Source organism: Mytilus galloprovincialis, chromosome 5 (assembly GCF_965363235.1).
Source record: "Mytilus galloprovincialis chromosome 5, xbMytGall1.hap1.1, whole genome shotgun sequence".
Lineage (NCBI taxonomy): Eukaryota > Metazoa > Mollusca > Bivalvia > Mytilida > Mytilidae > Mytilus > Mytilus galloprovincialis.
In genome coordinates this window covers 79,522,744-79,666,922 of record NC_134842.1, presented here as the reverse complement: position 1 = coordinate 79,666,922, position 144,179 = coordinate 79,522,744, and the positions used below count along the sequence as shown (strand labels likewise).

The following is a 144,179-nucleotide window of genomic DNA, read 5'->3' as shown; positions in this document are numbered from 1 at the left end:
TCGATATTTCAAAAGTACTCATTTTTCCGAATCTAATGATATATAATATAGCCATATAAATTTTAAACAATTATACAAATACGTATTTGTAAAATAAAACAATCAGTGCTAAAAAGATAGAGAAAGAGCCTTTATAATAGTCTGTAAACAGACACATACAGATATTGGACAAAAAGTGAGTTCAATCTAAAAGAAATCATTTCAACTAAAATCGTTATAAAAAGAAATATAGCTAAATTATTATATGACCTTTTTTTTTTTAAAATAAATACAATAAGTTGTTTTGTTCAATTTGTGCAAAAAATGTTCAGGCTAAATTCATCTTCTCATGTGTATCTCCGGGAGCAAGATTTTTTTAAAGGTTGCTATGTATTCTATCCAAAATAAAATTGGAAAAATTTGCATTTGTTTTCATTTCGTCACAGATCAGAAAATAAGAATGATCCTTACGAAATTATTTGCCTTATAAATGATAAATTTTGAAACATTTCTTCAGCTTATGGTATTTATTTGATAAAAATCGTTCGAGTAGGTACTCCGCTCTTGATAAAACATGTCTAAGTTAGTGTATGGGGTCAAATTTGTCAATTTTATATGTTATGTCGTGCGACGCAATACCGTGCGTAACGTCCCATACGCATGATAGGAACAATGTATTGTGTTATCAACATATGTGACTAAAACATAATCATCAAAATTTCTATCTTCATCTCTATTGGCACTGTTTTCTCTCTATTGGCATATCTTTATTATATATTCAGCATAGCAATTACTTTTGTTCTCTATCTGTATTTTGACTGTCTAACGCAGATGGTGAAATATCTCCGAACAAATGATACTTTTTAAGCCTAGATTAGGGTAAATATATATTTATCATTAATATTTTTGATAGATAAGTGTACAGTTAAATTGGCGCAATTGAGTTCCAAATATTGGCGCAATTGAGTTCCAAATATTGGCGCAATTGATACATTTGGGAAACAAAATTTGGCGCAAATTATACCCCTAAAAACGGTAATTGGCGCAAAAGAACTGATGCCATAGTATGTTAGTCGATTAAATCTATAAGATATTGTGTCCGTACTATAACCTCGAGGAGGCTCGCGGGTAAAAGATTTTCAGAAAAAAATGAAACATTTACTTTTCATTACAAATTTTATTTATTACCTTAAGTAGTTGTTACTTTATCATATGGTACAAAAATCATTCCAAAAATTCAATTCTTGTTGGCTCCAGGTGACCTTTAAAATGTAGATATCATGGAAAAAGCTAAAAATTATCTCTCTTTGATGCAAAAATGTCATTTTTTGGCTCAAAATTGAAGTATCTTTTTTTACTCATCCGTGACCTATATTTTTTTATTGTTGTTTTCGAATGAGCTGTACATAAACTAAATAATTGTAAAATTTAAGCGATTTCTGTGATTTAGTTCTTTTTTTATTTCGATATTACCGCTATTTCTCCTATTAGTTCAACAGAAAAAAGGACATTAACAAAAATGTATGCCTCTTTCGAAGGCAGATTGTGAGCGTAAATGAACGGTGACCCCATTTTTTTATTTCATTTTTCTATTCAGGATAAGATAAAGTTAATTTATAGAAAAATATAGCGAAATCCTATATTAAATAAAAAATTTGATTTAGTCCCGCGAGCAACAAACTTGATTATCCGAACTTATATGCTATTCTAAAAATTGTTTGCACAATGAGTGTAACAAGTTAAGTTATGAATGTGAGCGTTCGAATAGGGAGTTAGGGTTACTATTTTTTTTAAATCTTTTTACGTGCAATAATGGGCCAGGATCGACTAAATGGACTAGCACTGATGCACGTGCATTACAGTTTAGATTTAGAACTTGATGTGATCGTTGACATGTTTGCACGCAGGCATCCAGAAAAAAAGAAGTTAGAATCAATTTTATAAATCATATGTAACTTGTGTATTCTATAGTTGTAACTATTTTCATGATATCAATAATATGATTTAACCATATTTCTATGACCTAGTCACCCTTGAGGGATATTTTCAATGATATCATCTCCTCATTTTTTATTTGTTTATTAGATTACATTTGATAAATACTCATACACAGACATATTTAAATTTTATTCTTCTTAAGTCAGAATACAAATTAATGAACTCTCTACAACACTTTTTCTCACAACAATACTTAGTTATCAAGAATTGTGACTTGAACAAATCACTGCATGTACTCTATCTTTTTTTCACAGATCATTGCATACGCCCGAAAACTTTTATTATTGCCAGCTTACCCCATGTATGTGCCTGGTTTCTGACATGAATTGTATAGAACCTATTTCAAACTAATCTGATAATAAATTGAATGCATTTCAGAATACTATAAATGTAATTTTCAGCAGGAAATCATTCCAATATTTAAGATTATATAAATGATCCACTCCTGACTGTCTCCACCCAATTTCTTACTGTATGCTAATTTACCAATGAACATTTAAAATTTGTGTCTCAGATGGCACAACAGTATTATCTCCAATCACATATCTAATATAATTTAGCTAGTTTATGAACTAGAAGTGTTTTTAACAAAGCCATATTTGCAGATGTTGTATGTATGAAGAAACCAGTCTGATGTATGAATTATCTAAATGTTTTATGGAAATGACTGCTTACAGCTGAGGTTTATATGACTTCCACGGGAAGTCATTGTTTTCTATACAAAAGACCTTTGTATTAATATAATCATAGCATTTACAGGTTGAACTATCTTTTTTTCAGACCTTTTAATTTCTAAAACACGCTGAATTCAATAGATAAACATACAAAAAGACAACACTGTTGGCAAAACAATAAGACAAAATAGTACAAAAAATGTTTAGAAAATATAAAATTTGAGCAAAAACTTTTTCCAGCTGTCAGAACATATGTAGCAAATGTATGCTTCCATTCTCAATTTTATTGGCATTCTTGCACATTTGTACATTAAAGTACATTACGGGTGCGTTTGGAATCGTCGCTTGTCTTTTCTCCTTCGTCTGGCGTTCTTTGAAAGTCGTTTATTTGCGTTTAGTTTTTTCACAGTTGTTCCATTAACTTCTTGCAGTTCTACATTAGGCGTTTCTTCTTTCGGAACAGGTTTATACCTTTTCTTCTGCATTGAGCGTCTTCCTGATTGATAAAAGCCAAAATACAGGTAGATATTATATTAAATTCACATAAAGAGCCACATTATACAATCATGTTATGAAAAAAGTTATGATAATAATTTTTTTTCTTGGTATCAAATAAAATGAAATGAAAGTATATTTTTGCCCGAGCGATAGTGATTAGGACAGTTAAGGTAATTTTTATGTCCGATGTGTATAAGTGTAAAGTGATTCTGTAGGCTCTTTAATACACATCCTTTTTTGTTTGTAAAGAAGCCAACAGGTGGCACTGATTTTTCAGAGGGAGGAGTTTTGAACAGCCATTATGAACGGTTGTCGTTTCTAGGTCAAATATGTCACTTTCGGAATGCACAACACTACAGTCATAGTGAATGAATTTGTAACACCATGTGCATCATTTAAGAGTTTGGAAGTGTTTTAAGTTAACATGGTTAATGAAATATATACAATGCATGCCATTTTGAAAAAAAATCATTATTCTGTAGTAGTCAATATACGCATGTTGAAAAAAAATGGATTTAGAGCTTGGATTTATTCGAAGTAAGGCGTCAAAGAAAAAAAATATAATAGCCTTTCAAGACGTCATAATTATTTGGACTAGGGTTTATTCATAAAGCGAAAGAAGCACGTCATATAAGAATTGTTTTAAAGGGGAAACTCTTTTAGTAATAACATTATACTGGACTAATAGGGACCTTTTTTATTTTTTTACTTGTAGCAAGAAAACAACTTCGAAATTCTGTGAAACCATTTTTTCTTTTTCTTTTCTTTTCTTAAAAATATAATAAAACCTATCTTTTCACAATTTATTTCAAAATTGTATCTCTTCGAATCCATTTTCTTTTATGCACCCAATGTTTTTTTTTCATTTTCTGTCTCAAAAAGTCCATACTTATGATCTAATTTAAAATAAATGTCTAAAAACTCATTTAAAAATTTTGGTTTACTGAGGAAAAAAACCCAGATACAATGTTTTCAGTTCGGTGGAACAAACATTATTAAAACTGGTTGATCTTATTACCTAATAAATCTAAAATTAACAAAAGGGTTATTAATAGAAAACCAAAGCATGTTTGTAAAATATGTAAACAAATATTACATTAACTATAGCACGTAAATTCACGGTTTCATTTACAATTACGAATTATTGATTAAAAAAAAAAACTGAAGTTAAAACTTTCAAATGTCTAAAAACAGCAACAATAATCATTTAATCTTTTTACAAAAATGTTTTAGGCGTGGATCAGTTTGTGGAAATAATTTGATACAGTTGAGTACTGAATTAAATTATATAAATGTCGGAGAATATAACTTAAACACGCTTATTAAAACATTAAAAAGTTCAATAAGATGTTAAAAAGATATGCTCAATATTTCGCTAAGAGAAAGTAGCTTCATCAGGCGTTTGCATGTATCAAGGTGAAATCGGATGCAGGAAAAAAAAGATTTGCAGCTTAAACTACACAAAGTTGGAGTAAAAGTTTAACACATTTATTAATGTTCTATATAAAAGAAAAAAACCATCTATATTTTTGTAGCTTAAACTTTGCTGAATTTGACCTAAAGTTTAACATTTTAATTTATTAATGTTCTATAAATTGTATGCATTCAAATAAATTGAATAAACAAGATTAGTAAATTGATTTGTTTTGAAATCTTTTTCTCGTCTCTCTGGTTGAGTCCCTAAGGTTCAAGAGTTCGTAACTGATGCATCCAAAATCTATATCTCTCTCTCTCCTTTGGTTTCCTTGTGTGTCCCGATTTTTTTCTTCAATGATTTGAAATCTGAATTCATGCCCTCCTCTTAATAAATGTCTTGATGTTGGTCAATTTCTATCTTTTGTATATAAATGACCGATGGTTATTGAGTCGGATGTTATTGGCGACTTTGCAGTACGTACAATTGCCTCTTCCACATGATTAATAACCTCTTTTATCGATGTCGCTTGAAAAGATACCTTAGATATTCCAGAATATCTTTGAGCTTTTTAGGTCTGCGGTAAGCCAGAACGGGAAGTGATGGGAAATTCTCTTTTAAAGAAGGATCATTTTCATAAAGACGCCAATGTTTGTGGACAACAGACGGAGGAATTGTCAGATCAGGATGAAAGCTGACAACAAACGGAAATTTTATTTGTCTTCTTTTTGTTATTCAAGTAGGTTTGTTCGGACTTTTTCTTTTGCTTTACCGAAAGCTTTCGAAACAATTTTGTTCTTATAACCTTGCTACCTGTAGTCGTTAGCAATGCAAGGCTATCATTCGGTAGCACTTATCTATTTTCACACATTTAAACAGACATTGACTATACCAGATTAAACTCAAACCGTTGAAATTAATGTTTGTAATCTTGATATTTGTTGGTAATTAAAAAAAGGCAATACAAAATCACATAACATCCTCAGAAATTAGGTAATGGTATTCGGATTTTGTCTAATGCTTCGTTCTGTGTGTGTTACATTTTAATGTTGTGTTTCTGTTGTGTCGTTGGTCTCCTCTTATATTTGATGCGTTTCCCTCAGATTTAGTTTGTAACCCGGATTTGTTGTTTTTTTTGGTATCGATTTATGAGTTTCGAACAGCGGTACACTACTGTTTCCTTTCTTTATACAACAGCTGAATAACAGATCGATGAAGTTCACAATAACTAAACACAATATTTACCTTTCTGTATGACATATTTTGTCAACTCTAATGTTATTTCAATTTTTCAATTTAAATGCTGTAATATTACCACCGATGTCACAGATAATGAGCTTCAGATGTGTGTGTGTGTGTTGTTTTTTGTTTTGTTTTATATATATTTATTATATCGATCATTTAAACACTGTAATATTCAAAGATTATCCACGGTCGAAGTATTTTTTGTTATATACAATTTAAAATTTGATTTTAAATCAGATCAAATCAATTAATAGATATAGGAAGATGTGATGTGGATTGAGTGCCAATGAGACAACTCTCCATCCAATTTTTTTTTTTATAAAAGTAGGTCAATGTACGGCCTTCAACATGGAGCCTTGGCTCACACAGAACAACAAACTATAAAGGGCCCATAAATTACTAGTGTAAAACCATTCAAACGGGAAAACCAAAGGTTTAATCTATGTAAAAAAAAAACGAGAAACGAGAAACACGTATAAATTACATAATCAAAAGACAACTACTGAACATCAGATTCCTGATATGGCTATATACTCACTACAATTGATAAATAAAACTAGTACCATCAAAACAGATAAAACTAGAAATCCCGCCAAAAATGGTACAATCATATCATTTGCTTCTGCGGATTCTAAAAATAAAAAAGTTAAATCAATACATGTTTCAATTGATATGAAAAACATCGCTCTTGCAAAACTGTTCAATTGACAAAAAAAAAAAAACTAATAAATTTCGTGTGAATCTAATATAAAACATTATGTCAAACAGAACAAAATGGTAAATTCTACGAATATATTATTTTCTTAAGTGCTTTGCAATTACGCGCTTAGTGTGCGCTAACATGTATACTATAACTTTGATAAAAGAAATGTCATCGTCTACAGCTTTAAAATGTTTAATGGACTTCATTTTGACAAAAGATTGAAAAGTTACCAAACACAGCAATCAGTACCATCACTTTTAAGCATTTAACACCGTGTCCCCCACCCCTCAGACCTCATAAAATACAGCGGATACTAGTAACCGCTTTGGTATCTTCATCCTCTTTATCTAATGCTAGAAAAAGGTCTAAATGTAATGCAAGTGGGTTAGAACAATTAACGCCAAAGAGGAAAGAAAGATACCAGATGGACATTAAAACTTCGAAAATAAACTGACAACGCCATAGCTAAAAAAGAAAAAAAGACACCCAGACATGTAATAGTACACACGACACAACATCGAAATTCAAAACTTAGCAACACAAACCCCACCAAAAAATGAGGTGCTCCGGAAGGATTCACAGATCCAACTCCTCATGTGGCACTCGTCGTGTTAAAAAATGTTTGCCTTTACCTCTTTTATCAAGCTTTAATTAAATATTCCATGCACATTATGACAGGCTGACATGAGAAATAAAACGATTTTTATAATTTAATCAATTGTAAATTCTTCAGCAAAACGTACTGCGAGAACTTTTAATTATCAATATTTGTTTCATTACAACAAAAGTATATGTTGTAGACATTTTTTTTTAGTGAAACGTTGATCCAAATACGGCTGCAATAACTCATTATCTATGAAAACAAATAACATAGTGTACAGAAATTGTGTCTTTATTAAATAAACAAAAATCAATAAGTATTTGGCAATAGAATGGCTTACCTTGAGGTCGACATTGTGTATTATTCATGGCAAATATAGATATTAGCTTAGAACTAAAACTACAGGTTAATTTGAGGACACGAAAACACTCGGTTATGACTTGTGGTAATTCCAAAGTTCCATAAATTTCAGCTCGATATAAACCACTGGGAAGTTTTGAAGATTGAGTATTCAAGCTTTTGTCCAAAGTAATTGTAAACTTATCATACTGAAATGTAACAAACAATTATACAAGTTTGTAATTTATAGTTCAATTTGATAAAAAAAAAATTAAGAGATTAACAAAATACGAACAATAAGAGAAAACCCAATAAAACTACTTTTAGAAAAATGGTCGTACTGTAAAAGTAGTGCATTGTATAAACAATTAAAAGTTACGAAATATTCCTAAAAGTTGTGCCATATACAGCTAAGATTAACATACATTTTTTTTTATTTCTGTTATTGTTTCTTTTTGCGTGGTTTGTGCTAACTTTGTGTGTAGTTGTAAAGAAACCCCGACAATACACACACATTTATCTTATAATTGTCTAAAAAATATTTTTAGATTCATATTTTATTTTATTTTAAACAAAATGCATTAAAAGATGCTGCCCTATTAAACAAAAAAATAATATGTATTTCTTTTTTAACGACCACGATACCTATTAGTCGTTTTAAAACCGAATATATTCAGACATTCTTTTGATCCTAATGTGTGACACATGACACATTAACAAGAAGAGAACAGGAAACGAGATCTTAGAAGTACAACCATTACATTTCATAAGTGTTACTACTTGCCTCCACTATACCAGAACAGTTTTGTACTATTGGGTAAACCTTATCCAAAGTCAGATTTACATCGAGGAGGTTTCCATTAATGATATGATCCGATGCTTGCTTATTTATCATTGCCCGGTCTGAAAAATTATTATAATAAAGAAACTTCGTTTTATGCGTGTTGTCTTTTAAATGTCACATTTTGCAGTAATGTAATCTGCACAAATTTTTTAGATTTAATTGCTATTTTCATACACTCGTCTGTATTGTTCGTTCTGTATAAGACATCTTCACATACTTTTTTTCATGTAGGGTAGTGTGAATGAGTTATTTGTACAAAGGACTTTTTTTACGGACGCTATCACGAGTTGGTTCACCGTTATGGAATGTCTGTTATATGGATGATATCGGATATGTTCCTTATGTCGTAACTACAATCCCGTTCCCTTTTCAAGAATGTGACCTACCAAATTAGACTTCTTATCTTTATTTGTGACATTGTTACAGATTGTGTCTGTTTGTTTTGTTCACGCATCATTATCAATATTATTAAAGGAGTAAGTTCAGGAAGACCCCTTTTTTGGCCCCAAAATATAGCAGTTTTAAAAAATTGTTAAAATGTAAATTTAGTTATTTATTGGACAGTAGATGCTTCTGCTACATAAATATGGCATGTTTTTTGACAATACAATGCCCATATATCGGGTACTAGAACCATTAAGTCATGCTAAATTACTGAAATTTTAACTATTCTAGCATTTTAGTTACATTTTAGACGGTTTTCGTGTAAAACAAAAGTGGTCGCAGTCGTGTTCATTGAGGAAAAAAAAAAACACCTAAAAAGTAAATTTGTTCGGCATATTTTTCATATTTGAGCTTGAATAGGATCGTTTTTAATGACTAAATCAGTTAAAATCTTTCACATAAACCAATTGATTCAAATGAAAAAGACACTTAAGTGTTTAAAAAGTGGTCAATATCTTTCGTCAGATGAACCTGAAATATGAGGCCAAAATCGGCCCTTACCGGACCTACTCTTTTGACGCGACTGTCATATAAGTGAGAGGTTAAGCGCTGTAAAACCCGGTTCAATCCACCATTTTCTAAATCCATCACCGAACTCATTTTTCATATTTTAAATCTAACTTTTTAGTTTGCCTGGCCCAAAAGAATAAAATGAGCCATCTCATCACTTGGCGTCAGTCGTCTGTTTCGACCGTTAACCTTTAAAAAAAATCTTCTCTGAAACTACAGGGCCTAATGAAACCAAACTTGGCTTAAATAGTGCTTATGGTATATAGTTTTAAAACATATGACACCACCCATCGACCAAGATGGCCCCCATAGCTTAAAGTCATATGAAACTAGTGACCGTAAAAAAAGAATGTTATTCCAAATCTTGAACCCATGCATACAAACATCATAAACTAGTCTTCTGTGCACAATTTTATCATTTTTTTCCCGCATACATTTTGTATAATCGTCAATTTTTTTTGTTCTCAATCGGTCAGTGTTGTTGTGAAAACATGGCAGGTAATTAAAGTTCGTGTTTTGATGCCTAGGTTTAACGATTGTCACCTGTTTGTCAACAATCAACAAAAAGCATGGATATTGAGCACGTGTTTAACATGTACAATCAGATAATAGTTTATTTTAAGGACTTAATTGTATCGCGTATTGCGATCACTGGATTTTCACGAGATGGGTCACACTGAGGTCCCTTTGCCTACGGAAAATATGTCGGGGAATTGCTTCGAGGAAGCAATCAAAAAAGTAAACTTCATCTAAATATAAACAAAATAAAGAATTTTCTTAAAAAAAGAGTATATGGAGATAAGTTTTATAATGAAAACTATCCATTGAGTTATAAAAAAAACATATGCATTTTTTTTTTATTTGAGGTTTCTTATGACTTTGGCTTATTGCTCTATAACTAAAGCATTTAGAGGAAATTTGACGATGCATACATGTTTATAGTAGAACATAGGGTTTAAATACAAGTTTTGTCTATTGTTATTGAACAGTAATAGATAGAGAAAATCTGAAAGGAAAAATATGTTTAGAGTAATGAGATGTACTAATTATCCATATATAGGTCAAAACTGTTGGACAAATTCTTATAGGAGCTGTTGCCCTTTAATGAAAAATTTTACGATACTTTTTTTCATTTTTGCTGTTTATCATGAAACTATGAAATTAAGAGAGAAACAATTTTTTCTGTTATTCCTCATCATGATAGATAAAAAAAACCTATCTAAAACCTTAAAAATGATCATCAAGGAAAGATCTATTAAAGAGTCAAAAACACTAAACAGACTAAAAGATCAGTAATACAAGATCAACAAAACAGAGATTTTTGTCATGGTCTATTCTCGTCTACAATGTTGAAAAGTTTTTTTCATATTCTTATAGACCAAGGTGAGCAACACAGGCTCTTTAGAGCTTCTAGTTTTGTTAAACCGTAATATCAATTTTTTTCTCATTACTTAACCGTCAGTTTTGCACTTTACTTACCGAAAATTATTATATCTTTTTTAGAGATGATATTTCCTGATGACGACTCAAAATTATACCAGCACGTGAAACTTTCCTTCATATCTATTTCATCAACATGTTTAATAGTAAGGTTAAAGGAAGGTGTCGATTCGTCGTTTTGCATTTCATATTTGTCTTCCTTTATGCACTTGTTGTCGGTACAAATGTCATGATCGTCAGAACCTCCAGTCCACCGCTTTAGAGCCGAACTTTTATGTCTATCATATCCTGTTACACGACACACAAGTTGTAAATCACTCCCTAGTACAATACTGTTCGTAGCAATGATCCAGTTCACTATAATAGAACACAATTTTATAAAAATTGAATATTTTTTATAGAATGATAACAAAAAAGGAAGTTTTCGAAAATGATTCAATGTTTTCAGGGAATACTCAAATTACGTTCAGGAAAAAAAGAAAAAGGACATGACTATAAACATATTAATCTAGACTTTCCTTGAATTCAATCAAATTTAATTTAAATACAAGGAAAAAGTTTCATAATCAAAGTATACAAGGCATGTAAAAAGTAAAATCACAAAAATACTGAACTTAGAGGAAAATCAATTCGGCAATTCCATAATCACATGGCAAAATCAAATAACAAAACACCTCAAAAACGAATGGACAAGAACTGTCATGTTTCTGACCTGGTACAGGCATTTTCAAATGTAGAAAATGGTGGATTAAACCAGGTTTTATAGCGCTAACCTTCTCACTTTGATGTAACTCTGTAATTTTGACCTATAGGAAGTGATTTATAGCTTTATACATGTACTGTAAAAAAAGGGCGAATTGGTGTGATTACCCATGTGACAGCTCTCCACAATAGACGAAACTGATACAGAAAAGTCAATGCATCTTTATTGCTAGTTGATAATTCAATTATAGACGAGCAATCAACAAGATACATACCACTGTATTCTAACTTTGAACGCAATAAATTTGATTTGTAATGCTTTTTAGAATAGAAATTTTATTGTATACGGACATACAAAATCATTGGGCACGTATGTTCATTTGGCGTTACTTGAAAATTTATTATTATTGAAAGTTTCTTTGCTTCCTTTAACTGAATTATTAGAAATATTATCAAAATGAAAATTGTCATGATAAACAAAGTTATCGGGAATTTAAACATTTTTCCTTTGGTGTGATTTTATTGCTTAATATTTGAAAGATCATAGACAAGACTTGATACTCGAAAATATCAGGCAATAAGGTCATGTTTCAGAGCAGCAATGCCATGTGGTCAAGTCCGTCAGCGTCAATAAATCAATGAAATGTACGCCACCTCATTCATACTACCTAACAACTATCCAAATAATTTGTACCTGTAAAAGAAGTGTTACTTACTATTTAATTTTACTTCATACTCTCACCAAAAATAAAATGGAAGAAAATTACCGATACAAAGAATTATGTCATTTTATTTGTTTGATACTGATTTCTTCAGCTCGTTCTCACGGTTTAACTTGATTTTCTTGGTCATAAATTCATTATCAAAACCGAAAATGCTATTATTATGTATGCAATATAAAACACCTAAATACAGATACAAAGATAACGTTAACAGTATTTGACAAAACCTTTCAGAATAGCTGGTCCTGAATGATCTTCTACTACGTACTATATTTTGTCGTATGATCCTAGCGTTACTTATGAGTCGTTTGTAGACGACACGGGCGTTAGGCGTACAAAACTATCAGCCTGTTATAGTTGACCTGTCAATTATCTATACTATTAAACGAGAAGACCTCATTTTGTGTGTCGCTTTTCTTCCTTCCACGAAAAAATAATCATCGTGCCTCTGTGTTCTAAAGGTAACATGCATAGTCGCATTGGTCATCCGTTCTTATGATTGTTCAGAATGAGTTATTTTGGGAGAAAAACGACAAAAAAAGGAGTCCGGATGAAACATGCACAAGTACAACCAATCGTATGATAGATAACAGAAATGAAAAATAAATAATCCAAGCAGAGCGTTCTCCATATCATGGTGTTTAGATCGCAAGAACCTCAACTATTATACCTCCTTAGAGAGGACAATTATTTTTCGCGTTTATCTACATGTGAACTACGATTATACTACTTCTCTGTATTCTGTGTACTGTTTTCTTTGAAATGTTAACTATTTAAGGGGTCATACATTGTACCAGTTGAATATATATTAAAATAAATAAAACATGTGGAAACAAGAATGTGTCCATAGTACATGGATGCCACATCGGCACTATATTTACTAAGTTTCAAGTTGATTAGACTTGAACTTCATCAAAAACTACCTCGACCAAAAACTTTCACATGAAGCGGGACAGACGGACGGACGAACGAACGAACACACGGATGCACAGACTAGAAAACATAATGCCCATAAATGGGGCATAACAAATTATCTTTGAAAGTGAAAGTAGTGATTTTGCAAAAATGAAAGTAGGGTAGAGATTAGAGGGAGGAATGACCTTTTTCGGGTCGTCGGGATCTTGTGTTTATAAGCTCGGAATTTGGGGATTTATACTTACGGGATCCGGGAATATATTTTTCGATTTCGGGATTGCGGGATATGAATTTCTTTAAATTCTGCATCTCGGGATTTTATGTTTAAAAGCCCGGGATCTCGGGATCAGGACCCCTCCGACCACCCCACAAATTAGCCTTAGTTAGTCTTAGTCATTTATACAAGATTCATATCGTACCATTGGCATGTTAATAAGGCTTTCAAAAGAAAAGGCACTGACGGATTGTCCTAGAAGCATATTTTATTAGACTAATAATGGTCTATATATAAGCAGTTACATTTATTTCATGCTTGATTTAATTTGACTTTAACCAAAAGATACATTGTAGCAAAGGAGAAGAATAATTGTTGTCTGAGGCCAGAAACATGAAAATAATTGAAATTAACAGAAAGGAATCAAATATCGGGCTTTTGATACCTTTTATGAAATTCTCCATACATAATTATATCTTTTACAAAAGATCATCCTACAACAGTTCACAAGCTTTATACGCCCGCGATTTCGCGGGTGTGTTCTAGTATAATTTAAACTAACCTGTCACCTTTGTAATGCATCCCGAAAATATCGATACCAAAATAAATACTAAATATTTATTTATAATTATCCCTCTACTCATTTTACAGCAGTTCAAATTACCTATAAGAAAGAAAACAAATAATGATTAATACCGTCAGGGATGAGGTAATTGAAAATGTAATGGTAATTAAGTGTAATGGATTACAATTTTCCATGCATTTGAATGTAATGTGTAATTGAACATTTTTTTTAATTACATGTAATGGTAATTTGATTGATTACAATGAGAAAAACATGTGATACTAAATTTCTTTTGAATTACATGTACTTTTATGGTGCTAATCATGTTAATGATAACAAATTAAGTAAAACCCTGTAATAACTATCAAAAAAGTTTTTAACATCATTAATTTCATAAAATTATGTTTACTCCTACTAATCAAACAGCAAATCATAACAACTCATACAGTTGCCCAAAATACCGCCATCTGCGAAAATGACCAAAAAAACCCACTCAGTTTGACATTGATTTCAGTTCATAATATTTAGTTATGCACAAAAATAACATTCATTTCCGTTTTCTGTTCTGGTAATAGAAGATACAATTTGGTTGAAATGCACTAGAAATTAACGAATAGGGGGAGATAACTCTGCAATTTGCTATCATTCTTACCAATTTTCTAACCAAGTTATTTGATATTACCAGACACACACAAACGAAAGACTAACTTTTTTAATTCAGGATGATGGTTAATATTAAATAGCATGATAAGCTCGGTGGGTTTTTTCATGTTTTGATTTTTACCTAAATTGTCTGATTCTTACACAGACTGGCACTAAAACATTGTATGTGGTCAATATAAGATTTGATAAACAAATTCTTAAGAATCTGAAAAATTTAAAGTAAAAAAATATGTGCGCGAATCATACTATTGCTTGACATAAAGGGGGCGAAACAAAGAAACTGCAATGTGTATTGTAGCTTCCAGACTGAACTAAACATCTTTCGACTTTTCTAATTGTTTGATTTGTAGCTTCATTATAAATATTGATGTAGTAAAAAGACCTTGTATTTATTAAATGTAAACCATAAAAAAAAAAAAAAATTAAAAATTTAGACAAAAATAAATATAAAATGAAATTATGAAAATTGAAATTTCAAAGAATTAAAAACCAGTAAACACATTATAAAACTTTACTTCTTGATAGCTTAAAATTGCGTTGTTCATTGTTTAAATGCATTAATTCATCAAATAAGAATAATTTTCAACAAAAATCCATTAATACGCAACGACTCTAGTTACAACTAGACTGCCCGAATAGCTTGAATGACTAGTTCATTTTTCATACTAGGATGACTTAATGCAAGAGCTTCTGATGACGACTGAAAAGAAGCTACCATTATATTGAAACTTTTCTTTCCACTATATAGATGATGTCATTTCACTGAATAGATCAAAATTTGTGAAAAAAGCCTCAACAGATATTGTTTACTCTATCACGTATCTTGAAATCGACGATGAGGGTTGGTTGAGAACAAGTTGTACGACAAAGAGATGAGCATAAATCAACCCATAAAAACACTCCTTGCAAAGTTTCGTTTTTTGCCCGGCTTTGTCAGATGATTTTGATGTCCCTTTGATATATTTCGTTACTCTTCAAGCAGTAAAAGTTTTAATCATTGTAGATGATTGTCAGTAGTTAAATGTATCACAATAAAGGTTCTATATATATATATATCACTGTGAGCAAATTAAGTTATTTTCCCGGATATTTGTCTTATTGCATTAATCTACTCCTTTTAATGTCTTTAAAGTAAAATAATACCAAAGGGACAATCAACATCTCAAACCATGAATCAAATAAACATAATTAAAACCATGAACTAAATAAAATCCAAGAGACGAACAAAGGTCCACAAAACACAGCACGGCATGAACACGATCACTGTCTAAAACGGCGAATGATCTTATGAGGTCAGGAACGTATTCAACTTTTCCATATTTTTATTTCACAACTGACTAACATCTAGAAATTGACAATGAGAGTCGGTTGAAAACAAAACTTTACGACAAAAGAGATGATTTCAGCTTTCCAATTGTGAACTTTCCATTTCTAAGTTGCAACATTCCAGCAGCACCTGCATACGATGTTCCGGTGCATGTATATCCTATCATGATTTTCTTGATAGAGGGTTGCTGCTTACAATAAAGCTATTACACCAAGAGTTCCTAATGGTGAAGTTGAAATCATCCCTTCTTAAATTTTACGGACGCCATCACGAGTTGGTTGACCGTTATGGAATAACCGTTTCACAGATGATATCGGATATGTTCCTTGCGTCGTAACTACATCCCCTTCCCTTTCATGAATGTGACCTACCGAATTAGACTATTTACCTGATTTGTTATAACATAAGCAAAACGACGGGTGCCACATGTGAAGCATGATCTGCTTACCCTTTCGGTGCACCTGAAATCACCCCCAGTTTTTGGTTGGATTCATGTTGCTATTTCTATAGTTTTCTATTTTGTGCCATGTGTCATATTGTTTTTCTGTTTGTCTCTTTCATTTTTAGCCATGGCGTTGTCAGTTTGTTTTCTATTTAGGAGTTTGATTGTCCCTCTAATATATGTCGCCCCTCTTTTATATTGTTTTACCTACACAATGACCTGCATTTGTATTTTAAAAGCTTATGTTGAAAATACTCCAAGCATCTTTTATTCAAATAATTAAAGAGGTTATAATTCTACACACATTTATATATGTCAAACACGATTTTAAACTAAATAAGAAGCAGCAGCATCATATTTAGTTCGTTTACATCCCGCTTTAGACAACCAACTGTTTCTAAACAATGTTACTTTTTTTCAATGTTGCCTACGATTTAGTCGAAAAGTCATGTTTGCATTTAAACATGATTACAAAAAGTAAATAAGTTTAAATGCTTAAAAAACACATTTTTACCTCAATTAGCTCGTTTACATTGTTTTCGAACTTTAAATACCCCTTCTGTTATTATGGAAAATCATTCTCCACCCTGATATTGACAATTAGCGATGTGCTATCTTACCATAGAATAACAAAATGATCGCTATTTGCAGATGACAGATTTTATGGCATCTTAAAATTACAAAACAAATATTCCTTGATCAAAAACGTATACATTTATCTATTTTTTTTAGCATACAAATATCAATCCCCCAAGATATATTTTACTTTGGAACAATTTTTTTAAGGATTTGTGATGAATTTCAATTTTCGGGAAATATTGCGCATGTAACCTCTTATTTTTTGTTTGATGTTGAAATAATGTATCATGTTATATAATATATGATATGATCTTTTGGAACATTTTATGGTACAAGAATTAGAAAATAACTTTTTGTTTAGTAATCGCAAAAATTGGAATGTTTTTTCATAACCTTTGACTTTGATTTAACAGAAACTGCAGCGTATGATTTTTTTACAACCGGGCAAAACAGAAAGTACAGATTATTAGCTTTCGAATGATATATAATACAGCTCTGTGTTAGGTGGGTGCATTAAAGTCGTTAACTAAGCGTCTTTTTGAAATAAGTCACTCACCTATTCTGAGTTGTCAAAATACCCCTTAATGTATTGGCAAGTTAATAGGAACACATTTCCTCTCCTATCAACACATCTTAGTATCTAGCAATAGCTGCGCATCAGCTCATGCCGAAACAAAGTGTGCAGACCAGAGAGTTGCAGACTAAATGACTAAACCTTCAAAATACTAATGATGATCAAATGCAATGCTAAATCTATTGTAAGTTTAAACAATGTTACATGAATATTTTACACATGTTATATATTCATGATATATACTGTTATGATGAAATGATATTTTTTTTATCATGAAATTTAATAAGTAATTTAATCAATTACTTTAGTAAAGTAATTGCAATTTGATTAATTACATTGAAAAAATGTGAAATCAGTGTAATTGATCATTTTTGAAATGTAATGTGTAGTTTAAATAATTACATTTCAATGTAATTGACCCCAAGTCAGATAGACGATTCACATTTGGCATCTGTCGTCATCTGTGAAACAGATACTCATTAAAGGTCAACCAACTCGTGATTGCGTCCAAAACTAACTCTATAAAACACGAAGAAGAGCCATACTAAAAATTCACTGACCGCATGAAGTGATAAACTGAAACACTCCACAAGTGACAATCGTCATGTTGCTCTTTTAAGTATAACTCCGATAACAAGTCGATTTTGCATTTGGTGATGTCAAAATCAGTGAAGTGATTTTGTGTGTAGAAATTAAAACATATTCATTGTTATATTTGACACCGATTTTTCAAAATGGCAAGTCTAGTTATGATGGTTCCCGTGAAACTTTAAAAGATGTAACGTCAACGAAACCAAAATGACAAGACAAATAGGTTCAATATTTTCATACTTATCAGCAAACCCCTTTAAGAAAATCATAACACGAAAAGCATTCTATAGAATATAGTATCAATTGAGTTATGTATAAATCACACACACACATGCAATGCTAGGATTTGCTTTATAGAAGAAAACTCATAACAATAGTTGAGATCATCCTTTGTCGTAAATTTAATTCTTAACAAAGCATTTTTGTCAGGTTCTAGGTGTTTATCAAGATATGAAGAATAATTTTATTAGCCTGAGATATCTTATATTTGAATTGAATGAGATATATGGCTTTCTCTAATTCTAACCATATACCTGACCTGTTAATTATCTCTGTTTAATTAACGTGTGGTTCATTTAATTTTCGTTCGTTATTGGTCAAAATTCGAATATGACGTCTTATGTTCTTGCTTTCTTTTGGATTTCCTAATATGACGTTATGAAAAAAGTCGGCTATGTCTGGTGACGTCACATAGAAAGAACACATCTTTGTGCAGATTAGTCAGAAATAAAGATTTGATTGTCTGCATGCGTCTTAAAATCATTAAAGAAACAGATTCCACGACCAAATCTCGTGCAATACGATATTTATCTACTCTCGGCAGTTAAATTTGTAATATATAAAAAGCTCGGCGACTATTGCATTTTAAATATTTAAAACTCAACTGTCGGGAGTGGAAAAATATCGTGTTCCATTTAATGCAGTGGTAGAATTTTTATTTATCAAATTCACATAATTGTTAACCACTTCTTATCATTTATATAGTGGAAGGTGCAGGAAAAAAATCAGCTAACTTTTTAAATTCCGCCTGAGACACTTCTGTATGAAGTCAACCCTCGACAAATGTAATAAAAATTCGACACAAAAAATAGCATATATGCTTGATATGGAATGACCGCAATTCGTCAAAAATATGCCATCTGAACGTAACAAACGTGTTGCAAGAAGAAGAAATTCAAGTGCTTTAATCAGAATAAATTGATAAAATAATCCCTAGGATTTGGTCTATTATGAATAAATAATAAATTATGCTGGTCAGAGTAATTTAACAGGTGATAGCCGGTTCAAATGGACACTCATTATAATAATAAAAAAAAAAAATCCAAGACAAATTCATTAAAGGCGAGTTCATTAAACTGACAAAACTCTGTAGACATACAACACACCCATACAACACACAAACTAGATACAAGCAACAGTGGTATACCGGTGTTGAAAAATCGTTAATCGATTGAGAGAATATACTAGTAATAAAGAAAAGAACAAAAAGGTGTACCAGATAGTACATTTTAAATTATACAATAACATCAATTGTCAGCTAATAATGTTGAACCGTTTGTTGTTGAAAAATCTCTCTGGATATTTTTGCCACAAAATTAAAATTTGTTGAAGAACAAGAAAATTGACAGAGAATTATCATTTTTGATGAATTTATGGCACAAAGTGATAAATTTTTACAACGGTAAAGATTGTTGAAATCCTGATTCTTCATGAGTATCACACAAATGTCATGACTATGTTCGTACGTATAATTGTAATTAATGTATTATACTACAATTTCAAAGAAGCTCCTTATTTACAAGTCAAACTATACCTGATGAGTCCGTCTACTTTATTTATAAATAAGATCAAGGTAAGAAAGATAAGTACTAATTTAACCACACTATTCTAAATCAATTATTCTGAGTCAGCACATTAATGACATTTATAAGATTTTCTAATAACGTTACATATCATTTTATCTGTTCATTTAAAAAATACAATTTCGAACTATTGAAATTTATTGTATACTTTTAAATGAGTGGTAGGACGCTTGGGTGCGTCACAAAAACTTAAATTTTAGTACTTGTAGCTTATCGATATAACAAAAAGGTGATTACAACAAGATGTAACCGATGTACCGACTTTTAAGTAGACATTGGTTATTGATTTTACCCACAGTAGTTTAAATTTATTATATCAAACATAAAAATAACCATTGCTATATAATGATAGTTTTAAAGAGAATCATGACACACCAATTGTTTTCTTGATCTTTAAATATAATCTAAATTTTATCATTGTTTCAGTTAACTGATATTACAGATGTAAACTCTTTTTGTTTTCATTTAAGTTAGCCTACTATTTTTGCCCTTTTACTTTAACATATTCCTTAGTACAAACGTCTCCATCAGGAATTGATATGTAATGTTAGGTTGGGGTTTAATATGGGTTTATTTTCACACGTAAAAATTAATCCTGATCAAAGATTATTGTATTGAAATGTTAAAAACCGTGCCGACAAGAAAATACTTAAAGTTGTCATGAATTATACATGAGGGATGAAATGCAAATATTTGAAGACATCAACATTTGTTTTTTTTTTTTATTTTAAAAGTAGTCGCACAATTTTACTGAACAGTCGAATATACGATATTTTTTAACATTATTCAAGGAGTATAATGGAAAGCTTGAATAAAAAAAAAAACGTCACTCATTGTTATAATTGACAATGGTTGTATTACTTAATTGATTTTATCTTACCAAATGTGTTCTACCAATGACAATTCGATATCGTAATAAGTTATACAGATAAAATTGTAATGTCTTATTTTCTGTCCGTCTTGGGCTCCCTGAATCTTGCCCTTGTGTGTGTAAGAAATATGGTACTTGAATAGAATCCTTATTCAATACAGCTTATAAAAAACAATGTTTATTGTGGCGGATATTTTATTTTTTCAAATTTACATACTATCCGAATTTTTAAAACGGTAAAATATCTGTTTGCAAGGTTTGTTGTCTTTATCACAACACTAATGTTTCATTCTATTGATATCCTCTTTCCTCATTACGGTTTATCTGTAGCCAGTTTTAGTTCATTTAAATGTTTTGGAGTTGAGTAAGTCGTCCATTATCACTGAACTAGTGCATAATTTTGTTAAGGTGGTATGGGTGTCTTCCTCCATCTTGGATTGTAAAATACAGAGAACCAAAGGTCCAGATTTTTTATCAAGTTAGCAAAATTTGATGCAGGAATGCAGATATTTAATGTGAATTTTTATTTAAAAGAACTAATTCATAAGAATATAACTTATAAATATTGATATTTTTGCAAATGATGATTATTTTTGGTTGTTTTCAAAAATAAATTAAATTGGCATTTTAAGGGAACGTAACTCTAAAACTGTGCATTTTCTGAAGGATTCTACATAGAATTTTTCTATTTTGTATTTAAGCCGGAAAAAACGTACGGTGACCTATCTTTTCTTTTGATATTCTCAAAGCATTGTCTGAAAGCTATCTTTTCCTTAAGTATTTAACAATTCTATCATTTTGTTTAGTTTCTAATCACAAACTTGTGTTTTTTCCTGTATAATCCATACAAAATTTGTCATTTTGTCACGCCCTGTAGCTTGAGAAAATGCGCGGTGACCTATCATTTTTATAACATTTTTCAACATATATCAATAGATACTACATTTTGGCAAAGTATGAACTAATTCTATCATTTTTATTTTAGACTCCCATACCACCTTAAGGGGCCAGTTGAATCATGTCTTTGGGTGTGGGACTTTCTTGCTGTGTTGACGACATTGAATTCCTTCAGTTGTGATTATGCGCTTTGGTCGGGTTGTTGTCTCTTTGATACATTCATCATTTTATTATCAATTATATTTGCTATTCCTTTTATCTATATCTAATTCATGTTGAATTTCTTTCTAACTTATGAACATTATGTGCCATTTGTTATGTTTTGTTGAACATTCCGAATGAAGAACCAAATGCATCGTTTAATCTATATTTTCTGGCCCTGTTTGAACTGTTAAGATGCATGCACATGTTGTTTGTAATTAAACGAAAATAGGTTCTGTAGAAATGTTTTAGACACACAGGACAGCGTTTATTTGTTTATATATGATGTCAGTTTATTGTTTTCTCAGATGAATGTATGAATAGTCATGATAATACCACGCTAATGAAAATAGAAGCAATGAAAGAAAAGTGGCCAATTCCAAAATTTTGGTAATTTGTGACATTGTTTTGAGTTATAACAATCAGGATTATACCTCTTTTCTTTCGTCAGAAACACTTTTTTTCAGGTAGAAATATATGTGCAGATAATTGATTCAATGTGAAAAGTAGAAAAAACCAAGCGTATGTACTTACAACTGACTAAAGACAATATATAGACTCATTTTCAGCAAGTGTATAGTTTGTTAAAATTTATGACAACTTAGCAAACGTATGTAAGAATCAAATGATCTCAACGTATGCTCACTGAACCGTTTGTATCGTTTGTGGTAGAAAGGAATGCACTCTCAGCTATCATTGTATATTGTAAGTGATTTGTTGTAAATCAACAATGCATTAACGACTGTTATATATTACTTTTATTGATCAACTGATTCATATCTAACCCATATTCCACTAAATAGTAAATGTGTTCATCCAACTTTGAAAACGTGACAGTATATTACTTTCATGTCCTTTAACCTTGTGATAAGAGGTATCAACGTATTGTAAAACATTTATTGGATGACTGATAATATAGAGTATATAACAAGTACGAATATGGTTTAACAAATAGCGTTTAGCCCCCTCTAGTTTTACATGTAAAAGGATAAAGTTTTTCTAACTAAATTTCAGTAGAGAATAAATTAAGGCATGAAAACCAAGGGAAATATAAACGATAAGAGGAAAACAAAATGAATCAGCAAAAATACTGGACTGCAACAAAAACAAATGCCAACATACATTAAAAATAGGACAATTTCATAACTTCTGTATTCATGAAAAGGTGCATGATATTTCTAGACAAAATGGTGGGTTGACCATGGTGCAACGGCTAGCTAGACATCCGTTTATATGGCAGTTTTATGTTGAGAATACTGCTAAAACGATAACACTACGTAAAAGGAAAACAGTAAAACTGTCTATATAACAAATTGAATCAAATAATGAGAACGTTTAAAATAAATAAATTTACCTTCCTGTAGCAATAAGTCCTAATATCAAGAAAATCATGCAACCCTCACGTTGATAAAGAAGTAAAATGCGTATACACAATGTGTGATTAAATGTCTTTCTTATTTTCTTACTTCCGTGTAAAAATTATGCAATATCATACATACATGTTTGTAGTTTGTGAGATAGGTTTGTATATAACATTATTGATTTTAGTCTTTTGATAACTTACCTTTAAAAGTTCAAACAAATACAAATTTGTAATTAATACACGATCTACGTCGGAAAGGAGTCCAACGCATGCAAATACCCGTTAACATGTATATTCATAGGTGAAAGATTTTGAGTGTCGAAAGATACAAAAAGGTACATTCAAGGTCATTAGTCGAAATGAACTTACAAAGTCATTGCTAAAACGATTAAGACAAACACATATAATAGTTCACTAAACAAAGATAGGAAACTTAGCATCACTAACCCCATGTAAACTGGGATTGTTCTTACGTGCTCCGAAAGGGTAAGTAGGTCCTGCTCTACCTTTGGCACTAATAGTGTTGCTCTTGTAATCACAAAATAAAGTTAACTGAAGTATACCGCTGTTCGAAGTCCATCAATCGATTGAAAGAGAAAACAAATCCGGGTAACAAACTAAAACTGAGAGAATCACATTAAATATTAGAGAAAAACAACGAAACGACAGAAATATTAAAGTACAACAAAAAATAAAACGACAATGCAACACAAACAGAAACTAACTAACCCATAACAATTGACGTTTTCCCGACTTGGTACAGGACATTTGAAGAAACAAATGGTGGGATGAATCTGGTTTTGTGGCTAGCACAAACTCACGCTTTTATAAGTCTTTATAAGTTATTCTTCATTACAATGTTATTTGATTATGGACTTTCCGAATTGATTTTCCTCTAAGTTCAGTATTTTGTGATTTTACTTTCTGATTATTTAATCAATCTGATAGATAGTGGTTAAGATCTACATTGCACTGATACCAAAATCATTTACAAAATCACGCGGAATTTAATCATCTACTGGCATGTGGTTAAAAAGTACTACACTGTCTAATGAGTAAAATTATGTGTTTACGAGTCTGAACTAAAAAAAAACATTATATTAAAAATATATTAAGTAAACAACATTTTACTTTTAACATTGTACACGGCTACCAATCCAACTTAGTCATACACAAATAATATGAAAACAAGTGTGATAATCCGACTTACGAGTATGCAGTAGAAGTAATAAACAATCAAGAATTGCTATACATTTACAAGGTAAGTCAACTATTTATATCATAAGCTTTACATTTAAAAAAAACCCCAGAATTTCATTCGACCCTTTAGTTTGTTTTCCTTCATGTGTTGTCACAACTTTGTTGTACATTGAGTTGTATTTCTACTACAGCTTTTCTCCCGGTGACTAACAATACAATATTGTGTTATTTATTAATAAGACACGTTATGCATGGGTACTGGTACATTTATTGATCGGTGTGAAATATAGATTAATTCTAGAAAACAAAATACCTTATATTAGTACTATTTATCAAATTATCGCAACAAAATTAAGAATGTATGGTTAAGAAGGACCATGTATGACTTAAAAGTAATTGAATTAGTTAGATTGATGGCCCTGATGTAAAACCAAGATGGGCCAAGTAATCTGCCGCCACAAAGAGGAATATTAATGTTGCATATAAACCCCTATCTGTTCAACAAAATTTTGTAATTGTCTTAGCTTTCTTAATATTTCACCTTAAGTTGCAAGTAGAGCTTCCCCCGTCCCCCCATCCCGGTCAAAGCACTTCTGTATTGACATGATTTATCATTGATATGGTCATCATTAGAATTTTTGAAATACGAAGGCTTTTCTACCTCAAAAAAAGGGAAAATATTAACTTAAATGAATTTGGCAAAACTTTCAGGACTTATTTTTTATCTTTATTTTCATTCAAGCGTCACTGATAAGTCTTTTGTAGACAAAAAGCGCGTCTGATTTCTTGAAATGCTTAACAAGGATACTATATTATTGATCCTTAATTCTCAATGACTCCAAGACAAACATAGTTCAAAGTTGTCTGAATATATAAATATATATATATATATCTTTCAGCAAAAGTTTCATGTCTGCAAACTTTTTTGTTAGTTAAAACACTAATGACAACAAAAGCACTATTTTGTTTCAGAGAAGTGTCCAGTGCTTTTCCATACGTTTTGATTCGAGGGAGTAAGTGGTGGTCTGACACGTTATAGCTAACAACTACAGTCCTTTTATAATCCATACGGTGTTAGTATGTATAAAGTCTGCATTGAGTACTTCTATTGTAATTATCCGCAATGGTATGGATTAATTACGATTACACATTTTATAGCAAAGGATTTCATTCTATTCAAATCAGATGTCACTTCCACCGTCTGAAACTTTTTTAAGCACAGTGTTGCAGTTCAAAGGTTTATCAGTATTTTTAACTTAAAATTTGTAATGTAGATCAGTTTTATTAGAAAAATCTAATGTCAGAAAGTAAGGAATAGTTAGAACGATAATGTCAAAACATTTCCAGCTGGGTTTTAATCTCTGGTAGAAATTCGTGTGAACGAAGACCACCGTACAAACTTCAACAATAAGAATTCAGCCATGGTTCAATTTCCAATGACCGTAGTACGTTGAATTACATTCCTTGCCATGTTTATTGATGTATATTAGATTTTTACATTGCAATACTTTCCACATTTGATGTTGAAACGTTTTCTTTTTATTTGAAAATTAATATTTAAAAAGAGCCATTACCTAAAGCAATTGAACTAAAAGTAAATAAAGGATGATTTGGGAATATAAATATGGTTACTACATTCTTCTTCCAACATGCCATGAAACCCCATGCTTAAGTTGGGCGTCTATTTAGCTGTGTGTGATTTATTAGTATGCAGCGATGTCTGGTTAAATGATGATGGAATTCGGAACGTTCAATTCCGATGCCTCGTGAAGTAAGAGTTCCATATAACATCTCTTACAAGGATCTGCAGATGGCCTGTTACGAGGGGCAATTTCTGCCCCTATCCAACTCATCAACATTTTCTAGTGGCAGTCCTTATTTTCCGACCTTCATCCCAGACGACCCTTATTGCAGGACCTTCGTTTTAAATTTGCTTTCTGCATGAAAATGTAAAAAAACCCACTTGTCAGAGAAAACAACAGAACCAACCGAAAATTCTGAAGTAGAACAAAAATCCAAATGACAATGAAACACAAACAGACACGAACTATAAGATTACAACTGTCATTTTCCTGACTTGGTACAGGACATTGTAAAAAAAATTGTGGGTTTATTGTTTGCAATATACTTATATAGGAGTATATTGTAGACAGCAATGTACAATTTCCAATCAGGCTATCCTTGCTTCTCTACGCAGAAAGAAAATTCAAAACGAAAATCTCTTATCAAATGGCAAAATAAAAAGCTCAAACACATCAAATGAATGGATAACAACTGTCGTATTTCGGACTTGGCACAGGCATTTTCCAATATAGAAAGCGGCGGGCATATGTTTTTTTTAGGTTTTGGTTTCTAAGAGTCATATAATATTATGTTTGTTCATTGTGTTGCCTTAAGTATATATATCCTCTTAGTTAAGACAATTTAAGTCGTCAGCAATTATTTCAATGAAACAGATTAACGTTTTTCCTTTACAACAACAATAAATCCCAACAAAATAATATCACAACTGCTAAGAGCACAGGTCGACTTTGTAATATGAATGACTATCATCAGTTGTAACGCATTGTAGTTGTTCGTAGATAATGATATTCTCGTAATTTGGCATGGATCTGCATGAATTGTTTTCAGTAGTATTAGAATACTGCAACTCTTGATCATTTTCTAACGTATAATTTCTCCATGCCACTGAGTTGTACGATACACTATCAATTTCATCATATTCAGAATCTAAGCTCACTCGATCGGAGTCTTCTATTACTTCTATTACTTCTTGAGTGGAAATCTGTTGGCTATAACAATTGTATGACAGTTTTAAAAATGCAAAATATTTTTATTCACGGAAGTTATTAAAGAATTAAGGCAAAGTTGGAATAGTAAAGTACAGAACAAATGTTTGATTTTTTGACGAATAAATGTATAGGTATCATAGATGGATAGACACTGGTCAAATCAACATTCACATACATGTAAACCTACCAAATTACAGCAACAAAATTATTATCCTAAAACACAGTAGACCGTTACTAAAACAACTTACTGTGGTAATATTCGACTTAGATAAATACTTTTAAAGTGTGGCCAAAGACAATTCTCGCCGATTACACGGGCAAAAATCTTTTCATAATTAAAAAACAATATTTATAAAGAAGCCGAAAAGCTGACAGAAATTAACCAATCAACAAGACATTTAAACCAAACGAGACACGAAACAAAACTCTGGGGCATTTCAACAAAAAATGTTTACATATAATAGTATATACCCATTTAAAATATATTTACAAAACATATTCAGTGGAATACATATACGTTAAATATAATGATGACGATTTTCTGAAAATACATGTAGATTTAATATAAGTTTATATTATTCTCTTCCGTCCTTGTGAATGTAGCTCTATTTTAAATCTATTTGAGGTTTATCAAGTGCAACAAATAGTTTGAAAAATTAACAAAACCTTCAAAAATTTTCAAACGTAGAAACAAACACATGGCTGGAAATAAATATACTTTTATTAGTTCATAAAAGTATTTAGTAACTATATTGTTCATTATTGTGTGCATCTGCAGTTGTTTCATCATCTTTTATCGACACGTAACTGTTTATTTAAATTATTAGTTATTCAACGTCTTTAGAACATTTATCAATCATTTAAAATGCGATAAACGAGTTGGCTCTCAGAACGACCTTTTTAATTTGAAAAATTTATTTATTATTTGTTTTTGGTATCTAGAAACGTTTTTCTTTTTCAGTCTAAGTCAATTACTGCTTTTTCAACCAGCCAAATTAAACCATCATAGTCCTCATACACAAATATAACTACCACAGTATAACCTTTTTTTATAATAAATTATATGGGAAGATGATATGCATGTTTTTTTTTTCTCTTTATGTCATTTTCTAAACTTTAGTTAGCATCAGTAGCTTTAAGTGTATTTGTAAATATTAGTTAATGTGCATACCTACCTTTTTGCATTGACGATTTTCTCCTGGTTAGATCCTACAAGAAAATTGATACATGATATAACAAAGCTGTGAAAAGTGATAAAAGCAGTATCATATAATCAACTTTATTTGACATGCCATTAAGCTTAATAAAATGTAATGTTATTGATTGTTTAAGTATAAGGTTATGTTAAGACGCGTATTTTTAACCTTGTAAGGTTATATTTGTCCTCGTTCATTGAACACTATAGTCACTCCTACTCCTAGTTACATTTTGTTGTGTTTAATTTATAGGTGTTCTTTTTAACTGATTTTTTATTCATTGTATACTAATGTTGCTGTGTTCTTGGCATATTCTCAATGTTTCTTTTAGTTCATATTTAATCCATAGAGGGAGTCTGGTAATAGTGTTTTGAATATTGTTTAACATTTATACAAAAAAACTAGAACACACCCGCAGTATCGCGGGTCCGTGAATGAATTAAAATATCAAATCATGTTTTAACCGTATTTTAGCCTGGATTTTTAGTATTAGTATATTGTCATTTGATAAAGTAATGCTGTTTATAAGACGCATGTTTTTTCTGCTTTCAAAATCTTTCTGTTTGTACCCGTCGAGCTGGCACTTATTAATCATTGGTTATAAGTAATTATTTGTAAAACAAAAGGGCCTGGAATAGAGCATTTTTTTTATCATTAGCATTGTCCCATATTAGTTATTTATAAAGTTGAATTCTTTGATTCGCCGCTTTAACGTCATGTCGGCTAACAAATTGGTAACTGTACCTGTAATTTAAATCTAGATTTTTAGTTTTCATATTGTCATGCTGATTAATATACTTCAATAGAAAACAATGTGAAAATGATGAATTTAGTAGTGTAATGGTATTTATCAACCCTGTGATTATGACCCGTGTATATGGCAAATCACAACCACATCGTTTGGTAGTGCGCCTGACAAATGCAGAACGTACAGATAAGTTAATAGGCAACATGTGTCATATAATGCCATGAATAAAAGGAAATCGCATCGGATGGTTCCGGAACTTATTAATTTGTCCAATTGCTTATTGTTTGAAACAGCAAAACAATATTGAACGGTAACATTTTCAGTATACCCTATCAAGTATATATACCCTTAAAAAAGTTTGGCTTGTAGCTTTCTTCAGTGCTCCGTTTTTTAGGTGAACAAAAAACGGTCTTTAGATTTAGTAGTATAGATATATGTATGAATTTTTAAGTTTAAAAATTAAATGATAGATGAATAAAACCAAAGTTTATAATATTGTTTATCTTAGAACATATCCATTTGATATTAAATCCACACTGCATCCTGGTAGTATGTTTTATTCTAATTTATAATAGAGAAATGAGGCCAATGATTTTATCAATTTATAACGCAAGGAAGTCGAATGTTAGGTCATGTGAATGCATTCAAGGTTTTAGGCAGACAGGTTTACCCAAGAACAATTATAATACGTAAATTCAAATGGATATGCATCCTCCCTCGTCTTTGAAAACAATATCCGGCTGTTCAGACTCGATTGCCACTGACATGCCGTCGCAGTGATACTCGTTCAAAGTGAGTCTAAACAGACGGCTTGTTTTTCAACCAATAATTAGGCCAAATATTCATCCAGTTAATTTTCAATTTACAATTTTGTAATAATTCCTTATATATATGCCTATTTTAAGTAGGTGCTTGTTCAGAGATATTATGTACATATAAGTACATAAAATAATGTAAGTATCTCGAAATTGCCAAGGTTTATGATATCTGTTAAAGTGTATTTTGTTTTCAAACGTAATTTAAAAAAAAGTCAAATAAAGGACAAAGTTGAAGAGCATTGCGGACCAAATAAATAAAAGCTTAAAGGTTTGCAAAATACAGCTCAGTTAATTTATTCCTGAGGTAGAAAAGCCTTAGTATTAAAATTCCCCAATAGGTTTAAACTCTTAAACAACTAGTCCTAAAACATAAATCCTAATTCAACAACTCTCAAACGACTACAATAAAATGTTCAGATTTGTTGGTTGTCAATAAGTATTCGTTCAGTGCACATGTTACATACAGAGTATATATCTCCCAATTGTTACGATATTCCCGGGCTTGAATTTCCTATCATGATTTTTTGATAGAGGGTTGCTGCTCACAAGGAAGCTATTAAACCAAGAGTTCCAAATGTTGAAGTTTGAATCCTCCGTTATGGAATAACCGTTTTGTGTTGTTGTTGTACCCCTATTTGTGACAGCTTGTTCATGCATTATTGTCAATATAATGAAAATTGATGCGACTGTTGTACAAGGGAAAGGTTTCGCGCTCTGAAAGCAGGTTCAATTCCATTTTTTACATTTGCAAATGTCTGTACCAAGTCAGAAATATGACGGTTGTTGTACATGCATTTGATTTTGCCATTTGATTAGAGGCTTTTGAATTTTACTCGGGGTTCAGTATTTTTGTGATTTTACTTTTTTCATAGATGGTATCGGATATGTTCCTTATGTCGTAACTACAATACCCTTCCCTTTTCACGAATGTGACTAACCGAATTATACTATTAAACGGATTTGTAATAAAATAAGTAACACGATGGGTGCCACATATGGAGCAGGATCTGCTTACCATTCCGGAGCACTTGCTAGATATACATAGTATAGAAAAACACTTAGTAAATATATATTCGTAGGCATTTTCCCCCTTTTTTTAACATTCTTGTTCTATTATTAAGTAACAAAGAGCGAAAATACACTTTGTTTTGTTGCAATTAAATTAAATTAGCTTTTTGTGTATTGATTACACCAATATATACTACTTCAAGTATAGATGCGTTCCCGTATACGGATTTATCTCATTAAGCAGGAACGTAACAAGTATTTCAAAACCATGATCAAAAGATTACACATGGGAATGGGATTGTTCATAAAGCATATGTACCTGTTTTTAGTCCATGTCGGGTTCGCAAAACAACAATCATGACAACGACAATACCGATGACTAAAACAGCACCTGCTACTACTATAAACATATATCCAGGTATATGATAAATTTCTGAAAGAGTAAAGACAATCAATAATTGTCAAACTTATTTTTTTTTTTATCAAAATAGTCACCTAATTCTTAATCTGACGTTAATGGATCTTCACTGTTGTGAGCATTTTTCAATTTAACCTGTACTTCCTTCGTATTTTTTGAAATAAATGTGTGACAGCTAGTATTCATACTTATGTGATCACAAATATCATTTTTCATTTTATGAAATGTTTCGTATATTTGGCTTTGGGCGTACTAGATGATCATACAGGCGTTCGTTTGCTTTGTTGCACTTCAGAGTTTCTGTTGTTCTGTTGTTTTCTTCTTATAGTCGATGTGTTTCCTTTCGATTAAGTCTGTTACCCGATTTACTTTCAAAATCTATGTATGACTATTGAACCACGGTATCCTACTGTCGCCTTTATAAAATGGAACGCTAAAAGATGTAAGACAATGGTACTTTAACGTGCAAATAGCGAAGCATTTCCTGATATATGCCCTTTAATATTTCCGTCCTTGACTATATGGAATGCGTATCTAAACATCTTCTGTGATTTATCATAGGTTTGTACGATATATAAATGAATATATGATTAACATTTACCCGATACATTCAACAAAACATTAAAATAACTTGCCTGACTGTCCAACATCACTTTCTTGCACGACTATTAGATTTTCACTCAAATTTCTCAATTGAGATGTTGAGGCCGTCAGGTAGGTTGTTGAAATAGACGCAGTTGTTTTTGATAACTCTGATGTAACGTTCCATGTGTCACTGCTTGTTGATTTCATTTGTTTAGAATCAAAATCACGTATCAATGAATTAATCCATTCAAAATTAAAGGAATACACTCGACTCCCAAAAAGACTCCTAAGCTCACAGTACATCGTGTCAATATCTGATATGTATTTTTTGTTTATCTGAATTTTTGATATACAACCAGAATTCTGAGAAAGTTGTCCACAATCAGGAGAGGAAAATACCGACTTGTTCACTTCTGTTGTGAAAGAAATATTGGAAATATGTATACTTTTATCGTTGACATACCATTCAACCGCCACATCGTCTAAGTTTGTTACAAAATAAACCAACATCCATACCTCCATGTCGTTAACCAATACATCTTTTTTCTTTACAATGGGAGCGCCTATTATTGAAAACATGTCATTCTTTATGCAAAAGCAAGTCTTCAAGGAATGTACATATAAATTTAAGTAGGTATGATTTGGAATGCGACAAATATCTACAAGAAGTAAAATGACGTATGATTTTATTTTCTTTGGTTTCGACTATTTCATGATTTTCATTGAGATAAGCCTTAAATAAATGCATACTTCGTTGAACACATGGTTCTCCCAAACTCACAAAATTCACGAACAGTGGTACCTCAAGAAGTAAAAATGCAACAACAAAAAAAAAACCAGCAGCAAACAATAACGTATGTCATAACATAAATACGACAAAGATAACCTGCATAACAAAGAAGCAACGTTTAAACAAATCTAACGTTTTCAACTGATGCTCAATACGTTAAATTTATAAGGCAAAATATGTTGTTTTCAGAAGTCATCTCTAACATGTTTCTTAACGTAATGAATGCATTTGCCAATTTTTGTTTTTTCATCATAAAGATTATTTTATCAACAACAAGAATATATAATATTTCGACTATAATTTATTTGATGTATATCGAAATGTTTTTTCTTGATCTGATTTATGTAAAAAAAAGCAAGGAACTCATTTAATGCAATTCGGCTCTATTGAATGACATCAGAATTATTTATGTATATGTTTGTTTTATAGGGATTAAGATCATATCAAAATATTGACGGTTGTATCTCATTGTTTGACCTTTTTTACCTATGTCTGTGTGTTTTGTTCTCAAATCTTTGTCAATCAAACTGAATTTTAGTCATACAAGCATGACAAGTCAGAGGTTAAGCTAGCTATAAAACCAGGTTTAATCCATCATTTTCTACATAGGAAAGTCTGTACCAAGTCAGAAATATGGCAGCTGTTGTCCATTCATTTTGCCATTTAATTAAAGATTTTCCTTTCAGAATTTTCCGCAGAGTTCAGTGTTTTTGTGATCTTAATTTTAAGTGACTTAATAATATCAGAACCAAACAGAATGCAAAACATATCCCCCCCCCCAAAAAAAAAAAAACATGATGCAAAATGATGACAGGCACATCCCAATTACATGTTTGTTGAGGTAACTTTACGTCTTATCGTTCATCAATTTGTTTCTTCCTAGAAATACATGCAATCATCATCAAGTGTTTAAGATAATTCTCACTCTCTCCGGCTTTACTTTTTTGTAACATCTTAAGACCAAACATTATATCTTAACATGCTCAAACACATATTATGTCATATCTTTTTGCTTTACGCACGACACGTTTTCTTAAAGTATGTGAAATATATTATTTAAATTCGAATCTTACTTTTAACAGTAAATCTGATATTCAAATGTACGCTTCCTTCCGAGTTACGAACACTTGCCACGTATTTTCCAAGTTGAGCGATATCCGCAACATATACAGAAGATGTGATAGTATGGTTGTATGGCTCATCAAGATCAGAAGTTACATTCCATTCTCTAAGGATTCCACCACAGTCATAAGTTGTCCATAATACATTCGGGATTGGATACGCAAATACTTGAAACGATATATCAACTTTCTCTCCTATATCGCAATATATCAGGTAATGGGCATTTTGTTTGGCAAATACTGGCCTCCCTATATGTATATATCATAACATAATAAATAACAAATTGAATATACATGAAAATATGCTCTGAAAATAACCTATATCAACATATAATTACGAATCATTTGTTGAAGATAATTTCTAATTGTTTTGTGTGTGTCTGTGTGTGTTAGTTGTTTGATTGTTCTTTTACTAACATACAGTAACCATATCATTATTATTAGTATTAAAATTACAAATTTTATATCAAATATATATTCAGTTAACTGAGTAAAAGTCGTGAAAAAGAGTAATTTAAACGATGAAATTACGACTAGATATTATGCCTTTCATATGACAATCTTATTCTTAATGAAATAAAAACCAAGATAGCACTGTTACCAATAATTCTAATCTGAATTAACAGAACTGTATGCGTGTTAACAATAAATATCTTAAACTGTACTTACATTTCCGTCTGAGTGTTATGTCATACCAAATTGGAGAAGTTTCATTTGTGGCGGAACATCGGTACTTTCCAACATCAACATTTTGAAAGTCGTTGATAATCAAGTCTCCATCATTATTCGTAGCAAGTCGACTTGAAACGCTGAGTCCAGGGTTGATTTTCCCGTTTATTATATAGGCAACTGTTCTATTGATTTCATATCGAGACCAAACATTTACTGATTTCATTGGACATGCAACCACTACTGTCGTGTTTTCACTGACATACTTGTACATGGCAAATGTACATGAAACTGAAATAAAAAAAGGTCTGTGGAATAATAAATGGATTGTATCTTTTTTAAATTTTCACTGTAACAAGATATAAGACAAGTGCGTTTAATTACAAAAACATTGGTTAGTCATTCTATTATTATTATTATTATTATTATTCTGAAATCAAACTAAATGACTATCGTTTGGTTTTTTTGAGGCATACTTACGTGAATCGTTTTCATTCAATTTTTAGCTGCATGTCATGACCTATCATGGTGAAGTTTTCAAAGATTTGGTAATTTGTAAACCTTACTTTGAAACAAAACATGTGAAGCAGGGACTAAAATTAACACTATTTAACACTCTTTCGTAACAGCGGTGTTAAAAAGAACTGTGTAACGACTTGCAATGAATCAACAATCTACAAAATACCAAAACGCAAAGGGCAATGATGTGATTAAGTACAAGTCACACTACGGCATACATAGTGAACCAAAACAATCACTTTAAAGTTGCTTTACAATTTATGTTGTAGTATTTAATGTGTTAGAGCTTATGTTTGTCCAATACCCAATTAAATAAAAATGTATGTATCCCTAAACATTCATATTGATCGGGTCAATAGTTTGTAATTTAGATAAATAATTTACTATTTACTTCTTACAATAGCATAAAGAACATTTTGTAAATACAAAAGTAGCATCCACAAAAATCAAATTATTAAAAAAGTTCTTACTTTTGATCTTGAATAACCGTTAATACTTACCTGTTGCAAAGAATTCTGCCAGATAAATCATATCCATGTTCAATCTACAAACATATTGATAAGTAACTTTTATCTGCAAATAAATTCCAATTAATGACTAAACAAAGTTGTTGAAAAATAAATGTGCTTCAAATGTGTGCCCAAATATAGTATTTCCTACATACACATGGTATATTATTATGCATATATATGTCATTTCTATCCATCTATATAACAGGCTTTTTCCGGAATTAGTCATTTGACATTAGATTCTATGTTACATAGTGTAACATTGATTTCCTGCAGTAAATTTTTTAATCGAATGTAAATGTTAGAGCTTACAAACCTTATACCATTATCATTATTCCGAAACGATTACGCTTGGTGTGTGAACACGTTTTGGTCTTAAGTACCTTGTACCGTTTTAAAGTGCACTAAGGGAAACAACACTCTTTTAATTCTGTGCGTTCTTGATATTATTTTGAAACGCGCCAAAAAATGGCATGTTAACAATCTATAGACAAAAACAAATTTGCAAACATATAAAACACACAGAAAGACACAACACAGACGTGATAAGAACGATAACACTTGTTATCTTAATATCAATAATATCATATATGAATTATCCTTGGGTTGACTTCTATCCGAAATAAACCATAATTTATAAAATACGACTACGAATAATTAGCATCTGTAACAAAGTCTACATTTTATAACCGATATCAGTAAAAAGTAAAATCACAATGATACTGAACTACGAGTAAAATTCAAAAAGGAAAATCTCTACGCAAATGTCAGAATTAAAAACTCAAACAAATCAAACGAATGGATAGCATCTGTCATACTCCTGATTTGGCGCAGGCATTTTCTTGTGTCGACTTATGTTAATAATCAGTTTTTAGAGTAAAAAATTCCAATACACAGTTCTATTTGGAAATAATCATAAACTAAGCAATAACACATTCCAAACACAGACATGACACAAATGAAAAAAAAACCCTAAATAAGTACAAATAGACATCACGTATATAAATAAACTTAATACACCACACAGCTTACCATGCATGTAATACAGAGACTGCACAGTGACCCTCTATAAGATCACTGTACATTATATACTTCACATACTGGAATACGAATATAAATGAAATATGTCTTCATGTGAAAAATTGAATATAGTCTACTTTAAATTAATGCAAGGCAATATTTTCTGCTGGAATATGAAATATGAAAAAAATAATATAATAACTGTAATATTTTCGTGTGTTGCAAAGATATAAATCAAAGTGGACGTTGGTCCCTGTATAGCTTGCTGTTCGGTGTGAGCCAACGCTCTACGTTGAAGACCGTACTTTGACCTATAATGTTTCTTCTTTTACAAATTGTGCCTTGGATGAAGAGTTGTCTCATTGGCACTCATACCACGTATTCCTAACACTTTCTTATACGCTGTACAAGATAAAAATATCGATATGTTATACATGCATCAAAGTAAAGAGTATAAGACCCGAATATAAATAATGGTTTCAAGAATAAGAAAAATTAGTATATGAATATCACAAAACTACGAAAGCCGGTTAGTGTCAGGGTTGAGTTTTATACTTAAGTCGTTATAACGAATTAGCTAAGTTGTTTAAACAAGTTAAGTAAGTCGTTTTAATGAGTTAGCTAAGTTGTTTAAACGAGTAAGTAAAGTGGTTAAAACAAGTTATCTAAGTTGTTATAACGAGATAGATTCTCCAAGTTGTTATAACAAGTTAGCTAAGTTGTTATAACGAGTTAAATTAGCTAAGTCGTTATAACAAGTTAGCTAAGTTGTTTAAACGAGATAGCTAAGTTGTTAAAACGACTTAGATAAGTCGTTATAACGAGTAAGCTAAGTTGTTATAACGAGTTAAATTAGCTAAGTCGTTATAACAAGTCAGCTAAGTTGTTTAAACAAGTTAGATAAGTCGTTTTAACGAGTTAGCTAAGTTGTTTAAGCGAGTTAGCTAAGTTGTTTAAACAAGTTAGCTAAGTTGTTTAAACAAGTAAGCGAAGTCGTTAAAAAAAGTTAGCTAAGTTGTTGTAACAAGACAAATATGCTAAGTCGTTATAACAAGTTAGCTAAGTCGTTGTAACGACTTAAAAATGAAACTCTACCCTGACACTAACCGGCTTCCGTACAAAACAGTGTCAGTGTTCTATATCTCTGTGAAATATTTGAAAAGAGTGCCGCAATATCAAAGAAGATAACAGAGTAACCAATCAAAATAAAAAATAGGAAACCCAGGATGTTAATACCTACGTAAATAGAAAATCAAAGAGTCATACTGTATACTATGTCGGGTAATAAGTCAGTCATATTACCTATGTTTACCATGTTTATCAAATTAAAATTAAAACTGACATACACCTTCAGAATTTGATAAATATTATCAGATTACCACAACTCACAATCATACAATATGTGCAAGTACCCGTCCACGTCCACTTATATTTTTATCCATCTGATGAGTTTTTCAACTGATTTTTCAGTTCGTTCTTATGTTGTACTGTTATACCACTGTCACAGGTAAGGGGAGGGTTGGAATCCCGCTAACATGTTGGGATCCCACTAAGATGTTTAACCCCGCAACATTCTGTATGTATGTGCCTGTCCTAATTCAGGAGCCTGCAATTCAGTGGTTGTCGTTTGTTTATGTTTTGCATATTTGTTTTTCAGTAACTTTTTTAACATAAATTTGGCCGTTAGTTTTCTCGTTTGAATATTTTTACATTGTCATTTCGGGTCCTTTTAAAGCTGACAATGCGGGTTGACGGCCGTACGGTGACCTATAGTTGTTAAAGTCTGTGTCATTTTGGTCTCTTATTGAGAGTTGTCTCATTGGCAATCATAAATACATTCATACTCACAAATCAAAAACAAATTTCACACAACCTCATGACCAAACAAACACCCTCAAAATAAACAATTGTATACGAAGCACAACATAAAGTCTGAGCACCTGAAATCCAACCAAAAACCTGTTCCACATATTGCAACCGATGTGTTGCTTGTGTAATTACAAACCCGGTGAAAAGTCATATCAATGAAAATAAAGAATTGGATTGGTCTAACAACGATTGAAACGTGGCGGGTAACCAATGGTCATGGCGTCCATAAAATTTTTGAATGGATGAATTCATCTGAATGGAATATTATATTGCGAAATAAAACTTTTGATAAATATACTAAAAGTTGGCTTTCACCGTACAAAATAAAATATTTGAGAAAAAATGTATGTTTTGAACATTAAAAATGTAACAATAGAATATCTGATACCAATGAAAAATTTGTAAACAATTTCAAAATGAGGAATCGAACTAAATGCATGTACCAAGTCCGGAATGTCAGTAGTATGGAACGCCACAGCTGTCTTATGTGGAACTCTCACATTACTATATGTTGTTTTATTATTACTTAATGATATTTTGTCTTTACTTAATATGGTTTTGACATTACGTAATGATGTTTTTATTTAACTCAATATGGAATAGTCATTACTTAATGATATTTCGATATTACACGATATGGTTTCGTATTGACCTGATATAGTTTTGCCATTACTCAATATGGTTTTGACATTACTCTATATGGTTTCACCATAATTTGATATGGTTGTGTCATTAGTCAATGTGGTTTTAACATTACTTGATTTGTATGTGTCTTAACGTAATGTAGTTGTATCATTACATGATGTGGTTTTGTTATTTCACAGTGATGATTTGTCTATTCTTTATTCTTTATATGGTTTTAATATTACGTAATGATGTTTCAAAATTTGACGATTTTACACTACACCATGTGTTTGTTTCGTTATTTGATGTGGTCTTGTCATTTTTTGATGTGGTCCTGTCATTCTTTGATATGGTTATCCCATTACTTGATGAGGTAAACCCACGTGACAAATTCGGAAAAACCTGTTATATTTTTATAACTTTGAGTTAGTTTTCGAAGTCATGCTTATAATTAAATTTTAGTTAGCATTGAGTTTCGAGTTGGACTTCGAGTGGGAGTTACATTTAAAGGCAGAGTTCTAGTTACAACTTTGAATTTGAGTCACTTCTTGAGGTAGAGTTTGAGTAAGATTCGAATTTAAGTCTCATTTAGATTATTAAGATTTCGAGTTGAAATTTGAGCTATTTTATATGTCTTTTTGAGTTCGTAATTAAATTTTCTAGCGCGGAACAAGGGCTTTTGCTGGGGCTTCCGAAAATAGGGGTCCGGGATATGCGTACTAAATAAACAATGTTGCAGTATACAAAACGCAACATAGGAGTTGAAATAAAGTTAGATGTGGTGTGATTGCCAATGAGCTAGGTTGGTCCCCTCCGTAAAACATTCAGTATGCCTTCGGAATATACAAATATTATCAAGAATTTCAATAACGGCCGGGAAACAGACTACCAATGAGCTAACTTTCCACCAGAGTTTAAATGCAGTGGATGTAAGAAATCATATATTAGCAACCGTACAGCCTTCAACACTCCGTATAGTCAGCTACAAAAGGCCACCGTGCACTATGTGAAAAAAATCAACCGAACAAACTAACAGTCTATTTTACAAAAAAACAAATATGACACATATGTATACCACGACAACGCTCCTAACTTGGGGCAGGTACATAAAGAAAGTGCACGTGGCGGAGTTTAACATGTATATGAGCGAACATCTGACTGAAACAGTAGTGTAACAGCACAACACGAGAAATAAAATGTAAACTAGACAAAGTGATGCCCCCGCACTCCACTTATTTAACCGCTTATACCCCCAAAAAGGACAAAGTTTAATTTTTCTCCCAAAAGAGGGAAAATAATAAAAAGAAAAAACATATTAATAAAAATTAAACCCTGACCACATGCAGCACACCTTCAATAAATGTACAAAATAAAGGCAACGGTAGTATACCGCTGTTCAAAACTCATAAATCCATGGACAAAAACAAAATCGGGGTAACAAACTAAAACCGAGGGAAACGCATTAAATATAAGAGGAGAACAACGACACAACACTAAAATGTAACACACACAGAAACGGACCAAGCATCAGACAAAATCCCACGAGAATAACAAACAGACAGTAAAGAGAAAAACTTCCTAGGATTCAAACTGTTGGAGGAGTTATGCGGTATAACTATATACCCATAAAGGCCATTGTGGGACAGAAAGACGGACGGACGGACAGAGGTTAATCACTATGACCCCAACTTTCAGTTGCGTTGACTTAAAAAAAAGTTTCAATTGGCTGACTCAATAGATCGGTATAACTGGGTAATTTAAATCCATCGGGGTGATCTCGGGTTCCCCAGAAAGGTAAGTAGATTCTGCTCAACTTGTGACACCCGTCGTGTTATTCGCGAAATTACAAACCGAGTGATTCGGTTTTATTTGGAAGTTCACATTCAATTAAAAGATGAAGGTATTAAGCTAAAAACAACTGAAACAGCTATTCCAAAACGTATATTGTTCAATTAGTGTGAGGTAGATCAGAGAATTCAATTAGAGAGATCATTCACGCTAAAAACAAAGTCGGAGGATTTTTATTTTATAGTATTGATGCTTTGTCGTTTAGTCCGAGCCATTCCCCATACCCTGTCCCGATTTTCCTGTGACTTTATAAGTGTCAGTTAATTTGAAGTGTCTCATTTGTTAACAAAAAAGTATTACTCTTTTGATTTGTGTCAAGCCTGCGACATCAATGTAGCGGCAGTGAGACACAACAACGTCGTCGAAAGCTTTTATAGCTTACTATGAGGTATGGGTTTTGATCATTGTTAAAAACCATAAAGTTTTGTTTTAGTTAAATAAAACCGAATTAAACTGTTTTGACATTATAAACCATGATCCATGAAGTGTTTTAAAACTTGTATAGTTTTCCCTCAATATCAGAAAAACACTTTTTTTTTGACCGATGTGTGTTCAGCCGACCAACATTACGCTTTTACACTGAAGGCAGCAATATCAGGCGAGACACAGCGTTCCGTAAAATATTTTACAAATTTATTATAATACTGCTTCTATTTGAGAACTTCGGATAAAATAACAGGACCAAGTGGTTTGGGGGATATCCTAATAATGTCCGAAATACTGTAAAATGTTTAGGATTTTATATTTTTATTATTGTCTGCCGTTCCCCTTTTTCATACCAAATAACTCTGAACAACCACTTGAACTTTAATTTGAACTTTAACTTTGAAGATACCCATCCAAAGCACATTAAACAATCGACATATTGAAATCTGTTAAAAATTTGATTTTTTTCACATTATATAGTGCATGGTGGCCTTTTGTAGCTGACTATACTGAGTGTTGAAGGCTGTACGGTTGCCTATATATGATTCATATGATATATTCACTGCGTTTAAACTCTGGTGGATAGTTGTCTCATTGGCAATCACACCCCATCTAACTTTATTTTAACTCCTAAGTTGCGTTTTGTATACTGCCACATTGTTTATTTAGTACGCATATCCCGGAACCCTCTTTTTGGAAGCCCGAGCAAAAACCCTTGTTACGCGATAGAATACTTTATTACGAACCCAAAAAGACATATAAAATAGCTCAAATTTCGACTCGAAATCATAATTGATCTAAATGAGAATTAAATTCGAATCTTACTCAAACTCTACCACAAGAAGTGACTCAAATTCAAAGTTGTTACTAGAACTTTGCCTTTAAATGAGACTCAAACTCGAAGTCCAACTCGAAACTCAATGCTAACTAGAACTTTAATTTTAAGCATGACTTGAATTCGAAAACTTAAAGTTTAACTCAACCAGTAACCCGAACTTCTATTTGAACACTAATTAGATGGATGGCCAGACACATTCAAGGCACATACAAAATGGAAATCTATCTAAAAATATAACAGGTTTTTCCGAATTGGTCACGTGGTTTTACCTCGTCAAGTAATGGGATAACCACATCAAAGAATGACAGGACCACATCAAAGAATGACTAGACCACATCAAATAATGAAATAAACACATCAAGTAGTGTAAAATCGTAAAATTTTGACCGTTATGGAATAACCGTTTCACAAATGATATCGGATATGTTCCTTACGTCGTAACTACAATCCCCTTCCCTTTCATGAATGTGACCTACCAAATTAGACTATTTACCGGATTTGTAATCACATAAGCAACACGACGGGTGCCACATGTGGAGCAGGATCTGCTTACCCTTCCGGAGCACCTTAGATCTCCCCTAGTTTTTGGTGGGGTTCGTGTTGTTTATTCTTTAGTTTTCTATGTTGTGTCATGTGTACTATTGTTTTTCTGTTTGTCTTTTCATTTTTAGCCATGGCGTTGTTAGTTTGTTTTAGATTTATGAGTTTGACTGTCCCTTTGGTATCTTTCGTCCCTCTTTTGAAACATCATTACGTAATGTTAAAACCATATAAAGAATAGACAAAATTAATCACCATTACGAAATAACAAAACAACATCATGTAATGAAACAACTACATTACGTTACATACACATCAAGTAATGATAAAACCACATTGACTAATGACACAATCATATCAAATTATGGTGAAACCACATAGAGTAATGACAAAACCATATTAAGTAATTCAAAAATGTATCAAGTCAATACGAAACTATATCGTGTAATATCAAGATGACTATTCCATATTGAGTTATATAAAAACATCATTACGTAATGTCAAAACCATATTCAGTAAAGACACAATATCATTAAATAATAATAAAACAACATAAAGTAATATCAGAGTTCCATATAAGACAGCTGTGGCGTTCCATACAGTTGTTATGAGCTTTTGGTTTGGCACTTTGATTACGGACTTTCCGTATTGAATTATCCTCGGTATTTTTGTTATATCTGTTTTGGTGATATTAAAATAACTTAAGACAATCAAAGGAATAAACTGAATGTTAAGCTCTTAGCCTTGAACAAATATATATAGATGTGACAAGGCGAAACATGTTTGTTATATCATCCACATAACTAACACTAATTTGTAACAGTATAATGCATACCAAACTGTCACAAGAGGCTTGTTTCGGTAACACCACGTTGTGTTGCATCGAATGTTTACAATGCAATGCACATATTTCAAATAGTTATGAGCAAATACATACCAAAATCAATCATTATTACTTAAGACCAAAAAGAGAACAAAAGTACCATAACTCTAAACAGGACACTGCCAATTTTGGCTAAGTGTTGAATTTATCGTCAGGATGGTAAATATTGCTAGTTTTATTTTCTTTCAATCTTCTATTGTTTCCTCAAAGCAAGATACAAAGCTGATGTGGTTAATTTCTATGTAATTGTGGTCTCTTGTGGGGAATAGTGTGAATGCACATATTGTACTTTTCATATCTAGTAATATTTTTGTTATTTCCTGAATTTGGTTTAATGACAACACATGTATTCTCAGCACTTCTTTTTTTTAAATGAATGATCATTGATATGAGCATACATTTGTTAGTTAAATATTCACAGTTTAAAAGACTTGTTTTTTTTTTAATTCTTTAGGAATTTCTAATCTATTCATAGATGTATTTGGCATAACCATTCCAAATCTTTGGTCCTTAATGCTATTGAACTTCGAACTTTATACGGCCTTATTATTATTTTGAATTTGTTCGTAAATCATTTTCACATCAAATGAACTGCTTGATATATAAATTAAGTATTGACAACTCACTTGGAAGCTCAACATCAACCCCAACGACACGTACTAAAGAAGAAATCGTGGATAACCATATGACTGCTATATGTTTCTTTTTACAATTTCAACCAAAGTTGAAGAACAAAATCCTCTGTATTGATACCTAAACTACATAAGTGTCCCTACAAACAACGAAACCTCTTTCTAAATCATTCACATCAATTCTATCAGCAATTAAAGTTAATGTAAAACTTCCTGTCCTAAATGTGGCGTGAATCAGATGTGGATTTAAAAAAAAATCTGTAACTATTTCATCTTACAATAGTATTAAAACATTTGACTGTTCTACACTTACACAAGTATTCCCCATTCCAAAGGAAAAGACAAATTCAAACAGTTGGTCCTGCTTTGTTTCATAAAAAATAAAATGACCAGTGTAGATACAAGTATCTTGTCTTAGGGTGGAATAAATCCTACTTTGTAAAAATTCACTCTGATTCAAACATAAAATTGTCTGAAGCTGACATTATCAAGACCAGTGATTTCTTGATTAACAAAACATTTATTTTTCGACAATCTTCGGTAGAAGGGAACAGTGTCTCTTTTCTTGAAGATTTTTTTCTTTTATTCATACGAGGCTGACTTCCTACAACTTTACTTGCCGCTAATAATATGATTTTTTCATACTGAATAATCAATACATTTGGTGACTATGTTGAACGCACATATCCACTCAAAATTGATTCAACAGACACAGTAACAAATATAAGTCTGCCTCATATCTTGACTTACAAATAGAAATACACAATGAGCGTCGGTTTAAAACAAAACTTTACAGCAAAAGAGATGACTTAAGCTTACTAATTGTGCACTTTCCATTTTCATATACTTTGTAGCAACATTCAAAAAGCGCCCGCATACAGATTGTACGTATTCCAGTTGATACGATATTCAATGGCTTGTATTTATAATCATTATGTCTTTGATAGCGTATTGCTACTCAAAAGGAAGATACTAAACTAACCAAGAGTTCCAAGTAGTAAAGTGGATGTAATCCCTTAATTAGTTTAACGGACGTCATCACGAGTTAGTTGCCCGTTATCCAATTCACATGTAATTGCAAATATGTTGCTAATGTCGGAACTATAGTTCCGTTATCATTTTCCTGAAAGTGACCAACCAAATTAGACGTATTACCGGATTTGCATAAACATTAGCATTGCGATTTGTGCCACAAGTTGGACAGTATATAATTACCCTTCCGGAGCACATGAGATCATCACAACGTTTTCTTGACGTTCGTGATGCTAAGTCTTAAAATTTCTATGTTAATAATAGTGTGCTTTTGTTTGTAGGTTGGTATTTTTATTTTTAGCTACTTATGTTTTCTGCTGTCTATCCGTGCTTTATATTATGTAACATATGTTGTTGATTTGTCAATTTGTCATAGCATATATATGCTTTTGTAATAACGATTCCTTTCTTCCTTCCTTCCTACCTTCCTTCATTCATTCATTCATTCAATGCATTCAATTTTTTTAGCAATATTTCCTTAATAAAATTGATTAAAAGTCTCGTTATTTATAAGCATCCTATCAGTCCTTACAAACATTATAACCAAATATTTATTTTATGTAAGAATTTAGTATATTAAATTCAATGATATTAAAACCATCACAACACGGTCCTAGTGAACGAGTTGTTAAAAAAACACTCACACAAAGAACGGGCAAAGGAACGACACCGCCCCCCCCCCCTTCAAAAAAAGAAGAAATTACCAATAGGGAATACAATCGTGTCTTTTGGTGTAAATATTTGGTAGATTTTCCAAAGTGAAACTGCATTTCTAAATCTAGAAAAGAGTACCAACTTCATTTGAACACAATAGTATCCCAAATAATAAATGAACGAAACAACACAACCAATATTAAAATGTAACAACATCTTTGCTTAGCCAGCAATAACTTAGGATTAAATATTTATAAAAAATGCCAAGTGTATATAAGGCAACTCGGCAGAGTTGTATTAATTCATAAACAGTTGCCCGTAGTTGCCATTTGATGGGGACAAAAATTCAAAGACAAAGATATATAAATCAGAATACATCATTCTTTTTGGAACAATAATATTCTGTTAAACCAGCCAGATTTTGTTTTCTTTTTAATTCGACTTATGTATTTCTGTCAAAATTCTACGCTAGACAAGGCATTTTTCTCTTGAAATTTGTCAACAATATACATGGCAATGAAAATTCGACCAATGCAGGGGCGTATTTGTATAATCGATCAAGAACAATGAAATCATTCGTAGTCTTTTGTCATTTTAAATCACCAAAGGCAAATAAAAACTGTACATTTCGTTCTACGATAAACACGTGTTGCAACACACAAAGCTGTCATATGATACATTGTATTAAATGGAGAGGTCTTGCACTCTCTTTCTCAACGCTCAAAACGTTGCTACAGCTCATAGTACAGTACTTAGCTATTGGAAGCCTCCGTGCAGTTTCCATTATTGAATTTAATTAACCTGTACATATCAAATCCTTCCAGATAAACAACGTTTTTTTACATGTCTATAACCGGCGTCTCCTGAGTACGTAAATACTTTGTTTCCTCCAACTGCGATGCTCGCATCTGTTGTGTTGTTAGATATCCTATAGTGAAAAAAGGCAATAAAAAAAACCAATGAAAACAGGAATATGAAGTATAATTAATTCAAAAATTGAAATGATATTTAAACTGTTTATTTTTCACATCAATAAAGGCAACCGTACTTAATATACCGCTGTGCAAAGATCATAAATCGATTGAGAGAAAACAAATCCGGGTTACAAACTAAAACGGAGGAAAACACATCAACTATAAGCTGAAAGAAAAGGAACAACATAAACACTGAAGTGCTACAAAAATCAAACGACAATGCAACATACATAAAAACGAACTATTAGATAACAATTGCCATATCTTGACTTGGTACAGGAAATTATAAGACAAATTGCAATTGGTGGGTTGAACCTTGCTTTGTGGCTAGGAAAACTTCACGAGAAACATGCATACTGACATGGTGTGATCTTGCTACGTTGATGCAAAACAAGAATTTAGGTTTTAAAAGATAAGACTACGATCTTGAACTCAAAAAAATAAAACAACTTAACAACTGAAGAGGAAAAAACTATACAAAATTTTGTCAAATAATGCTCGACAATATGTAAACAGTTTCCCCTAATAATTAATGTCATCATGTCATTAATGCCAAACAGTGACAATGTGTGATGCTGGCCTAGTACATCTGTTCTGCTGCTAATTTTTGCTAATATTCATTTACCCTACTTTGATCATATAGTAAAGAACAGTGTAACATTATAATTGTATTTTATAAGTTGTAATAAACGTGAATAGAAAAAAACCCATTTCTAATAACGAAGAAGTTTACTCACCTTTCCGAATAACAAATATGGCTATTATCGTGATTATGGCAAGTACACAAACACCAGATACAATGATTAGAGCTGCTTTGAATGATGGAGTAATGCCCTTATCTTGTGTTTCTGCAAAAACATGAGAAACATAATCATTATGTTTGAAAAATTTTGGAAACCAAATGAATCATTTTAACAATTTTGTAAAATCATCACATGCAAATGAAGTTACAATTTATATGACAACTTCCTGTGATAGTGTCTTGCAGCCTTTTTGAAACTTTGGTCAAACCTATTCTAACATGTAATAGTGAAATATGTTATATGGACACTTATATTCAATTTTATAGAGCTAAACTCCGAGCTAACAAAAAATAGCTCAACACCAGATGCTATTCATTTTATTGATAAAACTATATTAGAAAAAAAAAACAGTTACATTTTATCAAACAAGTACTGGGGACAAAAAGAAGCTCAACAAATCTAGCTTTTAGAAATGAACTAGGAATTCTGCCATTAGAAACGTTAATAAAAACCCAAACAATGATATACCTATGTAGATTAAATAATGAAAATATAAACCCACTTCTAAATGAAGCCTTAAAATTAACTAAAAGTTTAGATACTAACGGAACATACATACTCTTGGTATACTTTTGCAAAAAATGTGTCACAATATAAAAATATTGAAATCAAACTTAAATATTAAGGAAACTAAAACTTTAAAACAGACTAAAAAGTTAAACCCCCAATTAAAAAAAGGTTAAATTAACTATTATCAAACTCTTATTTTGATAAAATAAATAACTTGAATGAAAATAATAAAATATATCTATATAAATTTCTTAAATCTAATATAAATGATCAAATGAAATACTACCAAAATAAAGAAACAAGAAAAATGTAAACCAAATTAAATAAGTAATATCTTAGACGATGAATTCCATTTTTTCTTTAACTTTAAAATTAATAAAAAATAAAAGAGAAATCTTTCTAAAATATTATATACAAAAATATGTCAATTTTAATACACTCAATTTTACTGATAAACTTGTGATTATACTAAATCCATCAACACCAAATGATGTAAAAGTAGTTGTTTCTTTTATTAAAGAGTCAAAAGAACTGAGGGAAAGGAGACCGATAACTGTTTTTATCTATGTCGAGTTTTCATTATGTTTGTTTTGTCTTTGTATTTGCCATAACCAAAATTGGGTTTTTGTTTGTTTTGCAAATAAAGAATTATTATTATTAGAAGGTCAGCAGCACACCATGCTTTACTTGTAATCATAGCATGTCCAAATCACAATCCAAACAATCTGAAAATCATGACCGGATCATACCCAAATCGTTAACATAATCAAATGTCTATCTTTATCATGACCCCATCTTCGTCCTTTCTTTTGAATTAAATGGAGTTTGTGATGTAAATAACGCGCTTTACCACTCAATGGTATATTTTATCAATTATTACGTATAATAAAAATAGTATTTGGTGATACGTGTGGTCATTACTTTATAGAAATAAGAAGATGTGGTATGAGTGCCAATGAGACAATTCTCCATCCAAGTCACAATTTGTAAAAAATAAAACATTATAGATCAAAGTACGGTCTGTTACACGGAGCCTTGGCTCACACCGAACAACAAGCTATAAAGGGCTTAAAATTGACTATTGTAAAACCATTCAAACGGGAGAATAAAGGTCTAATCTATATAAAAAGCAAGAAACAATTATGAACCACATCAACAAACAACAACCACTAATCATCAGGTTCCTGTGTATGTTTATTTATTCAAATTATATCTGAAGTTAACTTTTGCTTAAATCATAAAAATGTTACTTTCATTTTATAAATACTAGACGTGCTATTGAGCCTAAGCTAACATTAACATTTCTGAAAACTCTAAACGTCGTGTTTTAACATTTTGAATTAATTGGTCAAAAAGAGTAAAACATTTTAACTACTCTTTTTTTAATTCTCAAATTTAACAACTTACCTTGAAGTGAAGAGCAAAAATTGTGTTGTTTTTGCAACACTGGGAGAAATGTCATATTTAAGCAGCAGTGAATAAATACTCGTCTTTCACAATTTTCTAAATCAACTTTTCCATGCTGTAAGTCGCCTGATATTATCGCTTTCTTCAATGGAAATACAAGGCTGTTCTCAGTTGTGACTTTGACTGCTGACTCCGATAAAACTGTGCCATTTAAGGACTTTAATAATGGTAAAGAGGTAAAGTCACGTAAACTATGATTTACAAATGAGCAAGTTCGTTTTTTTCTGTTGACATTAAAAGAAATCATTAAAGACACCAAGCTTATATCTATTAACTCCTACATCATTTGGTTTCTGATGGATCGAGAGTTGTTCATTGTTGCTCATTGCTGAAGGTCGTACGGTGACCTATAATAATTTCTGTGTCTTTTTGGTCTCTTGTGAAGAATTGTCTCATTGGCCAGCATACCAACCATATTGTATACAAAGGTTCTGGTGTCATAAGGTATCAAAAAAAAAGTAAAATCACAAAAATACTGATCTCTGAGGAAAATTAAAAACAGAAAGTCCCTTATCAAATTGCAAAATCAAATGAATGGATAATAAACGTATGAATAAAAGAAAATACAGTAATTGTTTGATATTCCATATTCCTCGAGAAACGAATGTAATGAACGACAATTGCTTTCCTAAACCAATTGTACGGTGCAGTCCGGTGTATCCGCGCACCCAAGACTTATGACTTCACTTCATTCAACTGATAAAACCAATAATTGGATTATATTGTGTGAATACATTTATAAAATACTTATATTTCATAAAATTATCAGTTTGTAGGGTTTAAACCTCAAGATTTTGTGTAATGTGTGTCTAAAAGTGGGGAAACCCCTGTTCTGAGAGTTACTCCAATGTCCGGTGATTTCGCGCATGCCTTCCAAAAATAGCTTATTTTGAATAGAGGAAAGATTTGCTGCTACGAAAGGTAGCTAAATTCAAACCAAGCACACTTTCAAGGATGCAAAGCAAAAATTATTTCAATCTGATAAAATTTGACTTAAGTAAAAACAAATTTTATCTGATGCTGTATTTTTTTAATGGACATTGGACAAATATTGTAAATCTAGGGATTGCAGTTATTATTTCAATCTGGAACTTATCAATTTTATTCTTTTTTATCCCTCTGGAATGCTAACACAATAACAAGAACAATTTTATTTGCATTACGGTGTTGATATAACGAAATCAGCTAATGAGCGGTATCACCGGCCGCGCGGACACCAGAGACTCCACTGTACATCAAATAATTCACCATAACGTTACATCTAAAGGCACTTGATGCTTAGCGCGGTAAAGGTTCTTTTTTCTTAAGGTACACCAACATGCATTGTGATTTAAGGAAGTTCGCTTGTCACGTTTTGGGATTTTTGTCAGATTTTCGCAATCCTCTAGTTCTACCTATTTGAATGCATTTAAAAAGTTTGCCCATTGACCCCCATTTTTCTTTTTATAAATCTTTTACATGTATAATAATAAGCCATCGGTAAAAGTCTTATAAAATTTTAATTATTTTTTAATAGTTTTTGAGAACTTAAACTTGTTAATGATAAAGCTATGAAAAGTCAAGAGAGAATATTTCCCCGCCAAAATTTCATTGGTCATCATACCAACTCTTCTTTTTTATATTGTTTACAAAGGTTCTGGCATCAGAAGATATCACATTAGATATTCGTCAAAATAAAAAAGTAAAATCACTGACCTTCGAGAAATATTCTAAATGGAAAGTCCCTAATCAAATGGCAAAATCAAAAGCTCTAATCCATCAAACTAATGGATAACAAACGAATTGATAAAAGACAGTTATTGTTTAATTCCATATTCCTCGAGAAAACAATGTTTTGAATGGTAATGTTTTACTTGAAGCAAGTGTACATCACATAATTTACCATACCGTTACATGTAAACGCTTTTTCTAAAGGTACAGTAACAACAACATGCAATGTTCTGTTTGAATGATAAATAAGAAAAAATTTAATCCAATCATGAATTAATGAAAACAAGATTAACCTACTTACCTTAGAGGTAGCTGAGCACTTGGGTTCAGGGTACACTTCTGTCAGGGTTATATTGAAATGTGTGTTTTCAGGCCGATAGTCACTTTCATCAATTATATTTTTACCTACAACAAAACGGTAACTTCATACCATACATGTATATTTCAAAACATTGTATTGTACTATTTCAAATATCGTAAGATTTTTCTTTTATTAAGTCATATAATTCCTTAATAGGGTCCGCATATTTTACAACTTCGAATTTGAGTGCCTTATTAACTTTAATTATTCAAACCGTCTGGAAAACAAAATTTTAAGCATAATATCTTACGATTTTTTGTTTATAGCGAATCAATAATTTAAGAATACTTTACAATTCTAGTTCCTTGTTTCTTTTTTTCTTTTTTTTGTATATTTTTTTTTATATACAAAGATCAATACAATTAGGAATTCAAATGGGGAATATGTCAAAGAGACAACATCTGTCTGTCTGTCTGTCTTGTCTGTCGTGTCTGCCTTGTCTGTTTGTCTGTCTGCTTTGACATGGTCATATAACTCGGGTATGATTTAAAGAATCTCCAGTTACTAAGTCGTTACAACATTTTACATAGAAAAGTATTATCTCATGATAGACGTTTAAGAATTCTACAATGACTTGAGTCATTTGATAAATGAACATGGCGAAGATGTTTATCAACATAAAAACAACTGCATAGTTTTACTAAATACTTACATAATACTTTATCGTCGTTCCATGATAACTTTTTGGATTTCGTATGAAATCTATATCCACATGTATAAACAACGTCAAAATCCCTGACATTGAAATTTCGTATCTCCAAGTCGAAGCTCGAATTTCGAATAGTTATTTTATACTTATTTTCCTCAGTACAGCAGCCTGTTGATCCATGACATTTAAATTCCCGTTGACCCTGACCCTTTCCCATCCATTGTGACATATTATGTTCTAATACTCCTGAAAGTTTCTCAACATCACAGGTTAAAATGACAAGTTTTCCTAGAACTATCGGACTCGTAGAAACACTCACCGTCACTTCTAAAATAAAGCAAAACTTCGTGTATGTATATACGATAAATGGAACAAGTTAACTGTTTTAAAGTATATAAACAACAACGAGACAAGATGTGGAAAAAGGTTTATATGCCGAGTTTAGATCTTATTCGTAACAGTTTTACTGCTGTTATTCATCTCGACGTGAACTGGTTTGTCATTAATAATAATAAAAATAAACTCGCCCCTCCATTCGTTTATTATTTTTGATTTTGCCATTTGATTAGGAACTTTCCTTTTTGAAATTTTCTCAGAGTTCAGTATTGTTGTGATTTTACTTTCTGCTACAAACTTCAAGAAGGGACATCACAGAACAAATGGATCCCAAGCAGAACAGAGTATTTGATTCGTCTAGATGATTTTTAAAAATCTTTTTAACAAGCATGCAACCTAATTTAGAAGTTAACAGAAAATACTAGTTGACTTCTAGAATAATTAAAGTGTAAGGGTCAGGTTACTTGTGTATATGAATTTTCATATTTTGAGTTGGGTGATACAACAATCCAAATATTGTGTTGCTCTTAATATAAAGCTGGGAAAATCCGTACGTTGTTGCCATGCTTAATTGTGCGACTTCCTTTAACATGTTTTCTTATATTATTAGGTATACGTATGAAACGTTTTTCTTGTTTTTGTTTTTTCATATCATACAATTCGTGCCATTAATATAATTACAGAACCGACCGTTAGTTTACTCGTTTGAATTGTTTTAGTTTTGACTTTCGTGTCCTCTTATAGTTGACTATGCGGTATGAATGTTGTTCGTGGTTGAAGGCCGTATGGTGATCTATAGTTTCAAACTTCTATGTTATATTTGTCTCTGGCGGAGAGTTGTCTCATTGGCAATCATATCGCATCTTCTTAGTTTTATGTGTAGCTTTTTCTGAGATTGCTGCCTTCAAGAATGCCTTTTAATATAAAATTGAGAATGGAAATGGGGAATGTGCCAGAGAGACAACAACCCGATCTTTTAAGATTGTTTTTAAGGAAATTTCACAATTTCTCTCAATAAATCTGAAAGTGATTGAATAACTATGAACACTTATGCATTTTATGAATCTTTGAACTATTTTGAAAATTCAAATAATCATATTGATTGCGGTATATCAAACTAAAAGGGATTAACAAATCGGTAGCTATAAACAAAAGAAACAACAGTGTTATATCATTAGATTCATATTTCTAGTATCCTGACATTCCCTACATTGGTTAGCGACTGTCATTCAAGTGAGAGATTTAGCTAGCTTTTAAACCAGGTTCAATCCACCATTTTCTACATCAGAAAATGTCTGTACAAAGACAGGAATATGACAGTTATTATTCATTGGTTTGGTTTGTTTTAGCTTTTAATTTTACCATTTGTTTATATTTAGGGACTTTCCAATCTGAATTTTACTGTATCTGTGTTATTTTACTTTCTACACTTTATTAATGTTAACTTGTAAAATTAATGCGTGCAAACATAAATTTAAAAAAAATGCGCGTAGATATAGGCATTACGTGCAGCTGTCATGGCAATGCGTGCAAATGTAACATCTAGAATAAATGTTTTGTTGCGTTAGAGAATAATTCACATGTGAAATTATTGGTCTATATTTAATTGGAAATCCGCATTATTTCATTGCAGGCAAATACCATGCAGGCAATGCAATCATCATGATCATTACCAATATTTGAAATCATCTAATATACATTTTTATAGTGACAACTTACCCTCAGAATTTGATATCCGAAATAACAAAGAGAATATGATAGCTAGCAGCATTGTTCTATTTCTTCAAGACATCACGTAGAGCAGATAAACTGAAATTAAGTCTGTTGTATTTTACTTCATTACAATGATGTTTTCTCTAGATAAACTATGTCTTTCCATTATGATGGTTATACTTTTATTAATTCGAACATTTATATATACAACGAAGGTTTGTTTGGTGAAAACCGAATAAGACTTTTTACTAAGTTTGTACTAACATGAGCAACACGACAAGTGCCACATAGGATGCAGGATCTACTAACCCTCCCGAAGCACCTCAGATCAGCCCAAATATTTGGTGGGATTCGTGTTGCTTAGTCATTAGTGTTCTATGTTGTGTCTTGTGTACTATAATTGTTTGTTTGGATGTCTTTTTCATTTCGAGCCATGTCGTTGTCAGTTTATTTTCGACTTATGAGTTTGATTGTCCCACTGGTATCTTTGACCTCTCTTGTAGCAACCTGTGAGTACATGTATTTTTTTGTAGAGCTTATTATAAGGTTTCCAAAACATTTATCTTCCCTTTCAACCTGTAATGCTTTAACTTGTTTATGGCTCTGACAATCTTGTTTTACAATGAAATATTGGAAACTTATACAAAAACGAGGCTGATTATTCTCAGGCTAAGTTACCTGCTTATTATAAATTTGAATACATTAAGATCCCTAGTTACACCATAATCAAGTGTCTAAGTTCTAAGTTATCCAATGATTTTGTAGGCTTGTTTATCTTAGGATTGGGTTTAGAAATGCATAAACTATCTACCATTTGTACTTAATGACAGAGACAGAACATGCAGAACGAGTTTGCTTTTTTATTTATAGCTGCATATTCATGATATTCATATACTAACGTAAGAATAGATAATGGAAACGGGGAATAGGTCAAAGAGAAATCAACTCGACCAAAGTGCAAAAAACATCCTCAGGACAGGAATGGGCTTCAACGCATCGAGAAATCAAGGAGTTGGGTTCAGCTGACCCCTAATAATAATGTATAGACGTGCAGTAAACTATACGTCACATTAAACTATAAACACAGTACACGAATTACTTAGTACTTACTTACTTACTTAGGTTTACTTAGGTTCTTTTACTGATACATGAATGCTACGCGTAATGACTACAATTATTCGTTTAGGAAATTACAAAAAAGGATACAAATCGTGATCTTCAACTGTCCAACGCAAACATGTACCTACCATTTTAACAAATTAATTTTCTTCCGCATTTCCATTATAACCGTGACGTTGACTTCCGCTGATTTGTTTTTTTAAACTATGATCTCCGGGATCCACGACAATTTTTAATTTTATGAAAAATCTATTTTCTTTGTAGTTTAAAGTGTTAAAGTCTATTCGCTTTAAAGTTCAGATATTAACTTTGAAAAAGGTTAGCATTGGTGTATTACGACACTACGTCATAAACTATATAATATAAATATCTTTAAATGTCATAACAATTTAACAAAGAAATCTTAAAATAGGACATTTAATATCTTCAATTAATATAAATAGATCGCCTATTTAAAGATTTATTTTAGTATTGATTTTTCGTAGCATGTGTGATAAAAAAAAACCATAGGCGACAAAGGGGCGGAGAATATACTATAACGTTTGGTACTAATGCTTGGTTCTTTTTTCTTTTCTTTTCATCCTTTTATTGGTATTATACCATGTATACCGTACATATCATTGTCCTTTAGAAAATAGCAACACACGAGGAGGGCCATTAGATCCCAGCTACTCTAGAACTGTAAGTTCTTAAACTCATAAAACTTTCGAGTCAGTTTTTTGTACTCATACTTCAAAATCGACCAATCAAAATGCTGGATTTCATGTTTCGAGCATGATTTTTGTGCTAACTAATATACTTTTACTTATTGTAACTGTAAAATACTTTAACTACTTAGGAATTATTTTCAGCAAAACAGGCAGCTTTAAACAATGCAAACAACATTTAAAGGACAAAGCAACAAGTGCAATGTACGAAGTTTTAAGGAAGGGAAGAATTCACAATTTATCAATTAAAAGCCATGTAGATTTGTTTGACTTACTGGTAAAACCTATTCTGCTATATGGATGCGAAATATGGGGTTACGAAAACATAGATATACTAGAAAGAGTTCAAACTAAATTTTTTAAGCTACTTTTACATCTTAAGCCATCTACTCAAAACGACTTCATTTATGGAGAACTGGGTCTGTATCCCCTAGAAATAGATATAAAAACTAGAATTATATCTTATTTGACAAAGTTAATTACCGGTAAAGAAAGTAAGCTCGCTGCTGTAATGTTTAGATACCTTTTCAAGTTAGCACAAGAAACAACAATTGTGGATTCTCTTACTTATGGTCATTCCAAAACACATCACCTAACATTAAATCGATAATTAAACAAAGACTAGAAGATCAGTTTACACAGTCATGGTCAGGAAAGGTAAACGATTCGCCGAAAGCCCTGAATTATCGCCTATACAAGACATCACACAATTTCGAACACTATCTTAACGTACTTGATGATAAAGATGTAATAACAATGTCGCGGTTTAGGACAATGAACCATAAACTGCCGATTGAAAATGGTAGATGGCAAAACATTCCCCGAGAACAGAGAAAGTGTCCGTTGTGCAGAGTTGCTATAGGTGACAAATACCACTATGTAATGGAATGCAGCAGTCTCTTGACAGATAGAATACTACTTATTGACAAGAAATACCTAACGAACTGTAATGTTTTAAAATTTAATGCTATTATGAACCAAAAACAGAAATCTAAACTTCGAAAATTGTGCCAATTTATTAGAATTATAAATGACAAACTGGATTCTCTCTGATGTTAACCTGTCGGCTATACTGATCATACCGTTGTAAAAAACTCATATTTAATGCTTCCTCAACAAATGTACATATGCAATGTAATGTAAACTAATGTGTTTTTCTGTATACCTTTGTCCAACTTAGGTGATACCAGAATAAATAAATATATAAAAATATATAACTTACACCATAATAAGAAAAATCAACATCTCGTTTTCATAATAAAAAAAACCTTGCAAATAAAGTAATAAATATTATTAAAAAAAACTAAAATCGCATTGTTTGTATATTTTGAACCAACACATTTACAAAGTAATATTCAAATTGGTGTCTGATTTGGTGTCGGTTTCATTCGTACTCGTTAAATCATATACACGAAGTTCTCTCAAAGAGTCCCGGATGTCCTTATAGCACTGTGTGTTGAGATATGTAGGATTGTTGACGACAGCGTTCATTTCTGTATACTCCTGTACATTGTCCAGTGAGTAATCTCTCCACGTAACAGAATGGTAAGATACGTCATCAATTTCTGCATACTGTGATGGATTCAGAGTCTCAGAAGTGTCATCTTCTTCAGGAGATTCAATTTGTCTAAAATTAGAACGATATGTTCATGGCATTGGTTAAAATGTGTTTATCTTAAAGGTAAAAGAATAATACCAGCAAGAGATACCGTGAAAACTTAAAGGGGTTTGGAAAGGACACCACAAATTGTTTCAGAATGAGTGGAATTCCTTTCACATCAAACGATTAACTTACCTTTACAAACTTATAATTACATTAGATGCATGTATGTTTCATTATAATACGTGATTCTGATTGGCTACTATACAGTCTCGCGTTATACCTTCACAACTTCATAACACAATTAATGAAAGTTATCATTTATGATGACGCGAGGTCCCACAATAAATGCACATGTAAATTGATCCTAGCTTAAAAACTTCACAGGGTTGTAAAAGCGTTGACCGTACGCTCTATTTTAGAATGAAGCGCTTCCACGCTTCATACAAAATGTACTTCGGTCAACGCTTTTACACCCCCAATGAAGTTACAAAAAGAAGCATTCAATTCTTAAATAGACGTCCACGTGTTTTTTATATTTGCATTTATATGTGTATCAATCTGATAGAACAAACTTCTTTAACTGATTTTTAAAGTTCGTTCTTATGTTGTACTGTCACGCCACTGTTCCAGATTAACCCGACCTGGTAGCCGCTACATTATGTATGTATGTGCCTGTCCCAAATCAGGAGCCTGTAATTCAGTGGTTGTCGCTTGTTGCTGTGCAACATATTTGTATTCGTTCATTTTTTTGTACATTAATTAGGCCGTTCGTTTTCTCGCTTGAGTAGTTTTACATTTGTGATTTCGTGGCCTTTTATAGCCGACTATGCGGTATGATAGGCTTTACTCATTGTTGAAGGTAGTACGGTGACCTTTAGCTGTTAATTTCTGTGTCATTTGGTCTCTTGTTGAGAGTTGTCTCATGTGAAATCATGCCATACAAATTTTCTATGTAAACGGCAGCAACAGTTTGTATAGATTAATAACTAGACTAAATACATAAATTAAAAATTAAATTAGTCACCTGTTAGTTAAGGCTCTGGTGCTGGGTGTAATTTCAACTGAAATTAAACAGTATATTATCTTTGTATATGGTTTGATCCTTGATGACATTCAAAAGAGACATACGAAAACGTAACTGTGATATGACATTCCGACCTCGACGTTGATACATGTACGACTCTTTTATCTTGGAACTCTCGTTATGATTTCCTTTTTTCTATTCTCGTTTAATGTTAACATGTAACATTATAAGATCATGTGAAATTTTGTTGTTCAACAGGAAATAGACATTATGTCAAGCATACAAAGGTCGGGATGGGGTTTACATAATAGAGAATAAAGCTCAAAATAATAAAGAATAGAGAAAAATAGGGAAAAAGAAAAAGAAAACTAAACTAGAAATCAGAGAAAAATTTAATAATCAATAAATGAAGAGAGCCCCCACTCCCATTTCCAGACCTTCGTTTTTTTCTTTTCTTTCTTCGCTGATGTAGGTCCCTTGAACTTTACACTTCAAGAAAGAAAAAAAAATGGCCAAAATATTACCGAAGTGACCTTTCATTGACATTAATAAATATAGAAAAGAAAGCTGATTTTAGATTAGCGAAAATAAAACCTACCTGACAATTTCATTTTGACATATTTTCTGACTATTGCAGCGACAATAATGATGGTAGTTAAAACACCAGCACATAGAACTGCCACATAAATAAGTATCAATTTGTTCATGGATACACTATCTGAAAAAAGACGAAACAAAGATTCTTTGTTGTAGAAATCCTATTTTCGAAATGGCGGGATCCCTAGGTGGCATGTTTCAAGGCCAAATATCTGTCCCTATCAAATATACCTTGCTTCCCATTTGCAGTCGTAATTTTGCCGACCTTATACCAAACAACCTCCGTTACAAGACATATCTATTGTATGTATAATGAATGTGTTCTCGTCCTGAACATGCATGAAATATTTGACACTGGACATTGAGCAACAAACCATCAATCAATCAATCGAAATGACACAACAAGTATCTATAAAATTGAGAATGGAAATGGGGAATGTGCCAAGAGACAACAACCCGACCATAGAAAAAAAAACAACAGCAGAAGGTCACAAACAGGTCTTTAATGTAGGGAGAAATTCCCGCACCCGGAGGCGTCCTTCAGCTGGCCCCTAAACAAATATATACTAGTTTAGTGATAATGAACGCCATACTAATTTCCAAATTGTACACAAGAAACTAAAATTAAAATAATACAAGACCAACAAAGGCCAGAGGCTCCTGACTTGGGACAGGCACAAAAAATGCTGCGGGGTTAAACATGTTTGTGAGATCTCAACCCTCCCCCTATACCTCTAACCAATGTAGAAAAGTAAACGCATAACAATACGCACATTAAAATTTAGTTCAAGAGAAGTCCGAGTCTGATGTCAGAAGATGTAACCAAAGAAAATAAACAAAATGACAATAATACATAAATAACAACAGACTACTAGCAGTTAACTGACATGCCAGCTCCAGACTTCAATTATACTGACTGAAAGATTATGATTTCATCATATGAACATCAGGCACAATCCTTCCCGTTAGGGGTTTAGTATCATACCATCATAACATATATGAGAAGAACATTACCCGTGTCATGCCAACATGATTTCCCTCATAACAATACTAGAAAAAAGTATGTAAAAATCAAAAGCTTACCATAAGTAAGGGTATACTCGGTTGTCATTTAGATTGGAGTGTTTTAAAGAAAATCGTAAAATTGCGTTCTTTTTCTGTGAATTGAATGTTTATAAAATGTTGAATCATTCCAATCACTTTGGTTTTTTTTTACCCCGGGGTAAAGATTCAATTTGCCTTAGCCATGTTAGCCGAATTACAGGTATAAAAGTCATAAGCTATTATTCACTCTCAAGAAACTTAAAGTAAGCTCAAACTTCTCAGAAATCACACCGATCCACACTTATATTCGAAAAGACTCTCAGTCAATATCTACCAATTAGTTTTGACACAATGTATATGAAACACATAGGTATCTGTTTTTGAGGCTATAGTTGCTCACTCTAGTTTTTCCATGTATGGTATTTTGTACAAGTTTTAAGTTAGATTTAAATAATTTTCATGGTGTCTTGCAAAACGATTTGAATTTCAGAAACTGTCATCATATTATTTTGTCATAATTTATATACCTTGTTTATCATTTAAATGTGAAATAACTGTAATATTGTCACGTATCGATTCTAATTCAGTTGTTCTTATGTAAACTATATTACTTATTTCTTTATTCTTTAAAGTTATGGTTAACATGTTTGCTTCAAATAATGGTTCTCTGCTTCCTATCCTATTTTTTAAATGGCAGCTGATAGTATCCATATGCGAAACTACGGCTCGGCTGAATGACAGCTGACTCTGATGGACATTCCTGGTTATTGATGTTTGGTGGTAGTTAACGGGAACATTTACTTTGATGTTTTGTATAAATATATCCGTTTGGTTACTAGAATTGCTTTCTTTTACAATCTCGTCGTTAATATACCATAAGATATACATCAGTGGTGGTTCCGTAATATATGTGACTGCCAGTGTTACATTTGATGAGTCGGCTATTACATCTTGTTTGATTACTACTGGTGATCCTGCAAATAAAGAACCCAATCAAACAACATGAACTGCATAAACTATAGATTGTAGTTTTTCGAAGTAACTTTTATCTCTATTTAAAAGGAGCCCCTGCGACCCTCCTCAGTCTTAAGTTATTAGTGTTGTGTTTTGCCTTCCGGAGCCTCTGAGACCACCCCTCAGACAATCTTTACCTGTCAGTGGTGTGTTGTCTTTTTGTCATTTTTTTAACCATGCCGGGAACATACTGTTTTTTTACCTAAAGTATTATTTTGAATATTCTTTGTTCTTCAGCCTCTCTTATACCTTTTTTCTCCGACTTGTGATGTTTAAATATTCGACATATTACCTGATAAAACAGGATTCGTCCTGGAAACTACAATTATATATGGGTGTATGTCAACTATAAATCATAACGTAAGATGACTTTAATTATTCAACAGTGGCCTTCCAGCCGACTCCTTTAAGACAACATTTGACGAGTACCTGCAAAGGGAATATTCTTGTCTCGGTTGTACGTAAGATGATAGTGTATCGTATCTTACCTTGAACTATTACGTAAGCGGTTGACGTCATGTTTCTTCCGTTGCATGCTACCGTGCAAGAGTAATTGCCAAGATCTTGATAACTGCAGTACGCTATAGAAAGAACCGAAACATAGTAATGATCTTCTCCATGCAGTCTACGAATGTGCACACCATCTAAGTATTGATTCCAAATGAATTTTGGCAAAGGGTCTTCGACATTTTTAACTTTACATCTTAATTTGACCGTCTGTGTGGTTGTACATACAATACTTTTTGGTTGTACATCAACCATGTTTTCTGAAATATATATAAAATGAACATCCATATATCAATACTACTAAAGGAAGCAGCATTTCCTTTGTAAACATGTATAGTTGAAATCTTTGTGATATGACGTATGAATGTAGTGTTTTTAACTTTCTCAATTTGTCCTTCATACAATCATTTTTCCTCAGGAAACGCCCCTTTTTTATAGAAAATATTCAAATTCGAGACTCTTATCGATCTTAGTCTTATACGCCTTCGAGCATGCTCAATTGACGTACTGCCTGCGAAATTAACAATCTCTTAGTTTCAACACTTGCACAATTGTACTGCGATCTCGCGGTCTAATTCTAGTATATATGATTCGAGGGTTGGTTTTTTCGTTTTAACTAGTTTTTACTTGCCATAAGTTCCTTTTCCTGTCCAAATACGAGAATAAGGAGATGTGGAGGGAATCCCAATGAGACAACTATCTAACAGAGACTAAAATATAAGGATGTTTTTTTTATATATAAAAATAAGGAAATGAGACAACTATCTAAAATGTAAAATTATGTTTTCTTTTTAAAACATTACTATCTACTACCTTCAACAAATCTAATGCATATGTCTATACTGCCTTCTGAATTTCTGATAACAGCTCGATATAAGCCAAAATGATCAAGTGCTGTTAATAACACAGAGGATTTTAGACGATGGATTGATGTATCGTTTGACCAGGTTGACACTTTCCAGTTCCCAAGTGTTCCACCGTTTCCGGTTCCCCATGATACCGTTGGTGCGGGATAGCTGTTCACATCTAGCGAAATATTTGTTACATTTCCAACAACTGAGATTAGTGTAATATTTCTGTCATTTTTATAAGATATTGGCTTAACTGAAATGAAAACCACTTAAATTTAAGGTTAAAGTTTACACACGTATACATGTTAACCCGCCGCATGTTTGCGCCTGTCCCAAGCCAGGAGCCTCTGTCCTTTGTTAGTCTTGTGTGATTTTTAATTTTAGTCTCTTATGTATAATTCAGAGTTTAGTATAAATCGATTATCACTGAACTAGTATAGATGTTAATTTTGTTTAGGGACCAGTAGAAGGACGCCTCTGGGTGCGGTAGTTTCTCGCTGCATTGAAGACCTATTGGTGACCTTCTGTTGTTATCTGTTGTATGGTCTGGCTGTTGTCTCTTTGACACATTCCCCATTTCCATTTTCAAATATATGTAAAGTTGGTGATCCCAATTATGAATTGACTTCTCTTCATGAATTATTTAAAATAAGTTTCGTGGAAAAAAAGTTTTTTCTCTTTCAAATATAGTTAAAGAAGATGTTGGTGTGATTGACAATTCTCCGCAAGAGACCAAAATGACACAGAAATTAACAGCTATCGGTCACCGTACAGCCTTCCTCAACGAACAAAGCCCATAACGCATAGGCAGCATAAAGTATGCCATCAAAATTGTTTATATTATGTCAAATTTCTGTTCATTCATGATTTTCAAGAAAAAATGTTGCTTAAACATTTTGATATAGTATAATTTAACTGTCACAGAAGTGGTTGATATGTTTGTCATGTATATGTTACAGTAAATAGGTGAAATTAGGAATTACACGTAATAACTAAACATTTCAGTAAATACCGGTAATCACTAGTCAATTTAGTAATTACATGTATTTACTAGTTGTTTCAGTGATTACAGGTATTTACTGATTTTTTTGGTCATTTTTACAGCTATTTACTGACTTGATATTTTTGTTTAAAAATTAAAGACATAATTCAAGATATCAAATAAGAAAGTAAGGGGTAGGGATTTTTAGGGCTTACTTAAGTATCAAGGAGTATAAGGCACATTAAAAGTGCATACTCTTCAGTGTTTGTGAATTGAAACTGGAAAATGGTTGTTTTATATGTTTTATATGTCTTGCATGCCCTAAAAATCATTTAGAGCATGCAAAGACAATGATATAAATCCAATATTGAGAAAAACATTTCTGAGAAATTTATAGGCAACTTAGCCAGCTATTTTTTAAGATAGACATTATATTATGGCAAACTCGGTTAAATGATCTTGATAATTCTTAAAATCTCATAATTTTGTTATATTAAAATCTCCATCAGGCATACTCTGCATATCAACTTGGCCAATAACATGAGTTAAATTCCTTTTACAAAATAGGTTTAACTACGACTTCTTTTGTCAGACATTTGCGATGAAGCTGACATTCTTCACAAACAAATTTATACAAATTGATGGCGTTAAGAGTCACATTTTCATATTTCCGTGTTTTTATGAGTTCTTCAAGACCTCCAAACTTAAACTTATATACCTCCAACAAAATTTTATCATCGTTTCTACCTGTATAAAATCATCTTTTTGTGGATTGAAAAAGTCAACTAAATGGTCCATCCCTTTTGTTTTACTTTCAATGTTGACATTCTTTTCCTTTTCGTCGAGCCTGGGTTTTTTGTCGCAAAAACGAGACATAGCGAACCAACCTTATAATTCCGTCACCAGCGGCGTCCACAAATATTCGTTCTGTGGTTATATTTTTTGAATTTTGATAAGTTTCTCAAATTATCCTGGATTTCTACCAAACTTGAACAGAAGCTTCAGTTGTTTATGATCAAAAGATAAATTTCAAGAAGTAAATTTTGTAAAAATAAAATCAAGTTTTTCCGTATTTTACTTATAAAGGTACTTAGTTTTTATGCCAGTTATTATTACATTCACACTGTGGGTAAATTTTTTTAAATTTTAATAACTTTCTCAAAATATCCTGGATTTCTACCAAAATTGGACAGAAGCTTGTTTATGATCATAAGATAATATCTAGAAATAAAGTTTGTAAAAATAACTATGCTTTTTCGTATATTACTTATTTAAACGGACTATTTTTTTCCAGTTAACATAACATACACTCTGCAGTTAAAGTTTAGATTTCATAAACCATCCTGAATTTTTAACAAATTTTGATAGACAGAAATAGTCAAAAGATAGTATCTAGAGGAAAATTATAAATATTTTTTTTCCTATTTTTGTTGGGCCTGCGACTCACAGCAAAAGTAGGCGAGACACTGGGTTCTGCAAAACCCTTAAAATTTGGATAGCTGAATACTCACTGATTTTCTTACTAGTATTGCCATAACTTTTGATCAGTTGACCATATTACAACATTGTTTTAACAGTTAGTAAATAGGTGTAAAAATTCATTTTAAAATCAGTAATTACTGGTAATTACTGGGCAGTTCTAGGAATTACTTGTATTTACTAAGTGCATCAGGAATTACATGTAATTCCTAAATTTTAGTAATTACATGTAATTCCTAATTTCACCTATTTACTGTAACATATATAAAAAAAACAAATCGGGCAACCAATGGAAACATTAACAGAAAGCCTTTCGTGTAAACTTTTTCTTCCATCAAGTATTTTTAACTGCAGTCTTATTCGATTTGCAAGTACCTAAGCTCATCACTTCAATCGGAACAATAATGCAGTGTTAATATTGCATTTTCAGTTGATAACTTTGGTAAATTTAATAACATTATTAAACGGTACCAATTTTCCTGCAGTTGCGCATTTCGACAATACATGTCTCTTCAATGATACTCGTGGCCAAAATATTTGAAATCCAAAGCTTATATAAAAGATAGAGATCTATAATCTAAAAGGTCCAAAAAGTATAGCCAAATCCGTGAAAGAAATCAGAGCTTTGCGTGAGGGAGATACATTCCTTAATTTATAATAGTTTCTATCATTTTGTAACAGCAAATTTTAATAACACAAAAAAATCCGTATTTTCGGCTACTGGGCTGGTGATACCCTCGGGGACTAATATTCCACCAGCAGAGGCATCCACCCAGTGGTAGTAATAAAATTAACGGATATTAAAAACAGATATAGAAGTATTTAAAATTACTCACATTTTAATCTAATGTTAAAGTCGTACCAAACTGGAATGCCCTTAACGTTAGTAGAGCATCGATAAGTTCGCACATCATCTTTTCCAAAGTTTTTTATTAAGAAATTTCTATCTTTATCTAGATACATTTTCTGCGAAATATTCAGTTCCTGATTGATGTCATCGTTTAATGTATAAATTTTGTCAGCTTGCGCATCCGACCAAGTATACACTGGTTTAGTTGGACACTTTAGGACTGCCGTAGAACCTTCCGTAACGTTTAGGTAGATACATGTATTTACCATACCCTCAATTTTACATACTGAAACAAAATATATGGTTTGTTTTTTTACATATATTTCATCAAAATTACATTCAACAGTTTTAAATTAAAGTGCAATGTATCGAATATCTTGAATTTGAATTGGTTTTATGGTTCAGCAGTGAATAGGGAAGGCACAGAACCAATCAGAGCAGGAACTGAATACATAGAGGGAACATCTCACTCTTTAGATTTTTGGTTGGTTTCGTGCTTTTAAACTATATCTATCTATCTGTGTTGTGTTTTGTTATTGTTGTCTGTTCGAACGTTTTGTCTTTTTTCCTTTGTATTTGTTTTTCTTCTACATATGCATTTTTTTTTTTATTTCGCCATTGGTTTCAAACCACCCCCACCCCTAAATACCCCTTATAAATAAAAATTAGAAAACAGACATCCATTTACACGCGTACATAAGGAGGTACACAAACCAACATAATCATTTTTCTGATTTATTCACATTATAGTTAATTGTATATCATGTTTAAATTAATTTAAATTGCCTATTCATATCTTCTAATTTGAGCCCGAAGGTTAAAAGTATGCATACAAATCTATAACATATTGTTTCCTAAATAACTTTGAATACGTTACCTATCACCAATAAAACAATAACTTGACTAGTTGAAGTCTTCATTTCCGCTTCCGTCTAACTTTGATTTCCTGAATAATTGAAACTAGTTGATATTTTTATAAACATGAAGAATGCGTACTAGGTTTAATTTGTTCGCTAAGCTTGTTAATTTTTCAAACACCATTGTATCCTCATGTATATGCATCTGATTAATTTATTGAATCAAAATGTTTGTTATTAGATTTTTGTAAAACAACTAAGTTTCGCGAGCGATTTACTTTCGTTCAGTTAAGTATGGCGTCCATTTTCAATGAACTAGTACTTGATTTTATCTAAGGACCAGCTGAGGCCCATCTCCGCTGGAAATTGATTTTTTGCACATCAATATGGATACTTCTAATTGTTTGGTTGTACTGAATATGCATGTAATATTTCCCACTGGAAGAAACGCAAACAGCAACACAATATATGTATTTGGGTAATGCATAAGTCTATATGAAATAAGAAGATACGATAAGAGTGCCAATGAGACAACTCTCTACCAGAGACCAATTGACATAGAACGTAATAAAATGCAATATTTCCCATCTCCATGACCAACAGCATGTAAAACCCATTCGCTCGTTTATCCTAGGCCTTTCCAAAAAATATAACAAATCGTTATGTGCTATTAAATTGCTGAGGATACCCTTTTGAAAATCCAATTGAAAATTTAGTGCATATACATATGCTTGAAAGCCATCAAATTATTCTTAACCATAACCCACGATAATAACATTACTCATTAGCATGACAAAATGAGCTAAAATCTTTGTGAGAAAACCAATAATTCCTGATACTTTAAAGAAATGCTACAAATGTTAAGCACCTTACGATCTTTCTTAGAAATAAGGGAGAAAAAACCAAAATCATTCTTACCGTTTTAAAATAAAAAGTTTTAAGCATCAATTATTAAAAGCTAAATGGAATAAATGAACTCTGTAGTTTATATATTATTACTTCCTTATACTTTCATGGGTATTAGTTGATAATTATTAACACTTAGAATATGATTGGTTTGTTCCAGAACCACTTAGAGGTTTAAATTGAAAACTTTTAGAACTGCACAAAGTCTATTTCCCCTCTCTTAATAGGTGTTAGTGATAGTAAAATGGCACAATTAGTTTAACGTAGTGTGCATATTTACAACAAATCTAACTAAATCAGTAAATAGTGGCCGAGTTCACTTGAAACTCTCGAATAAACTTCACCTACTCTGGTTTCAACAATACGATTTTACTTTAACCACTCGAGTTAACCCCTCGTACTCTGGTTCCAACCCTCACGGAGGCAGGGTTAAACTCGAGAAACTCTTGAATGACGTCAAACCATGAGAATATTTTATTTTTTTATGCTTGGTCAGGACCTTACCATAGAGTTGCTTAGAGTTGTTCCGAATATCAATTCTAGTGCGTTCATGTGATAATCTATTAACTCTGAAGTCGATTGAAGAGTTTCAAGTGAACTCGGCCAGTATAAGATAAGATAAGATATATTTTATTTCCAATAGTGGACCCATTACGGGCATAATAAGTACATTGATTTTTTTATCACACAATTCAATAGACAATAAACAAAAATAAAAATAGAAATACGTTTGACAAAAAACATGAAATATAGATTGAGTTGATAGTACATGTAGTCACATGTATACCAAAACCTGTATGTTTAATGACTATTGACCATGCACCAGAAGCAGCATCACATCCATTATAGAAAAACTTTGAGTTAAGTCCTTCCTCGTGGCTGATGCATATGAGCAAATAGTATTGTTGTTCATATGCAGGAGTCACCAAGGGCAGGTGCTTAAAGGACACTCAAGCCTCTTCACAGAAATCTGAAAGATTTAAACATTTTACAACAAAAGCATTAACGTAAAAAAGAATTCCTATTTTATAGTCCTCCTTGCGGCTGAAGCATATAAATCAGATTAATATGTAGTTATCCAAATGCAGGAGCAACAAAGGGCAGGTGCTTTAAAAATGACATAGTAAAATATTTTGTAAAATTTCTGTGTAAAAATATTTGGATTTGGATGCAGCCTCTAGTACAACCTGTCCCAATGCTCTAAGAGAAAAAAGAGAATACACAAAATATACAAACAATGGTATGAATCATGAGTATTTTTCAGAAAGTGTAACTCACCTTCATCTTCAGAACTTGAGCATCTGGCACAAGTTCTATCGTGTCGAGGAATTTAGATATCTAACCTGTTTGTAAATATGTAAATGTGTTAATTTTTGTTTTGTTTTTTTCACAAAATTATTTTTAAATTATTGCGCTCATTAGTTATTATATTTTATTAAGTGTCTGTTTGCGACACGCCGACGTATAGTCATCAATGTACCGATGGATCGTCGTACGTACGATGTATATGAAGATTTAGAGGAATATCCTGATACCTTCCCTTTTCAATATATATATATATATATATATATATATATATATATATATATATATATATATATATATATATATATATATATATATATATATATAATATATATATATATATATATATATATATAAAGAACTCGTCTAAACATCAACCCAACAATGTTAAATCTGTAAATTTGCTTTCGCAATTGCTTTGGCAAATTTTTAGTTCTTTCCTCGCCGGGATTTGAACCCATGCTACTGAGATATCGTGACACCAAATCTCTGCACTGTAACCGATATATGGTCTTTATTCATTTAGTTTACCGACATACGTACAATAAATAAATGAGCACGTTCTGCTCTTCTTCGTATTGCGGTTCAAGATTGTGTAAATGTTCGTAATGTTCGCCAACACCGCCAACATTTACGAAATCATTTCTGTTCCCCATGCATGCCAACGACGTCAACGTCACCAACTTTTACGAACTCTGTTCTGTTCTGTTCTGGTATATACCTCCGTTTTATCATAGCACTCCACTTGTCGATTGAGTATTAAAATTTTAAATACTTAACCGAAAAAGCGGATATTTTTATATTAAAGATATGAAAAAAAAATACATATAATTCAAAAATAAAATTAGTTAGTTAAAGTGAATTAAATGAGGGTTTAGAATGTCTTTGATAATATATTAAAGATATTAATAAAAATATTATGCACACATCATAAATTGCGGCACCTTGATTTACCGATGTGAATAAATAAAATTTTACAACCTAGTAATTTCTAGTCAATAGATGCCCAGCCAAGGCATATCGTCGTGTCATATGTTTTCGTATGACATATGTTTTCGTATCAACCACATTTCGTCGGTTTCGACTGCATACGCGTACATTGTGGGATGTTTTTTTCTGTTTCTTTATTTTTATTTAATGTCAAAAATATGCATCACTAGAATAGTTGTGGAAAAAATTCTGAATGGTTAAAATAAAGTCCAGATATTATTTTTGCAAGTCAGACATCGGATCTTCGAGACATATGACTGTCATGTGTTTTTTGGCCGTTTTAATTACAAACCATCGAGTTAAAATTAGCAGGGTTCTTATATAAAATGGTTGTTCAAAATATAATTATTCAATATTTCATTGACAATTTTTTTTATACATCCTTGATACATGAAGATGAAAACAGTCTTAACTTTTTTATATTTAATCCTAAATTTTGAAAACTGCATTTTATTTTAGAAAAAATAATGAATTTTGTACAAACAAGGTGCCAATCTGAAAATAATGAAAATCTAAAAATTTCAGCACACGAAACACCAACCTTACACTATTTACTAGTAATTTTTAGTACTGAAAAGTATTTAATGACTTTTTTTTATGATTAAAGCAATCACCAGAACCACGACTTTAGAAAATATTAATTTCCGGATTTTGTAGTCATTTCCTGTCCGTGTACTGATCCAATTTTTATTTCATACGAAAACATATGACGCCGTTTTTTTGACATACAAAAATCGCAAAGTAATCGGAAACAGTAAAAAATCGTAGTAAGCATTGACAAAAAAAAATTAGATACCTAAAATCAATCTACAGGACATGCTTTTTAAATTTGAGTAAACACCTGAATAAAAACTCAACTTACAGTGACAACCGTAAGCAATGAAAATTGTTATTAGACTAAGTACGAAAACACATTACACGATGATATGTTAAATTATATAGCATCATTTTGTATGTTATTGTTCGCTAACGTCGCCAACATTTTTGAAATCATAGCTGTTCGCCAACGTCGCCAACGTCGCCAACATTTACGAAATTATTACTTCGTGCTTTTCGAAAATTAGGGATTAAAAATGCAGAAAGTTTCCGTATTTCAAATGATGATTAATATTGCATATAATATTACAATCCATTATTATAAAAGTTTTTTTGTGTACTCTACACATATTTCAGTTTTATGTGCAGGGTTTAAAAATACCATTGAAAGTAATGATATACATGTATGAAATTAATGGTATTTTAAAACCCTGTATTATGTATATAATACTGTAATATGTGCGACATATTCAATTATCTTTCGCACAATATCAACAAATGCTTTAGACATATGTCATTGAGTACATGTATATCACAATAATCTTATCAACCAATGACAATGTGACAAATCCAATTACAATGTGCACAATATGTCAATCATTGATGACAGTTGTAGCACATAAAAATAATTACAAACGAAATAACTGTCCGTATATTCTTAATTTCACACAAGTATGCTGCATTCTCTGATTAAATACTCATAGTCTAGTGCAATAAGAATAGATGATAATTACAAGAGAAAAGACAGAAGGCGAAATGGTTTGGAAAATTGTGCCAAAGAATATGCATAATGAGTAATCAGTACGTTCTAGATAAAGTTACATTGTAGATTTACAAATACACGGCGTTATCAGAATCTACAAACAACTCAATATTCGACAAAATATCGGTGAATGCCCTTCATCTTTACATGATAAGAAATTGTTTCAAGACGCAGTAAAAATACTAATTAAATTGAAAGTGTTTACATTATTGAGAAGTGGAGGATATATATATCGCACAGAAAAAGATTTGAAGCAAAATTGTTTAAAAATGTTTTCAGAAAAAGACTGATTCACTGATAGACATCGTAGGACTTTTATAAATTATGACTTGGATGGAGAGTTGTCTCATTGGCACTCATACCACATCTTCTTATACATGTTATATCTATTGTATGATTCAGTGAAATACTCTGTATGATTTAGTGATGTACATTGTAAAGTATGTCAAAATGTAAGGAACAGCAGTGAGAGACATTTCATAGCATGTAAAATAAATACGGGACAGTGCACTTATCTTACCGAACTAACACACGAAGGATCAGAGGCAATGTTTTAGAAATATAGAGTGATTCAGTGACATGTACATTGTATATACATGGTATATGAGTCAGGGATTTATATTGTATGATTCAGTGACAGACAATTTTGTATGAATAAGTGTTAGTGATAGACATTGTATAGCATGTAAATAAAGCATGGGACAGTGCGCCAATCTTTCCGAACTAACACACGAAGGATCAGAAGACATGTGATATATATAGAGTGATTCACGGATACACATTTAGCGATAGACAATATTGTATGAATAAGTTTTTATAGTGATACACATTGTATAGCATATCAAAAAAGTATGGGACAGTGCACCAATCTTACCGAACTTACACACGAAGGATCGGAGGAAATGTATTTCTTGCTGGAGGGGGAACCATTCGACAAATTTTTACTCTCTAAAATACTACAAATTCTGCTGTACAGTTTAGAGATATATTTCCGACTGGTTTTGGATTTCCGAATATTTCGTGAAATTATTTCGAAAGACCAGTTACAGACTCCAGCTAATGCGGCAATTTTTGTGTTTTTAGCGAGTGACTTGGTTCTTATTTCTCACCATGCTATATTTGCTTTTGTTGTACTAATAAAGGAAAGAATATGGATTCACAAATATGTTGGAGAGATTGATGCATTTCTAAACGCATTTTTTGGAATATTTAATTTTCTATGTTTAACAATTATGACGCTTGAGAAAGTTATGTATACAAAATTCCCGTTTAAACATTTGCGATTTTTCAGTGTTAAGAAAACAATTCTGTATATGTTGTTATGTGGTGTTCCGACATTTCTCTATTGTTTGGGGATCCACATAGAATTTCATGTACACTATATTTCTAACACTCTTTCTATGTTTTACTGTTTCCACGAAGGAAATATTGCAGTAAGACATATCTTCTGGGTTATTCCAGTGCTTTTTATCATTATAATCGTATGCTGTCATGCAAGCATCTTAGTGAATTTATGTTACAATCGGTGTCATATTCCACAACAGCCAGGCTTTACTATGGATCGAATGGATGGCGATTTTGTTGGTAGGTTTATCCGGGCAACTATAAGTAATGTTATATTGACCACTAGTGTCTTTATTGACTTGATGTTACGAGTTTTGTTTCAATATATTAATACACCGGTTCACATCAACCGTGCATTGTGGGTGCTTTCCGTTTTGCTACGCATGCTCAATCCACTGATTATTTTAGGAGGAAATGGACCTTTAAGGAATTATGTTTACAATACAGGATTTCAGCGTTCGCCATCTTGGTTACCTAGTAAGATGCAATTTTACATAGAAAGAACTGATAAAGATAGGCAATTCATTGCTCGAATTAAAGGCCAACACAAGGTTTCGGACATTTCAATAAACGTTAATAAACCAGTCAGCAATAATAAATCTTATTTTTATAACATGTTTAATAAGAATATCAAATGCACATCAAAAGAAACCAGTGTATGATAATAAATCTGTGTTATATTTTTCTCTTCTCTTCTTAATCAATATGAACAGTAAACGTTGGACGAGTGCCTTATTATCTTCGACGATATCGAATTATGTAATCTAAACAACATGAACAATATCGAGACATGTGCATGATGTGCATATTTGTTTTTTCGTTCATTTTTTGTATTTTAAGGATGTATTCTTCTGACTTTTCAGTCTCGTTCAGTCTCGTTGAAATCTCGTTCTTGAATTATTTCCAAAACATGTGATAGAAGTGGAAAATATCAATGAATTTTAAAAATATTATAAGCAAACATAAATCTGTGAAAAAAATGTGTATTTACAGTGAATGGTTTTTGCGTAATCCAGTTTTCAAATTTTACGACCAATCAAGTCAGTATTTTTAGCCAAAATTTTGAGAAAATGGGTGAGGGATACAAAATATGATTTTACAAGAATCATGTACATCCCATATCATTTTGGTCTTTTCAAATTTCTTAGATATGTCTTTTTTTCATTCATTGATAACAAAAAGGTTGAAATAATATGCATTTTGTTCTTAAAACTGAGAAAAATCACAAAAATACAAAATTGACAGCTTGGTAAATTTTACACAAAAAAGCGTCAAAATATGATAAAACTTTTTTATATTAACACCTACCTATAGTTTTTGTATGTTAAATTTATTCAAATTGGTCCACTTCATCTTTATAGAAAGTATGAGAAAAAGTTTAATTATGAAACTGTAATTTTTTTCATGATAATAGCCCAAAAATAGGTAAAAATCGATGAAAAATGGGGAAATCATCAAAATTGGGCATTTTCAAAGGGCCGTAGCAAAAAAAGAAGTGCACCACCATATGATTTTTTCTTCACCAATTATTTTGTTACAGTCTTATAAACCTAAAAATCAGGTTAAGAAAAAAAGTTTAATTCTAGAAATTTTTGGCTCCTCAGAGGTGTACATCCTTAATTAGACCGTTAGTGTTCTCGTTTGAGTTGTGTTATATTTGTGATTTCGGGATCTTTTATAGCTGACTATATAACTTATGAGGTATGATCATTGATCATTGTTGAAGGCCGTACGGTGAACTACAGTATCTGTTATGTCTGTGTCATTTGGTCTTTTGTTGAGAGTTGTCTTTTGGCAACCATACCATATCTTATTTCACATCAAACAACAAAAAACAGAAAACTAGTCCAAATGTAAATTTACATTAAAAGAATTAGAAACAGTGAGATTTGATGCCAGGTTTTTATTGTTAAAGGATCCTTCTGGTTTTATCAGTACAACATTCTGTTTTGAATATCATTTAATAAATGATTATCAGTCCAATGCATGTCTAAAGTGACATTTTAGTTTTTAAAACAAATCATAAATTATTCTCTCCTTTTCCAGGAAATATTGACGGTTATATGTCTGTCAATTTGTGTCGTTTGGTTGCTGCCATTCTTTCGTTAAGCCCACATATTGTGGTATTAATGTCAATGTTTTAGCCTATAAGAAATAAGAAATATAATCACTTTTCTAATATTTTCCAACTACCTTTGTCATTTGTATTTTACTTGTTATTCATGAGGTTTTCTAAATCCGAGCCCTGCAAATGTTTAGCCCAACATGAACAAGAAAGTGTACCGAATGTGTGCATAAAAAAATAGTATTCCTGCGTACGATTGTTTGATAATTGCTTGCTGAATTTCCAGTGACAATTATTTCATACATAATCATGACGAGAACAAATTAAAGGTTAACACAATAAACCTTTAGATTCAGCTAGTAAAGTCGACCTTCATTATTGGCGAGAATTAACAGTACTTCTAAAAAATGAGCTTAAGCATTCATCTTCTTCGTAATTCTTTGTTGGGAAGCAACATTTTTCTCAGACAGTCAAAGGTGTATTTAATGAAGCTTCATATTATTTGAGAAAAATAAAAAAAGTAAGATTATAGGAAATAAACAAAAAAGCAAAAATAATTTAAAAACAAGAACTTAAAAGAAAATTGAACAGAAACAAATAAAAAAGTGGACCACTGACACGAGATATGAAATATCGGAGATTATCACTATTTTGTAAATTTTTCCTTTGATCTTATTTTGTGATTATTTTTCATATTATGCTTGAAGCTTTAGATGGAAAATTATCGCCAGAAACTAAGGAGGCATCTGGCGTTGCTAATGAAATTGACATGAAATTGACAACGTCGTCCCAGGTAAAATAGCGATAAACAGATTATCATTGGTTATCTCAACTCGATTGCTTTTCTCACTTTCGCCGTCCCGGCTTAAGCGAGAAATTGAAATACCCTTTCTAAAACTATATCTAAGAGTGTTCTGTATGTTTTTAGTCAAGACGTATACACAGGTATAATATCACCTTGTTACGAACTGTTTCGCGCAGATGATATTCACTTGAACAAACAGTTGAGCAGCACTAGTGATAGTAAAGAAAGTCACTAATACTAAACTTTTAGCTCTATTACAGCTTTCAATATTTGATCTCCATTAGGGTATACGTGTAGCTAATTCATCTAGTTATGTTTACCCTGCTTACCCTGCTTACCAGAACACATGAGATCACCTCAGTTTTCGATGGCATTTGTAGTACTAGTATCCACGGTGTTTAGATATAGGAAGATGTGGTATGAGTGCCATCCAAATAATGATTTTTAAAAGTAAACCAATATAGGTTAAAGTATGGCCTTCAACACGGAGCTGACTGTTGTCTGTTTACGGCGCCGTATCGTCGTTTTATGATTTCTCCCTCACCTTACCACGCCTTCTCTTAAGTTACAATAGTTACCACGTTACAAAGTTATTGTGATTTATATAAAATGGAGAAATATATGTAGCTCCAACATGTTGATATCTATATGAACTTTTGATATTTCATTTCTATGTTAAAAAAATACATTATGCCCTAAGTACCTATATTAAATAGTATATCGGCATTAAGACTAATTTTATTCCGTGAAATTATCTGTAACCTTCCAGTTAAATGTGTTTTCATTTATCGTAAGCTATTCTGAAGGATATGTTTGGATTTTCAAAAAGGCCCCATTGAAAAATGATGTTATTCTTGCAGCAATGTTTGTTAAACAAACTGAATAGCTTTCTTTTGGAATAGTATGTAAGTAAAACGTTCTGTCTTATTTGAATATCAGCTACAGAGCATATTGTCGTACGAAGAATAAGATAACGAGAGACACTATTTATATATTCTTTCACACTTTTTAAAGTTGTCGTAGATGAATAAATGCTATAACGAATTTAATACTATAATGAAATAAGTATATGAAAGTTTCATGAGAGCGTCAAATAAGGTAACAAAGAAACTGTTCAAATATAAATAAAACAAAAACAAAAAGAAACATAAATGACATTATACATTAAGATAACATTTTATGCCAATAATCCATAAGTTCAAATTCAACAAAGTTCCTAAAGCCAGCCTTCGTCATTGTTATCTCGCCAGAAATGAAATCTGAAAAGAACCAAAATGACAATTATCTAAAGAACATAGCAGAGCTTATTTTTCTTTATGTAACATGAGAAAAAACGAGGATCTGAGGCGACTTTGCAAACCGTTGCTGTACATCTAATGTTATGCTATTTATTACTAATATCATGCTACCAAAAAAACACAACCGACATGAATAATGTGAAACAATTGAAAGGAAAATATCAAAGCCCTAACACATAACAAAACAATTTACGAAAAGCAAATATGGAACATTAAACGTGACTTTAGACAAGTTCACATGTACCTATCTTCTCTCAGAAATATATTTTGTCCGATTAATTTCTTCAGAATTCTTCTGACTCGAGGCATTTTCATTTTGAAATATTTTATTTTCACCTAAAAACGACATTGATTGGGATGCTTGTCTTATCGATCTATACTTTACATCTCTTTCAAACTTCTGACAGAAAACAAAATGTAGATAAATGAATACAAAGTTGGATAACGGACGATTGCATCTGTAGTGAGTGACGAGATAAAATGTTTGACTTTAGATTGCCAATTCTTTCTATCACAAGAAAAAGAGAAAAAAAATAGTTTCGTAATGCTGAACATGTCGTTTGTTCTCATTAATGTAAGTAAGGAAACAAATAAATAGACATACAAAATTCCATCTCCTGTATTAGATCTGTGTGTTATGTTCCTGGACAAATTTGTACTCTCGGTGCTCATTGTTAAATTGTCAGATATATCTGGAGAGTCTCCGGATGATATGGACCAGCCATCAGTTGACCAAAAATTCCATAGATCACTGGGCTTACGATAAGGTATAGCTGAAGCTGCAGTCGTGCTCACCTCTGAAAGATAAAACATTCCATAGATCACTGGGCTTACGATAAGGCATAGCCGAGGCTGCAGTCGTGCTCACCTCTGAAAGATAAAACATTCCATAAATCACCTTGTTTACGGTAAGACATAGCTGAGGCTGCAGTCGTGCTCACCCCTGAAAGATAAACAATTCCATAAATCACGGGGCTTACGATAACGCATAGTCGAGGTTGCAGTCGTGCTCACCCCTGAAAGATAAACAATTCCATAAATCACTGGGCTAACGATAAGGAATAACAGAGGCTGCAGTCGTGCTCACCTCTGAAAGATAATAAAAATCCATAAATCACTGGGCTAGCGATAAGGCATAGCTGAGGCTGCAGTTGTGCTCACCTCTGAAAATTAAAAAAAAAAATCCATAAATCACTGGGCTTACGATAAGTCATAGCTGAGGCTGCAGTCGGGCTCACCCCTGAAAGAAAAAAAAATTCAATAAATCACTGGGCTTACAGTAAGGCATAGCCGAAGTTGCAGTTGTGTTCACTTCAAAAAGAAAAATGTGTCCAATATAAACATCTGTACCTGCTAAAACGACATTTGTTTAAAGTCCAAGTCGATGTTTTCAATGATAAGAATATCCTGTGTTATAAGTACTGTAGTCTATTAATTGAAAAGGGATTTTCACGACAGATTTTTAATATAGAATTCTAAAAAAGAAAAATACACGTATTTTGGCATTACTTATATTAGAAATAAGTCGGCTTTTGCGCAAAACGCCAATAAGTAGCTGATTTTTTTTTTGCAAATGGAAAAAACAAAACAAGAAAAAACAAATACTTCAGTGAAAAGAGGAAACACTTCCAAAATAATGCAAAGCATTAGTTTAGTTTAAACATTTTATTTGCTAGATTAAAGCAAAATGAATCAGACACAAGTAAATCATACTTATGAAGTCTTCTCCATAATACAATACAAAGATACAATAATAGTATAATATCATGGACATGCATATAAAGCAAACAATAGAATATAATACTAGCTTTCATAGGTAAAAAAAGAGGAGAGAAGGTAAAAGAGAAAAAGAAAGTTTGAAAAGTCGTATAATTCTGTGACGATGATTTGTGTACTGATGATCGTCGTTACGTGCTCTATCAAGGCCTAATCAATCTGTTTGACCTTTTTATGAAATTTTGGACATGTTTGAAAATTTGAATATTATGTTCGTTCGAAACTTCCAAGTGTCCGCACATTAATAGTGTTGTATCTAGAACAAAGCATTGTCTATTCAACGGAAGTTATTTAAAAATTGTACGACTTGAATATATTCTAAAATTGTTACTTCAAAATAAATGGCTTTATACCTATTTCGGCTTTTCTTTTTGGTGCTTCTTTTGCAGCAATTGGACTAAACAGTTTTACTGTCTTTGGACGTTTCGCTGGACGTCGTCTTATTCTACAAAAAATTGTTCAGCAACATCAAGTCGTTAGTAAACACGTGGGTTCTGTAAAAACTACTATATATTAGGTGCTTAACTTAACTCTAATAAGATTTACATGACAAATCTTCAATTAAAAAATAAATGAAATTCACTTTAAGAAATAAGCGTACATTTAAGTTGAACAACTGTCCAAGGTGTTCATATGTGCATTTTTGTTAGTCATTATATCTGCCTCTTTCAACAATCCTTTGATGTCTAGTGGCAATCCAAATTACCCAACTTTTACCCTAGCCAACCTTTGAATGTGCATGAATTTGTTGCAATTGTCGTTACTAAAGCAAAAATTAATCAACAAATGATTGTATTTAAACGTGTGAAATATGTAAAATGACTTTGCATGCGCATGTCCCAAGTCAGGAGCCTGTAATTCAGTGGTTGTCTTTTATTTGTGTGTTATATATTGGTTTTTCATTCATTTTTTTTAAATAAGGCCGTTAGTTTTCTCGTTTGAATTGTTTAAGTTGTCTTTTCGCGGCCTTTTATAGCTGACTATGCGGTATGGGCTTTGCTCATTGTTGAAGGTCATACGATGACCTATACACGTAGTTGTTAATTTCTGTGTCATTTTGGTCTCTTGTGGACAGTTGTGTCTCATTGGCAATCATAACACATATTCTTTTTTATATTTGGGTTATCAATAAATATGTTAAGAACTCAATACCTTTTCGTCTTACAGAAATCTGTACAGAAGATACACACACCAAGTGTAAAGGCGAGTATAAGTATGGCTAATGCTGTCAACCAAAGTATATTTCTAGGATCGTCTAGAAATGCCATCGGTACTGTCGCGATCGGTAAATCAGTGTTTATCTGTACAAAATAAAACACACACAAACACACAATTAGATAGACATATCTCTATAATTTGAAAAACAAGTGTTATGCAACATTATAAAATCAATTGTATCTTTATAAAATTATTGGATCGAAGACCATTTTCAATATATTCGTTTTGAAAAAGATCAACTTTAGTCTGAAATATGGGAAATAGAAAAAGAATGAGAAAATTCTCGCCGATCTTTCTACAATGTTTCAAAAATTTGTTTTATATATCTTATTTAAGTTTAATTAAGAGTGGAAAAAAAACCTTTGTCATTTTGGAATCTTTATAGCTTACTTTGTGGAATTAGTGTTACTTTTTACTTTAAAATAATTTGGTCTCTGATGGAGGGTTGTCTCATTGGCAATCATACAAATTTTTTCTTATTACCGTATACGGTGCAGGAAATGCTTACCCTTCCGATGCACCTGATTTCACTCCCGGTTTTTAGTGGAGTTCGTGTTGTTTCTTAATTATTATTTGTAACTGTTGATGTAAATGTCTTTTGGTTTTTTGAGTCTTAAGATAACGTTATTTTAATAAAACGTTAAGTAAAAAAGTACATTATCATCCGCAATTAAAGTAAGATACCATACATTAAGTTGTTTGTTTTTAATAGCGTAGAAAGTGATTTACCTCTGCAAAAACAATCCACACCGTTACCGTTGTCTGTAACCCGCCATTATCCTCTGCCGTTACCGTAAATGTCATAACATCTCCATAATTAAAGTCATTACTCAAAATTTCATTGATATAAAGAGTTCCCTCATTTGTTATTTGTATGAATAAGTTTGAGTACATTGTCACATTTAAACTATATGTTATAGTTCCAAATTCAATATCAATGTCGTAAGCGGCCACTCCACCTATATTCGTCCCAACTACCCCATACGGCGTTATGTAAAACGTATACTGCGTTTGATTGAAGTATGGTATGTTGTCGTTAATGTCGTTAATATTTATAGTAAGATTTGTTGTACCGATATTAGATCCATTGTCAATTACTTTCACTGTACAGATGTATTGTGAAATACGTATAGTGTCAAGATCATAATCGTATGCATACATTATCTCCCCTGTGTTGTTTGACATAGAAAACCTCCAGGTGTCGTTACCACAATCTGGTGAATATGTAAATGAGTCCGATACGTCAGGATCATCAATGATAAAACCAACCAATGGAAACGCAGTACTTCTCTGTAAATCATAAATAAATGAATGTATGAAATCATAAATAAATGAATGTATAAAAGACAACTAATGTTATAATTACAATTTTCATATACAGGTCTTGAATAAAATCTTGTGGGTTAATGCATTTATTAGACGATGCCCTTAATAAACCCCAGGAACGCTCGAATATGACATGAAAAAGAAAGGTATGCCATCAATCATGTCAGTATCAAAACACTGACTACTGGGGTAACGAAACACCGAATGATCAGACTAATTATTTACTAGCAGCTTTTAAATGAAAACCTAAGTTGTTTACACAAATGAATAGCTATTCAAAAAGTGTATTTGTTCAGATTACGCAATGGATTTTGATTTGGAAACTTTTTTTAATAGCATTGAATCAATTATGCTAGTTCATTAAAAAAAGAACATACTTATATAAAGATTGCACAATTACACTATCGAATTTATTTGCTTATGTACGTCTGTCTTGTCATTCAATTTCAAAAGTATTCTTACAGCAGATTCATTAACTTCAACGGAATACTGTGTCTGTTGGAACACTGGAGCCTCATTTTGGTCTGTTACTATCAGAGATATTGTAGCTGTCGCTGTATTCTTTCCGTCTGTAGCGGTAATGTTCAATATGTAAGATGTATTGGTTAAAGATTCGTAATCCAACGTAGACGATACCGTTAGATAACCATCTAAAGTAACACACAAAACAATGTTTCAGATTACTACTAATAAAAGAACACAAACACTTTTAGAACATATTCAGCTTTCTTAGCAACTGTTAAATGAATAAGTGGTTAGCGCGATTTGAAGCAACTAAACATGGAAGACGGGGATCTGTATATTAAACATTCATTTTGATCCGCAAAATGATATTCAAATAAAAAAAATAATTTAAAAGAAAACTAAATTTGCATTGTGTGCTTTGAACTATCTCATGTTCCTTACTACATACCTCACATCTACGTTCATTAATCATTTATCTTGAATTAAAGTGAACAAGTTAGAAATGATGTATTTTCTGGATAAACAAAATCATTTCTTATAGCATAGTTTAAATTCATTTATTTCAGTACTTTACTTTATATATAATATGACAAACATTCAATAGTATACGACCAAGATTAAATGAGACAAACTTACAGCTCGTTTTAACAAGGAACTTGAGAACGAAGATGTGAAAAAATATTATTTCGGTCCACTATCAATGAAATGTGTAAATCAAAATCTTTCAGCTTGTGAACCCATTAATATTGACGACAAGATTTGACAAAAATACACAACGTCTTTTCCGATATATCACAATGTAACCCATGTCTGCATGTTGATGAATATCTTGTAAACAATTAGCTGAGTGCTTAGTTGATTTGTTAAATATAGTTCGTACATTTTAGCTGAGTATTTGTCTGCTTAGCAAGGACTATATTTAAGTTTTTATAGCATGTGAGTTATGTCTTTTGCAACCGAATTGAAAATCTAAGTTAAGATATCCCGGAGGTATGTATATGTTTTCAATTTACAGAGTTGAAAATTATATAAACAAACAATGTCAACTTCAAAAGTTACTTTACCTGTTGTCAAATTAAAGTATGTTGAGCCTATTGATGGTTCAGATGTAGCATACATTTGAATGTTATCATTTACATCAAGGTCCTGAACACGAACATGATATAGCATTGTACCAATAGTCATTTGTAGTCTTTCTCAAATACAACATTTCAATCGTGGTATATATGATGAGTTTATTTGCAACCAATTTTAAAATCAAGGTTAGAGGCTAATTTATATCATAAAAGTATGTGAGGCTAAAATATTATATACGCAAACAACCTCAACCTTGAAATTAATTTACCTGTTGTCAAATTAAAGTATGTTGAGCCTATTGGTGGTTCAGATGTAGCATACATTTGAATGTTATCATTTACATCCAGGTCCTGAACACGAACGTGATATAGTATCGTACCAATAGCGGTATTCTCTTCTACCAAGAAAGGATCTGATGATGGTAGATTACTTATAACTAGAACATCATTTATATCTAAAACGAAAAATATTACTAAGATATTTGCATTTATAAATAAATGAAATAACTTTACATAAGCGCGACATTTATTCAATTGATACATTCGGTTCGCTTTTTTCCTTTTCCTTTAAAAAAAAAAGATATACAAATGTTTATATTGCAACACCTAAAGAAAAATTAAAAAGTTAGCGAAATTGTAACCAAGACTTGATGGACACAAAGCATTAACATGGAGTTTGAACATTCTGCCTAATTAATATTCCATTATTATTTATTTCATTAAAAAAAAATATATAGCTATAAACGAGGTTTAATCCACCATTTGCTTCATAAGAAAATGCCTGTACCATGTCAGGTAAATGACAGTAGTTTACCATTCGTTCGATGTGTTTGAGCTTTTAATTTTGGCATTTGATTAGTGATTTCAGGGCCGTAACTACATTGAGGCAAATGAGGCAAATGCCTCATGTTGGTAATTTAAAAAAAAAAAAAAAAAAAATATGAAACAAAATTGTTTGTAATTCTGTGTTCCGGGTTTATCTTTTGTTCATTTATTGTCCTACTTTATAACTATAGTCTGCAGAGTGTTGATTTTGATTTGTAAAGTGTGGTTTTGCAATGTTGCAAGTCCACCGATATCCAGACATTGTACGATAAACTATTTTAAGAATATACGATGCTACTGGACATAGAAAAAAAATTGTCGTTTCTGCACTTGATATCAAAGAATACAAAACTGGCTCTTTTTTGTAGATAAAACTAGATAGCTGACATGGTTTAAATAAAAGTAAGACCACTAATTTCCCGGTATCAAATCATCTTAAAAAAACGTCAATGTATTGCCATATGACCTTTTACATTGAAGGATTAAACTTGCATGAAGTCGTGTTCAGACTCTTAAACAGAAAATAAAAGAATATGGAGTAAACGTGCACAGGACCTTATCTCATGCACACAAAGTCAATACATAGAAAAAATACAAACGATCAATGGCCAAAGTTTTTTTCCCTATTCTTCATCTTGATAGTTAATGGAAGGTCTTCAACAATAAAAGAATCATTAATGATACCGTAAAAGAAGGTCAAGATGGTCCTTAGTGTCGACTTAAGCAGTACTAGTACTTAAAGTATAATACTGCATTGTCTCTATATTTAAATATAGTCATAAAAAATCACCAAAGTCTGAATTAAGCACAATACAAGACAAAAACAGACAGACATAATGATTATGAGAATTTCGGTTTTTGTTTTATCCTACATATCGGTCTACTTTTAATGTTGTCCCCGTAAAACCTAAAAGTCTTAAATTACAATGAATCTATGTTTTTGCTTTGAGACAAGAATATTGTCGAAAGAAATAGCTAAAAATGAATTGCGTTTCAATGTAAGAAAGAGTACGGGAAACGCTCAGAATGCACGATTTTGCGTTATTTTTCTCAAAGCTTCTGGGGGCCTTGAGCGGCCCCCAGACACCTCGCAAAAAAATAAATTTCGCCTCGCTACGCTCGGCGAATATATTTTGCCTCAAAATTAAAAGAGGCTAGTTACGGCCCTGGATTTTTCGTTTGTAATTTTCCTTGGAATTTACTTTTTTTTATAAGAAACATCTATCGTTTACTGTCAGGAAATATTGTGTGAATGGCGTTCGTAGATAATACAAATAATAACTTGTCTATAATGGTGGGAAGGAATTCCTTTTCTAATGAATTTAACATTTTATAACTAAATAATCGCATAATAGGAACCAACCTGTTACATGAACTGATAGTGACCGAGGTCCTACATTTGTTTTTCCATCTGATACATATACGACTAGATCGTAAGCGGGTGGTAATATAAGCGAAACATTATTTGTTGCTATTATTTCACCATCTGAAAAAGAAAAGTTATTCGCAGATCTTCCCTTGGTCTTATTTATAATGTCAATATATATGTATTTAAATACGTTGACAATTCCAAAATGTCAGAGGAATTTTCAGAATGTGTTTTTATTTTTTGAAGCTATCAAAAGCGGTCGGTATTATATGAGTAACACATGTTTTGAAAGACACAAAAAACAGTCATATTATTTTCAACTGGTAATTGATATAAAATAAAAGCAGATACCTCAAGTTCATACAGTGTTTTCAATTAAACTGTATTTCGAATTCAACCATAGTATTTTCCTTCATATTAATCACATCAAGTTTGTCTGTTTGGGTTGGTCGTCCATTTTATGTCAATATAACGGAACTATATACAACTATCATACAAGGGTGAAGTAGCTAGCTATTAAACCAGATTTTCTTATAAAAAGGACTACGCCAAGTCAAGAAGAATACAGCAGTTTGGATTCGTTTTATTGGTTGATATAATGTAACGTTTGATTTTTGAATATTTCATACCTATCTCTGGTATTAATTGACCTTGTTGATTATTTTTTTTTCTCATTGTTATATCATTTATTTGAATTTTACATTTGTATTGTTATAGATATATAAAGTACCGATACCGTTAACGTTAGTATATAGCATATTAGTAGTAAGGTTAGTGCACACTATATATAATACTTTAGCTAATGACATATATGTAACTGAATGAAAATAAGTTTATCTAAAAAAAAGATTAAAATAAAACATACTTTGGTTAATTTCAAATGGTGCTTCACTTGGTTCTGTTGTCATATTAAATGTCACTGTATCATTTTCATCGTCAAATATCTGTACTGTATATATCACATCACCTAACACGGTTGAAGGTGCATCGAGATCAATAGATGCTTTAAAGAAAAGAAGACAAACATTGATTAACTTGACCAATACAAAATATTACTACCTCTATGAATTCATTTGAACAAAATGAGTTCTTAAAATGATGGATCGTATCTGGTTTGTTTGAAACGGTGTGTAATGGCTTTGTTTTATCAGATATTTGTACATTGTGTGTTCATGGTAACGTATAAATGTATAAATGAAATGCACCCACTACATTCATACAACCGAACAACTATCAAACTATTTTCGACTTATGACTTTGATTGTCCCTCTTCTTTTTTTGTCGCGTATCTTCTATCACAATGCTTTGTTATAATTAGAGTAGTTCTACTTACTATTTTATTTAATTCTATGGTTGAGACAAATTGCCGAAAAACTAATAATGACATAGCGCGTTTTTTTCTTTCTTAATTAAGTCATTATAAACAATGCCTTTCATGTATATTTGTTTTAGCTTAAACGCCGAGGTTTAAACACCACCGATTGTTTGTTGGTATCTGAATACTCTCTAATTCACAGTTAAATAATGCAAGTAACAAAACAGTCATGTCTGACCGTTTATAACAAGTTGCATTTCTGTTGTGACAAAAATTAAGAGGACAGTGTGTTTTTATTATTCAAAGTCGTTTAACAACGACAAACTCATGTATATAGATTTGAAGAGCAGACATTGCTGTTACGTACGATATAGATTTAAAAAAAGTAATTTCATGAAATGATACTAAAACAATATTTCAAATATAAACAAGTGAATGCATTTTGCATATTTGATATTTAGACTGAATGAATTAGTCCACACATATTATTACATAAACTTATAATGAATAACAAATCTAAATACAGCAATGGTGTAACAGGTTACCGCAAAACTATATTGGCACTTCAAACAGACGGATTGCAGTATATCAAATGCAGGTTACCTGCTTTCGATACTCAGTACTTTTCTAATTTACTAATTCTCTGAAAACATATGCATTGCTCCTCTAACAAGTATGCTAACATACTTGTATTATTTAAATAAAATCAACATAGTATATTACAAAGAAGTATTCGATAAAATCAAAATATGAAACAACATCCTTATCAACCATGTAAATCGCTTTCTGTCTCTGGTTTATAACATACCTGGTAAATTGATGAACAATGGAGGATGATTTTTCTCAATGTGAACAAAGAAATAACCGGTAGATGCGTCGTTCTTTCCATCATCACAGGATATTAATAACTGGTATGTCTTTATGGAATTATAATCAAGTGATGGGTTTGGTTGTATATAAATACCATAATCTAAAACAAAGAGTCAAGATGATAAACACCAAAAATATTCCAAATGTTAATCAGTTAAATTCGTATTCGGCCCTTTAAAAAAAAGGAAATCTATTGGAACAAATAGAACAACAACACAGTTAAGAGTTTTGTTGAAAGAAGTTATACACAGAAAACGTTTTAAGAGCATACAATGAAAACTAGTTCGTAGGAACCAAGTTGCATATCCCACTAGTTGATCTGCCATAACATATTAAAATGTCGATTAAATCTTATTTTTTATTTTTATAATTTCAATAACTGGTTACATGTAAAAAAAACCCAATGTGTTCGTGATAATATTAATAGAAATGGTTTTTCTTGTTAATAAAGGAAATATAACTGTCGTAAAAGTTTTACATGATATAAAAGAGTAAAAGAATAAGTAACAGTCTTACCTGAAGTACCTGTCATCAAATCTACAGAGTATTTATCAGTGCTTGGTGTGGAATTTGTCTGAACACATGTTATTGTATCGTCAGCTTGTTGATCAAAGACAACTAAAGTGTGGAGCAGTTGTCCTTCTTGGATATCTTCATGTAGAGTTATAAAATTTGGTAAACTTATTATTCTCGGTGGCTGAAATTTAAGTCACAATTGAAAATGGTGTTACAAATGTGCATTACAATATGTTCAGGAAGTGGTAAGGTACATTTCCAGAAACAAAGTTAGTTTCACTGTAACATAATAAATTTATGTAGATACAGATTTTATCAGTTTTTCAATTTAGATCATACTCACAATAAACGTTAACCTATGGAAAAAATCTAGGATATGATATTTGTGTTGGTGAATTTTTTCGTTAGAAATCGCGTCGTGAGTTTTTTTTAGTAAATTGTTTCATATTGTTTATAGCGGACTATACAGTATTATTTGTTTCCATCTCTGAAAGCCATACGGTTGCCTATGATTTCTTACATTTACTTCAGTTAAAGTTGGTCGATAGTTGTCTCATGCATTGGCAGTCATACCACATCACTGTTTTTTATAATGGCAGTTATTAGTATTGTTTGTTGTTATTTTCAATATTTTTGTTGATCTGCTTTCACTTGTATGTGTTTATTGTGTGTTTTGTTGTTCCCTATTGCTAACATCTATAGTACCAAACGAAACCCATACCGTATTGTAAACCTTTACTGTTATAGTATCAAATGCAACATTGTAACAAGAATCCATCAATTCAAACATTAAAGTGTATGTTCCTACATCTAGTGATGAAACTAAGTAAACGTATTCTGAAATATAGAACAAAATTCTTCAATTGAAAATTATAAGACATGTAAAAGCTGAAGACAATTAACTTTGAAAATCTTTTCTCTATACCGGTACTAATAAACCATTTTCTGAAAGTTTTGAAGGAGCGTTTAAAATTATTTTCATAAAAAAAACCAAGCACATACTGTAAATTATTTATAACCATATAAAATTATTTCTAAGATCTTATTATTCTTATGATTGAAGCTCGAAGATAATTACCAATCTTTTTCTTTGTTTGGTATTGACCAGTCCTTTGCACTTTTAAAGGTTGCAATCGACAACACGACATGGAGTCATGAATGTGCCTATACGAAACGTCACTTGAGAACACCACATGATTGTTGTTTACCATTCAACATGTTTAAGGTGGTACCTAACACTACAGGGAGATAACTCTGTAAAATCAGCTAAATGTTTTAATTACATTGTGTTGTTAAGGGAATATTTAGCTTTTCAATGATCAAAATTAGTGTTTATCAAACTGCTATGTAACCAGTGTAATTTTTCTGATAATAAGGTTGGTTCATTTTTTTTTAGATTTTTATATTTTTGTCAAAGGGTCAAAGTAAATACTTTGTCAAAAGTTTAAGAAAATTAAACGAGCCAAATTAATTTTGGTGAAGGTGTTGGGTACCATCTTAAAGAATGAGACTCTCATCAAACAAAGTTGTCAATTAATTATAGCTCAGAATCACTGTTTTGTTTCCAAAGTGCATTGTACGAGTAAATGCAGTTCAACGAATATCAACAACATATTGATCGCGTTATCATATATTATGTGAAAAAAATAATATTTACAAACCAGTATCAGTATTAAATGAAATACTAGTATCGGATGAGGTTACATTCCAGACTAGATCCCCTTTGATATCGTCATCATAGAACTCTACTTTGTATATATTTGATGCTACTGGTTCATCGTCAAATATCACTATTTCCCGGTCTAAATTGGTAAAAATGGGAACTGAATCTGTAACAATAGATAGAGATAAGATAGTAGTGTACATTTAAAGGGATCAAACAATTCACGATTAATGTTTCATTCAATATGCATTAATTTGTAAAGACTTTGTGATAGAAACTTATATTAACTATACTGAGTATATTTCATGTTTTAATAAGAATTCGATCTAACAAATAACATAGATAAATCACTGTAGCGTAATTTGGTCACTCCTGCTAATACTTTTAGATGGATTATTTGTGTCTAAAATTGAATATGTTTATTCAATTTGAAATCGAGTTATATATTGTTTTTCTGAATTAATCAATTAGAAAGCAGAAAAATTAATTTAAAATTCCCATTTACTGTCATAGCTTTTAATCAATGTTATGAGGTACTTACTATTATCAGTATATATTCGTATTGCATACGCCCTGTCATTTGTATATCCAACACTTGACCAACCAAACGTATCTCCGACCGCCACAACAACATTACTTGTCATCCGGAAGTTTTGGGGAACAGATACGTTGTAAGGAATAACTTCATTACCTGGTGTATACCTAATATGGAAATAAGGTATGGCGGATATTAAATAACAATGTTAATGAATCTAAATTTTCGAATAAGATGATATTTGTCTATACTAAGGGTATATAAAATTTCATGACCAATTTCCATTATGTTAAAAGGTGTAGTTCAAACGCTTTTGGAATTTATTTATTTCATATTGCTACATCTTACAAAATAAAGTCTGTAGCAGTTATTACTTTCATAGCTAATTTTTTTTGAAATTTGATAGTGCCATTACTACCATGTTTATCTTTTACAAATTTGTTCTTAGATTATTTAAAAATATATCAATTCAAAGCATATTTACCATCCAAGCATATCTCCATGTTGTATAGGTATTCTCCCGGATTCCCTTACTGTATAAGTTATAGTATATCCAACGGTACCACCTGGAGTGTAATGTTTACATGTATTTATAAACCTGTATGCATTGGTTTAAGGTGGTACCTAACACAACAGGGAGATAACTCTGTAAAACCAGTAGAACGTTTTAATGACGTTGTGTTCTTAAGGCAATTTTAAGCTTCTCAATGATCAAAATGAGTGTTTTTCAAACTGCTATCTAACCAGTGTATTCTTTCTGACAAAACGATTGGTTCAAAATTTTTGAAATTTTTATATTTTTGTTAAAAGGTCAAAGTAAATACTTTGTCAAAATTTTAAGAAAATTAAACGAGCCAAATAAATTTTAGTTCAGGTGTTAGGTACCACCTTAACCCATAGTTGAAGGCTTTACAGTGACATATAGTTGTAAATTTATGTGTCCTTTTTTTCTCTTGTAGCATGTGTAGAGAGCTGTCTTATTGACAAACGTACCTTATCGTCTAATCTGTATAATTAATAAAACAAAACAAGCCTTAGAAAAATTATGAACATCTAAGCAAAAGTAAGAATGACAAATAATTTACCAAATGAGTTTGCTGTCATTTTTGGACATTTCGAAAAAAGACACGTGATAACGATTCCAGTGTGAAACTTTGTTTGTTCAAGAACCATAACAAAATCAACTTAAATTAAACAGTCAACTAAATCTTGGGTCTACCTTCACGAATGAGAAGCTACGACGATACATATAATTACTTGGAAATGACAAGGATACACTTGGTTTCATGAGATGCGATAATTGGATATCGCTTGATATCAAGTCGATTTTTTAAATTTTAATACAACAATAAACAAGCCACAGGCGAGTTTATTATTACTATTTAAATTAAATAACGAGCAGTGTGAAACGAAAAAGATCATGCAAGAAATAGATAAAGGGCCACAACCATACAGAATTATTTTTTCTCGTTCTTCTTCACAACTGGAGCAATTCATAATTGTTTTTTAAAAGGAGTGTACATCGTATATAGATATTTCATTTATGTCAAAAAGGAATCAAATCATAGCATCTTAAAAGTTTCTTCTTGTCTGTCTGACTTGCATTCAACCAGTTTAAACTATGTTAATGTATTTAAAAATTCAAAAACAAAATCAGTTTTGAACAAATATTAATGTTTCCTACATGCAACAAATTGATTTCGCCATGTTCTTACACAATATGAACTACCCAGAAGGCAACACGTTTTGTCATTCTATTTCAGACTTCATTACTCAAAAAACGCTTGATACTAGAAAACTCGTTTTAAAAGTATCGTTTACTAATTTTAATAAGATACAAACGTTGTTTTCTTCTAATGAAACAAAACGAAAAACGCTTGGTCAATGATAGGGTCTTTTTAAGGGACTTCCATTTTCATGTATTCACTATTCAAACATACTCGAAATAACGTATGTGTTCATTCCAGTCAAGGTATAGGTCGATCCTGAATTCCGCCATACCATTAAATGAAGCTCTCCATTGTTAGATGTAGAAAACTCCCAAGACTTAATAACTCCACAACAATTCGACAGATAGAACTCACTTTCGGCCAAAATTCCATAATCTGTAAACAAACAAATCAATGGCTCTCTGAGTTAATTCATATTTAAAATGATAAAAAAAAAACAAATATTTTATAAATTTATCGTTGATCAATTTCGAAAATATTAAGAATGACGCTGAAATTTATTATGTGTAGTTTTCATTTTTTAAGAAACTAAAGTTCTAACACCCTTATGCAAATTTTACTTTAGGAGAAGTTGAATATTTCATTTTTCTTTTTTTGAACATAAAGCTCTCTATGTGTTGGTCTTATACATCCTTGGTATAAACTCATAACGTTCGAGAATTCCCGATACGTACACATCTCGAAAAGTCTTTTGAACAAATGAAATAAAAAATTGTTATTTTCATTTTTTTCTCAACAAACCACAGCAAATTAGAAAATTTTGATCCAATTTAAGGTGGTACCTAACACTACAGGGAGATAACTCTGTAAAATCAGCAGAATGTTTTAATGACGTTGTGTTCATAAGGGAATATCAAGCTTCTCAATGATCAAAATAAGTGTTTGTCAAACTGCTATATAACCAGTGTAATTTTTCTGATTAAACGGTTAGTTAAAATTTTTTTAAATTTTTATATTTTTGTCAAAGGGTCAAAGTAAATAATATGTCAAAATATTAAGAAAATTAAACGAGCCAAATTAAAGTTAGTTAAAGTGTTAGGTACCACCTTAAAAACTGATCGACTCCAGTTAACATAAATATGAAAAAGAGGGAAACCGAATATCTGCTTAACTGTTTTGTATTAGATGTTAAATTGGTAGTATTCACTACTAAGTGTATTATAGATTGTAATTCAAATGTGTTTTTAAAAATCCCAATAGTATTTTGCAATTTTCAAGTAATTTTAAGTGTTATGCTTTTTACGCATAATATTTGTTTAGGTGGCTCCCAATGCAATTCACATAATTAAACTATATCACCATTTGAATTAGAAGGTTTTCTTAATGGAGTCATGGATGATATTATTCTTTTCTCCGGAACCAAAAAGGATTCGAATTTACTTTGAGTAGTTTTATTTTAAACTCATACATTACCTGTATTTGAATCATCAAGAGCAGTAAACATTGAAGGATCACCATATCCTATATATCGATTTCCGCAAACTAAAAATACAGTTTTTTTTTGTAACAAACAAATAATATGTTTTCGTCATGGAATTGCAGTGTATTTAAGACAAAGCATAAGTTGACTTAAGTTTAAGAAAATATTTTTTCTTTTTGAAATACTTTAACATGAAAAATGCAAATTTTAAATTATGTATACTTGTTGCATTTATAAGCTCGAAAATTTAATAAACAAATTAGTACGAAAAATGAAATCGGATATTCAAAGTTATCAAAGGTACCAGGGTTATAATTTAGTACGCCAGACGCGCGTTTCGTCTACACAAAACTCATCAGTGACGCTCATATCAAAATATTACAAAGCCAAACAAGTGCAAAGTTAAGGAGCAACTCATCAGAGGTAAATTACATTTTGAATCTCAAAATTGAACGCGGTGGAACTGGTGACGCTACATCTGCTAACCTTTCGACAATACCTGTGATCATCCCGCGGATGTTACTGTTACACGGTGCACACAGTACTGTCAGTTATTCTTCGACTTATGCATTTGTATTGTAGTTTTAGAATTATCTAGTTTATCTTGGTTTTTCGACCTAGCAGCAAACTAACATCACCTCTAAATGACTGCAAGAATCATTAATAATTGTTATTTGAAGGTCAATCGTATTGGTGATTTTTTTTGGCTTGATGTCCGAGTGGTTTAAGAAGTTCATCCACTGTATTGCTATGCTGTCAACACGAATGTGAGTTGAACCCGCATGCAAAATGTTCAACGTCAATTTTATTTTACGAAACTATGCATGGTGATAAAAGTGGCGTTAAACACCAAGATTACAACGATCTTCTAAAATGTTAATTGGCACACAATGAATCAGCCATGTATATCCTTTAATTCATTTACGGTATCTTTATGTGTATTTAATATTGATGACAAAGCTCACGAAATTACTTTTTACGTAAAAGATCACTTTTAACCAGTTTATCTACAATTTTCTGCATATAAAAATGCTTGTAACAAGTCAGGAATATGAAAGTTGTTATCCAATCGGTTGTGTTTTTGTAAGCTTTTGCTTTTGCTATTTGTATAAAAGTCACCGTTTGAATTTTTCTTGGAGTTCGGTATTTTGGTTATTTTTTTACATGAAACATCGCATGAGCACAGGCTACAACCATAAGCAGGTGATTGATTTGAATATTAAATAAAATATGGAATATAGTGACTCTCCTTCCTTTAATCTTAACGTGGATTATAACAAAAAAGAAATCAAAGACATTTATTTAAGGAAACGAAATAAGATACATTGATTCGATAAATTAGATTTATCATAAAACAAAGAACGGTCAATGTGAGAGTAGATTTATCATAAAACAAAGAACGGTCAATGTGAGAGTAGATTTATCATAAAACAAAGAACGGTCAATGTGAGACATGTTCAATGTTGATTTAATAATCATAGAATAACTAATCGAAGAATTCAAATAGAGAAAAATATTCAACGAGTGACCGAACAACACATTAATTCACGAATGCGCGTAGCGCATGAGTTAATTATCAGTGTTGTTCGGTCACGAGTTGAATATTTTTCGATATTTGAATTCTTTGATTAGTTATTCTTTTTATTACATTGGCAAATGGCTCTTTTTTTATGAAATTAATGTAGAAAATGTAAGGAACTATATGTTTTTCCTACGCATGTTTTGATCCGACGTTATCGACGTCTTGACAACGCCTATTGTTATATGACGTCAGAGAGTGAAATAACCACGTTTATTTCACATGTGAAATTATCGGTTTTTATTTGACTGGGAAATCAATGTAATTCATTGCAACCAATGTAATACATACAAAAACCTACTAAAGCAATCAAAATCGTTGCATATATTTGTTTCAGTGTCCCTTTGTATGATGTCATTGCACAAAGATCCTTCACAATCTGTACAATTTGCGCCATCGCAGTACACCAATGGGTCGCTACAGTCTCTATATCGATACTGTATCCCAGCTCCACATGTCACTGAGCATGCGTCCCACTCAACCCAAGCTGTCCAATCACCATCAACTATAAGAAGATAACATTATAATCTTCATGTTTACAAAATGTAAATGAACTAGAGACCAGAATAAGACAACGTAGAAATATCGGACTGGTAATTAAGGGGGTTTCACCGACCTGTATTATTTCTCTCCCATTTTATTCAGTTAATATCAACACCCATCATTATATAGTGTTACTGAGTATTCGCTTTGTTTCAACCGAATTTTATGTCGAAACAAATTCATTTATTGCTTATAACAATTTGTAACATGAAAAAGGAAACAAAACGCTTAAAATCTTAACGCTGAGCAAAATACTTTGATTTACAGTGGTGCAATGCTTTATGTAACCTGTATTTTGTATCACGGAACTAAAACTATGTATCAAGAACTTATAATGAACCTAGCAAACCTTTTAATATCTATTGATATATATATATCACGTCAACGAATCCGGTATTTTGTTGAAATGCAAAGCTAAAGAATTCGCTGTTTAATGTGTAAAATCATGATTATTATTTGTGCATACAAATTGAAGGAGCATCATGATAAACAATTCAATGATAACAGTCAATCAATATGTTTTAAATTAGCTTTCGTTTTTTACATGAGCAAATGCATGTACCAAGTGAGGAATATGACAGTTGTTGTCCATTAGTTTGATGTGTTTTGAGCTTTGGGTTTTGCCATATGATTGGGGACTTTCCGTTTTGAATCTACCTCGGAGTATTTTTGTAATTCTAAACTTTTTTCTACATATTTGTATTTTTATTACAATTAAAAACAGTACAGGTGGAAATAAGTTTTTTGAGGATCAAATGTTCTTTTATTTTAATAAATGCAATATGAAATGTAAACATAATTAGTCACAAAATAAAGTGTGAAAAGCTAACGTCTGAGAAAAACTTGTCCTCTTCTTTGAAAATATCAATTACAAATATGTCCGCTATCGACAAACAAAAACTGCATATCCTTTAAACGAAAGCCATTTCATCATACATGATCGTATAATTTTGAAATAGTAATCCAACGTCGAATAACTTTTTAGAATGCATAATGGAGTGTAATTTCTCAGTATCTTTTTTGTCATGATTAATTAAAAACAAATACAATCATTGATGCAGAATATGGTGAGAGTATAATAAATTAAAGATATAATTTTACCAGGACAACATTCAGTATTACAGGTTTGGTATTCTGTAGAACTTTCTCCGTAATCGGTGCACTCTGAACCACCACATTCCGGTTCAGGATCAGTGCAGGTCCGTATTCTGTTCTGATTATTTACCGTTCCTTCACATGTAACAGGACATGGGTTCCAATCACCCCATGTAGTCCAATCGCCGTCAACTGTATAGAACAAAATACGAACAGTAATATATGTGACCGACTTAAATAATTCAGAATGACAAAGTATTGGTTAAAATATGGAGCCTACTGATTTTAAACTCAAAACCGTATCAGCAGTATTCACAAATTCCTTCGTCAAGAGGGACGAAAAAAACCAGAGATACATTCAAACTCATAGATAGAAAATAAACCGACAACGCCATGACCAAAAATGAAACGAGACATTGAACAGACAAATAAGAGTACACAAAACACAACATAGAAAACTCTAAGTAACACGAACTCATCCAAAAAATTGGGGGTGATCTCATGTGACCCGAGAGTTGAGGCAGATCCTGCTCCACACCTATCAACTATCCCTTTCTTAAAATCGTTTTGAAATAGAAAAAATACGTAGCTGCATGGTCCGCTAATTGTTAATCAAATATCATACGGATCCAAGAAAGTCTGAACCACAACTTATAAAAGAGATATTCAAACTCATAAGTAGTTAAATAAACTGACAAATACCATTGCATAAAATATATCAGCTGTGATTATTGCCTTTGTTGTAGATATTAAACATCATCATTATTCATGAAAAGAACTATATTTTTCATTTTTCTATTGGCAAGGGAACTTATGCACAGAAATGTTGATCAAATATACACTATATATGTTTTAATATGATTAATGGAACATTCAAAATAATGACGTTTTCATATGAAATAACCTTGCCTGATTGCAAAACTCATTGATCAAAGATGACATTTTTGTTAAAGTTGCGTTTAAAGGACATTTTCCATGCATGTTGCTCTGAAAAAAACCACAGTAATTTCGAATTTCCAATGCTAGTTTCTGACGCTACCACCAGGAAATACATATTCGGAATACTCATCTGATACTTATGATTAACTGTTGAACCTTTTAATCGTGTATGGCAATATTTTTAAACATTGATCATAAATAGACCTGTTAATCAAATATATAAACCTTTTATATGTAAATATCGTATCTCACCCCATAGCCTCAATATAGAAATAGGCAGATATGACAATGTACATAGAGAAAATAGATTATGTACTATGTGCAATAACAATATTGTAGAAGATGAATACCATGTTATTCTAGAATGTAATAGATATAGTGATATAAGAAAACTTTACATCAAGAAATACTATTGGCAATATCCATCCACTTTTAAACTTGTACAGTTGTTATCTATTTACAATGCGAAATAACTTAATAATTTAGGTATATTTTTGTTTAATATTGAAAAAAATCGTAATATGTAGTTGTATTACTTATTTATCATATGAAAATTCTCCGGCTATACTGTGTACAATTATTGTATTTATATTTCAGTGATGCATTCGAAAAAGAAAAAAAAAAGAAAATTGTATATTCTATTAGTTGTATTGCTTCTGAATAAAGTATTATTATTATTACAAAAGATGGACGAAAGATACCAGAGAGAAAGTCAAACTCTTTGTTGAAAATAAAATAAACTGACAACGCCATTGCTAAAAACAAAAAGACAAACAGACAAACAACAACACAGAAGACATAACATAGAAAACTAAAGACTAAGCAACACGAACCCCTATCAAAAACTGGGGTGACCTTAGGTGTTCTGGAAGGGGAAGCAAATCCTGCTCCACATGTGGCACTTGTCGTGTGTATAAAGATGTATTGAGTTGTAAAATTTCGTATATGCAACTGTACACTAAGGTTGTGAAACTAAATTAACTTTCTTGACATTTTTACTTTCATTGTCTTTGTTAATATTTAGGTAAACCATAATGGTTGCTGTTAGCATAATATATGCGACCCTCTGTTTTTGGTTAGACAGTGACATATCTTCTTGAATATTTCAGTGTAACATGTTTAGTTTTAATGGGCTAAAGTTGAGATTACATAATGTATGGTTAAATCATCTTAGATGATTTTGTTCTTTGACTAATTTTTAATATTTAGGTGTAAGTCACCTCCGGTTGTTTACAAAAATAGGTCGAAAAAAAAAATATTCCCTTGAATTTGACAGTTGTAGATAATTAATCCTATATTTTATCGCAGTAAATAGTAATCAAAGGTACTAGGATTATTATAATTTAGTACGCCAGCTGCATAACACTCATCAGTGATGCTCATATCAAAATATTTATGAAGCCAAACAAGAACAAAGTTGAAGAGCATTGAGGATCCAAAATTCCAAAAAGTTGTGTCAAATACGGCTAAGGTTATCTTTGCCTGGGATAAGAAAATTCTTAGTTTTTCGAAAAAAACCTAAAGTTTTGTAAATAGGAAATTCATAAATGTGATCACATTATTGATGTATGTTAACACAGTAAAACATTTCTGTGTCATAAAAATATGTCTGGGGTATTTCAAAGCACCATTACTTTTTTATTTGGGGTTACTATAGCATATTTTGAAAACTTGATGTTACATGGTTACTTAATCTTGTACACAGGTTAGATAAGGGGAAAAATTTGTTTGGTTAATTTCCAATGATGGTTATTTTCTTATAATCAATGAAATATTATGTGGTTTTTTTCTATAGTACTGGACAGGATAAAACTTTACTCATGCCAAGTATTTCTTTATTTGAAACAAAGATAAATTCTGCACAATTTTTTTTTAAAGTGCAAATTCCGAAAAGTCCGAAAATTATTGGTGGTATTACACCTAATATGGGAAGCTGTACATACACCTTTGACCTTGTGAGTACTCTCATGTGTTAACATTTCTTGCTATTTATGTGAAATTAAAAAAAAAATATTATTCTGAGTGGATTGAGTCTCCAAAACATATTTTATGAGAAAATGTCCTTGAAATAAGACTCTTTCATGAATATGCAGTTGACAGAATAAGCCATACTTCGTGTTTTTAGGAGCTTTTTCTCTTTATTTTTTATCTTCTGCTATGATAGAAATGCCTTAATAAATATATATCTATAAGTAAATGAAAATATTGTTAATGCTGTAAGAACAAATTATTTACTAAAAGGGAAGCCTTTTAAGTCCCTCTCTGGAACGCGGCGTAATTAAATTTTTACGTAAGGACTTATTGAAACCTCCTTGGAGACATGCTTTCACATGTTTTATATGGATTGTTCATTCTGCTTGAATACTTCAATTGCTCATTTTCATAACATTTCTAATGAGTGAAAGTTATTATTATTTTTATTTATTGGCATGAAAACTTGAAATTTTGAGGAAATGAGATGGATAAATTGACCAAAAGAGACCTTATAAAGAATATAAAGAGGTCCATTAGTGGTAGTTATCTTCCTAAAATCATTTTGTGTATCATATTTCACCTATACATCTGTCTTGTTAAGACAGCCAAAAATGTATTAACCATTAAAACCTTATGCAGAATATTGTTTATAATTAAAAAACAAAACAATTGGCAAACGATGCTCGAATAAGAAAGACACGGGTCAAATTTAGCAATATATACGACAAATCAAATAATGATTATTGATAATTCTTTTTATAAATGTTATAGAACTGCAACAGACTTAAATAGTAGGGATCACTAACCATGTAATCAGATGGTATAAAAATGTTACCTGGGCAACACGCCGTATCATCAGTACCAATACAAGTTATGTTCTCGTATATCCATTCTGTTCTTGCACAGTTCTTAGCAGCATGACCTTGCGTACAACATTCTCTTGTCCACAACTCCAACCATGTTAACACACCATTGATACAATATCCCGTACATTCACCAAATACAGTCAATGGGGTCACCTCGTCACAACCAACGATATGACTTGCGAGTACATGACTTGCTATTTTAGAAAAAAAATACATAAAATTACTGAAGATGAACAAAATTGAATGCAGATTGGATTGAGGATCGTTTGTTTGGCTTTATAAATATTTTGATCTGAGAGTCACTGATGAGTCGTATGTAAACAAAGCGCGCGTCTTGCATACTAAATTATAATCCTGGTACCTTTGATAATGAATTATATATATTTGTAATACGCAGCCAATTTTTCATAGGTACTATTTTTGTACTTAAAATTTGTAGTACTGAAAATTTACTTTTGATATTAAGTACTATTTCTTTACTTTAAAATTATTGCACTATTTACGTACCTGTATTTTACAGTACTTGATTTGTACTTAAAATGTTGGTACAGAAATAATACAAAAAGTAAAAATCACAATAATCCATGTTTGAAAATCAGAATTTTAAGAGATTTGAAATAGACATACTATCAAAATGCTGGAAATGTAACTTTGTAACCAACAATATGTAGCACTTAAAATTTCAAGTACAAATCAAGTACTGTAACAAAATGGTACTGAATATTTTTATAAATAAGTAGATTTCCAGTACTGCAGATTTTTGGTATACATAGTACCTATGCAAAAGTAGCTGTGTACACCTATATCCATCGACATATATGACGCTCTTCAAAGTCTTAACGTCCACACCTCTGGTGAAATACGAATAAAAATGTATGTCATTTGATTAGCGTCATGTGTTTTGTAGTTGTATTAATTTACTTCCACATCTCAGGCCGATCTTCAAAATCACGGAGACATCAACAAACGACTGTATGATGATACTAGTCAATTTGAATTTAAGTGACCTACTTGAATATGTTAAGTGAAAAATGTTTATTCAAGTAAAAACGATAACGGTCTAAAACAAGAATCTAATGTTCAGTAGTTGTCATTTGTTGATGTAGTTAATAAGTTTTTCTTGTTTCTCGTTTTTTTTTATATATATGTTAAACCGTTGGTTTTCCCGTTTGAATGGTTTAACACTGGTTAATTGTATGGCCATTTATAGCTTGCGGTTCGGTGCGAGCCAAGGCTACACTTCAAAGACCATACTTTCACCTACAAGGAATAACTTTAACAAATTGTAACTTGGATGGAGAGTTATCTAATTGCCCCTCGTTCCACATCTTCTTATATCTATTTATGACCTGTATACACAAATACTTGCATAAACAATAAACAATCAGCAGCGTCATTTTGAAATTAATTGCTTGATGTTCCAAATAAGACCAAAGATCTAAAAGCAATGATCAATTTGGTTTTGCCAATTAAATTTGTACTTGTATTTTCGTAATTTTACTTGGAGTTTGATGATTTTTTAATCTCATGTGTTTCTCTCATTTCTTACAGAAACAGAACAAAAAATAAATATGCTTCGTAATCCTTTAACTTAATATTATCAATTGAAACTGCATATCTAGATTGTTTAAGTTTGTCACTTGTCAGGCTTTTTTCTTTACACCAATAGTAATTTATTCTGTTTAGGATCGGTTTAATATTAGCTTAATTAATATTCAAGTCAAATATTTTGCTGTGGTAATATTTAACATAAAATTAAAAATTGGAGGTTTTTTTAATGGCCTTTCTTAACAATTAAAATCCGGAAAAACTAGCGCAACCTTGTTTTTTAATCTTATTTTGTTCTACCCTTTTTGCAGAACCTACTGTATTTTATATTGATTGGTAAGTTTTCAGGAAAATACATGAAACATTTGCTCCATTAACGTAAATCAGACAACGATACATCAATGACAAGGCTTTTTAACAGGAAATAATGCGCAGTGTCACATAATCCTTGTATATATATACAGTATTAACACTTTTTTCGTGTTATGTAATTTTATTTTTTTTTTGCTGTTTTGCGATGCATGATTCAACATCGACTTAATTTGTCATTTGAGCACTTAAGTTTTCAATTAATTTACAGAGCTTATATTTACGCCAAATGTAATATAGTATACTAATTACTATTTCAACTCAATTAAAAATAATTATTTTGGAATAAAGACGATACAGTAATTAACTTTTTGGTTTTAAATGTCTTTCGATAGAATTTTAATGGGATTCGCAGTTTTAGTTTGAATACTAATGAGGTGGTCAAATTACATTGGGGAAATGAGATTTATGTTGATCCAATAAAATTTATAACGTCCACGGTAAGAATTACTACCATGTCAAAGTTGTCACGTTCAAAGTCAGTTTATGCTAAAAGAACAACGTTCTTTAAGTAGACCAAAGTACAGAAATATTTCTTCTGCGTTGTTCATTGGGTTAACCTGAATACTTGTGTGGAAATGAGATAGAGTATTAAACTTGTAGACCTGAAACTCTTTCTCCGTCTTCTTGCAAAATGTAATGCAACATAGAACCCCCTATTTTTATCGACCAATTTGATTCACTTTTAAATATTAAAATAACAAAAAAAACCCGGTATTTCTAACAGAAACTTCGAATAAGCCCGAGCCACCATAATTCATTTAAGATGACATTTCTAGGATTGAACATTAATTAACAAATAGGAGGCTCTGGCCTTTGTCAGTCTTGTTTGATTTTTAATTTTAGTTTCTGTTATATATTTCGAAGTTTAGTATAACGTCCATTATCACTGAACTAGTATACATATTCGGTTAGTGGCCAACAGAAGCACACCTCCGGTTGCCGGATTTTCTCGCTGCATTGATGACCAATTGGTGGCCTTCGGCTGTTAACTGTGTTCAACTCTTTGATCGGGTTGTTATCTCTTTGACACATTCCCAATTTCAAATCTCAATTTTATCTCTTAATCGGAAATAAACACATTTAAAATTGAGATTGAGATCTCACAAAACATGTTAAACCCTGCCTCATTTTTGCCCATGTCAGGAGCCTCTGGCATTTGTTAGTCTTGCATCTTTTTAAATTTTAGTTCATTTATATGTTTTCGAGTTGAGTGTGACGTACATTTTCACTGAACTTATATACTGGTTTATTTAGGGGGCCAACGGACCGTGTGCATAATTTTCTCGCTGCGTTGAAGTCCCATTTGTGGCTTTCTGCTGTTGTCTGCTCTTTGGTCTAGTTGTTGTCTCTTTTAAATATTATCCATTTCCATTCTTAATTTTACATATATTCTAAAACCCAGATGTTGTCATGATACGGGTCATGTTTTTCTCATTTAATTCATGATGGAATGATACTAAACTGTTTACGGCAGATATTATGGTTGGTTTGCATTAGATTGGAAGCGGACTATTTGGCGGCGCTGAAAACCTGTTGATGGTCTTGTGATGTTTCCTGCTATTGGGTCGGGTGTTTTATCGTTTCTTTGTACATTCCTTGTTTAAGTTCTCTATTCTACGACAATGTAATTACTAAAAACGAAAAACAACCAAAACATAAAAACGTTCCCAGGGGTAAGACGATCCTGCTTTACATGAAAAACTTGCGTTGTGTTACTGTAAATTGGTACGTTATTAACCATCACACCATAATTGATTGTTAATTGTTTCCTATCTAACTCAAAAGAACTATTAATCCATACACCATTGGTCAAATACATTTTCTTATGTACATTTATGAATAATATAAACAAAAGAGAAAATAAGATCAAATTTAACGTACCATCCAGACAGAGAAGGTGGTTTGTTTAATGTACAATAAATCCGATATATATGTTCCGGACCATATGAGTATTTGGACCATACGCATATGGTCATGACCATAATGGTATATACTCATATGGTCCGGGGTAATTAACACTCTGTAACAGTTTACTTTTAATACTTCTAAACTCTTCATATGGTATGACCGTTCATTAAAAAGACGCTTTCATATAGTTAATTTTATTATTATATTATATATTATAATAAAACGATTAGCTAAATAAAAATAAGAAGTTTCACACAGTTAATTCTACTTACTTACTATAATAAAAACATTTTATAGCCGATGATCATTACCGATGGTCATAACCAATGGTCATTACGAGTGAATGGCAATATGTCGACTTAATTCCATAATTTTCTTAATGAACGTTATACAAGAAGTCACTGGAAAGTAACATAGGTAATTTAAGTTATCTTGTGAGTATGGTGTTTTGCAGTCATGCTACGATATTTGAGATTTAGAGCTTCTTAAAAACACCGCAGACATATCGGAATGTCCCAAGACCTCGGTATCACTGTACACGGCTATAAAAAGGTTAGTTTTTCACTCGCAAACAAAAGGTGTAAATGAAAAGGATCGTGCACAACCAAAACTTGCAAATGCAAAAAAGCTATGATACCGTGTAAGTAAATGTCTTCCCAGGCCTACATGCAAGAATGTTATTAGCGATGAAAACTAACTATGGCATCAATATTTATTTTTACGTAGTATTTGAATTATAAAAATAATACATTGTCATCTAACCATCATTTTTTTTTAGATCAAGTTTTTGTGTTATTGAAACTTTTATAATGTAATTTAAAACAAAAATACCTATATGGGCAAAATAATCGTATGGTCCGGCCCGTTAATAACCAAACGAGTATTATACTCATATGGTCCGACCATATGAGTATACACATATGGTCATGACAATACGCGTATGTTTCAATTACTCATATGGTCCGGAACATATATATATATATTAGAGTTGATACAGTCATTTAAAATGCGCCATTGTCTTATGGTGATTTTTTATTTTTAGCTCTACTATGAATTTATTTTATTTCCCATTAACTTTGGATATCAATAAACATTGTTTTACTCTGCAATTAAAAAACTAAATAATTCAAATTTCTCTATCAAATTAGAAGTATACGTCGTGCCCTTGTATTTGAAATCTATTGCACTTACATCTGAACAGTATAACTTTTGTCAGAAATATATCTATACTTTTAATATGAAATTTATGTTACATAATATGTAACGTGCATAGGAAAAAACTAAAACATCAGTTGTTGCGCAAGCCGTTTATTGCAAAATAAGCTAATGAAAATATATTTACACGCTAGCGGAGCAAAATGTATTAATTACATAGTCGGTTTAATTTCCCATATATCAATAACTGCCCATGATTTCTTTTCTTACAACGGACGAATAAACTAATGAACAGCCACTTTCACACAGAAAGTAAATAACGATATTTGTTCAAACTAATTCAAAAGTTTTATCAAGTCAGTTCTTTTATTTCTGCTATTCTTTGTATTAAAGAGTGTCTTTATGCCACTGAATTTTCTTTTTTGACATAATTTTTTAGTTTTATAGTGATGATGAAACGATGTTGACTGATGTGCTTTAGATTTTCTAATTTTATGATATGAGCTGCGTCTGATAGAAATCCACCTGATGCAAACGAAAATCAATACCTCTGTTAACCTTTTTTGGGATAAAAAAATTTCTACAGAAAGTCTGTAATTGTTCCAAAAGTAGGTTTTCATAAGAAGACAACCCTTTTAAACGGACCAAGATGCAGATTTTATATCTTAGTTATTCCAAAATCGATCAAAGTTTTATATATGTATATGTGTACATGCTCTTGCATAAGGTCGATTTCTATCCAATGCAGCTCATATTATGTCTGTTTGTTTTGCTCTTATATTGTCATAAAAAAAATGGTTCAATACATAAAGACAACAGTAGTATACCGCTGTTCAATGGTTATTAATCGTTAAGCCAAAATAAATCCTGGTTACAAATTTAAACCGAGTGAAACAACAGGACAAGCGTAACACTGCACTGCAACAAGAACAAGCAAAATAGAAAAAAAAAAACCAACGCTATTATACATTTACACGGACTATTTGATACAAGCTGTAATATTTTTTACCATTTTATACAAAAGGAAATACCGGTACAATGTCAGGAATGTGACAGTTGTTTTACTAACTCTATCAATCAATCCCTTTCCGTGAGGCCGTGGTCGATCAACGGATATCAACGACTGCAATATTCGGGTTATTTTATTTCATTCGTTTGATGTTTTGATGATTTTATTTGCCGTTTTCCTGGAAGTTTGGTGTTTGTGTTGCTTTATTTTTTCTACCTATTCGCAATGCTCTTCAACTTCGTACTTTATTTGACCTTTTTAACTTTTTTGGATTCGAGCGTCACTGATGAGTCTTTTGTAGACGAAACGCGCGTCTTGCGTATATACAAAATTTATTCCTGGTATCTATGATGAATTCATTTACAACCACTGGGTCGATGCAACTGCTGGTGGAGATTTATTTCTCCGAGGGTATCACCAGCCAAGTAGTCAGCACTTTTTGTGCTGACATGAATGATCATTAATATGGTTGTATTTATAAATTAATGGTTTACAAAATTTAAGATTTGTGAAAAACTAAGGCTTTTCTACCTCAGGCATAGACTACCTTAGCTGTATTTGGTAAAATTTTTAGGAATTTTGGTCCTCAATGATCTTTAACTTCGTACTTTATTTGACCTGTTTTACTTTTTTGGCTTCGAGCGTCACTGATTAGTCTTTTGTAGACGAAGCACGCATCAAGAGTATATACAAAATTAAGTCCTGGTATCTATGATGAGTTTATTTTATCGCACAATTGTGATAGCTAAGCCCGTATATAGCAAAAAATTTCCAAATATTTGAAATAACTCCGCTTTTGAATTAACTTGTTTTATTTGAGTGCCAATGATTTGTTATATTAACAGGAACAAAAGTATAACAAAAGTACCAAACTCCATGGTGACGCGCATATCGTGTATTCAAGCTCACTTTCTTCAGAGTACTTAGATATTGTATGAATAAAAACAGTTCGTGATGAAACTTTTGAACAATTTCTAAAACAAAATGTCACAGAAATGATCATATTGATCTGATTTTGAACTTTTTGATAATTTTGTTTTCATTTACCGGGGAAACATTCCATTTGATTGATAAAGAGCGTTAAAACTTACATGATAAAATAAACAGGAAATTAATTATCCATATGATTAAACGTGACATGTCTTGAGGTGTCGCTTAATTAATACATAAAACTATTAGTCCGTCCGCTTTGTATGTCAGTAAGGCAACCTTGCTCGTAACATTATTGGACAAGAAATATAATATACCCTGTATGATTTTCAATAAAAAGAAAAAGTAATTAAATTTTACGCTCAACTATTTTTTTGGAATATGACAACTGCATTTTAAACTGATAAGGTTATTTGATATAGTTTACACTGGGCTTATGAGGTGTTAACATATGTGTTATTTTGACAGGAAGTAAACACTATGTTTTTTAACAGTCATAAAAAAGAAGATATGGTATGATTGCTAATGAGACAACTCTCCACAAGAGACCAAAATGATACAGAAATTAACAACTATACGTCACCGTACGGCCTTCAACAATGAGCAAAGCCCATACCGCATAGTCAGCTATAAAAAGCCCCCGAAATGACAATGTAAAACAATTCAAACGAGAAAACTAACGGCATTATTTATATAAGAAAATGAACAAAAAAAAACAAATACGCAACTCATAAACAAACGACAACCACTGAATTACAGGCTCCTGACTTGGAACAGGCATAAAGTCTGTTTTTGATTAAAAAAAATAATACGAAGTCATACAGTTTTATTTCTGTATTTAGAAATGTTCTAGAAAAGTTGATTGTGTATGTCTATGTAATTGTTATGCGAACAAAATGAAATTAAGTCTTGCCAAAGAGATTGAAGTTATCTTTTGTTCGTTTGCTATGGACAAGTATCACATTTATTGATAGTTTACGTTGTATGCACAAAAGAACTCAAAAGATAAGGATTCCTTTACATCTGTTCCATTATTTGTGTATTGAAAAACTTTACAGAACTACTTATTCGTGAGTTCACTGCTTTAGTTGGTGCTAAACAATCTTAGTTTTCTCAGGAGCGTTTTGTTCATTGTCGCTTGTTTTTATTTTCATCAATCTCTAGTTTTCTCAATAGTGACTTGCTCATTATCGTTTTGTTGTTTTTATTTTGATCAATCATTACTGTTTTCAATAGTTTGTACTTTGATCCACATGGCAGAACCTACCTATAAGCTAAAAAGCAACATGAATTATATTTAATATTTACCTCTGAACTTCAGGTAAACGAAAGTTATATATGAATGGGCTCCAATTAAACACAAACGCAGTCTAGCTTTTGATATTGTTAATTATGCTCGTGTTATATAATTCTATTCTTGCAGCGGGACGAACAAGGTTCCTTTGCAGGGGGTCTACGATGATCAAAGCTTAATTTGTCATTTGAAGACTTGTATTATTTATTTTTAAATTGTTAAATTTGAAATATTTCCAGAATATTGTTATTGATAAATGAAACACATTGTGTAAATTGCTACTATTAGATTGATTAAATTGAATAAAATAGCTATATTATTAACTTTTCGGTTTTGAATATATCCGTTGATAAAATCTTAATGTGTTTCGCGTTTATAGTTTGAACACAATATAGGTAGTCAAATTACATTGGTAAGAAATTAATGTCTTACCCATAAATTAAATAAAGTCTATGGTTTAAAATCAGTCTATGTCAAATTTGTCAATTTCAATGTCAGTGTATAACAAATGGTACCTATGATAATTAGTATTTATAAGTAGACCAAAGAACGAAAGAACTTTTAATAAAGAAACATTTAACTTAGTGGTAACTAGAACTAAATAATTCTGTAGAACTGAGACTATTTAACTCTCATAACAATTACGAATAACTCCTTAATTCTCAATTGCAATACAAGTCCCTTTTACAAATTTATCAAATATAACTATAGTTTATAATTTGGCTCTATAAACAATTTTCGATTCGAGCGTCACTGGTGAGTCTTTTGGAGACGAAACGCGACTCTGGCGTAAATATAGAATTTTAATCCTGGTATCTATGATGAGTTTATTTGCAACCACTGGGTCGATGCCACTGTTGGTGGAGATTTATTTCCCCAAGGGTATCACCAGTCCAGTAGTCAGCACTTCTGTGTTGACTTGAGTTATCATTGATATGTTCATAATTATAAATTAACTGATAGCAAAATTTTGAAATTTTGATAAACTAAGGTTTCTCTACCTCAGGAATAGATTACCTTAGCTGTATTTGGCAAAACTTTCGGGAATTTTAGGATCTCATTTGGCCCTATAAATATTTTTTTATTCGAGCGTCATTGATGAGTCTGGAGACGAAACGCGCGTCTGGCGTAAATATAAAATTTTAATCCTGGTATCTGTGATGAGTTTATTATTTAACCTTTTCGTAGATGTATTCTATAAAATAACAAATATTTTAGTCAAACGCTTTTTTGATAAATAAAATGATAAATTATAACTTTTGAATTTAATTTTTTGGTCACTGTATAATTTTAATTTCATTATGGAACATGCATTGAGTTAAAAAATAAATTTCATTGAAACAGAATATCCTTTTCTCAAAATATTAACGTTTTAACACATACAAAAACGTTAATATTTTGAGAAAAGGATATTCTGTTTCAATGAAATTTATTTCTGTGATGAAAAGCTTTGAAACTTTCATAGCAAATTAAACAGGAAATTGATAATCCATGATATCATATATCACTTGTCTTTGAAGTGTCGCACGAGTTATGTAAGGAACTACTATGACCGTCCTCATTTAATTTAGTAAGATAGCCTTGCTGGTATCTTTTTTCAACAAGAAAAACGATACACCCAATCTGATTTTAAACAAAAAGGAAAAGTAATTAAATTACACACTGAATTGTTTTTTTGGAATATGACAACTGCACTTTAAACTGATAAGGTTATTTAATACAGTTTACAGTGGGCTTATCAGGTGTAAAAATATTTGAACTTTTGACAAATAACTAAAATTGTTTTTGGACAGTCATAGTTTATTTTGATTTAAATTTCATAAGAAACAATATTTAAACCATAAATCAATCTATTGGTCTTTAATCGTGTAATTACTCAATAGGTTTCTTTATAGAATTATGAAGTGTCTTTGACTAATGAATTATTTTCTGTCTGTTATTAATTTGTATTAGAAATAAGGCTTATATCAAAATGTGTACTTTCTAAAGGCTGGACGCCAAAACTTGAAATGGTCATAAAATTGATCTTCAGACATGTACGACAACTTTTTAGTGAACTTAACCAAACAGAAAGCATTTAAACGATACAAAAAAAAATACAAAAAATGTCAGTACAACAAATTACCATTTTACAGAATAAAATGTTCACCCTATGTTTTATAGTATTGATATTGACCATTTTTTTTGTGGTATTTTGTAGATTATTGTTTTTTATTTTTATGAGAAAAAAAAGTCTGCTTTTAAACAAGTTTTATATGGCTTCATTTGTATTTGAAAATATGTTTTTAAGATGTTTTTGTTCTGCATTGCAGACCTTCGTCAAACAAAGAATATGGTTTCATATTCACTAATAAGCACCATGAATATATAAAATCTTATGTTAAACATTTTCTTGTCAGTATGTGTTACGTTTCTAAAATAATTCAATTTAATTAACATGATCAACACGAGTGGTGCCACATTCGGAGCAGGATCTGGCTACACTTTCAGAGCACCAGAGGTCACTATGATGGAGTTCGTGCCTTTAGTTTTCTATGTTGTATTATGTATACATTTGGTGGTATGTGTGTCTTTATTTTTTAAGCCATGGCTAGTCAGTTTATTTTCTACTTATGAGTTAAGAGTTTGAAAGACCTTCTGGTATCTTTTGCGTCTCTTTGTTGACGAATGAAACCGTGTGCATCTTCATGTCTTTTAAATAAAGAGAAAATAGTTGATAAAACCTTGTTTTATAGCTAGCTAAACATTTGTATGACAGTTGCATAACATTCCATGATATTGACAACGAGGTGTTAAAAAATCAAAACAGACGTAGTAGGTTCAAATGTCAAAATAGGTGTACAACAGTCAACATTGTTTTATATCTTAATCACTATAAAAACAAACAAATATGTAACAAAGAAACACAAACGGGCGTATAGAAAAAGCACTTATGAAACAACGAACGACAACAATACAAAAGTTTACGATAGCACAATAACCCAATGACGGGAAGTACCGAGCAACGTCAAATGTATACTAGTATCACTAAAGAACACTAAACAATTAAGTAATATTCAAAATCTAAACTTCAAGACCATCGTGTATTATTTGTGAAGTGGACACAGAATGTTTATGAACAATGTCTTGATATCTTCCGATGTTGTTTTTTTTGGGGTTTTTTTTATATAAAAAGGACGAGACGTTCTTTGACATTCCCGAGGTGCATCTTCTTTCTACCAAACACTGGTTACATTTTACAAAGTCTACAAAATTCTTTAGCGTCAATTTAAAATTGAAAAACAGAATCAAGTCAAAATTTAAAAGGAATATCATCATTTTATTAAGAACGAAGTCTGGTACTTTTTATATAATTAAATATCGGCTATTTTCCATCCAGCAAATGAACTTCTAATATATTCATCAGCGAATACATCTCCATGAACGGCATAATTTGAACTGGTCCTGACGAAAACGGTGTCGCCAGCGTTCAAAGTAATAACAGAAACTGGTGTTGTGCCACAAAAGCTCGATCCTCGGTGATCTGTAAAGATTTGAGATACTATTTCACTATTTTTAAAGATATCTACTCCAAAGTAGCTGGAGCGAGCTGGAAAGAGTGTAAAAGTGATCGCGTATATACCATTCTGTGTAGCGGTAAATACCCCTGTGTGCTTGTTATATCCGTTTCCGACGTTTGTAATTATGCGGTCAAAAACTATTGAATGGTGCTGACCAATATTCTTCTCTGGTATGGTAAGCTGGGCGTAAACTGCAACTGATGAGGATTTTACTGGTATATTGGCACTCAATAATCTACTCACTGAAATTGTAATGGTAATTATTGTCAGGTGAGGACAGCAATATTGTAAATTATCTCTTTATAATATAAGATCCCCAAACTTTACAGTAATTGGATCATGGCTTAAACATTTATACAATCAATGGGTCGCTTTCACTGCTTGAAAAACGTTTGTCCCGACTGGTATACTCGTCCCAGTAATCATAGCTCGTTGCTGGGTTGAAAATATTTCTAAAATATTAAAGTCTTTCTATAGACTGATGTTTCCTATCTAGAGTATAGACGGCCCTTTCTTTCTTTGTCAAAATATTTTAATTGATTGACTATTCCAACTATTTTATTTCGAGTACCACTTATGTGTTTGTAAAGAAGAAACCCATCGAGCAAACCTTCTTATAAAACTAGTGTCCTTTATAAAAGTAAATGAGCCAGTTCAAAGCGAATGAGGCAAGTTGAATTATAACAGGTAGTTGTCTGTTATTCCCTCAAATTTTGTTCACAAAACGTCATTGTATATAGATAATCAATATACCTTTAAATGTCCGAACTTTTATTATTAATTGTATGTTCTTTTGTGTACACTTTATCGTACTGATCGAGATGTATAAAAGGGCTTAGATTGTTGTCTCTAATCTACTTCAACACTGTCACAGTAAGCATTCAGTGTTCTCGTCATGTTATCTTTATGTTTTAGCAATTTAAAGGGAAAATTGTTTATTGAGTTTGTAAAAGTCATATGAAGTTTGCTTTGATGTAGTTGATTGATTTGTTAATTATGTTGTTAATCAATATGGCAAGTTTTTATTTGTTTATGAACGTACCCAGAGAACCCGTAAATTTTCTGCAGTTCTAGTAAGTTCAAATCGGAGTCGAACCTACATCTGTTTTGACGACTAGCGATAACTTTAAGGTGGTATCTAACACCTGAACTAAAATTAATTTGGCTCGTTTTATTTTCTTTAAATTTTGACAAAGTATGTAGTTTGACCCTTTGACAAAAATATAAAAATTTCAAAAACTTTGAACCAACCGTTTAATCAGAAAAATTACACTGGTTATATAGCAGTTTGACAAAAACTTATTTTGATCATTGAGAAGCTTGATATTCCCTTAACAACACAACGTCATTAAAACGTTCTTCTGATTTTACAGAGTTATCTCCCTGTAGTGTTATGTACCGCCTTAAGTGAACTATTTATAACATTAATCCACCGTGGTCTTCACTCGGACCGAAGAAGAAATTGTTCAATCATCTGTCTTTTACTTAAGGCTGCCTTGATAACGTCTTTCGGTTATTTGGTTGTTGTTTCATTGGCATATACCCCATATCTCTAATTAATTAACTTGTTTATGATAATAACTATTTATTTTACCTCTTGCTTTATCTTCAATAGGTAAATCAGTTTTATGGTTAACTTTGTAAACTTTCGGTTTCCTCAAAACTTCCTGACTTTTGTTTGTCACTGTATCGTCTCCAGTATTAACAAGCTGGACGTCCGTGTATAGTGTTTGCAGTTCTTTAATGACATCATTTAACCTATTTATTTCTCCTTTTTGTCTTTTGACTGTCGATTTTAATTTTTAAAGCTCCAAAATTTTCTCGATTTGTTCAATTTTTGAAAATAATTTTGTTTCAAATGAATTTCCAAACACTACCAATACAAACGAAGCTGCAAACAGTAAACGTTTGACACAGACGGCCATTATGGTGAACTGATTTATCAGGATTTCTATCTAATAATTGGAGTCCTTCACATTAATATTATCTTACGACTAGACTTTAGATAACTGACCTTATTCCGTAACTTAACTTATTTCTTATCTTATTCTTAACCACGAAGTAAAGACATGCTTTTTGAAAATATTGAGTGTACTTATATTAACTTTAGGAATTATTGAATTCCTTTCATTTTATAAGCTCTTATATCCTTTTGCATCTGAGCATACTTTGTTGTAAACTATTAGTGAGTCTTTAAACCAAATGATGATGAGAACGACATAAAATATAAATGCATATACATTAACACAAACATACAAGTGCGCTTTCTTTATGTACTACAGTGTCCATAGTAGAAAACTGATCAAAGCTGTATGGCAGGTATTGAAGCCGATCCGTCTATTCTCTGTTCCATCACTATCACATTTTGATGTTTTCAATCTTCCCGTTTTTGATCTATATAAAATATAAACGGCTGTATTTGGTCAAAATCAATACGTTTGCATCTACAATACATACACTATGGGAGTTTGAACAGTCTACGGCATTAAGTGTACCCAAATAATCTTGCAGTATAACAATGTTTTCACTCTTATTTTATCTGCCAGACCCAGTAACCTACTACAAAGAGTGCATAAAATTAAAACGTGTATGTTTTAGTATCAGTTACCGCAACTAGATAATTTTGATGAAACAAACACATTGTCTGAAGATGAAGTCGAATGAAACAAGCCTCAAACGGGCATGACATCAACATGATAATCATAAAATAAATCACTTTATATATCTGTTTGTTTTATAGTGATTAAGATAACAACACAACCTTGGCTGCTGTACCCCTATTTTTTTAACATTTTTCCTATTATGTCTGCATTTTATCATGAATCCACCATTTTCTAAACAAGAAAATGCCTGTACTAAGTCCATTCGTTTTATGTGTTTGAGCTTTTCATATTGCCATTTGATTAGGAACGTTCCGTTTTTAATTTACCTCGGAGTTCAGTATGTTTGTGAATTTGTTCTTATTACAGTAAAATAAGATACAAGTTTGTAAACAATTGAATATCTGATATCTCTGTTCCGTTTTAGTTGTGCCATTATAAATGCACCGGTTTGGTTTTATCTTCATTCATTTTTGATACAGGGGGAATATATGTCGGTTAACTTGTCCAATTTCTTTCCCAAAAATCTAATAAAAAACAACTGAGACTTCTGGTTAATCTCTAATGTTCGAATTTCCCGCTTTTCATCTCAACTGTTTCAATTTCACAGGTAAAATAAATACATTTACTTTAGAACGACTCATAAGGTAACGGACAAGAGGAACAGACAACGTCAGGTAATATATACCCTATCAAAAAATAATTATTGTATTGTTTCGACAATATCGCAAAAAAAAGAAATTTTACAAAGAGAAGTTACATACATTGACAAAATATTATCACAAAATAACAAATAAGATTAGACTTCCTAGTAACCAAAGTAAACAAAACGAACAATAAATTCAGGAAACGTGAGTGTATGATTTTGTTTGTAATGAAGTGCTTTTGGTTTTTTTTAAGCAAATTTGAATTATTTCATTTTGCATTTCGTTAATAAATATGTTTAATATAGTTCAATTGACTTTTTTCTTTTCACTTTCTCTTTTTCTTTCTCATGTATAATGTAATGGTTTCAATCTTCATTAAGAGGACATCCGATACACATCTCTAACTTGATATTTTAGAAATATTTCTATTTTCATTGTTATCCCGTCTATATTTTCAGCTTGTGTCTAATAAACAGTGTCTCCGTGGAAAGTGGAAACCCTTAACAAAAAAACACAATACCTGTCCAAAAAACATATCACTAGTATACATTTTTTACAAAGATTTGTTATCCTTTGTTTCAGATCAGTCATGGCATCTATTTCACAATGCCAACCCTGTTCTAAACTTAATAAATCAGTTCAAGCTGATAAATGGTGTACGAATTGTGAGCATTTTCTATGTGATAAATGTGTTAATGTGCATAAAGAAAGTCGAGAGTCACAGTCGCATCGTATTATTGACATTCAAGTTCGGTCTATATTAAACGTTGAAACTGTGACATCGCCTAAACAATGTGCAAGTCATCCTAAGCTGACATTGAATTTCTTTTGTACACAGCATGATACTCTCTGTTGCAAAATGTGCACCTCGGATAATCATCTTTTATGCGATAAAGTCGATACGATTCAGGAAGCATGCAAAAACGTAACGAAGTCGACTCTATACCACGATACATGCGAGGGAATAAAGCAAATACTTGAAACACGAAAACGTATTATTCAAAGCAGAACTGAAATAAAAGAAAGGATTATTCACGAAGAGAATCACATTGTGAGAAAAATTGCAAAAGTAAAGGCTTCGCTAATCCAACAGCTTGATGATATTGAAAATAGTATCCGATCAGAGTTACAGAGTGCACGAAAGAATGCAGTTAAGTTATTGGAATATGAAAAAGTCGATTCGAAAAAATCAGTTGCAAAGTTAGAAAAATATTTGAGACAACTGGACGTTTTGACCAAAAACGGATCAGATCCGGATGTTTTCCTTCTTCTGCATGAATTACAGCCAATCGTCAGCGAAGAAAATTGTTTTCTGGAGAATATAGTTCCAAATCTTTCTAATCCGCGCATGACATTTCAGGAACAGAATCAGAATTTTATGGATGGTAAATGGCTAGGATCTGTTACTTTAAAAGAAGAAAAGTCAGGTCTGAAACATTGTCCTTTTAAGCATATGCAGGCTCAAATTATATCGGCTCCAAAATCTTTCAAGCTTTGCGATCGCATCGATATCACAAACGGTGACGTCACTGGTCTTACAACTGACAGTAACGATAACCTTGTTATAACAAGTCGCGATCGTCTATTGTCATATAGTGAAAATGGAAAATTCATTGATGAATGCAAGTTAGGCGGTGATGCGTGGGATGTTTCATTTCATTCAATGTCAGGAAACGTTGTTGTAGCATTGCAAGAAAGTGGTATACAACTGGTAAATAATTTTATCCCAGGACGCGTTCTTAAATGTAAAAATGCTGTTTGGGGTGTTTCATCCGGCCACGAAAATATTTTTGTCGGTGATACCAAGGGCAATTTGCATATATTTGATTATGAGCTAAGACATTTGAAGGCATTTAAGATTGGTAGAGATGATTTATATTATGTACATTACAGAAGTAACAAAATGTATATATCAGAACCAATTTCTGATGTGGTACATTGTATAAATGATGACGGAAATCAAATTTTCAATTTCAATTCATCTGCATTAGAAATGCCCAATGGTATAGCAACAGACCGTCCGGGAAATGTGTACGTCGTTGGCCGTGATTCAAACAATATTCATCGTCTTTCTACAAATGGAAAGAAGAGCGAAGTTGTGTTGGGACCTGCAGATGGCATAAAAGATCCGTGTGCTATTTGTTTTAGTAGAGATTATAGAAAACTGTTTCTATCAAATGAAGATGGTACAAGTGTCTATGTGTATGAATGTCGATATTAAAATCAAAGATGAAAAAAGACAAAATTTAAATTATTTATGTCACATAAAAAACCATGCAAAAATGGTTGTAATTTTGAATTGACCTTCGAGTTTATTGGTATTTTTGTAATTTCAATTTTTATTATGTTTACCTTTAAATACTTTTAACATGTATAAATTATTTAACCTCTTGATAATCATATTTGTTTAAGATAATAATGTAATAAATATGTTTTGACATATCATAGTGCGTACAGTAGTTTCTTAAAGGACTCTTAGGACCAGATGTTAAGACGACTTATGCATTATACTTTTATGACCACAAAAGTTGACAGTCTCCCTTCAAGACTACCATCAACAATAATGGTACTAACCATAAAATATTTAATGAGATATTATTAAATTTTCATTTTCGCACAAAGAAAACGTTAATTTAAAGGTGAACATTGGAACTCGTTACATATCATTTAATGAATAAAGTAAATAATCCAAAACCGTTCCCTTGTTTTAATATCTTGATTGATTGCTGTAACGAACCCAAACAAAAACTGGGGTATCGGGAACGAGATATACCAAAAAAGTGTGATTGTTTTTGGTTGAATCATTTATGAAAGTGGTTCATGTGTTTTGAAATAAAAGTTCGCTTTTTGCAGCCAGTTTAGTTCAATTTTAATTAAGAAAACATTGATGATGAATAATTCACTTGCAAGTGAATTTCGACCTCATTGAATCTGTATTCATGTGACCTTCAATTTAACTCTTAGTTAGAGATTGATTACACACTCATGATAATGCGTATTTGCTTATTAAGAGGACATAATGCCAACATTGAAAATGAAACAAGGGTGAACCATTTGATTCACTAAGTTAAACTCGATCCACAAATACTCCTTATACTTATAACGATGATTTCAACCTATGATATTATGAAATCAAACATACCTCGAAAAAGTGTTCGCTATCTATGTTTATCTAAATTTATGTTTATATCGGGTCATATGACCATCGATAGCCTTCGGAAGTCACCTCCATAGTTAATTAGATGGCGATTAGATTAAAATATACACGAAATTAAGATACATTTGATCGATCAGATGAATTGGAAATTGTTACTTTTTATAAAATGAATATACGATTTATATGTTTTAGGTTTTTGAAAATTTAATTTAAATCGGTGAACATGAATTTGACAGCTAATGCCTCTTTACCAACACGAATAACTGGGTGAGCTAATGTGCTCCGTAAGTGTAATTAGAGTAAACAACATGATCACCAACAAAAAACTGGGGTTAACTTAGGTAAGTTAGGTGCTCCATAAATTTAATAAATTTAATGACACGAACCAGCAAAAATGTGATTAAACTATTATATTGGTAAATGTAATCAGATTTAACAACATGAAGAGTCTCTTTGTTTTTAAATGTAAAATATCAGACCTTTCAAACATACAACTGGTCCATTTTGGTATTGGAGATTTAATGGATTTACATCCGAGTGACTAAAAACACCAGTATCTCTGCTTTAAATAACAATTGGTTAGGATATTACCTAGATATTACCTATGCTTACAAGTTAACGCTTCTTAGGATTGGAATGTATAGATAATACTATATCATAATGTTTCAGTTGTTCTCTGTTGAATTATAGCGAAATATAATGTATTTCTTTCATTTTCTGATCAGAAGTTTATGACAAATGAGAGGTTAACCAATTTAAACTTTTTTCTTTTGCCTTTTACTACACAATATACGTTAAATACAAAAAATTCAAGCATATAACATTATATTTATAAAAGTCTAAAATTTCAAAAATATGATGGCGTTTAATAAAAACCACTGCTTTTAATAAAAACCGCCATTTTTAGACGTAAATCCAATTTCGTTGTAGAGGGGTCTAAATACAGCAAAAACAACAATTTCCAAAAGACCAAAAATGTGAAAAAGTATATTGTAACAAACGCATTTGACTAACAGGTCAAACAATTGATGTTCTTAAACCCTGCTGACTGCCATTGACGAATGCCAAAAAAATGATCACAAAATGTAACAAAGTGAACATTTATATCAATTTAACACCAAATAGAAAACAATAAACTTGGAGCAAAGATGGTAAACCACAAACATGAGATGCTAAAATTTGTAAACCATATACGGATTTCGACAATTAATGTCTCTTCAGTGATGTTATAGTGATCGAAAAGTATTTGGATTGTCATAAACTTTATCTCAATTTAAGATAGACTGTATTTCTTTTCGTACAGCTAGAATTTAGAAATTTTGCATCATGCGAATTTTATTGGTTTGTATGACTTCGATAGCGTATCTATTACTATGGCTCCACATTATTCGATTGATTTGTTCATAGTTTGGTTTTTACTTTGCACAAACTGTAATATAGCAGTGATGTAACACTTTTCATATCTATACATGTACAATGAATAGTGCATGTAAAGCATATCAAAGTGGAATGCAATATTTAATGAATGCCCGAATGTTGCATATGGTTCAGCTTTTCAAAAATAAATATGAACATCATGCACTTGCGGTAGAGGGAGACTCACACATATATTCCTTTTTGGTCGCAAAATAATGGACGCCTTACATGAATCCTGTCTGAACTAGTTTGTGTTCTTTTGTCATTTGAATGAATGTAATTATTGTTATTTCTGTCACCCGTAGTTAGGTAGTCTTGTTTGTCAATCTTTTTACTTTCGGTATTACAATGGATGACCTGCCTTGTTCCATTCAAACATGGTGTCGGAGCGGCAATACTTATATCATCATTATCATCTTCTGAAAGGTTTAAGTTCGTTGTAACCGCTTGTGGTGTTTCTGTGATTACTGCTCGTCTTCCATCGATCCCTAACCATTGACACACATGGCTGTCTATTTCACGTTTGCACATTTGAGGCGTCTGTAAAAAGCAATGTTTGACAATAATTGTGTAACAAACATGTCACATAGTGTACTATAATAACAGTCAATAGGCTATTAGGAATAACACCACGCTTCATATTCTAGGATTAATATTTAAAAATGTATTTATATATTTGTTTTTTTGCATATTGTATCGAGCCGTACAATCACATTAAGACTGATAATACTTCTTAGCATTATGTCGCGTGGTCGGGCAAAATGAGGTTATGTTCATGATGTTACGCTATGATGTTTGGTTATATCTGGTTCGAGGTAGGGCTGTTTCATGTTATTGGGTTGTAAGGTAGGATCCGTATCAGTTTGTGATGACTTGCCTTATTTAGTCCCGTCAAGTCAAGAGCATACTTATCAGCCTGGGTGCGCTCGTACATCGTAAGTATATGAAGAAAAAAAAGATTAATGCATGTCCATTTGTGTATCGGCCTCAAATCATGTGAACATAATTGAAGATCAGAATGTTATAGAATGGTAAAATGATGACACTCTAGTATAGTTTATTATAACTTTGGCTTTACAGAAGATAAGGATTACATTGCCTGTCAGTTCATTGTGTCCACTTTGGGTGAACACTAAATGAAAGTTTCAGCCTATGTCCCATCTGATGATCCCGAATAACATGTAATTTATATGCATTTGTTTTTTAATCTTTCAAACTATTTTAGAATTGAGTTTGAATAATTGTAACCGTCACACGTTGATACTTTCAATATAGAATCATTTGAATATGAGGAAGATATAGAGCATACATTTCGATTAGCAGTCGACCGATATTTAAACACATATTTTTTTTAATGAAATGTAAGTTTTAAATACATCCTGTTTCACCTTACTTTTTAGTATATTTAACATATTTATTTTAGGTGTAAAAGATCGCCGTAAGAATCTCTGCATTTAATCGATAAAAAGCTTTATCTTAATTAAAAGTTGACAAATTACAGAATAATAACATAATATATATAGCCGCCTATGGGTATTTAGCGACGCAGGTTTTGATCACAATGTTCCCACTTGGCGTTAAACAATCAATAAATTGAGGACCCTCCTGTATTAGATCTATTAGAAATATTTATAAGTTCAGTCCAGATTTCAAGCCATACGGCAACTGACATAAAGCCGCAAGTCCTCCAAAAATGCATTTCTAAAGTGAATTACTTTTCCATATATTCAATGAGCTAGAAAAAAAAAATAATAGACCTTAATCCGTTGATAAGATCAATGAGCTAGACACTAAAATATCAGTAATACCTTTGTCCGTTGATGAGCATCACTCAGTTTCTTAATCGCTGATGTTTGTTGCATCAATGCTTTCCTCATTGTTCTCGAACTATTCGTCATGAATTGTACTGCATCTTTCAGTCTTTTGTTTCTTATCTTGGTAAAGTCTTTCCCATTATAATCCAGAAACATTTTAATAACATCCCCTTTATTGATATCATTTTCTAAAATTTCAACGACCTTTTCAACTTGTTGATTCATTGTCTGTTCCATGCGTTTGTAGTTATTTTGCAGTAAATTCAGCGCCATTTCCAAGTTTTCCATCCTTGCGTTCAAGGTATGCGTGTCCGCAGAGCTACATGTTGTTGCCGTGTTCGACTGAAGGTATAGAGATTTGACGGTATACCAATCCTCATACCTGTATCTAGTGGCTTCAACTGTTAAAGCACTCAAGGTGCTTGTTGTTCCTTCTTGGTTTTGACAACACCACGTTGGCAATGGTACATCGTTTGTGTTAAATTCAGATGTGTCTGAGCTGCTGTATGTTTTAGCAGCACCTGATAGCGCACTTCGAGTGTTCGTTGTCGTTCCGTCTGTGTTTCGACAACATAATGGTGGAAGACGAGTTTCATTGTATAGTGTTTCCTGGTCTCTATATGATATTGCGTCAGGTTCAATATCATCGAGAACGTTTGATGTTATTCCGTTTCTGCAGTGAAAAAACGTTGGTGAAGAAGTCGACCTGTTGGTGTTTTCAACGGTCGTCTGATGTGCTTGTGTCCGCATCCACGGAACTGGCGTTTTACCAGTAAAAGATGAGGATCCTGTTTGTAACACACAACATTTTGGAGGTAAAACTCTCCTAAGTTTTTCCATACTTGTTACCATTAAATTATATTATCACTTCACACCGTGGCAGTGAGACATCCTGTTATGTTTTCACTAGGGGAAAGTCCCAAAACAGATATAAATAGATTGAACTCATTCATGTCATTACAAAAAATATAATGTCAAGGAGAAAAAAGTATGTTATGTTATTGTTAATGTTTTACAAATTGACCTAGGGTGTAACTTCTCTTTATCAAGTCGTACAATATGTTGTATTCAAATCAAAATACAAAACTTTGCACGCATGGTTAATTTCTATTGCTATACGTTTATTACAAATTTTAATTTATATCATGTTCTCTTACAATAAAAAATGTGTGTGTGGTTCAAATAGAATAAGTACTTTTATAACGTTGCTTACGGAAAGGGGCACATACGCACCTAAGTTGAATGTAAAGTGATTGATAATCGGACTACACTATTGTGTGGAAAATCATTTGACTATTCTTCCGTTCCAGATCACCTGGTCTAAAGATACAAATAAGGCAAAAAATCCAAAATCTTGGGTCGACTCCTTTCCATTTGATTTGGAAAACTGTCTGTGATAAATACGACAGCTGTTACGTTCCGTTAGTTGTTGGCCAAGTCAAGCGGTCGATTTTGTTCAGGTTTTATGGAATTTACTCTTTTCTGTTATCTTGGAGTAAGGTATTTTTTAAAATACTTTTATTTGTCTTAGACTGTATCTATAGGTTTTATCTGAGGAAAAAATAAGTGAATTACCAGTAAAATACTGGAACATTTAGTACGTTGTTTTTCTCTGATATCTTTCATATGCAAGAAGGAAGTTTCTAAACAAGGTGCGTACATGCATGTACGTGTAATTTGACAAAGTTATTGATGTCTCAAAACAACATTAACCACAGACTAAACCAAAATAGTAACCAAACGACGCCTTCCGTGACATTCAATCATTATGCAATTATCACTTATTTTATCAGTGAAATCTTTCACATAGTGTTTTGTTTTTAAATTTGCACAATATCTAGCCTGATTAAAGTTGTACATGCATTTGGACTCAGTTAAACAAATATCTATTTGCGATATTTATTTTAACCACAACAAGAGGCTGTCACAACGACAGCAAACCGGATTTATTAATATTTATTTGTGTCCTGGCAATATCACAAGAACCATTACTGATGAATGGTGAAAGTGAAAATCGTCAATATCAAATTTGACCTCCATTTTGTCATCAGTATCAACATCTTAAAATTTGAAAAGCTTAGATTGAATGCCGGGTTCATGAGTAAATGCAACAACGTGAATGGAAACGCCATTTCACAATCTTTCAAGAACCACAACTCCTGAACGGTAAAAGTCAAAATCATCATTATTGAACTTGACCTCTAATTTGCCATCAGTAACAACATATTAAAATTTCAAAAGCTTTGGTTGAATGGTTCATGAGAAAATGCACGGACACGACTGGAAACACCATTTTTCAATCTTTCAAGAACCATAACTCCTGAACGGTAAAAGTCAAAATCGTCATTATTGAACTTGACTTCTATTTTGTCATTAGTAACAACATATTAAAATTTGGGAAGCTTTGGTAAAACAGTTCATGCGTAAATGCATGGACACGACTGGAAACACCATTTTTCAATCTTTCAAGAACCATAACTCCTGAACGGTTAAAGTCAAAATCGTCATTATTGAACTTGACCTCCATTTTGTCATCAGTAACAACATATTAAAATTTGGGAAGCTAAAGTAGAACAGTTCATGCGTAAATGCACGGACACGACTGGAAACTCCATTTTTCAATCTTTCAAGAACCATAACTCCTGAACGGTAAAATTCAAAATCGCCATTATTGAACTTGACCTCCATTTTGTCATCAGTAACAACATATTAAAATTTGGGAAGCTTAGGTAGAACAGTTCATGCGTAAATGCACGAAAACGACTGGAAACTCCATTTTTCAATCTTTCAAGAACCATAACTCCTGAACGGTAAAAGTCAAAATCGCCATTATTGAACTTGACCTTCATTTAGTTGTCAATAACAACATATTAAAATTTTAAAAGCTTTGGTTGAACGGTTCATGAGTTAATGCACGGACAACATTTGATTGCCGCCCGCCCGCCCGCCCGCCGTACATCCCCAAATCAATAACCGACATTTTTGTCACAAATATCCGGTTAATAAAACCATATTTAATTGAAATATAGAATCAATTATGCAAATTAAAATACAATTTCGGCAATAATCAAAATTAGAATTTAAAAACAAAAAAGGCAATAAATGACGAATAAAACCATTAAAACCGCCAAAACTATCCTTATGTAAACAACAAAGAATGTACATAGTCTGATGTTTTAAGAAAATCCAAAATGAAAATGGAAAATGTGTTTTGTTCAATGCATTAGATGGCTTTGAAATCCAAGATTCTTAAAGAAAAAAAGAAAGCAGAAGATACTTCCTCCACTATGGCTACTCATGATATGTGAACATTTAGTGATTCGTTACAGTCACATAAAGAAAGGCGAAAGATACCAAAGGAACATTCAAACGCATTAGTCGGGATTAAATTAAAAAATGCCATTGCAAAAATACGTAGCACAGTCAAGCGAAAAACAATCGTATAAACAACACATTATAGAAAACCAAAGTATGAGTGACACGAACGGTCAATTACCACCAAAACCTGAAGTGATCCCACGTGCTTTTGAAGTTTAAATAATCATGCTCCATATGCGACACCGTCGTGTTGTAATTACACACCAAATACAGTTACAGTAGAAGTTGAAAACATTGAGAACCAAAAATTCTATAAACTTTTGCCAAATGTATACTCTTACTTTAAACTCATCAAAGATACTAGGCTTAAATTTGTTAATGACAAACACACACTTTGTCTACAGAAGTCTCACAAATGACAAACACATGCTTTGTCTACAGAAGTCTCACAAATGACTAGAATAAAGAAGAAAGTAGCCCATAACTTTAAAGGGTATAAGCTAAAAATGTTGAAATTATGACGTATATAAAGTTTTTCTATGCTTCTCGCGCTTTAAAGAGCACAATATAAAATTATTTTTCGTTATTAGCAGTATGTTTGGTCCAGCTTTGTTGAAATAAGCCATTAAACACCGGACAAAAATATGTCTTAATCAGTTAAATGGATAAGTAAAAAGATGATATACTTGCTTAGACTGTTTCTTCTGTTCTCACTCACATGAACTCTGTTTTTTACAAAAACGTACATAATATTGAATGTCACATAGTGATATTTAAAATTATCTTGTCTAAATTCCTCTTTTAAAAAATATATATCAGGCCAGGGTCACATGCCAAGCGGCAATGTTCCTCGAAAGTCTAACCGATAGTTTGTTATACAACACCAGTCCCAAAGTGCTGAAGCGTTTTGCGATTACATGTATTGTTTTACTTTTGTAATTCTTATAAAATATGTTGCAAATCACATTTGAAAAAGAAGGACGAAAGATTCCAGATGGACAACATGGACAATCAAACTAACAAATCGAAAATAAACTGACAACGCCATGGCTAAAAATGAAAAGGACAAACAGAAAAACAATAGTACACATGACACAACATAGAAAACTAAAGAATAAACAACACGAACCCCACCAAAAACTAGGAGTGATCTCAGGTGCTCTGGAAGGGTAAGTAGGCGTCATTTCGGTGGGTATGAATTTGAGAACTAATACCCCATTAAACTGCCGCCAAAGATTTTTGAATTTATCTATATCTTCGTCTATTTTATTCTCAATAAAGTGAAACTACAATACAGAGATTTCTAGAACGGACATTTGTTATTTCAACTATTAGAATTCACACCATGGCACAAACTTGCAATTTCTTTCAGACATACAAGATAGCAAACCATAACATACATCACATTAATTGATCACCTTTTGGTTTTTCTAAAATTGTTTTTTTTTTTTCAGAAAGAGTATGTGTTACAGAATAGACCAAATGGCCAATACTGCAGAAAAACGGATCACAAAACTAAACAGAGAAAACTTTACATAAAGAAATAAAATTTGATAAATTACGGTACGCCCCTGCCCCTCTCCCTTTGATATTTTACATACAATTGTCCAAAAAAGCTTTCTTTTTATGGAATTACGCCACCTTCAAACGTCGCTGATCTATTTTTGTACAATGCACACAACTATGCATCTTGTTTGATGAAAACATATATGTTACATGTGTTAAATAGTGAAAAGTTTAATAAAGTGAAAAATATATGCAAGCTCTGAGGAATTGTTAATATCAAATTACCATTCCATAAGATATAGAAATATATTAAGCTGTTTAATTTCCATATAAAAGTTATTGTTGTCAAGATTAGTATATTTACAGAATTACAATTAACTGACATTAATAAATACAACACTGCACGTACTATGTGTATGCATTTGTGTAAATTCATCCATCTAAATTCATTATCGGATCACATGTCAATATTGGCAGTCTCTAAAGGTCATATCAACGGTTAATTTATTTAGATTGTGCCTGGTCCCAAAGTTTTGATGCCTTTTATAATTTCATGCATTGTTAATTGTTTCCTTGTTTACCTTTTCTAATCTAAATATGTTTAAAAGGTATTATAATTCAAATTTGACGGTTTGCTTAAATTCGGTTGACTTGTAATTTACAGTGCATTATTATACAATTAAACTGCTGCCAAGTTTTTCTGAAACTAATACAGTTGTGCTTTCCCTCTTAAATCAATAATAAAGTGAAACCATCTATTTTTAATTATACATATCATATACATGTATATGAGTTTTCATCGTCACATAAATATATTCCTCAAACATGTATTTCAAAATAGTGTTTTATTATGGAAAATCCAACCACAACAAGTATGATATTGTTCACCTTTTTGGAGAAGAGCCAAGATGTCTGAGATCATGTCTGAAGATGGGCTCTAAACATGTTAAAAGGGGATTGTCTTAAACAATACTGACATCTTTATTATTTTTTTCAATATACAAATTTGAAATCCAGTGAGGAAAAAGAATGATTTTATTGATTATAGTAAAAAAAAAAATCTATTGATAATTGTTTTTTTTTAATTTATTGATTAAAGTCATTGTGGTTATACAAACTATCCCTATACTTTCATGTTAACTTAGTTTATTTGCAAATATTTAGTTCATATATGTTCAGGAAGAGAACAAATGCGCCAAGTGTACTATGCGAATAAGCAGATAAGTGTCATTTATGTTTCACATATTTGTGACATGAATTTAAATTTTATGAAACTGACATACAAGTGAGAGATAACTAGTTAATCCATCATCTTTTACATAAGAAAATGAATGTACTAAGCCAGGAATATAGCAGTTTTATGACTTCGCTTGATGTGTTTGAACTTTCAGTGGAAACTGAATCGGCATACTCAGAATAACAGAGTCTATAGATTCTCTCTTTTCCTTCATCTTCCATATTTACATGTTCCTTTCAAATTGAGAAAAGAAGTTAATTAAGTAGCAGTCTGGCTAAGAATCATGCAAGGGGTGATACATCCATAGTCTGGGATATTTATTTGGTATAGTTTAATTGATTGAACACCAGTCAAAATTATGAAAAACGATATTTTGCACTCTAAAATTCATGCTGTTGCTATGGTAACAACTCTACCTTAGCAACAAGGTGATGAATGGCCTGAAAGTCCCTAAATATGTGTTGTTTTTGAATTAAAAATAATGGAACAAAGATAAACTCTTTTAGAAGTAAATATTTGATGTTATAATATTTAATGTTCACCTTAAACAGAAAGCATTTTAACAGTTGGATGCTGGTCAAGAAACTTGGTTACCATGGCAACGAATCTGCCAAATATTTCACTTTATGAAAAATCACAAAAAATGGTAGTTTTTAAACTGCTTTACCAACCTAGACCAGATGAGAAGAATTAATTTGATCATTGACACTATTGCAGTTGACTCTTATCTACAACATATCAAAAATAAAAATATGTAGCCTAGCACCAAATTTTCAAAAAAATTGAAAATAACTACATTGTTTTTACCATATTTAGTTACTTTTTTAGTGTTATTTTTAGAATTATGCTTCCTGTATACTACCATATCCAATTTTTTCTTCCAGTTAAGTAGTAATATTTATCGTGTTTATCTTTTGTAAAGCTATCTAAGCCCAAGCTAATTAAATTTCAAAATTGGTCAGGGGGAGGGGTAGGGTTGGGGGTTGAAATTAAGAAAATAATTATTTCCTTCAAAAATTAAGAAAAATACACAATATTCAACATTGAGCAGAATATGTATTGCACTCACAAACTCCCACTGACTGAAAACACACAACAATGATTAGAAAGGGCTATTGTTTAAGTTTAAATATAAAAGATAATTTGGTTGAAAATTTATTTTCTGTAGAAAATTGTAAAAAAAAAATGAAAATTGTAGACACTGTACCAGATACATATTGTAAAGCACATTTTTATTAAATTCTGGCGATATGGTTTTTATAATTTGCAAAGAATATTCTGTTACTTTTCCAGAAGTGATTGATACATACAAAATACTAGTTTGGTTCTGGCATGCTATATTGAAGTTACTTTTATTATGAAAAGTATTTAATGATACATGTATCTGCAAATTAAACTATCAAACCAAAAACTGTCTAAATGTCTAAACAAACCAGGTTTTCCTAACAATCACTGATATCATTATTTAGACTTGAACTTGACCTATGTTTTTCAAGAAAACATTAGTTATCATTTGAAAACCAATGGCTGAGCTTTTCACAAAAATTGCATGAAATTAACATGGAGTACAACTACCAAATCCATCAAGCACCACATTAATTCCAAAAATCAAAGATTGTTGCTGTCAACCTTGGCACCTATTTTGTCACAATAAACAACATATTTTAACACCTAACCAGACTTGACATGGGTAATGTTATTCTCATATATTTCATGATGGTATAATACTAAACCCCTAACAGAAGGGATTGCGCCTGATATTCATATAATGAAGACATAATCTTTCAATCAGTTTAATTGAGGTCTGGAGCTGGCATGTCAGTAACTGCTAGGAGTCTGTTGTTATATATGTCTTATTGTCATTTTGTTTATTTTCTTTTGCTTCATATTCTGACATCAGACTCAGACTTCTCTTAACTAAGTTTTACTGTGAGTATTGTTGTGCATTTGTTTTTCTACATTTGCTAGAGTTATAGGGGAGGGTTGAGATCCCAAAAAAACATGTTTAACCCTGCTGCAATTTTGTGCCTGTCCCAAGTCGGCAGCCCCTGACCTTTGTTAGTCTAGTATGATTTTTAATTTTAGTTTCTTATGTATAATTCAGAGTTGAGTATGGCATCCATATTCACTGAACTACACAGGAAAAATTGCAACATATGTTTATCATATGTTTTCAAAACATATGAAAAACATATGAAAATCATATGTTTTTCATATGTTTAGGACAAACATATGATAAACATATGTTTACAATCATATGTTTACATATGATTTGAAACATATGAAAACATATGTTAGCAAACATATGTTAACATATGTTTTATGACATATGTAAACATATGTTTACAAACATATGAAAAACATATGATTTTCATATGTTTTCATATGTTTTAAAATACATTAATGAAAATTGGAGAAAATGTCTAAATTAGTATTGAAGCCTATAATCCTAACAGCAGAGCTTTCTAATAAATTTAATAAGAATGTAAAATAAATGAATGAGTTATGATTAATAGATAATAATATGAATAATGAATAAATATTCTTCAAGTTACTTTTTATAGTTTGTTCTTTATTCTAAATTAATTTTTTTTATTGATTATCCCATTATTCTCTCTCTGTTCTTTATTATTTATTTTTTATAATTTATTCTGCATTTTTTTTCTTATTCCCTTTTCTTAAATCCCTAATTTTGATTCCAGACCCTCGTATTACGTACTTGGCACGTCGAATTCGAAAACCGGGAAAACTCGGAAATATTTTCACCGTTATCGTTTTGTGCACTATGACGCAAACCATGGACGCTCACGCGATCATCTGCAGCAGTCTGCAGCTGTTTATTTAAGTTTTAAGAATGGACAGAGATAGATTCTACTTCTTCTTCTACTTATAAACAGATAAATTGAATTGAGTGACTTGTCGATTAACTAGAAGAAACCGGGGACGAAACATAGAAATGAAAGTCTAGAGAAAGTCAACGCAACGAAAGTTCGAAATGTCGAAAGTGTTTTGTTTTCATGGATTACGTACATTTATGTACCTTAAAAGGGCAACGAATGGTAAATATAATAATGCACCTTTTTTATTATTATAATTGGCCAAAAACAGGAAGATGTGTGTGCAAATTTTTCACAAAAAAACTATTTGACTGTTGATTGTAAACCGGAGAACCGGTATATCACAATACCAGCTCTGTCTTAAATATGCTTGATCACCTCCAGTGGCCTACATTGTACATTAGAATTGAGACGAATACAAACAAGACTATAATGGTATTCTATAAGATCATACACCAACACATAGCAATTTACCCTAAAGATCTTCTTGTTAAATCAGACAGTAGAACAAGACATAAACATACCAACCACTTTAAACTCGGCCACCAAGGCCTGCCAACAATTATAAGTTAAAATACAAGTACAATGTAGTCTAAATAATAATGAAGTCTTGAAAGCTATTACACTTAATTTTATTTACATCTATGTCGCAGAATGGCTGCGTCAACATGGTCAATGCAAAAATAAAAAATAGCCTTTCTAGACGTCATAATAATTTGGACTATACATGTTCATTTGTATCTTACAAGTTGACTTCAACAATGAGCAAAGTGCATAATGCAAAGTCAGCTTTATAAGTCAAATGAAGGAACTTACAGACTGATAATGATTTTAAAACAAAACAAGGAACAAATAAACAAACATGATATATACTAGTATAGCAACAAACTACAACATGAACTTAATAACAGACTTCTGACTTGGGACAGAAACATACAGCATGTACAGGATGTGATGGAGTCAAACCAGTTTGTTGGTGCCAAATTAAACCCCCTCCTGACCTTGGATAGTGGTGTGAAAAGGGCTTAACACATTTGCCATCAGATATGTACAAAGCAAAAAGACATCCAACAAAAACATAAACCAGACAGGGTATTTATACATCACCACAGGCACAACAAAAATAACCTCTTTAAGTCCAGATTTGAGAGTTACCTCTTAGTTGCTGATAACTAGTTCAAAGCTAACAACAAGTTATTTACCACCAAACCTTGCCTGGTTAATGTTTATTCCAGATACAAGTAGTAACTACAGCATACAACATAGTTCAGGTTTTGGTGTAAAATGTATGCAATAATTATAATAGGGCATGAATCAGGGTTGGCAAAGTATTACCCGCCCGGGAAAACCCAGGTGGGAAAACCCGGGTTTTCCCGGGCTGGGCAATACTCCCTGAAATGGGTAATAGTGGGCAATACTGGGCAATATGATTATTTAAACTTATTTCAACACAACAGACTAAAGACTTGTGGTAGTTTCATAGTGTTATAGCTTATAAATATATACATTTTATACAGATAACCATGGAGAGTCATTGCTAGAAGATTTAAAATTCAATTTCATTCTCCTCTCCACTAATTCTATACATGTAGGCAGAATACATGATTTGCACATTTTAGGATAGCTTATTAATTTCCTAGCATTGTTTCAATAATTCAATCTTTGCAAAAAAATACATTATATTGCAGTGTGGTAAATTCAAATTGTCATACAATCATATTGCTAAATAAACACCCTACAGGGTCATGTCATTAACACTTATAGAAATGAAAAGGCTGATTATTGTTATCATGGTTATATAAACATATCTGTGTTCTATTCTGAATAATTACTTACTAATTAGTGATGTACATAGATATTATTTAAAAGAATTTTTTCTTACATGCAATTGTTAATTCTTAATATTAGTTATATATATTTGAAATAAATGAATTATTTGGCTTTAAATGAATGTTAAGAGTGTGACCAATCTAGACAGATGGGTGATTTACTAGATTTTTAGGATAATTTATTGAGAAAGGCTTTCTGCTATTTATATTTGTCTAATGTGTCTTCATGTACACTTGTCTCAGAGTTGCTAGAATAATACACTCAAATTGTATTATAAGTCTCTTAAACAATTATGAGACTTATTTATAAATCAAACTGTGTTTACATATAATTATATCTTTAATGTATTGCATTTGTGTTTAATCACTGAATCCTCTTCAAAAATTTAGGCCAGTGTTTCATATTACCCAGTATTGCCCAGTATTACCCGGTAAAACCCAGTAAAACCCGGGTTTTCCCAGTATTTCCCACTGGGCTGGGCAATACTCATAAAACCCGGGTTTTTGCCAACCCTGGCATGAATGAGTCTGCAAGTCTGTGTCTATCAACATGATCAAGGTTCATTTGACCTTGTCTTGATCTCATTTACACTGACCAAATTTAAACATCATTATGTATAAAATTGAGAATGGAAATGGGGAATGTGTCAAAGAGACAACAACCCGACCAAATAAAAAACAACAGCAGAGGGTCACCAACAGGTCTTCAATGTAGCGAGAAATTCCCGCACCCGGAGGCGTCCTTCAGCTGGCCCCTAAACAAATATTATATACTAGTCCAGTGATAATGAACGCCATACTAATTTCCAAATTGTACACAAGAAACTAAAACATGTACATGTAACTTCAAATTTCAAAAAAGAGTTAAAACAAAAAATCAACAATTTTATTAATTCATTTGTAAAGGAGCATAACTCTTGAAATGTATAAGTAATTCCTCTAGAATTCAAAACTTGATCTGTGTTACAAAGTGTAAATTTTATGTGGTTTAATATAAGCATTGTGTGTTATTTTCGTTGCATTTGGTCAAAACAAACGGAAACTACAATAAGAAAACGGAAACAAAAAAAATCAGTCATTTTTCAATTTGTAAAGGGTATAAATCAAGAACAGTTAAAGTGATGCCACCAAATATGAACTCGATCTGAATTTATAAATGTGGAAATAAGCGGTGTGTATATCATGTATATAAGTTTCATAACATTTGGTTGAGGCAAACTAAAATTTGAGAGAAAAGAACAATAAAAATTCAGCAATGCATAACTGAAGAAAGGTAAAAGTAACACCAGTGACCACCCAATTTTTTGGGACATACAACAAAATGTATGTACTGACGGATGGACAAGGTTAAAATTTAACACACCCTTCCTTTTCAGTAATTACCAAACTGTCTCATATAAAACATGTTTATACATGTCTGTAATAACCATGATAACTAGGCCTATACATGTTATACATGTACAAATGTTACAGCTAAGTGAAATACCTTGTCTCATCGACTAAAGAAGTTACCATGGTTGATTAAAAATGTATACATTTAATTTGAAAATTAGTTATACATTGTAAAGGCTGTGTATTTAGTTACTGCACATATAAAGTTTCAAAAATTCCCTAGTGCACACCAAAAACAATAAATATATGTTACTACCGAAGAAAATTTTAGAAATGAAGAGTTGACAACTCATGAAATTATCTGGCATAACAACATGCATGTTATTTTCACTAATAACTTATTTAATATAAAAAACAAAGATGTGGTTTGATTGCCAATGAGACAACTGTCCATATGATAAGAGACCAAAATGACACAGAAATTAACAACTATAGGGCACTGTACAGCCTTCAACAATGAGAAAAGCCCATACTGCATAGTCAGCTATAAAAGGTCCCTAAATGACAATATAAAACAATTCAAACAAGAAAACTTGGGGCCTTATTTTTGTACAAAAAATGAACACAAAACAAATGTGTAACACATAAACAAACGACAACCACTGAGTTACAGGCTCCTGAATTAAGTTATCCCCTTGACCATGTACATTTGTACTGTTAACTGATGAAAAAGATTGGCATTATACATTTGTAAATCATGACAAGAACTTATTTAGTCAGAGATCAAATTTAACCACTTTGATACACCATTGAATTCATACAACAGGCATATGGATTTAATAAGATGGATTAGAACATTTAAATAATTTAATACTTTTATATTATACATGTATATATAGTACTAGTATAATTTTTTTCCGGGCAAGTCTAGATCTGTTGGTCTTGTTTTAAAAGATCAAAATAAGCCAATTTTGCCATACATGTATAACATGTATAAAAATATTTAAGGCAATTTGTCAGATATTTTAACTTCATTTCATTTTACATTATTTCTTTTAGCATTTTCTATGGAAGTACATGTACTTCAAGAAGAAGAAGAAGCTAAGCAACAGAATAGAATTCTCTCAGGCATTGCTTTCTACAATGTAGATTATATGATGGATTCATAGATTTTCATATTGATTTATGTGCATATAAAGAGCAGCCGGCAATTATTTTATGACGAGAGGTATGTACATGCAATAAAAAGGATAACTTTGTTTGAATATTTTGTTGTTGTCAGACTATCTACATGTTACACATTTTGATTTTGTGTAAGCTGTGAAAAAATATTTTTTCTACTGGACCATTTTATTGAAAATAGCATTGGAAGCTCTATATACACTCCATTGCTTGTTCTTTTTATACGACCACAAACAATTTTTGGGGATTGTATAATGGTAAGGTGTTGTCGTCATCTGCAGCGTCCGAAGACACATTGGTTTCCGAACAATAACCTGGGTTTAAGTGCATAAATCTTTATGAATTTTGTTTAGAAGGTCCAATACCACAAAAAAAGGTTGGGATGATTTTGGGGATGATGGTCGGAAGTCCCAACTGTTTAGGAATTAGGGGCCCAAAATGGGCCATAAACAAGCATTTTTCTAGTTTCAGGATAATAGCTTGTTTATAAGTATTTCAATTGCTCTGAAATTGTACCACAATGTTTAAAACCACAAGTACAAGGTTTTGATTCAGTTTAGGGGTCATGGGGCCAAAGTTTAGGAATAAGGGGCCAAAAACAAGCATTTATCTAGTTTCCAGACAATAACTTGTGTGTAATTGTATAGATCTCTCTGAAATTGTACCACAATGTTCCATATAACAAGGGGAAGGCTGGGATAGAGTTTTGGGTTAGTTGCCCAAAATATGCAGGAATTGAGGCCAAAAAGAAGCATGTTTCTAGTTTCCAGACAATAACTTGTGTTTAAGTGACTCATAGGCGGATTAAGGTGGGAGGCCCAGGCAGCCCTGCCCCCTCCCCCCTCTTTTCTGGGAAAATTTTGGTTGATTATATAGGGAAACACTGAAGCATGTCCGGATCAGTTCCCCTCTTAGGCAGTCACTGGGCCCCCACATATGAAAATTTCTGGATCCGCCACCGAGTGTATGGATCTCTCTGAAATTGTACTACAAGGTTCCATACTACAAAAGAAAGGATGGGATTGAGTTTTAGGGTTATTGCTCCAAGGGGGATTTCAATAAGTTGAGGGGGGGGGATAGTTTGTTTACAACTTTTTAAAGGGATTCCTTTTTTTTCAAAATTTTTTAAATTTTTGATTTTTGAAAAGTTTCATGCAATAATGTTCAAAGTAAGATCTACAATGGTCAACATAACCAAATTTTCAATGGACCCCTTAAGCAGTTGTTGCCCTTTATAGTCAATTTTTAACAACTTTCTCGTAAATTTTGCAATCTTTTCCTCTTTTGTGTTTTGAGCAAGAACTAAAGAAGATAAAGAGAAACTTAACAGGCTATTAATAAAATATGTTTACAGGAGTTTTGCCTCTTGGAAATAGATATTGAATTTGTAAGGAATTGCATCCCACACATGTCTACTTTTCTTGTAGATTATTTTTATAATTTATGAAAAATGTTAAAAAAAAAAGAACATACTTATTTGATGTGGTTATTGCTTTTTGACAGCAAATTTTATATATCCATCAATTGGTGAGGTACATTGAAACACTGTTCTTTTATTAAATGCATGAAGTATACAGATGGTAACACAAATGACAACATGTTATGTTCATGAGTTGAATATTTATATATAAATGTTGTATTTCAACAATTTTGCCTATGAAACAGCAATTCAAGATTTAATAAACCAGAGTTAATGCCTAAATGGATTTTTTTTAACTTAGGCAGAAGAATAGTTTTTTATATATACATGATATAAGAAAAGTTCATGCTATACATATATTTGTTGATTGTTTATAAATTGTTTCCATTAACTCAAAAGTAAAAGTATTAATTAGTGAGCATCAGTTCATACTACATGTACATTTAGTTTTTGTCTGGACTTTTGGATTAACTTAAAATTTATAATTTTAGCTTGTTACCAAATGAAAGGAAAGTGCAGTATAAGAATCACTGAGGTACATGCTACGGTGTACATGTACATGTAGGTGCAGATGTCCTGTAAAAAAAAAGACTGGTATCAAAGTAAGTTCATATGTAGAATTGTATTTGATGTTATCTATTCAAAACTTTTTCAAGTGTAATTGTACATGTATACAGTTGTTTATTTTTCTGTCATTTTGATGTCAAGTATGCATCGAGGAATCCTTACCAGTCTCATCTGCTTCTGCTGCACATGCATGAGAAATTAGAAGCTCAAATAATTATAGCATTTGCATCACAGACCGTATATTATGAATTGTATATTTAACATGATCAAAAGTTGTTCTTGTCAGTTGTCTTGAATATATACATTAAATATTTGCCACTGTACCTTAAAATAAACAAGAAAAATTAATTTGATAATTTTCTTTTAACCGTAGAGTGTTTTTAAAGAACTAGAATATTGATATAAGGAGATGGCGTATGATCCTCAATGTGACAACTATCAATTAAAAAACTAAAGAACAAAGATAAAACATTTACTGGTCACTGTTCAGCAATGAACAATAATCAAAATTCATACCATAAAGTAACCTTCAACTTGTTTAAGAATGCAAAATGTGAACCATTGAAAAATTAAAACTACATATTGTATGGCAGACAGATTTTTATAAAACTTATACTATACTTTAATATCAGCAATATATTGGTCAAGTTCACTACTTTTGACGGATTGACTATTTTCAAAAGAGTTATGGCCCTTGAAAATATTAAATAAAGGAAAATGGCCTTGTAAGCGCTCTCATCGGTTCATTTTTTTATAAAACACATAGTATACTGTAAGTAATGCCCTTGAAGGTCTGTTTGAAATATTTCGTATACAAGAAAAAGAAGTTTTTTTCCAAGCACACTTTTTTATTTATAATTTTATTCAAGTGCCTTTTTTTAATTATTGCCCCTTGCTAAATAAAATATGTGCAACTCAGTGGACATTGAAACTCTGTTCTGTTATTTTTATTTTCAGGAACTGAAAAGTAAAGAAACAGTACCAAAGAACATTCATTTTAAATAAATACAATATTGAACTCAAAAGTCAATCTAGTTGTCTTTCTTAATTATAGATATAAGAAAATGTGGTATTAGTGCCAATGAAACAACTCTCCATCCAGGTCATAATTTGTAAAAGTAAACCATTACAGGTCAAAATACAGTTTTCAAAACAGAGCTCACACGAAACAGCAAGCCATTAATTATAATGGCCGCAAAAGTGGCAGCATACACTAGCACCTGTAATAGCTAGCAGTGTAGACAATTACATATCAATGTGTATGGTGATATAGCAATAGAGATATCACATCCATTAGAGGGAAATAGAATATAGACAATAGAAATATCACATACATCAGAGGGAAATATAATATAGACTGTCACAATAGAAATATCACAGACATCAGAGAAAAATAGAATATAGACAATAGAAATATCACATACATCAGATTAGAATAGATTATAATGGTGTATGTCACAGAGACAAACATACGAAAATAGAATATAGACAATAAAAATTTGATATGTCATAGAGATGAAAATAGAATATAGACAATAGAATTAGGGTATGTCAAAGAGGCAAACATAGAATGGGATATGTCAAAGAGACAAAACCATGAAAATAGAATATAGACAATAGAAATGGGATATGTCAAAGAGACAAAAATATGAAAATAGAAGAGACAACAACTTAATAAAAAAAAGTTTTACTAGATATACAATCAAAATTATGGAGCACTGACTGTGATAATTATTTTTCTGCATTAAGGAATGCTAATGTATACAGTTGCTTTTTATTTGTTAAGAGCTTTTGATTTTGCCATGTATTTTCTGTGGAGTCAAGTATTTGGGGTTATTAAAATCATCATATTGAAGTATTTACACTCAAAATGAGTTCCTGACAGAAAAAAAAGATGATGAAGAAGAAAAACATCAAAAACATTACCATTAAAAACAAACCAAACAAAAATACATATACATGAAAAAATAAATGCATTTGAAAAATTAAAAAAAAAAACATAAAAAAAATATTTATTTAGGACCAATATAAAAACATATGAAAACATATGTTTGGGCCGAACATATGAAAACATATGTTTAGGCCAAACATATGAAAACATGTTTAGGTCTGGGATGAAAACATATGAAAAACATGTTTTTCATATGTTTACATGCATGAAAAACATATGTTTTTCATATGATTTTAGAAACATATGTTTTTCATATGTTTAACATGTTTTTCATATGATCACAAACATATGTTTTCATGTCGGGCCTAAACATATGTTTACATATGTTTTCAAACATATGAAAAACATATGTTAAACATATGAAAACATATGTCGCAATTTTTCCTATGTAGTATGCCTATTTGGTTAGGGACCAGATGAAGGACGCCTACGGGTGCTGGAGTTTCTCGCTACATTAAAGACCCATTGGTGGCCTTCCGCTGTTGTCTGCTCTATGGTTGGGTTGTTATTGCTTTGACACATTCCCCATGTCCATTCTCATTCTTTTTGAAATCCAAGTATTTAATACTAGTAGATCAGGTAATTATTGAATTTAGACCAAAAAAAGCAAAATATTTTCTTTTGAAATGTAGCCTTTCATTTCATAAGTAATAACTAACTTTTTTTGGTGATTAATTTAGTTTAAAAAGGAATATTTTCCTAATTATTTGAAATGTCTGTATGTTTGAAGAGTAAAAAACCAAGAAAAACAAATGAATTTACTATTGATATACCTAACAAAACGACATGCATACAAGTCTAATTTTTAATGAAATTTTCCCTCCTCCCCAACCTCACATAAAAAACAACAACATGTGCATGATTTAATTTGCAGCAGGCCAAGTTTACGAGCATTTTCCATCTACGCCAGGGACTTACAACCTTACGACTTTTCAAGGTGCGCCAGAGGGTTGCATCCTGTTCTGCAAATCATTTTCTGCTAAATTAAAATAATCTGTTATATCAATGCTGATACCATCAAACAAACAAGGTTTTTCTTCAAACCTAATCATAACTGAATAAACATTGCAAAATAAACCAAACTATGAAAAGTAAATACCCCAGGAACAACTATGCGAAACTGCTCTGATTAGGACAAGCATATCCAGTGGCACCAAACATTGACTCAAATGTCTGCTCCATTTCTTATATATAATTTTGTTCAGTTACAATAGTTATCAAAAGTACCAGGATTATAATTTTATACGCCAGACGCGCGTTTCGTCTACATAAGACTCATCAGTGACGCTCAGATCCAAATAGTTAAAAAGCCAAACAAATACAAAGTTGAAGAGCATTGAGGACCCGAAATTCCAAAAAGTTGTGCCAAATACGGCTAAGGTGATCTACTCCTGGGGTAAGAAAATCCTTAGTTTTTCGAAAAATTCAAAGTTTTGTAAACAGTAAATTTATAAAAATTACCATATAATTGATATTCATGTCAACACCGAAGTGCTGACTACTGGGCTGGTGATATAAAAAAAAAAAAAGACTACTGGGCTGGTGATACCCTCGGGGACGAAACGTCCACCAGCAGTGGCATCGACCCAGTGGTGTAAATAGTTATCAAAAGTAAACCAGAAATTTAAAGTTGCTTTATAACTCCGCACCCCACCCGCACTACCAAATGCTAATTTAAGTTATATTGTATCAATTCATTTTAAAACGTCATAAATAAACGCGTCATCCTGTTGATTTGCAATAAGTAGCTTGTTATTCTTTCGATCGAAGCACAGAGGTTGTGTTTTCTTAAGACCATCATTCTCTGACAGCAGCAATCTGTGTTTGTTTCCATCAGTTGAAACTATAACGACATTGTTAGATTCATAGCCCGATACGTAAACATGTCCATAGTTGTCTACTGTAATACCTCGTACCGTTTTAAGAATAGTATTAAGTCCTACTTTCCATTTCAATGTCCCTTTAAGATCACAGCATGTTACTGAATCATCTTCGCCTATATAATAAAGTTGATCAGACCACATTGCAATGCTGCTATATCGATTCAAGGTATCGTTTACTAGCTGTGTTATAGAGTCGTCATCTAAGCATACAACGCATAATCCTGTATTATATCCATTATAGAACAATTTCCCATCTTTGTGAACTATTCCATATATCTCTGATCCAACTCTAATAGATTTCTCAGTTTTTCTATTTTTCATATTAATAATTTTAATGCCAGATGCGTCATGTGCGTCATGACCAGATGCTACAACGAGATTTTGGCTTTCTTCAATATAGTATATATGCGAAGTAAGCAATCCTGGATTTAATGTAAAATCTAATGATCGGTCAGTTTTAAGGACGTGAATTAGTTGACTAATGTAACAGGAAAATATCATCCTGCCATCGGGAAGAAAGCAGCAATCTGTGATATCTTGTCCAATTGTTTTCACGGTCTGTCTTGAAGTAAGTTTGATATCATCAATAGTAGGAACAGGTGCAGTAGGCAGCATTATCTGTGCTTGTTTGTTCTTCCTGTTGGTTAATATTGCTTCACCTGCAGTCGTATCTAGTAGTATGGTTCCCATCTTCTTGATTTGGACAGGTAAGATCTCCAAGGCAGTTTCATATTTCCAAGTAATGGAAACATTGTTAATTTTCTTTTCCTTTATTAAAGATTCTATAAATTGTTCGTTGTTCCGGACATCTCGTTGAATGTGCTTCATAGCAAAAAATGTCTGGAGGTCTGAAGCATGCTGTTTTATTTTATCAAGAGTGGTTTGACATTCTGTAATCTCTTTTTCTTTCTCTTGTATTGATGCTATTAAATTGCTTATTTTCTTGTTTTCCTTTTCCTCTGCGGTAAACAGCTCTTTCATCAGACTTTCCTGTATCTTATCCAAATGTGTGTTAATCAATATTCGTGCCTGTTGAACTTCTTTTTCTATGTTTGTTCTTTTCTCCCTTAGACTTTTAATGTTTTCTTGTCTATCTTTTCTTATATTCTGCAAATTTTCTGAAAGTTCTATCAACACTTGTTCCATCTCTAAAAAAACATTTGATGATTTTACATTCTTAATGACATCCTCTATCGCGTTTAAATCTTTGCAATCGTTATGTGTTTCAACAACACATCGTCTACAACATGGACAATCATGTTTCTTACAAAATATTTGGTATTTTTCATCGTGTTTTGAGCATGTTTGAGTAATTTCCAATAAATTGGAAGGAAGCTTTTGGTACTCCGAGATTTGAACGATACTATGGTTTCTCGACCCTTTTGAAGCTGTATGGTGCACTTTACATTTTTCACAAAGTCCTTCGTCACATTCCGAACACCAAACTACTGATGACTTGTTAATGTGCTGATAACTGCATACTCCACAGACAGTATATTTACTCGACATGCTGCAAAAAAAGGAATGTAAAAAGTAAAATATTGTTTTAAAAAGTCTGTAATAGGTAAGACAAATCCTTAGATATGATTTTTTTCATTCTTATAAACATTCAACCAATGCTATCTATACATATCCATTAAATTTCATAACAGTACCGATTAACATATTTAATTAAGTAAATGCAAATAAAAGTTCTATGAAATCATGTAAGCATATGCTTTGCACAACATTATGAGCAAATATATTTTGTCCGTGTCACTGATATTTTCTCTGTTTGTTTCAAACAGGTGATATGGGTAATAATTCCGACTAGAAAAAGTACATTTTGAAGCAAGGTCAAAGAGCATACATGAGTGTTAGAAAAAAAAATTGTTCGACTGACAACTTCAGGTCGAAATAAGGGCGTTATATGCAATGAATCGTGTAAGACGAATTTCAAGTAATCGGCACGTTATTGAAAAAACTCTCTGAAGGAACTATATGAGGCCTGTTATAACATCAAATCTGTCACCTCAATCACTCTTCCAAACATGGTCCTAGCTGTGCATTTCAAATGTCCTGCCCTTGATAGCATGAGCCAATCTTAAAGAACTTATTTATTGCATTTATTTGCCCTCCACTTAAACATGGTTAAGCACCACAATATTCAAGTACTAGTTTATGATATATTCATGACTTGTTTCATTTTCATTTTTAAGTGTTATCCAGCATATTTCTTGAAAAGGAAAGCAAGGAAAGTAGGAGATACATACTGTTCAATCCGTGTAATACAATGAATTTATAATTGTCAAAACATGATTGTATATATAGTTATCAAAGGTACCAGGATTATAATTTAGTACGTCAGACGCGCGTTTCGTCTACACAAGACTCATCAGTGACGATCATATATAAATATTTATGAAGCCAAATAAGTACGAAGTTGAAGAGCATTGACGATCCAAAATTCCAAAAAGTTATGCTAAATACGGTTACGGTAATTTATGCCTGGGATGAGAAAATCCTTAGTTTTTCGAAATATTCAAAGTGATACCCTACGTAGGGGACAAAACGTCCACCAGCAGTGGCATCTCTATATGCTACTCTTAAGATCTTATTAACATTTGCCAGGTTGACATATTTCCATCGAGACTGGAAGATACACCAAGCCGCCAATACCTGTTGAAGTTCAAAATAACATTTAATTTTTTGTGGTAGTGAAAGATCCCAAAAATATTGCTGTTGTTAACAAATTAATTTCAAATCAGATAAAGACGAACAAAAATGATTTTGTCAATGATAAATGTTCGTGTTTTTGTTTAATTATTCATTTGTGCTATTTATTTACGTACCCAATGTTTGGATATTTTAACCTTAATTGCAATGCGAAAACGAAAGTAGGATTTAAAGTCATTGTTTTTATGGACTTTGATTAGATCTCGAGGATTAGATATGAAATTGAAAAGATATAATGATTGATTCAATATGCTAGAAACAAATCAACTACTTATCAAGCATGCCATTGTAGTATTCAAAACCTTGCTTTACCTGAGATCCAGATTGAGAATATGTCTGTCAACTGATCTATTGTCGGTATTTGCACACGTGACTAGTACGTATTTTATTATGAGTATAATATCGCGGTAAAATTCAAAATAACAATTTTACCCGTGATTGTTTTAATGTTCTGTTTTGAGTAAAAACTAACTTTTCGCTATACATTTAAAAGGAATTTTGGGTTGAACACTATGTTCAGTGTTCAA

The 144,179-nt window shown here is 31.7% G+C and overlaps 1 protein-coding gene and 9 long non-coding RNA genes across 13 annotated transcripts; 1 reads left to right on the top strand and 9 right to left on the bottom strand.

Moving 5' to 3' along the window:
• Positions 1 to 2,093: 2,093 nt before the first annotated feature.
• LOC143074750 (uncharacterized) lies at positions 2,094 to 23,287 on the bottom strand. The gene is made up of 7 exons (XR_012978057.1): positions 23,169 to 23,287; positions 13,805 to 13,906; positions 10,729 to 11,046; positions 8,236 to 8,354; positions 7,453 to 7,660; positions 6,347 to 6,439; positions 2,094 to 3,147 (listed from the first exon to the last, which is right to left on the bottom strand). It is a non-coding gene; the product is annotated as an uncharacterized LOC143074750 (long non-coding RNA).
• A 3,341-nt stretch (positions 23,288 to 26,628) lies between these two features.
• Positions 26,629 to 31,376, bottom strand: LOC143074749 (uncharacterized). Its single transcript, XR_012978056.1, has 3 exons — positions 31,259 to 31,376; positions 28,345 to 28,378; positions 26,629 to 27,169 (listed from the first exon to the last, which is right to left on the bottom strand). It is a non-coding gene; the product is annotated as an uncharacterized LOC143074749 (long non-coding RNA).
• A 653-nt stretch (positions 31,377 to 32,029) lies between these two features.
• LOC143074748 (uncharacterized) lies at positions 32,030 to 34,663 on the bottom strand. Its single transcript, XR_012978055.1, has 3 exons — positions 34,523 to 34,663; positions 33,806 to 34,102; positions 32,030 to 32,505 (listed from the first exon to the last, which is right to left on the bottom strand). It is a non-coding gene; the product is annotated as an uncharacterized LOC143074748 (long non-coding RNA).
• Positions 34,664 to 45,753: 11,090 nt separating this feature from the next.
• LOC143076459 (uncharacterized) lies at positions 45,754 to 55,756 on the bottom strand. 4 transcript variants are annotated; one of them, XR_012978657.1, is made up of 7 exons: positions 55,687 to 55,756; positions 54,446 to 54,535; positions 52,394 to 52,717; positions 51,682 to 51,785; positions 49,611 to 49,827; positions 47,628 to 47,738; positions 45,754 to 46,844 (listed from the first exon to the last, which is right to left on the bottom strand). It is a non-coding gene; the product is annotated as an uncharacterized LOC143076459 (long non-coding RNA). The 4 variants fall into 4 exon arrangements; XR_012978658.1 differs by lacking the exon at positions 55,687 to 55,756 and adding an exon at positions 55,550 to 55,683; XR_012978659.1 differs by lacking the exon at positions 55,687 to 55,756 and adding an exon at positions 55,558 to 55,676.
• Positions 55,757 to 57,581: 1,825 nt separating this feature from the next.
• LOC143074747 (uncharacterized) lies at positions 57,582 to 59,612 on the bottom strand. The gene is made up of 3 exons (XR_012978054.1): positions 59,491 to 59,612; positions 58,893 to 58,929; positions 57,582 to 57,892 (listed from the first exon to the last, which is right to left on the bottom strand). It is a non-coding gene; the product is annotated as an uncharacterized LOC143074747 (long non-coding RNA).
• A 1,491-nt stretch (positions 59,613 to 61,103) lies between these two features.
• Positions 61,104 to 67,163, bottom strand: LOC143074746 (uncharacterized). The gene is made up of 5 exons (XR_012978053.1): positions 67,094 to 67,163; positions 66,203 to 66,502; positions 62,868 to 63,158; positions 62,036 to 62,314; positions 61,104 to 61,507 (listed from the first exon to the last, which is right to left on the bottom strand). It is a non-coding gene; the product is annotated as an uncharacterized LOC143074746 (long non-coding RNA).
• A 9,926-nt stretch (positions 67,164 to 77,089) lies between these two features.
• LOC143074745 (uncharacterized) lies at positions 77,090 to 81,646 on the bottom strand. Its single transcript, XR_012978051.1, has 5 exons — positions 81,089 to 81,646; positions 80,294 to 80,442; positions 79,495 to 79,586; positions 77,970 to 78,162; positions 77,090 to 77,326 (listed from the first exon to the last, which is right to left on the bottom strand). It is a non-coding gene; the product is annotated as an uncharacterized LOC143074745 (long non-coding RNA).
• A 1,802-nt stretch (positions 81,647 to 83,448) lies between these two features.
• Positions 83,449 to 107,619, bottom strand: LOC143074159 (uncharacterized). Its single transcript, XM_076249708.1, has 15 exons — positions 107,549 to 107,619; positions 100,435 to 100,659; positions 96,693 to 96,878; positions 95,350 to 95,553; positions 93,463 to 93,531; positions 92,260 to 92,424; positions 90,804 to 90,885; positions 90,326 to 90,486; positions 89,783 to 89,950; positions 88,843 to 88,958; positions 88,122 to 88,302; positions 87,544 to 87,705; positions 86,286 to 86,423; positions 85,415 to 85,537; positions 83,449 to 83,681 (listed from the first exon to the last, which is right to left on the bottom strand). The coding sequence occupies exons 1-15, from the start codon at positions 107,595 to 107,597 to the stop codon at positions 83,449 to 83,451; spliced, it is 2,262 nt and encodes a 753-aa protein (XP_076105823.1). The 5' UTR covers positions 107,598 to 107,619.
• Positions 107,620 to 111,979: 4,360 nt separating this feature from the next.
• LOC143074744 (uncharacterized) lies at positions 111,980 to 113,976 on the bottom strand. The gene is made up of 2 exons (XR_012978050.1): positions 113,836 to 113,976; positions 111,980 to 112,483 (listed from the first exon to the last, which is right to left on the bottom strand). It is a non-coding gene; the product is annotated as an uncharacterized LOC143074744 (long non-coding RNA).
• Positions 113,977 to 130,572: 16,596 nt separating this feature from the next.
• On the top strand, positions 130,573 to 138,128 carry LOC143076458 (uncharacterized). Its single transcript, XR_012978656.1, has 4 exons — positions 130,573 to 130,995; positions 134,994 to 135,162; positions 137,028 to 137,138; positions 138,061 to 138,128. It is a non-coding gene; the product is annotated as an uncharacterized LOC143076458 (long non-coding RNA).
• Positions 138,129 to 144,179: the final 6,051 nt, after the last annotated feature.

Bases quoted from the DNA above. Each gene is read 5' to 3' on its own strand.
- LOC143074159 (XM_076249708.1), bottom strand. From the start codon at position 107,597: ATGTCACGTTTAATCATATGGATAATTAATTTCCTGTTTATTTTATCA. The intron at 95,554-96,692 runs GTAAAATTATAT...ATCTTCTTATAG, and splicing joins TAATACTGAATGTTGTCCTG to TTGATGGTGATTGGACAGCT. The intron at 89,951-90,325 runs GTAAGTACCTCA...CTATTGTTACAG, and splicing joins ACGAATATATACTGATAATA to ATTCAGTTCCCATTTTTACC.